The sequence below is a fragment of the Globicephala melas genome, chromosome 5 (assembly GCF_963455315.2).
Source record: "Globicephala melas chromosome 5, mGloMel1.2, whole genome shotgun sequence".
Lineage (NCBI taxonomy): Eukaryota > Metazoa > Chordata > Mammalia > Artiodactyla > Delphinidae > Globicephala > Globicephala melas.
In genome coordinates this window covers 119,645,812-119,789,990 of record NC_083318.1, presented here as the reverse complement: position 1 = coordinate 119,789,990, position 144,179 = coordinate 119,645,812, and the positions used below count along the sequence as shown (strand labels likewise).

General features: G+C 39.2%; 3 protein-coding genes and 1 long non-coding RNA gene across 57 annotated transcripts in view; 1 reads left to right on the top strand and 3 right to left on the bottom strand.

Annotated features, from left to right (window-relative positions):
• The window catches only part of MANBA (mannosidase beta), a 589,447-nt gene extending 568,687 nt beyond the window's left edge, over window positions 1-20,760 (bottom strand). For all 49 annotated transcript variants that reach the window (XR_009564080.1, XR_009564069.1, XR_009564114.1 and 46 more), the window contains exons 1-5: window positions 20,497-20,760; window positions 12,989-13,083; window positions 10,891-10,996; window positions 9,920-10,090; window positions 7,719-7,842 (exon numbers count right to left, since the gene is read on the bottom strand). Coding sequence is in view for 1 of the 49 variants with exons in the window: in XM_030845116.2 (XP_030700976.2) it covers window positions 7,719-7,842; window positions 9,920-10,090; window positions 10,891-10,996; window positions 12,989-13,083; window positions 20,497-20,673 (673 nt within the window). In the remaining 48 variants the exon portion in view is untranslated. The remainder of the gene's footprint in view (window positions 1-7,718; window positions 7,843-9,919; window positions 10,091-10,890; window positions 10,997-12,988; window positions 13,084-20,496) is intronic.
• Window positions 20,761-35,910: 15,150 nt separating this feature from the next.
• UBE2D3 (ubiquitin conjugating enzyme E2 D3) lies at window positions 35,911-65,232 on the bottom strand. 4 transcript variants are annotated; one of them, XM_060299750.1, is made up of 8 exons: window positions 65,120-65,232; window positions 63,669-63,823; window positions 50,094-50,157; window positions 49,974-50,005; window positions 44,766-44,843; window positions 43,479-43,584; window positions 41,033-41,126; window positions 35,911-39,033 (listed from the first exon to the last, which is right to left on the bottom strand). In XM_060299750.1, the coding sequence occupies exons 2-8, from the start codon at window positions 63,690-63,692 to the stop codon at window positions 38,988-38,990; spliced, it is 444 nt and encodes a 147-aa protein (XP_060155733.1). In that variant the 5' UTR covers window positions 63,693-63,823; window positions 65,120-65,232; the 3' UTR covers window positions 35,911-38,987. The 4 variants fall into 4 exon arrangements, with proteins under 4 accessions (XP_060155733.1, XP_060155732.1, XP_069901709.1 ...); XM_060299749.2 differs by lacking the exon at window positions 65,120-65,232 and adding an exon at window positions 64,910-65,058; XM_070045608.1 differs by lacking the exon at window positions 65,120-65,232 and adding an exon at window positions 64,769-64,903.
• A 5,707-nt stretch (window positions 65,233-70,939) lies between these two features.
• LOC115846413 (uncharacterized) lies at window positions 70,940-106,868 on the bottom strand. Of its 3 annotated transcripts, XR_009564067.1 has the most exons (4): window positions 106,707-106,868; window positions 105,519-105,628; window positions 87,459-87,654; window positions 70,940-71,303 (listed from the first exon to the last, which is right to left on the bottom strand). It is a non-coding gene; the product is annotated as an uncharacterized lncRNA (long non-coding RNA). The 3 variants fall into 3 exon arrangements; XR_009564066.1 differs by lacking the exon at window positions 87,459-87,654; XR_004036862.2 differs by lacking the exon at window positions 70,940-71,303 and having other exon boundaries at window positions 86,325-87,654.
• A 107-nt stretch (window positions 106,869-106,975) lies between these two features.
• CISD2 (CDGSH iron sulfur domain 2) lies at window positions 106,976-118,660 on the top strand. Its single transcript, XM_030845105.3, has 3 exons — window positions 106,976-107,194; window positions 115,786-116,000; window positions 117,645-118,660. Exons 1-3 carry the CDS (start codon window positions 107,092-107,094, stop codon window positions 117,732-117,734), a joined length of 408 nt encoding a protein of 135 aa, XP_030700965.1. The 5' UTR covers window positions 106,976-107,091; the 3' UTR covers window positions 117,735-118,660.
• Window positions 118,661-144,179: the final 25,519 nt, after the last annotated feature.

Below are 144,179 nucleotides of genomic sequence, written 5' to 3'. Positions count from 1 at the left end.
AAAGGCAGGCTCCTTGGCCGTTTCCTATCACTTCTTCAGCAGAGAATCAGCTGCTTGTAAGGGCCTCCAGAAGGAAGACAAACAGAGTAATTCCCAAAGGTTACTGGCAAAATTGTCCAGTTTCTATTGCTTCTAACATGGAAGGTTCTAAAGTAAATCGGCACCCCTCTGGAGCTCATCCTGTTAACTCCCTCGGGTGCCACTAAATGAAAACACTAAAGCTGAGGAATTAAAAACCCAACATGAGGATTTACAAGCCTATCGTGTCATTACCAAATACCCTACAACAACATATTCTGCACTCTTTTCTTCTTCCAAATGAAGTACAACCTTCCTTCCAGGAGGAGAATTCCATGGAGAATTTCAGTAGTTTAGGTTCACAGAGCATACTGAGAGTCTTAAATAATAATTTTCCTGGTATTACCTGGTCACTTCTTTTCACTGGCTAATTTTAAAATGTATAATCTTATTTCTAGTTAAGGAGAACGCCCCCTTATAAATCAAGATCCATTTCTAGAATGGAGCTTCCCAGCATATCTCTTCCAGCACTAACAAGTTATCCTTTCCTAAAGAATACCTATCACCCCCAGCTCTCCTGAAGTGGAATGCAAGATCATTTCAAAAATGGACAAAGTACCGGGGATGGGATAAGAAAGAAGAAAGTTTACTAAATGACTTAAAATCCCCTCCCAGGTCTCCCTCTCAATGACACCAAGTTTTGCATCCTTCCTCACCCTGACTAATCAACCCTGGGCCCAAACAGGACAGGAACTCCTTATCAAAACAGGGTGGAGAGCAAGCTGATGAGCTCTCTCTACAACTTGAGGCCTTCCCTGGCCTGGAGCCTCAGCGATGTCCTAGCTGATGCCCTGCTCCCTGCAGAAGACACTACAGTCTATAGTTTGTTCCATTTAACCTCAACCAGGTGGGCAACCCAGGGCATGGCAGAGAATGTGGTTCTGGCCATTGACTCATTTTCAGATTCTTCCAAAGCTGATTCAGTGAGGTTTCTTCAAAAACAAACAAACAAATCACCATGAGTCTGACTCGGATGGGAATTTGTAGAAAGGGTAACCAGCCTCACAGCCCAGATGAACGTGTGCTGCTTCTTCATGCAAACAATCTTCAGGACAACTCCAATTTGTGTAGATGTGGCCAATACATTTAACCTTTTCTTCTGTTTTAAATTTATTTGGCTGTGTCGGGTCTTTGTTGCGGCACACGGGATCTTCGTCGCAATGTGCGGGATCTTTTGTTGCGGCATGCGGGGTTCTCTCTAGTTGTGGCATGCAGGCTCTACAGCACGCGGGCTCGGTAGTTGCAGCACAGGGGCTTAGTTGCCCCGTGGCATGTGGGATCCCTACCAGGGATCAAACCCGCATCCCCTGCATTGGAAGGTGGATTCTTAACCACTGGACCACCAGGGAAGTCCCAGTACATTAACTTTTAAAACCTTCTAAAATGTGCCAGCTCCTTTTATAGTCCCATACAGTCCACTTCTTTGTCAAGATGTGGTCAGGATAAAAATTAAAAAAAAACAAAAAACAGCTTTATTTGGTTGTCTAAGAGAAAAAAAAAAGTATAGGAAGACATGGAGGTAGAAAAATAAGAAGACGGATGAATTACATTAATTCAAGTGTGTCCATAACTACAGAAAGAGTTACTCTCAAACTACACCTTAAGCCTTGCTTTAACTGATTGTAATTAAGCCTCAAATATCAGTACCTTCATTTAATCATATATCTAGCTTCAAAAAAAACTGGTTCTTCCACACTTATACCCTCACTAGGCTGTAATGAGTGCTGTAATTTACAAACACAGGGAAAGAACTGTAGAATGTTAGAGGCAAAAGAAACTTGGCCATCTCCTAGTTACTTTGCAGTTGTGGTATTTGAGGCCTTGACTGCAGAACTAGCTCAAAGCTCCCGAGCCAGTGGACAGGACAAGGGCCCAGGTTTCCTAACTCCAGTGCTCTCTACCTTCCACTCATCTCCCACAGAGGCGCCTATCAAAAAGAAAGACACTAGCAGGCACGCACAGATTGAAATTTGCATATGAATAATGAGGAAGACCAAAAGCAAAGGTGCTTTTTGTCCTTCAGAATCCTAAGTCCTAATAGCAAATACGTATAATGTGAAACAAAGCATTTGAAGGGACTGTAACCATAAAATATTAGCCTCTTAATATGAGCGTCTTTCTAAAAAAGAAAAAACACTGAAATCTACAAACATAAAGAATGTGTCTGACCTTCCACTAAATGCATAATTACATGGTGCCACAGTTCCTCCATTTGTCAAAACACTATCTTTGTAACCTAAACTACCTGACAAAGGCATGACAACAGTTATGTGAGCATTTCTGCCAAACAGTGGAAATATATTTCTTGAATAATTACTGTCTGTGAAACTTGACAGGCACTATAAATTATACCCCAATCACAAACAGCAAAGATGTTGAATCTACTTAAAGAAACAAAATATACCCGAAGGTCACAGTTAAGAATACAGGATGGGGCTTCCCTGGTGGCGCAGTGGTTGAGAGTCCGCCTGCCGATGCAGTGGACGCGGGTTTGTGCCCCGGTCCGGGAAGATCCCACATGCCGCGGAGCGGCTGGGCCCGTGAGCCATGGCCGCCGGGCCTGCGCGTCCGGAGCCTGTGCTCCGCAACAGGGGAGGCCACAGCAGTGAGAGGCCCGCGTACCGCAAAAAAAAAAAAGAATACAGGATGGCATTTGGAAGGGCTAAGAACCAGCAGGGACATGCAAGCACACTCAGGTCAGCATGGGATGGATCTGCAAACATTGGTGGACGGCTCATGTAAGATGTAAAAGATGCTTCCTCTCACTGGGGGGCAAGCTATTCAAACATGGCTGCCCTGATTAGCCCTACTGAGCGCCTTCCAGCTCCGCCTCCTACCTGCTCGCTTCATCTTGCATCTTTCATAGGTGATGCAAAGCTGCAATGAAGAGATAGCCTTGTGCATCTGAAGGAACAGCAATGACAACGAGCCACAGAATGCTGAAATTCAAACATAGGATACATCCCCATGCTCCTGCCAGAATTAGAGGACAGACTACAGTAGCTGCTTTTCAAAGAGCTAACAGCTTGCATTAGCCAGAAAAGCAGGCTTATAGTTAGTTACAACAGCTGTTTTCCCCTTCTTTCCCAAGCAGCAAGATCTCCTTGCCTATTCAGCAGGACAAAATCCTCAAAGATGAAATCAAAACAAAACAGACACAAAGCAAAATCCCGCCACCCACCCCCCCCCCCCCCACCAAACAACATAAATTGGTAAGTTCTAGAGAAAAAAAAAATCGACTTACACAACAAGGCAGCTACTCAGAGATCATTCAAGCAACCTACCTACCCATAAATATATTTTCGAGGGTGAATACCATCATTTTATGGGTAATGAAAAAGTGATTCAAAATGAATGTAAGAAAAAAGTGAATGCATGCTTGCATTCAAAAAGGAATGCAATAAACAAGGCACTGAGCAAGACTGACAAATCTTTGCTATGTTGTAATATTATATTCTCTATATTAAGCTGTAAGCAAAGGGCAGCAATGACCTTCAATAAAGGCCACTGTTGGGCAGGCTAGGGTCTAGCTAGGAGCTAGGCCCACTCTTCCAACTCAAAGCCTATGTCTTCAAGAATGAAGAGACGGGGTGCTTTAGGCTAAGGCCGCAAGTAAATGTGGATACGGTCGGGAAGGCAGCATCTCTGAGGAACGGAATTGCCCAAGCACAGGTCAAAGACCCACAGCTCACCTCAGCTCAACAGGAAGATATACATGTTGAAAAACATCTCTATTTTATTTCTTTCTAACTGCGGTAACAGAAGATTAAACAATGCAGTGTTTCATCAGAACATACTTATTATATATTTGGACTTAATATGTCTATGTAACCTTAAGAAAAGTTCATAAAACTAGACAACCATCCCTCCCTAACAAATTTTAGGGCCTAATATGAACAATTTACATCAGATTACAAATATGAAAGACTTAGCATGGAGATGATCAATAAATGAATATATGTCTAGCTCTCTCTCACACACACACACACACACAGACATTCAAATAAATATTTTCTAATGACGTTTTAGAGAAAGTCACATCAATAAGTTGGTATCTCTCAAAACCCAGATAAATGACAAGAGCCTAAGAGATAATGAGAGTAACTCTTGTTTCCCTTTGACCTCAGTATTTTTTCCAAATATAAATTTGCTTTTATTACCTTAAATATTAAGAATATGTGAAAATCATTTAGGAAGCTGAGGTTAGGGCAAAATCAAACAAATGACCAAAGGATATTCAAAAGTATAAAAGTTTAGAAACCACTATGCTAAGGATTAAGAATGCAGAAAAGAAAAAAAAAATATATATATATATATATACACATAAAGCAAATTAATTCACAAAAATTTCAAGTTAGTTTTTAAAAGTCTAACAGCCTTTTTTCTGTCATATTTTATACAATTAAACTGGGGAACTATGGTTGGTCATTTGGTCCTTAGGGTTAAACTCACTAATTTTAAATTAAGAAATAAATTAAACATTTGGAAAAGCAAAAAGGTTATTTTCTTCTAGCCTCAATAGGCAGAAAGCAGAAAGTGCTACAAAGTCAAAGTAGTTTAGCCTTTCATAATAAGCTGGCTGAAATTACTAGATACTAGATTAGTTTAACTGCTTTCTTCCCTTATTATAGAGACAATATAGGCTCAATATAAAAATTTAGAAGAATAAAATACAAACTATCTGTAGTACTATTATACAGAGATTAGCCACTGCTTGCATTAGCTTTGACTAACCTCATTTCACACTTAAATTTTAAAAATGAATACAGTATTTGATTTTAAATAAAAATTACATGTATCTACTTTTGATTATGAACTAATCCTTTTAAAAAATGTTTAGTAACTCTCAATGCCTGCCTCAAACTGTGTACCAAATAAATGCAAAAAGTATCCAGAATATATTAGTTTATTCTCTATTATTTTCAACTTCTAAGTTTCTATTGATTTCAGTAATGATTGCTATCTTCCAAATACAAACTGAAAAAAAAAATTCTGAAAAAATCCTAAAGGAAGTTCCTCTCCTAATGCTTTCATAAGTTTATGCTTCAATTTTCTCTATTACATCAAGTAACCAAACTGAAATCTATAAAATTAATCAAAAATATAAGAATTACTGCTTAATATGCACAGGACACATCTTCTGAACAGGAAAGATATTCTTCCCTATGTTAAGTACAAAATATATTGTAGTCATAAAACATCAAAAATGTAGTTGATATGGATAACTGATTACACCGAGTCTAAATTAAATTTTAAGCATCACTTAAATTGATTTAATTCAAATAAAATTCGCTCAGTCACTAATGGTGAATAAACTGAACCCTAATGACTCATACTCAGGAAGAAATGTTTAGCTTCATATTCAAAATTTTAAATTAAACTAGAGCAGTGTTATTCAAATTTTTTCAGATATCAGGATACCTGGAACTCACAGCACTTTTTGCTAACCACCTAAAACACTGATTAAACTTCAAAACTATTAAATAAATAACTTTTGGCAAAACCAGACCCCTTCTTACAGTAGGTTTTATTATATACACCTGAGAAAAATTACGGGTGGGGATGGGGAGGAGTGAACCATTATGTATGTGATTTCATAGCAAGGCTCAATTCGGGTTGAGCCTCTGAAGAAAAGTTTGAGAAACACTAAACTAGAAAGCTCTAAACAGCCACATTTATATGTGCAAGTTACATTAGATCTTCCAATGCCTTTTAAGCATTTAAAAATGCCAGCAGCGGGCTTCCCTGGTGGCGCAGTGGTTGAGAATCTGCCTGCCAATGCAGGGGACACGGGTTCGAGCCCTGGTCTGGGAAGATCTCACATGCCGCGGAGCAACTAGGCCCGTGAGCCACACGACTGAGCCTGCGCGTCTGGAGCCTGTGCTCCGCAACAAGAGAGGCCGCGATAGTAAGAGGCACAGGCACCGCGATGAAGAGTGGCCCCTGCTTGCCGCAGCTAGAGAAAGCCCTCGCACAGAAACGAAGACCCAACACAGCCAAAAATAAATAAATAAATTTATATAAAAAAAAAAATGCCAGCAGCACCTAGTAACTTCCTCAATTATCAACCGTCTCTGATATGCTTTTGTCTTCTGCCTTTAGAAAACACAGATCTGGCTCTATCGAAGAGCAATCTAGGGTCACCAGGGCCCTAAAGACAACAGAACTCTTGTATGGACACACCACATACTTGCTTACAGACTTCATCTAGTTAGGCCTGCAAGGAACTGGACTGAGCATCATGAGTTATCATTTAAAATCCCATTTGCCTCCACCTTTGCCCTGATTTCCCTAACTTCTCAAATCCTTTGATCTCTGGTTTTCTGAACTACTGGGGCTGCCATCCCAAAGACTATGACACAATCTAGTTTGGCTTGATAATTGTTTATATCTCCCCTCCCCACCTCAACCAACTTGCAGGGATGAGTAAACACATTATACTTCTTTTCTATGCCAAATACACACAGTGCTGGGCAAAGAACTCAACAAATATTTGACCAGTTTTTAACCAATTCATTGACATCTGTGAGATTTCTGAGGTTTTCTTTAATGCTCCTTTCAACTGAAAAAGTAGTATTCTTTACCTTATAAGAGCTTCTTTAATGCCTTGTCTGTCTTCCAGTTTATTTTCAACTCTTAACAAGGCTGGTATGTCATGGCCTTCAGAGGAGAAAATGTGCAGTGACAGGAAGTCAGCCCAACGATTTAAGCAAACCAAGAACTCAGCACCATGGAGTTTTGAGAGTGACTACAGGGGCAGCAAAAAGGAGTGCAAGCCAGCAGCCCAAATTCTTTTAAGAAACAGCTTGGGAGAACAGAGCTTCCTTCCTTCCCTCCCTTCCTCTTTCCTTTCTTTTCTTTCTTTCATTCCTCCTCTCAGTTTTTATTTTTCAGAATATGTTAAAAGGTAGGTACCCACCTACTTAACTGCTTTATACAGTAAATTTGCATGACAGGGACTTCCTTGGTGGCGCAGTGGTTAAGAATCCGCCTGCCAATGCAGGGGACACGGGTTCATGCCCTGGTCCAGGGAGATCCCACATGCCGCGGAGCAACTAAGCCCGTGCGCCACAACTACTGAAGCCTGCGCGCCTAGAGCCCGTGCTCCGAAACAAGAGAAGCCACGGCAATGAGAAGCCGGCGCACCACAACATAGAGCAGCCCCCGCTTGCCACAACTAGAGAAAGCCCGCGCACAGCAACAAAGACCCAACACAGCCAAAAATAAATAAATTAATTAATTTTTTAAAAATTTTCATGACAAATCAGTTTGTACATATTTTTCACTTTTCTAAATTTAATGTGCCATAATTTTTTTTTTTAAATAAGTCTCTGAAAAGTACAGTTGTCCCTCGGTATCCACAGCAGATTGCTTCCAGGACCTGCTGGAGATACCAAAATCCACTGATGCCCCAAGTCAGCCCTCCACATCCACAGTTCTGAATCGATGGATTCGACAGACCTCGGATCATGTAGTACTGTAGTATTTGTTGAAAAAAATCCACACATAAGTGGACCTGCACAGTTCAAACCCATGTTGTTCAAGGGCCAACTGTATATATATTCAAATTATAAACCCAATTTTTATAACATAGAGGAGGCTCAAAAAAGAAAAACAAGAAATCACAGCTCTTAGCTTACCATATATGGGGGTAAATGTGAAGTAGTTCAGATGACAAATATTATAGGCTTCAATTCTAACATCTTTCCAGATGCCCTGGGTAGGAAAGGAAGGCCCCCAGTCCCAACTAAAGGAACACTGTGCCTGCAATTTTAAGGGAAAAAAAGAAGATCGATTCTAATTACCATGAAACTTAAACATTATGAAAACCTTTTTCTTTTAAAATATTATGTACATGTGTACTAGTTTGCTAGGGCTGCCGTAACAAAATACCAAAAACTGGGTGACTTAAACAATAGAAATTAACTTTCGCATAGCTCTGGAGGCTGGGAAGTCCAAGATCAAGGTGTTGGCAGGTTTGGTTTCCTGGGCTTACAGATGGCCACCTTCTCACTGTGCCCTCACATAGCCTTTTGTATACACACACACAAACACACACACACATGCCCCTAGTGTCTCCCTCTGTTGTCCAAATTTCCTCTTATAAAGACATCAACCATACTGGATCAGCAGTAATCTTAACGGTCTCATTTAACTGAATCACCTCTTTAAAGACCTCATCTCCAAATAGAGTGACATTTTGACCTTAGTGAGGGTTAGGACTTTAATATACAAATTTGGGGGGCACAGAATTAAGTCCATAATAGCGTGTGTGTGTCCCATATACAGCATCTAAAATGACCCAAAATGATCCTCTCCTGGTATTCAGGTCCTTGTGTAATCCCCTCCCCTTGAGTACAGATTAGACCTAATGAATCACTTCTAACCAACAGAATACAACAGCAGTGAGAGCACGTCCAAAATTAGGTTATAAAAGAGTGCACCTTCTGTTTTGGGTGCTCTGTCAGCTCTCTCTTGGCCAAGGGGGAAGTCAGCTGCCATGCTGTAAGGCAGCTCTGTAGAGAGGCCCACATGAGTGAGCCTGGAAGCCCATCTGAGGCCTGCCAATAACCAAACCACATGGGTGAGCTGAGGTAGGCCTCATCCAGGCTTAAGGTGACTGCAGCCCTGGTCCACAGCTTGCCAGTAACCTCATGAGTGACCTTGAGCCAGAGGTACCCAGCTAGGCCACACCTGCATTCCTGACTGACAGAAACTGTGATAATAAATGTTGTTTTAAGCTGATAAGTTTTGGTATAATTGTTACACAGCAATAGATAACTAAAAAAATAATCTATCAACCTAGGAAACATAGTTAAATTTGGCAGAAATGTTCTAAGACCATAAAATCTAATTATGTACATTTACTCTTCAAAAGCATATTACACTGAAGCAACACAATAGTTACTCTTTAAATTTCTCCCAAATATCTCTGCACCCACTATTATATTTAAATGTAATAACTATAAAGAATGAAGAAACATATTGAAAGATAAAGATACAACAGTTTAAGAAACTCTAACTAGAGTTTCTTGCCAACTCCTATTTCCTCCAGTATGAATTCAGAAATCCTGGTTTCTGAACTTACAGCCCAAAACCAATCAGTTCAACCGGGGCACAGTTGCAGAAGGCTAGTAATAAGAATCACTCATAAACATGAACCCTACAGTCTGGTGAAAAGTTTGATAAACCCAGGTGGTTTTTTAAAAAAATTGTAAAGGGGGAATTCCCTGGTGGTTCACTGGTTAGGACTCCACGCTTCCACTGCAGGGGGCATGGGTTCAATCCCTGGTCAGGGAATTAAGATCCCTGCAAGCATCGTGGCACAGTCAAAAAAAAAAAAAAAAATTGTAAAGGTACATTATCAGTCACCTATCTTTCTTCTTTTTCCAACGTTATCTAAGTTCTGAAGCACTCCTCAAGAAGGAAACCTAGAAAGACAAGCTCTCTACAAAAATTTTGTAATTTTTGTTTCTTATTTCTTTTTCTTTTTTTTTTTTTGCGGTACGCGGGCCTCTCACTGTTGTGGCCTCTCCCGCTGCGGGGCACAGGCTCCGGATGCACAGGCTCAGCGGCCATGGCTCACAGGCCCAGCCGCTCCGCAGCATGTGGGATGCTCCCGGACCAGGGCATGAACCCACATCCCCTGCATTGGCAGGCGGACCCCCAACCACTGCGCCACCAGGGAAGCCCTGGTTCTTATTTCTAATTTTTAAATCCCACTGAGGGGGCAGGAAAGAGATGCCCAACTTCTGAAATACAACTGGAGTCTTCAAACAAGCATTTCATATGCCCTCATTCCATCCTCAAAGCTAAAGCCCCTCCATTGCGAGACTGGTACCTTGCGAATAAAGTTGACATGGCATTCGCCATCCTGCACACGCGGAGGGCAGTTGGGGGGCACGCTGTAGTGAGTGTGAACTTTACTCCTCTGGTCCGCATATATCACTGGTGACTGGAAATGCACCTCAAGGATGTTTACTGCCTGGACCACACGTGTAATATCAAAGCTCTAAATTAAAGGGAAAGAACAAATGTGAAAGTAGCCTCCTGTGTAAAATTTTAGATAGAGGCAGAATGCATGAAAGATGCATAAAATAATTGACATCTTTAGGTTTAGCCTTTTGGCAGGAGAAAGCGCTTCTCCAAAATAGTATAACTTCGTTGCCTACTTTTAGTTATAACTGATCACATTCTCCTACGCAAACACAGATTTCTAGGTTTTCTCCTGCTATTTTTACTGACAGATGATGGTTCTAGGCAAACAGCGCAAGCAGAGACTATCTTTAGCCCTGGAATGTCTGCTCTGGCTATTCACACATGGCTTTGAATTGCCAAGGATTTCCTAGACACTTCGTGATAACCTGACTCTCCGCTATGCATAGTATGTATTTCTAAGTCATAAGTTATTTTCGTTTTGATAAGTCTACCCTTGAAAGGGAAGGGAGATCAGGATACAATCTCTTAAGGTAACTGTTCCAGAAAGGAAGGAACATTTTCTTTTAAAATGGTTTGTCAACTGTCATTTCCCATGAAACTCTGGATTACCAAATTAACAGAGAAGGGAACAGCATTTGTCAAACATTGCCTATGTGCCAAAAACTAATACTGATCACTTTATATAATTAGCTCATTATATCCTCACAATAGTTCCATAGGGTTTGAGTGTCTTCATCATTCTACAAATAGGGCAACTGAGAGATAAAGTAACTTACCCAGTGCATCCAAGGACCTGTACTTGCCACTCATGATAACAATGAACCCAAATACCTACAAGTGGTTCTTTTTAACCTGATGTCATTATGTACTTACATAGCTTCTGAACATGTTGTCTGTTTCGCCAACAGGAATATTATTGAGCAGGACTACTGTAACTGTATCGACGCCTTCAAAAACCAACTTTACTTTACTCCATTTGCTAAAAAAAGAAGATTTTTAAAACAAGATGTATAGAACATTAACTTAGATAATTAGCCTTTTTTTATTAGTTAAGAATGAAAGGAATAAATATTTCACAGAAAATATACATTGTTAGAAGGGAGTTTGCAATGAAATTTTCAGAAATATTGCTTTAATACATTTTTATGTTGAGTGATCCAGTTTAACTTTCTTCAAAATATTTCAATCACCATAAAATCATGAGCATGACTTCTAATTTCCATGCATTGACTTGTTTCCTAGAACTTCACAAATTCTTATAAGAACCAAGTTAAATAATAGACATAAAACATTGTCACAAACTATTATATTTACTAACACTAAGAGAACGCATTAACCAAGGAACAAGTATCTATGAGTAAACATTATGTGCCCAGCACTCTGCTAAGCCTTACAGGGAACTAAAACAGTCTCTGAATTTAAGGAATCTGCAATCTGATTAGCACTGAAGCCTAAAACACAGGAAACAAAGAGAAAGCTTTCAATCTCTCCTACTTTGTGGTACAGTCTTGTTGGATAGACTACAAGTGCTATCAGAGTTTATGTCATAAGGAAAGACTTCAAGAAGGAGACAAGAGTTTAAAGAAGAACAAAATAAATAAAATGTATACCCATACAATAAAATAGCACTCAGCAATAAAAAGAAATGAAGTACTGGTGAACATGACAACACGGATGAGCTTGAAAACATTATTATGCTAAGTGAAAGAAGCCAGTCACAAAGGACCACATATTATATAATTCCATCTCTTTGAGATTTCCACAAGAAACAAATCCACAGAAATAAAAAATAAATTAGTGGTTGCCTAGGGCTGAGAGAGGGATGGGGGATGGAGGTGCAGGAAGTGGTGCACGATTGGCAACAGTAAGCAGCATTTTCACAGACAAGCAGAGAAAATTAAACTTGATCTGCCAATCGAAAGGAAGACACCGTCATTCTTAAGCAAGAATGTCATGGTAAAATCAAAATTCGGGAAAGATGAATCTTATGTTTCTGCATACAAAAGACTGGAGAATAATAAAGGCCTAGGCAAAGGCGGAAACTTGGAAATGAGGAGGCAGGGGCTGAATCAAGAGAAATGATAGGCAAAAATTAACAGGACTCAGAAACAGACCGAATACAGGGAGATGAAGAAAATATATGATGAGCCAAAAACTCCTTGGGCACAGAAGATTGGGAAGAAGGTATTACAGTAAGAGAAATAACGAGGTTGCTAGAATATAAAGCAAGCTTTCAGTGGGAAAGTCAATTGGTTAAATTTCGGATATGTTGAGTTCAAGGTGAAAGAGGACCCCCTATTAGAGATATTTTAAGTATTATCTGGAAATAAGAGCCTGGAACACAGTAACTCCATGATAGTGAGCACTATTTTCTGGCTTTATTTCTTTTTTAAGAAGCTAGTAAATAATTACCCAAAAAAAGGTCATATTAAAGGGACAAAAGGGTTTTTTGTTTTTAATTTAGCAATAATGGTGGTAGATACAACTGGGTTACATTCTGCTACATAGAACATTACTGAAAACTATACCATGGTTTTCCTCGTGGCCTCACGACATAATCTAAGGCCAATGCCTTAGTTGCAGTGGCTGGTTAACGCTACACCAAACAAAGGATGTATCTCTGATCCTACTTGACAATATTGTAAATATAGACACTCTATGGATTACTGGGAGGGCAGGAAAAGGAAAGGCAGATAAGAGAACTGACTAGGTCGAGGCGACTCCATTATAACCACTGGAAAAATGATTGAATAAGACATAATTTTGTGACTAATGATCAGTGGCACCACCCTCATACACAAATCAAAACATAAATCATATATATTCACTTTTATAGTACAGGCTTTAGTCTGACAATGTTCGGATAGGCAACCTAAAGAAACAAAAGATTATCGCAGACAGAAAAAGAACAAAAGTTCAAATAATAATAATAAATGGATAGATATAAATATAGATAGACACACATAAGTACCTCAGGTCAAAAGGGATTTTAAATTTCTTGATATAGGTCCAGTTATCCAAGGCGATCCATCGGTAGTTAAGGTTATTAAATCTGTAATAAGGATCCTGTTGATAAAAATTATGGTAGGTGATTAAAAATGCAAAAATAATTAATTAAATAAACACGAAATACACTATCAATGATAGCTATTTATTACCTAAAAATTAATGAACTCTTGGCCTAAGAGTGCAAGCATTTCGTATGCCGACACATCCCATCCTCAAAGCTAAAGCTCCATCTGTTTAAGAGCCCATTACCTTTCAAACAAAGTTGCCATGGCGTGAGCATACTAAAAATACTAAAAATAATTTTAAACGGAAAAAAAAAGCCCAACACAATCAAAATACCTGAAATGAAAGAGCTCTGAGATACAACTATTACATAGTTTCATTATGAAAGAACATGTGTGGAGATGAAGATTGGCTTCCTCTGTTAAAACCAAGCACAGAACCTGCAAGGTATCAGCAGAGAATGAACGGCAGCACTTCTTATGGTGCACAGCCATCAGACACTCACCGCCCTCTGGTTCTCACTGTGCGTTTTGCTGCCACTATCCCAGCTGGCCTCAAGAGGAACACTTCTCCTCTACTGCCCAAAGATGAGCAAAACTCCCACTCCTTGGATTTACTCAGCATTTACAAAGTTATTTTTCACTCAGCTTTACTAAGTGAACACAGAAAGGATCTCTGCAGAGAATATACAGGCAGCATAGATACCGTCAAACTTACAGACTTCAGGTTTCCTATATTAGCCTAGACTAGGTCAGCAAACTACAACCCATAGGCCTAATGCAGCTCACTGCCTGTTTTTGTATGGCCAGTGAGCTAAGAATGGACAGGTGTCGATAAAGAAAGTTTTACTGGAGCACAGCCAGGCCCATTCCTTTATAAATTACATACGGCAGTTTTCATGCTACAATAGCAGAGTTGAGTAGACACGACAGAGACCAAATGACCCATGCAGCCTAAAATAGTATCTGGCCCTCTGCCCTAGACAACTGGCCTGCTGGGTGTTCACAGATGCTCTTCCATCTCAGGGTCCAGCCCCAAGTCCTCCCTTCCATAATCCTTACCTCTTTCTTCTCCTACTCATTTTCTACCCTTTACCTCTCAGATGAGGGCTCCCAGGCAGGAGGTGGAACAGAAAATGGTAAGAGAAGTTTCTCAGTTCTAATGTCTGTGAACAACACCACGGCTACATAGAGGGACACAGCACAGGCTCAGAGGGCTTCTCCTTTCCAACTGGGACAGGTCCAAGGGTGATTGCCTCAGGAACTGCAACTCCACGTTGAGAGGGAAAAGCCAACTTTGTCTCAGTTCCACAGAGGTAAGGGCTGGCCACTGGCAACAACCAGCTGAGCACTTGCCCAGAGAACAAATCCGCAAGGGGCGCTATAACACCACGGGGTGCGTATCAAAATGGAGAGAAAGGCATCAGCGAGAAACGGCTCCTGCCTGGAAGAAATAATTTTGATAAGATACGAAGAGGGTGGGGGGACTTCCCTGGTAGCCCAGTGGTTAAGAAGCCACCTGCCAATGCAGGGGACAAGGGTTCGAGCCCTGGTCCGGGAAGATCCCACATGCCGCGAAGCAACTAAGCCCGTGCACCACAACTACTGAGCCCGCGTCACACAACTACTGAAGCCCGCGCACCTAGAGCCCGTGCTCCGCAACAAGAGAAGCCACCGCGATGAGAAGCCCGCGCACCGCAACGAAGAGTAGCCCCCGCTCGCCGCAGCTAGAGAAAGCCTGCGCGCAAAAACGAAGGCCCAACGCAGCCAAAAAAAAAAAAGATACCAAAGGGGCAGTCAGTGGTTGACGAGATTTAATAACAACCAATAGGGCTTCCCTGGTGGCGCAGTGGTTGAGAGTCTGCCTGCCGATGCAGGGGACATGGGTTCGTGCCCCGGTCCGGGAAGATCCCACATGCCGCGGAGCGGCTGGGCCCGTGAGCCATGGCCGCTGAGCCTGCGCGTCCGGAGCCTGTGCTCCGCAACGGGAGAGGCCACAACAGTGAGATGCCCGCGTACCGAAATAATAATAACAACCAATAATCACCAAACTGACTTTTAAGGTCTGGTTAATGGTGAGCTTTTGTTCTGCTAAATGGGGTGTGCCAGGCCCAGCCCACTTGCTTCCTTTTCTTCTCTTCCCCACACGCAGGACTCAGCCTCTCCAATGAACTAATATGGAGTAAATATTTAAGGACACGGGTTTGAAGAGGCACCTAGTTATTAACCTGCCCATGTGTCTCCACCCAGCCCTATTTATAACTCTACACTGTGGACTTAATCCAATATATTTAAAAATATCATGACAAGAAAGGTGTGAAGGCTGATGCAGTTGCAAGACGTTAACCTGCGGAGCCTCAGGGCTGGGTGATGATCAGGCTTGTGGGGCACAAGACTCCTTCCTATCCCCCGGCTCCTTGAAGGAAGCTGCATGTCAAGCTCCAGAGGGTAATCTTCTCAGATAAATTTTTTCTAAACAAACAGAATTTAGAAGTTAAATATTTTCTCTTACTTAAAAGAAGCCAATCTGAAAAGGCTACAGACTGTATGATTCCAACTATATGATGCTCTGGAAAAGGCAAAACTATGGAGACAGTAAAAGGATCAGAGGGTACCAGGGATTAAGGAGGAAAGAAGGATGAATAGGCAGAGAACAAAGGATCTCTAGGGCAGTGAAACTACTCTGAATGATACTATGATGGTGGCTGCATATCATTATACATTTGTCAAAATCCATAGAATGTACAACACTAAGAATGAGCTGTAACATAAACTATGGACTTCTGGTGATAATGATGTGTCACTGTAAGGTTCACTGATGGTAACAAATGTACCACTCTGGTAGGGGGTGTTGATAGCGGGGCAGCTGGGCATGTGTGGAGACATATAGGAACTGTCTGTATTTTCCATTCAATTTTGTTATGAACCTAAAATTGCTCCAAAACAATAAAATTTATTTTAAAAAATTGCTCTAAGGGCAAATGCCTACCTCCCTAAATTAAAAGTTGCAGAGACTCAGATTACATTTATAATAACTACTGCAAATGCTAAGCAACCAACTTAATTTGGTTCCAGAGTGGTCTGATCCCCTTTGCTCATATTAAAATTCTGAGTCCTATTTAAAGCAAATAGGACTACGTTCAGCATTACGTCTGACGACTAAGGACCCATGTAAGTGACTGAGTTCATAAGCAAACCCATGAACCCTAAAGACAGTAACAGTATCACTTGTTGACCATTTACTTTATATCAGCCTCCAAGATAGGCACTCATTCACTCTTATCTTCATAACAAAGATGTGCTGTAAATACCATTCTATAGAGGAAGAAACTAATGCTCCAAAAGGTGCAGTGTCTTTCCTGAGGTCCCATGATGAAGCAGAAGTACATCCAGGCATGAAACAAACTCAGTCCGACACCAAGGTCTACATTTTTTCAACTGTGCTTCAGTGCCTCACGCCATATTTACCTACTTTTCTGTGTGTGTGTGTGTGGTACGCAGGCCTCTCACTGCTGTGGCCACTCCCGTTGCAGAGCACAGGCTCCGGACGCGCAGGCTCAGCGGCCATGGCTCATGGGCCCAGCCACTCCGCGGCATGTGGGATCTTCCTGGACCGGGGCACGAACCCGCGTCCCCTGCATCGGCAGGTGGAGTCTCAACCACTGCGCCACCAGGGAAGCCCCTACCTACACTTTTATACCAGATGATCATTGCATCTCGTACCTACCATTTTTAGTAGTGTATGTGTATATTTACAATATATTTTCTTCTATTTTTAAGTGTATATTTTGAGTGAGAAAAACTTTATAAAGGAGTCTATGCAGTTATTAAAAATTTTTCTAGATCTATATTTATAGACATTTATAGATACAGAGAGATGTTCTATAGATACAGAGAGATGTTCATCATATATTTTAAATGAAGAAGTAGCTTACAAAACCATCTCAGGGACTGACTTCATCTTTATATTATTATATTTGTTTGTATATACTTAGAAAAGTCTGGAAAGATATATATGAAAATTTTTACCTCTGCTTAATAGTATGCTTTTTATTAGCTTTTTCCTTCTTTATATTTCTCTGCATCAATATTTGTACAGTAAGTATTAAGCATTTATTATTCTTTTTAAAAGAATTTTAAAAGAGAATAAGAAAATTCAGTATATAAGAATTTTGTGCATGATAAAAGTAATGTTTTGTATCAGTGGACAACAGAGAAATTGTTCAAATCATTTGATATAGAAAACTGTTTAACCATTTGAAAAAACTCAAATGGATCAAAATTTTAAATACAAAAGAGGAATTATAATAATACTAAAAGGAGGAAATATAGGTAAATATTTATTTAATTGGGAGAGAGGAAATTACTTCCAAAGCATAATACCAAAGACAGAAACAATCATAAAAGAAAAAAAGCTTAAAAGATTTCAACATATAAAACTTTAAAACATGTATATGACAAAATATATCATTAATAAATGGGAAATTTTTGAAAATATATAACAACAGGCCTAACAAATCTATATTTTAAAAGGTGAATAGTCAATAGAAAAATAGATAAAAAACAGGAATAAGTAAGCCCAAATCACCAATAAGCATGAAATAAACATATAAAAGGTGTTTAGGGCTTCCCTGGTGGCGCAGTGGTTGAGAGTCCGCCTGCCGATGCAGGGGACACGGGTTCGTGTCCCGGTCCGGGAAGATCCCACATGCCGCGGAGCGGCTGGGCCCATGAGCCATGGCCGCTGAGCCTGTGCTTCCGGAGCCTGTGCTCCACAACAGGAGAGGCCACAACAGCTAGAGGCCCGCATACCGCCAAAAAAAAAGGCGTTTAACCTCACTAGAAAGTAAATTGTTTCTATTTTTATTTTTTAAAATAATATCCAAATCTAGCACTTAAAACAAGTACTCCAATAAAGTCATGATGGGAGTGTAAAACTGGTACAATTTTTATGGAGAACAACTTAGAAGTACATAGCAAAAGACTAAAAAAATGTATACTCTTTTGAATCAACAATTCCACTTTTAAAAATTTGTCCAACAGAATAAGGATGTACACTAACTAAAATGTAGCTAAAAATATCTTCCCATCATTGCAGAATAAAATCCAAAAGTTATTCCCAATGGCCTACAAGCCCTGCATGATCTGCCCCAGATGGCTACTTTGAAATCATCCACCTGCCCCCCAGGTCACAGGGCTACAGCCACCTGGCCTGCTTACTATTCCTGGAACTCATCAAGCATGTTCCTGCCTCAAGGGCTCTCCCCTCCTCACTGCCATCTTTTCTTCCTTTTTGCTGGGAATTCGCTTCCGCTTAAAACTGAACTCATCAAAAGATCTTTATCAAAATGGCTATCTTTAACCACCTTTTCTAAAATAGAATCTTTCCCAACAAGCCTTCGCTCTCTCTTCCTTTAACGTGCTTTATTTTTCTTCAGTGTACCCGCTGTCACTGTATTATCTATTAATCTGTTTATTGTCTATCTCCTCCACTAGAATGTCTATTGGGACAAAGACTTTGTTTTCTTCACCACTTGATTCCAAGCACCTGGAATAATGCCTGCCACATTGGAGGTACTGAATAAATATTTACGAGATAATTAGGTGAATGACTTCAGCAAGATATGTTTCAAGTTCTCATGTAAACACTGTATTTGGACCAGTGTCTGCTCTAAACTATAAAATATTTCCTAGGTCAACACCAAAAAGGGATGGTATAATAAAGCAGGTAGTATAACATCATATTACTCCATAATGATACTTGATCATTATTGTCAATAGGCCTGGAGTTCCCCAATCCCCAAAAGCTCCCCATCTCTCATCCCACTACCATTTAAGAACTACATCTACCTTTACTGAAACTTAAACTTTTCCTTAGAATTTATTAACAGATTTAACAGACATTGTAAATTGTTTCCACGGGGAAAAGTCAGTTATTTCCTTCTGTGAGCACATCATTCACATTAACGAGTAACCAAACATTGTTTCTTGATACGTAGCCCTACAACGAATGTGAAACAGTAATCTGATTTACTACAGCCACTAATGATTTCCCATTGCCTTACTTTAATCAGGATAATGAGGCAAGGAGAAACCCTGCAAAAGAAACACAGGCATTTTCAAAGCATGGGTAAGTGAAGCCTTGGGGTAACCAAGGTCACCTGTGGTCCATGTCATAAGTAGTTTGTTAACTAAAAATAGTTCAAATACTTAAGTCTGAGGATTCTTTACTTAAAAAATAAACAGACCATGGTCAGTGTCATTTACATTTGCTTCCTTTCTGATACACATTTTTGAAAAAAGGCTAATTGTACCAGATCAGAAATTTTGCATAACCCTAGTTGACTGTCCTGTCATTTAAGTAAACTTCGAATTATATTCCTGACAGTCAACTCCAGTGCTTTAAAAACACATGATTTGTCAATGTGTCACACAGGCTAAGTGTCACACAGTACAGAAGGCTATGTAGTCAGGCCAGGCTGGGTTATAACTCCATTTCTGCCACTCTTAGTTGCTGTGTGATCTTGGGAAAATTATCTAACTTCTCTGGGCTCCATAATTCATTCATCCATAAAATGAAGATAAGAAGACTTACTCTTTAGAGTTGTTATGCGGATTGGGACAATGCATGCAAACCACGTATCAAGTACATCTTGTCCCAAGCAAAGCCATTAAAGATGTGCAGCAGATGGAAGGAAAAAGCAGTGGGAGGTGGCAGTCTGTTTGCAAACCTCTAACCACAGGCGGCCAAACAGGAAAACGTCCTCCACCAGAAGTCTAGAAATTGAAGCATCTATTGGGACACACACATCACATCACATCACACGCCCTGAGAGGAAACAGCATCTTTCTTCATATCCCAATCAGCATTAAAAATTATTTAGCCTGTACGCTAGCACTGACAATCCTACCCTTACACTTGCAGGTCTCATTCTCCTCAGCTTATGTGCTGCTGCATCAATTCCAAATCTGACTCCCTGGTGCCTAAAAGCGAAAATGAAAAACTGAGGCATTAATGAATACAGTTAACCCTTACTAGGCGAAAGACTATTGTCCTCTGCAGTGTTCGGGTAGTTGAAACAATAATCCCCCTCTTTAGGCTTTGTCAGTGACAACACGTCCTTTCTAATCTACGCTTCACTGGAGAACTATGGCAATAACACCCCCAGTAGAACTGTCTGGACCTCCGCTTTCCTGAGTTGCTGCTGTCCCAGCGTGGGCGTGGGTCAGCCTCCATCTAGCCCGGACCCCAGCGGTGATCTTCGCCAAGAGTAGATACATTGCCTCGGCGTCCCCATCCCCACCCCCTCACCACCACCACCCCTAGACCACAAGACGCAAAGGGGAAGTTAGTGCCAAAGGGAGGAGAACAGCCCCGAGCTCGGGGACTGCCAGGCCGTTCCTGGGCCCCTCTCACCACGAGGGGGACGCGGGCGCAGGCTCCCGGCGGGGAGGCCGCACACAGTACCTGGATAAGCCTCTGGTGGAACAAGGCGCTGTGCACGCAACCGGGAACCTCCGCGGGCAACTCCAGCGAGCCGTTCCCGCTGCGGATCCTCCAGCTTCCCCGCAAGCTGACGCTGACCACCATGGCAGCGGAGCCCGCACCGCACAACGCAAGCAGCAGGAGCAGGCGGAGGAGCATGCCGGTGGCCGGTACCTCACCCACCCACGGGGGTAGAAGCCCCGCGCTTCGGAGAGCCGCGGAAGTTACCCTCTGTTCGGGAGGAGCCCGGGCTCTAGCTCTCCCCGCCCCGGGGCCCGCCCCCAGCTCCCGGCCACGCCCCCGCCTCTCGGCCACACCCCCGGGTCAGCTGAGCTGAAAGGACTTCAGCTGCTCCCCAGGCTCCGCAGGCTAGCTGGGAGCGCGGATATCGTGCCAACTGGCCGAAGCTCGGCGCCGCGAGTGTCGGAGCCGCCACCTCGTGCATGGTTCCGGGCTCGGACCGCTGCGGTCTGGGTCCTCCTCGGCTCTTATTCCAGCTGCTCCGGCGTCTGAACGGGAGGCGAGAACCGTGCACGCTAATTGGGACACACCAATATCTGGACGCAAAGTGGCGCACAGCCTCGGGGAGCTCAGGGACAGACAGTAGTGTGCGGAAACTACAGCAAGAGAGGCTCCTCACTGCTTCAGAGAACCGAAAACCAAGACACCCCATCACTTCAGTTCCCCCCAGTTTCCCCACACTCTCATCAGTGCTGCAGGTGTCTGCCCGGCGCGAGTAACGCCCACCTCCGGCAGCTCTGCAGGTTTGTCTTAGAACAGTCTGCCCTTCAAACAATAAATAAGTACTAAAGTACCTAATTCGTACGGTTGTTGTGAGAGCTGAGAAAATCCGTGTACAGTGTGCAACATAAGGCCCGGCCCAGAGAAAACACAGCACTTTGGCCTGATGTTAGTGGACTACGACCTTCTGTTTTATAAAGCTCTGCAGAGGAGGTTCCTGAGATTCCGGAAACCTGCATTAACGCGCAGGCAAATTTAAAATCCTCTGCCGCTCACTAGCTGTGGGACTTGGGCAAGCCACAAACTCTCTAATACCCCCGTTCCCAGAACTCAAAATTGGAGACAGTACTCCTTTTTTGGGTTGTGATAAGCATAAAATGAGTTAACATACTTGGCTGTTCCTAACAATGCCTAGGTACCCAAGAAATACCACAGGTTTATTTCAAGTCTCATAGTGGCGCAGTCTACTTGAGTCCCATTTTTGCAATAGGATGTAACTGCGATCTGGGAAGTTAAGAGGGAATTTCGCATTGCATAAAATAGACTAACGTATGACTGTGTTGATGTTATCTACCTTATTTCTGTATTTAAGCAGAAGTTTTTGAAGAGAAGTCCTCCCCCCATTAAATCCGAGCTTTGTTTTGCCTTAGAATGGCCCTGGAATTGCCTGAATCTGTAGACACTGGACAATATTTTGTTTTTTCAGAGTCAGCATTTTTCACAAGCCTAGCTAGCATCTTGGCTTTAGGGACATTTGGATTATTCAGCCCAAGCCTCTGGCTTTAAAGCTGAGGGAACAGGGTCCAAAGAAGTCAGGTGACTTGCCTGTCAGACAGTGGCAGACAGGACCCAAACTCTCCTTTCCAGGCCCATAGACTCCTTGCAGTAGAGCCCATTGATATTAAGGCGGATAGGCTCTGGCTGGTTCAAAGTTTTCCTCACTCCAGGAGCATTTTACTTTTGATAGGAACAGAGCTCTCAATTCAAATTATATTCCCTGATTCATGGCATTAAATGGCCAGCCCTAGTCTGTTCAAAACTGATAACAAGACTTACGGCAGCAAGAGTGGCAAAGAGTTTTTGTTTGTTTGTTTGTTTTTTCATAAATCCCAGAGATCCCATTAAGTCAAAGGAAAATTCATTCCTGTGAATATGTTTGGATATACTCTGTTGTTCTATTAAGAAATATTTTAGGGAATCTATTTTTTAAAAAAAACAAGAATAGAGACTTATCATTCCTCCTTTCATTCCAAGACACAAGTATGACATCATTTGAATTACTTCACTTTGAAAACATACATTGGTCCAAACCCATAGACTGTACAACACCATGAGTGAACTGTAATATAAGCTACAGACTTTGGGTGATAATGATGGTAGGTTCATCGATGATAACAAATGTACCATAGTGGGGGGATGTTGATAATGGGGGAGTCTGTGCATGTGTTGGGGCAGGGAGTGTATGGGACATCTGTATTTTCTATTCAGTTTTGCTGTTAATCTAAAGTTGTTCCAAAAAATAAAAATTATATATATATATATACACACACACACATATATACATGTATGTATGTATATTCATGGGTCAAAGAAATAAAAGACTTCCAGTTACTGTTTTGTCATGTCAGGAGCTTGCAAGTCATCACTCCATCCTAAAAACAAGTAAAAAGCTGAACAAACTGAAAATCAACAGCTTTTGTTAGATCTGTCAGAGAATTCAGGTGAAAGGGCAAACTGCTGCCCCCCAAATTGGAGAAAAAGACAGGTGGATACAGAGAATCACAACTTAACCAAAGCAGAAACCCATGAGTAGAAAGCTCTGCGAAAACCAGTACTAGGGAAGGAAAATCTAAACTCTAATTTCTGGGACTTCCCTGGCGGCCTAGTGGTTAAGACTCTGCATTTCCACTGCAAGAGGCACAGGTTTGATCCCTGGTTGGGGACCGCATGCTGCAAGGCCAAAAAAAAAACCCCACACAAAATAAAAACAAACAAAAAACCTCTAATTGTTGAGTGGCTGGAGGCTCAGTGTGGACAAATTTGAGAGTTTAAAAACTCCACAGGGGACTTCCCCGGTGGTCCAGTGGTAAAGAATCCGCCTTACAATGCAGGGGACTCGGGTTCCAACCCTCGTCAGGGAACTAAGATCCCATATGCCGCGGAGCAACTACTGAGCTCGTGCACCTCAACTAGAGAGAAGTCCCGGCGCCGCAATGAAAAAGATCCCGCATGCCTCCACGAAGATGCCGCGTGTCGCAACTAAGACCCGACGCAGCCAAAAATAAAAATAAATAAATAAATAATAAATAAATCTTAAAACAAACAAAAACTCCACCGGAATTCAGTCTTAGTGGGTCTCCCACAGCTTTGTGTTTTGTTTCCAGAAGATCTACCAGCTCTCACATTGAATATTTGCGAGCAATTCCCTCATGCTTCCAGCAGAGGGACGGGGATAAGGAACCATTTTGAAATACATGATAGCATTCTCAAGAACTACCCTCAAGAGAAACGATTTTATCAGAGCCTAACCTGGGAGAAGGGAAGTTCCTCCTAGCCTTCTTGCCTTACCTAAGGGGCTAAAAAAAAAAAAAGCATTTATTAAATTCACAGCCCAGGACACAAGTTCACTAAAAGGCTAAGGCCTAATCATAAGACTATAGACAGCTTCCCCTCTCCTCATACCTTCCCACTATATCACTAAAGGCCTCTTTGCCACTGTTCATTTCACTGCACACATCACGTATGGCTTTCAACAAAAAATTACAAGGCAAAAAGAGATAGAGCAAGCCCTAGAACCAGACTCAGATATAGCAGGGATGTTGGATTACCAGGACAAGAATTTAAAATATTAGGCCAGCACTGGTCTAATACCAACACCAGACAAAGACATTACAGTAAAAGAGAACTATAGACCAATATCTCTCATGAACATAAATGGAAAACTCCATAACAAAACAGTAGCAAATTGAATCCAAAAATATATATATTAAAAAAAAAAAATATATATATATATATATATATGAATCATGACCAAGTGGGATTTATTCTGGGTATGCAAGGCTGGTTCAACATTCAATCAATTAATGTAATTCATCACAACAATAGGTTAAAAAATAAAAATCACATTATCTTATCAATAGACACAGAAAAAACACTTGACAAAGTCCAGTACCCGTTCATGATAAAAACTCCACACACTAGGAATAGAGGGGAACTTCCTCACCTTAGTAAAGAACACAAAGAACTACACCTAACATTACACTAAATGGTGAGAAACTAAAAGTTTTTCTGCTAAGATCAGGAATAAGGCAAGGAGGTCTCCTCTTGTCACCCCTTTTCAACATCGTATTGGAAGCCCTAACTAATGTAGTAAGAAAAGAAAAGGAAATAAATAGTATACAGTTTAGGAAGACATAAAACTATCTTTGTTTGCAGATGACATGATTGCCTATGTATAAAATCAACAACAACAACAACAAAACACTGGAAATAATAAGCAATTTATAGCAAGGTTACAGGATACAAGGTTAGTATACAAAAGTCTATCATTTTCCTATATACCAGCAATGAACAATTAGAATTTGAAATTAAAAACATAATGCTATTTACATTAGCACCCCCCAAAATAAAATACTTAAGTATAAATATAACAAAAATGTTTAAAATCTACATGAGGAAAACTACAATACTCTGATGAAAGTAATCAAAGAAGAACTAAATAAATGGAGAGATGCTCCATGTTCATGGATAGAAACACTCAGTATTGTCAAGGTGTCAGTTCTTCCCAACTTGATCTATAGAGTCAATGCAATCCCAATCAAAATCCCAGCCAGTTATTTTGTGGATTTTAACAAACAGATTCTAAAGTTTATATGAGAGGCAAAAGATCCAGAATAACCAACACAATATTGAAGAAGAGCAAAGTTGGAGGATTAATGCTACCCTATCAGGAACTAAGCTGAGCTGGAAGAGAGATCTGAGCTGTCAGGAGTCAGAGCAGCCAATTAACGCAACAAGGAGCCAAACTGAAAGTAACAGTGAAGACTTCAACCCCTTACAGTGATAGTATAAGCAAGAGGCTAAAACTGGAGAAGACGCCAACTCTCCCCTGTTTCATTGCCCAATAAAATGGCACACCAGTCACGGGTCAGGTGGATCAGCACAGATGTGTGTGTTGTCTCACGTTGAGAGAGTCCTGAACAAAAGGCTCTGGCTGTTTTATGGGCCCTGGGGTAGGGGAGGAGAATGAGGAGGAAGGGCTAGGAATGGAAAATTGCTGGGTACTGAGTTTGAGTAGGAATAAATGTATTCAGGGTTTCCCACTTCTCCTCTCCAATAAGGAGATCTCAGTGCAGTCACCCGAAGATGACCTTTGCCCAAGGCCTCAGATAAAGAGAACAAGGAATGAAGTCAATGAAACTAGGAATGTAAATATGTGAAGAGCATGAACAGTCAGAGGGGCAATAATAGGTCCTTCACTGCAACTCCCTTTAGAGATTATAATACTTAGACTGTATACCAAGTCTGATTGGGGAGGACAGCTTTACCTCGTGAAGCCTTTCAGGTAAAGTCTTTGTAATTGCATATGGTCAGGCCTGAAAAACCACACTTATATCATATGACCCAACAGATCTAACAGTGCTAGAGATATCCATGGAGTGTCTATGGAGCTTTGGGCAAGCTCTAATAGAAGACTCACAGTGTAGACCCTTATACTCTGGAGCAAGGCTATGTGCTTCACCATAGAGAACTGCTCTGTTGGAAAAATAGGTCCTACTGTACTACTGGGTCTTAGCAGAGACCAAACCTCTGACCGTGGTACACCAAGGGACTATGCAGCCTGAACTGAGGGTCTGCAAATCAACCAAGCCATAAAGCTGGGCAGAGGCTGCAATGTTCCACAGTGGATAGAAAGTGATACATCCAGACTCAAACAGAAGTCCAAGAAAATTACATGAATTGGTAGTCTAGCCTTCCATGTCACCGTCTCTTCTGCACTGATGACGACACTGATGACCTCAAGGGGAGTTCCTCCTGCCTGATTGACAGAGGCCTGATTCATACCTGGGCTGGTGCAATATGTATTGGAACTGGCCATAAAAGGACTGCTGCCACATTACAGCCCCACTTAGGAGTGGCCCTGAATGACATTGGTGAAGGGAAATGTTCCCAGTGCACACACTTGTGAGATATATGTTTGTTTTTCACTTCATGTGACAGGAGAGGTGGTTTGAGGCACAGTTATATATTGACACCTGGGCAGAGCCCAAAATCTTACTTGGTGGTCAGGGCCTTAAAAGAAATAAAACTAGAAGATAGGTGACATGGAGGTCTGGGTAGATAATATGCGGACGGACTGTAGGAGTGGGCACAACACATGCTGTTTCTTTGTAACTCACATTAATGTTCACAAGAGAACATGTACAGAGGAAGCTCTTGACAGCCAAGTACACAGAAAGACAGTCCTATGAATTTTAGCTGGCCTCTCTATGCACCATCCCAGTACTTGACATTGGGCACATGAAGAGAGTGGCCATGGTAGCAGGGATGAAGGCTATGCATGGACCCAACATGGGCTTTCTCTCACCAAGGATATCTTCCTACCTCTGCTGATTGCCCAACAACCCAGCAGCAGAGACTGATGCTGAGCCCTAGATAAAGGTACCATTCCTTACGAGGACCAGACAGCCACCTGTTGGCACATTGATTACATTGGACACCTTCCTCCTTGATTAGGGCATCAAATTGATATACTGAAATTAATAGATTCTGAATATGTTCTGCCTTCCCGGACTGCAGTGTCTCCACTAGCACCATCTGAGAGTTGATAGAATTCTTCATCTCTTAAAATGGTATCCCTACCAGTGTCTTAGAAAACAGATCCACTTGATGTAAAAGGAGATGTGAAGATGGGCAGGTGGGCTCATGACCTTGACAAACACTTATTTTACCAAGTACCCTATCACAGGAGCAGCCAACCTCCTCTCAAAAACAACAACAACAAAAAACAACAGAAAACAACACAACAAAAAACCCAAACCAGTGGAATGGCCTGTGGAAAACTCAGCTTAAGGACAGCACCTTGCGGGGCTGGAGCACTTTCCCACGGGATGTGGTATATGCACTGAACTATGGTCAGCATGTGGTGCTATATCTCCCCAAATTAGAATTCACAGGTATAAAAACCAGGATATAAAACAGGAGTAGCCTCCCTCATCATCAGTCTCAGTGACTCACTAATGGAATTTATGTTTCCTGTTCCTGAAACGGTTGATGCTGTTAGGTCAGAAGTCTTGGATCCAGAGTTGGGGAAGGTACAGTGTTCCACCCATTTGGAAGTTGTGACTAATACTGTGGAGTCACTCTGGGTTTCTTATTCTAGTGGACAAGCAGGTAAAGAATGAGCTAATATACTGACTGGGGTAATGAACTGATTACCAGATGAAGCTAGGGTTGCTACAACTCAGTGAAAAGCAGGGAGGATTATGTTTGGAACCTAGGAGAGGCATTGGAACATCTCTTACTACTTCCATGCCCAGTGTTAACTATCAGTGGGAAATTACAGTAACCATAACCCAACAGAGACAAGACAAGCCACCATGGCAAGATCCTCAGTAGCCCCAGCACCCAGGCTTAAACCAATCACTCCCTTGGTGATTCTGGCTTCTATTGTCACTTCTAATCTCAGATGAAGCACCATGCTGCAGAACATGCGATCAGGCTTCCCCAGCAACTGCCCAAAGTTGTTTTTCCCAATTCCTCTGTCTTAATTCTTTTTTCCTACACTCTCACTATTCTGGGACTGTACCTCACAAAAATTAATTAATTAATTAAAAATTAGCAATTAAGCTTTGCCTCAGTCACTGTTTGCTAGGGGACTCGGGCAAAGACAACACTTTCTCTCAATTTATATTCATTAGGCTACTCAATCATTCTAGGGCTGTGCAATAAAAATTAGACATCCAGAGCAGTTCGATAGAATTATGTAATACTCATACGTAATTCAAAAATATCTAGTAGTCACATTTTAAAAAGTAAAAAGAAACAGGTGAAATTAATTTTAATAACACATTTTATTTAAACCAATATATTCAAAATACTATTTTAACATGTATTCAATATAATTATTGAGATATTTTACACTCTTTTTTCATACTAAGACTTCAAAATCTATTGTAAATTTTATACTTACAGCACACCTCACTTTTTTTTTTCTTTTATTTTTGCGGTACGCGGGCCTCTCACTGTTGTGGCCTCTTCCGCCGCAGAGCACAGGCTCCGGATGCGCAGGCCCAGGGGCCACGGCCCACGGGCCCAGCTGCTCTGCTGCATGTGGGATCCTCCCGGACCAGGGCATGAACCCACGTCCCCTGCACTGGCAGGCGGACTCTCAACCACTGTGCCACCAGGGAAGCCCCTCACTTTTGATCTGTATTCAATTTCATAAATTTTGCAGTGAAAACAATTCACATACCCAATTTGTTCTGAAATATTGGAAGATAATTCTCTGATATTTCTGAACATCTTGTGAGCAGAGGCACTGGATTCTTCTGTTCCAGATGATCTTTTAATAAAGGATGTTTGTATATACATCAGCTTTGGAAGAACAGCCATGTTCTAACCTGTGTAGTTAGGCAGAGAGAAAATTATTTCTTCTTCTGCCTTTTTGTTTTACTTAGGCCCTCAATGGATTGGATGATGCCGATTCACAGCAGGGAGGACGATCTGATTTACTTAGTCTACAGATTCAAATGCTGATCACTTTTGAAAAGACCCTCACCAAATCACCCAGAAATAATGTTTAACCAGTTCTCTGGGCATCCTGTGGTCCAGTCAAGTTGACACAGAAAATTAACCATCACAGTGCACAGTTCAGTGAGTTTTGGCAAACTTATATACTTGTGTAATCACACCCCCATTAAGATACAGAATATTTAATCCTAGAAAGTTCTCTTGTGCTTCTCTCCAAATTCCTCCCATTCCAGGTAATCACTGTTCTGCTTTCCAGCATCATGGTTTAATTTTGTCTCTCGGATGTCATGCAAATAGAATCATACACTATGGTTTTTTTTTACTTCTTTTGTTCAACAGTGTTTTTCAAATTTATCCATGTCATTCATCCTTATTCTTGAAAGATATTTTCCTTGGTATAGAATTCTAGGGTGATAGCTATTTCTTCTCAGTGTATTGAAGTTAATATTCCACTGTCTTCTGTTTCCGTTGCTACTGAGAAATCTTTCATTTTTGCTCTTCCATCAATCAACCTATTGACTTTTTTTTTTCTTTTCTTTTTGCAGGTAATCTACTTTATTTGCAGAGGAAGTAACAGCTCTGTACGGACCCCTGGACTACAGGTGGGCTGCACACATGCTGTTCAGGTGTGTAATCCTCCAGGCCACAAGAAACTGTGTGCAGGCCATGCAGGAACTTTGGTTTCCATGTCAAGGGGGCTGCAAAAAGATTATCTCAAGGGGGGCTGCAAAAAGATTATCTCAAGGGGGGCTGCAAAAAGATTATCACCTGGCCAAGGCTGCAAGGTCACAGATGGATTGTGTTCTGGGCCTGTGGACATTTACTAAATGTCTTCAAACCCACCCCAGCCAACCCCCAGCGCATACTAGGAACAGCTGGAGAGCCTCTTTTTTCCTGCACTATCCCTCCAGTGCCTTCTACTGAGAAAGCTTAATATTGTGTTCGTTTTAAAGGGAAATCTTAAAGGAATTCAGTTGTTTATCACAGAGGATATATATATATATATTTCTTTCCTCTCCCGTTTCGAAGCACAGGCTCCGGACGCGCAGGCTCAGCGGCCATAGCTCACAGGTCTAGCCGCTCCGCAGCATGTGGGATCTTCCCGGACCGGGGCACGAACCCGTGTCCCCTGCATCAGCAGGCGGACTCTCAACCACTGCACCACCAAGGAAGCCCCACAGAGGATATATTTATTGAAATGTGCATTTAGGGCCTAGAGGCAATAAATTGAACTCAAGCTCCAATTAGACATGTTAGACTGATTCACATCTCACTCCATGTTTCTTAGACTCTTTACATCTCTTTGTGCTACATTCAGAATTTCTTCATAACTTCCACTGCTCTAATTCTTTATTCATCTATGTCTGTTGGGATATTAAACCTGTCTTCTGAGTTTAAATTTCAGTTATTCTATTTTTTTTTAATTTCTGGAAGTACTGCTTTTGGTTAATTTTCAATCTGTCATTTTTTATAGTCTCTTGTTCTTTATTCATATTTGAAACTTTTATTTCTGGCATAATGATTAAGAGGTAAGACTCTGGAATTTCATTACCTGGATTTATATCCCAACCTCTGCCATTAACTGAGTAACCTTGGGTAAGTCATTTATCGTCTTTGTTCCTCAGTTTCCTCATCAGTAAAGCAGAAACAGTCATGTAAGTATATGTCTGTTAATTAAGTATATGTTTGTTGATAATAATGTAAGTGTAAGTAATAAGTATATGTTTGTTATGAGAATTAAGAGTTAAGAATTCAGAATTCAGAACAGTTCTTGGCACCTAAAAATTTTTACCTAAGTGTCGGCTACTGCCTTTTGTGGCTGAGTTTTTGGATAGGAAATTCATATAACATGAAATTAACCATTTAAAAATGTACCATTTACTGACATTCAGTGTGTTCACAATGTTGTGCAACCATCACCTCTATCTACTCCCAAGGTATTTTTAATTTTTATCACTCACAAGGGAGACCTCATACCTGCTAAGCAGTCACTACTCATTCTTTTCTCCCCCGCACCCAGTCCCTGGCACATACCAATCTGCCTTTTGTCTCTCTAGATTTGACTATTCTGGATATTCATAGCAATGGAAGCATACAATATGTTTCCTTTTACGTCTGGCTTCTTTCACTTAATATAATGTTTTCAAGATTCATCTACATTGTAGCATGTATCAGTACTACATTCCTTTTTATGGCTGAATAATATGCCATTGTATGGATCTATCACATTTTGTTTATTCATTCATCCATTGTTTCCATCTTTGACTATTGTGAGTAATGCTATGGATATTCATGTACAAATATGTGTTTGAACATGTTTTTAATTCTTTTGTGTATATATCTAGGAATGTAATTGCTGAGTCATATGGCAATTCTGTGTTTAATTTTTTGAGGAGTTACCAAACTGCTTTCCATAGAAGCTGGATCTTCTTACATTCCTACCAGCAATGTACAATGGCTCTAGATTCTCCAAATCCTCACACTTATTTTCCATTTTTTTAAATTATAGCTATCCTATCAAGTGTGAAGTGGTATCTTATCTTGATTTGCATAGTAATGATGTTGAGCATCTTTTTCACGTTTGGTGGCCACTTGTACATCTTTTTTTTTTTTTTGAGAAACGTCTTTTCAAATCTTTTCCCATTTTTAAATTGGGTTTTTTTTTGTTTTTTAAGGATTCTTTATATATTCTGGATATTAGACCCTTACCAGATATGTGATTTGCAAATACTTTCTGCTTTTAGGTTGTCTTTTCACTTTGATACACAGAAGTTTACAATTTTGAGGAAGTCCTTTATCTATTTTTTCTTTCATTGCTTGTGCTTTTGGTATCATATCTAAGAATTTATTGCCAAATCCAAAGTCATGAAAATTTACTCCTCTTTTCTTCTAAGAGTTTTATAGTTTTAGATCTTCCATTAAGGACTTTGATCCATTTTGAGTTGTTTTGTATATAATGTGAGGTAGCGGCCCAAATTCTTTTTTTTTTTTTTTTTGCATGTTAATATCCAGTTGTCTCAGCACCATTTGTTGAAGAGACTGTTCATTCCCCATTGAGTGGTCTTGGCACCCTGTTGACCATAATACGTATATGAGCTTACTTCTGGACTCTCAATTATATTCCATTGGTCTATAAATTTATCTTTATGCTAGTACCATACTGGTTTGATGACTGTAGCTTTGTAGTAAATTTTGAAATCAGAAAGTATGAGTCCTCTTTGTTCTTCTTCAAGATTGTTTTTTTGTGCTCCTTTGCAATTCTGTATGAATTTTTGTATCTCCCATTTCTGCAAAAACAATCATTGGGATTTTCATAGGGTTTGCATTGAATCTGTAGATTGCTTTGGGGATCACTGCCATCTTAACGATAATAAATCTAATTCCCATTTATTTAGGACTTTTCAGAAATACCTTGTAGTTTTCAGTATACAAGTTTTGCCACTTCCTTGGTTAAATTTATTCTTATTTCTTTTTGATGCTATTATAAATGGAATTGTTTTCTTAGTTTCATTTTAGGATTCTTCATTGCTTATAGAAATACAACTGAGGGAGTTCCCTAGTGGCCTAATGGTTAGGATTCCAGGCTTTCACTGCCATGGCCCAGGTTCAATCCCTGATCAGGGAACTGAGATCCTGCAAGCTGTGTGGTCAAAAAAACCCCAAAAACTGATGTGTTGATTTTTGTATCCTGCAATTTTGCTGAATTATTAGCTCTAATAATTTATATTCTATATCACATCCGCTGCCAATGTAGTTTTACTTCCTCCTTTCCAATTTGGATGACCTGATGTTTTTTAATGTCTGAAATTTTTGCAAGTCAATTCCTACTCATGGCACTATGTTGCTTTGTACTTTTATTTTCCTTTCTGATTTTTAACTGTGAGCTATTATTGAGTCCCTGCAGAGTATTTGTTTGCTTCCGCCAGCACTGGGTTGCTCTGACTTGGAACTTTAAAAAATAAACCTTCTGCTTGGGTTTTCTCAGACTACCTATGTAGTAAGATTTAAGGCTACAAATCTTCACAAAGGTCAAACTATTATTACATATTCTGAGAGAATACTCTCCTGCCACAGAGCATCAAGATTCAAGATATGCAAACTCCTCATCGTATGTATTAAGGATGGGTTTATCCTGTTTGAACACCACTCTTTGGATGCATTCTGGGCTTTGCAAAGGTCATGAAAATACATTTCATTGGTTCTTCAAGTGTGTTCAAGATGAAAGCTAGTTTCTGATTATAGTCAGCTTCCTTTTTGGGTTCCTGTTTTAATTTGGTTTTGGCTTGAGAGTACTTTCTTTCTCGACAGATTTTTTTTAAAAACACTTTTTAGAAGTGTTTTTTCCCACCATGTTTAGTTGCTTTTTCACAGGAGAGATGGTCAGTGTAATCATCTATACTGAAATGTCCATCCACTCACTGAGGTGGCCTTTAAGTCAGTCAAGGTTCCATTAATTATTTTTCTATAGTATACTGAAGTTTTTGGTTTTTGTACTTTTGGAGTTAAAGAAAAACAAGGAATACTTTTGGCAAAGCCTAATATTTAGCTCATAGTCATCTATTAAATATCTGACCACCTAACAATGTGCCAGGCAGTCACCTAAGTCATGTAGGGGAACAAAACAAAAATCCTGTTCTTACAGAGCTTACATTCTGGGGTGAGGTTGGGGAGGTAACAGTAAATATTACATTTAAGGTGGGTATTACAGAGTATGCCACAGTGCACTCTATAGTGGCAGTGCTGTGCTGGTATTTTATATAGAATAGTTGAGAAAAAAACAGATGGGTTGACATTTGAACAGAGACTTAACAGGGAAGAAAGGGCTGTACTTTATCTTTGATAATTCCAGGTAAAGGGAAGAACAAGGGAAACATCTTGAGGTAAGAAAAAGCCCGCTGTGTTCAAGCCTCAGCAGAGGCCTGTGTGACGGAGCTGAGGAAGTTGGTGGGGAAGAGTGATTAGGGAAGAAGTTAATGTGGTGGGAAAAGTCATTCCAGCCTGTAAATTGCTTCTAGGATTTTGGCTTTTGCTCTGAATGAGGTGAGAAACCATTAGGTTTGGAGCAAAGCAATAACACGATCAGATATGGTTTAAAAGGAATATGGTGGCTGCTGAGTGTGGGATAGATTACTGCAAAGTAAAAAGCAGGGACACTACTCAGGTTATTGCAAGAATCCAAGAGATGATGTAGATTTAGACCACTGTGACAGCAGTGAATATGGTGAATAGGTAGATTCTGAAAAAAAAAAAAATTAGGTAGAACTGACAGAATTGCTGTTTAATTTGGAAGTGTGAGAAATCAAGGTTAATGCCTAGGTTTTGGGCCAGCGCAACTAAAATGTTTGTACTTACTGAGGACAAGAAGAGGTAGGGGCGTGTGTCTGCATGTAGAAATCAAGTCAGTCATCCTTTAGACAGCCAGATGGGATGATGAATAGGAAGTTCCTGAACAGGAAGTTCAGGAGAAATGGCTGGTAGGTCAACATATCACAATGGTTAACTGTGTTCTTAAGCAACTAGGGCATGAAAGTACTTCATTGTTTGGCCTTACTTGACAATACTCAAATTTGATATGGTAAACAAGGAATCGAGGTTACATAGAGGCTCAGACAATAGTAAGAATGAAAAGTAGTTATTTCATAAAACCATTTTCTACAATACAGAAAAAAATTAAGAGGGCTCTTAAAATTTTTTAAATACATAATTTCATCCAGAAAGTGTACAACTTGGGAAGAGATTATCGACAACGGAATGTTAAAACAACATATTCCATGTAAAAAAGCAACTATCAGGAACACTGTGTACCAGAGTTATTCATTAAAAAATTCTTTAAAATGAGGCAAAGGAACTAGTAGTTTAACAGAGTATCAGGAAAGAATGCAAAATATTGGTTAATTACTGGGGACCTGAAAAAAAAAACACTCGGCTAACTGCAATCTTCCTAGTCTTCCTAGAACTTTTTGACTTTTCAACACAAGTTCTTCCATAACTTTTATTTTGAAGGGGGAGGGGCTGTCATGTCTTAAATTTCTGGTCCAAATACCCTTACTGTTTTATTTTTCTGTTATATTGGGAGAGTAGAAAGTTTTAATAGCTACCTTAGGGTATGTTCAGTATCTTCTAAATTCAATGAAGACTGCTAACACCCTTCACATGACATCTTACGTTTTCAAACCACCTCCCACAGCCCCCCAAAAGTTGCTTAGGCCACAGAATGAGACCAGGGCTCAAATCCTTGTTCAGCTAGGTTATCTAGCCAACACTTAGCAGGAAAACTCTTGCACCTGGTTACTCATTTTAACTACTACTTGGCTACTGGCTGAATTATGCATACCCAGAATAAAGTTAGGTCTTAGTTATAAATTTGAATGTCACTGGGTTAGACTGTTACTCAAATTAGTTCACTGTAGGATGTTAATAAATCTTATTAAGTAAACATGTAAATCAACCCACAGTATTAAAAGTACTACGAATTTGTCATTGTTAGAAATGTAATACTTGGGCATACAATGTAACAAGTTCTCTTACAGCCATGAAACATCAAGAGTAAAATGAGTAAAATCATCATAGGGTCGGAAGTATCACTGCCATAGTCTACTACAAGGGAGAACTAGGAACAGCCTTCACCTGGATGGTTTTTCAAAACAGGCCACTGGGTACCATTCCATAGTTTCTCAATCAGTGGCCTGGAGTGGGGTCTGATAACTTTCGTTTTAGAGAACTTCCCAAATGATACTGATTATTGCTGGTCTTGGGGTCACGTTTTGAGAATCACTGTCCTAAATTCTTTACAGACCATTGTTTTTGTTATAACTGTAAGAAATTCAAAAATAGAACTCACACACAGTATTAAGTTAAAGTGTGGATTTCATGTTAGCTGGAATTACCGAGTTAAGACCAGAGTGTCTTTAAACACAGACTTTAATGGTAACAATCCTTTAAGCTCTATTAACCTTAGCTATTACAAGTGTTATGCAGATGTCACTATTAGACAATATTTAGTGACTTGCACTGGGTTCCTCATAAAATAGAGACAAATTCACTTAAAACTGTAATCAACAATCATTTAACAGTTTTGTTATGCCAACACAAAACATGGCTAATTTGAGTCACTTCCAAAATCACTAACACAGCATGATCAGTATCTGAAGTATGTCAACTAAGCCATTTAAAAAAAAAAAAAAAAGTGAGTGTTTCACTACCCCTGAGACCACCAGTTAACTGTGGTTCATACTTTAAAAAATTGTGAGTACACCCACACAAGAAAGCAGAGTAGTAAGTTATTTTTTTCTTTTAAATCTGATTATCACATTGCAAACCTGCCCAGGAACAAAAATGAGTCACTTAAAATATAATTTATCATTAACAGCTCAACTGGACTATAATCCCCATAGGTTAAGAGAAACTTAAGTATTTAAAATCTGAGTTATGCATTAAAAGACATAGGAAACAGGAAGAACCAAAATCAATTTTTAATCTAACGATCACTTCAGTCCTATACATGGCACTAGTAATATATATGGGGGGGGAAGGACAAATTCTTGGATTCTTTTGAAGGTTTCATTGCAGATGATCTCAAGTCCAGTGTTCATACATTCAAAAATGTTGGTTTTCCAGGTACTTTACTGTTCTCTTAAACCTGGAGAAGCCTTTATGGCTTATTCCCTTAGAAGTGACATATGAAATATAGAAAGCATCAAGTCAAAGATACAGAGAACTGGACACATCTACTAATCATTATGACAATAGTTTAAGGAAGTCATCTCTATAAACACTTAAGGGCTGTCTATGGCTAAAAAGGTCAATTTGAAAGCCAATTAGGAATCCAGAAGCTCTGACAAGTATGTTTTATTCGTGGTTGGCTTTTAAGAAATGATATGCCTACTATAAAAGCTGTTATTTTGAGGGAATCTCAGTATTTATTCTAAAAATAGAGCCAAAAAAAGTTTCTTACCTTGTGGAGAGGTATGTTACTAATTTCTCATTTGTACTTTGAATCCAACAGTTTTAACAGTATGACATCTACCCTTGAGTTGTTTTTAAAGCAAAAGATAAAACGAAAAATTCACTCATTGGAAAATTGTATAACTGGATTGATATTTCTCAATGAAATGCTTATTACAGAATTAACAAAGCCAAAACATCTTCGGAAGGCATGCATTTCACTTTCAGTTTAGAGAAGAACCTTAAGTCAATAAATCATGTCCAAACTACATATTAAAATGTTTATAAAAATCAAGCTTTAACATTTATTTTATATCTAACTTTCCACATCTGTGCGCAGACAAGGAATAAGATTGCACATAAGTGTAAGCAGTGCAAAAATGTGGAAGTGGAAAAGTCACAGATGTGCTAGAAATTGAATACAGGACTGTAAGAAAGCAATGGACAAATCAAAATAACTAGGAAAAAGTAATAAAACTATAGGGTCAGAATTAGGAAGGGTGAAGAATGATAATGCCCTTGTTACTACAGAAGTTAAATAAGTGGCACAGATAGCACTTGTCAAACAAAAAATAATCCAATAGCATTGACTTTTATTCATTCATGTTAAGTCACCTGAAATGATATCTGTTGCATTTAAATGCTCATTAATGTAAATGGCTGAACAAATTCATTTTAATGGATACTCACTCCATTAAAAAAAAAAAAACCTCAATATCCCACATAGTTAAGTCACTTCAACATAGCCTTATGACAACTCCCACACCAAAACAGTACTTTATTTTGTAAATTTTGACCCATTATTACTCCCATGTTATGGTTTTTTCAGCTGTCAAGTGTACAACGTGAAGAAAAAATTTAGTTAGATAGGGGTTGCACCTGGAAAATAAATTTCTTAAACTCCATATACACGTTTCAAAACTGCTGGGTCCCAAGTCCATCAATGAACTCCCGGGCTGCCAGTATCATGTGCAGCATACTAAAGCTACACTATCTGAATAGCTTATTAATTCTGCATAAATCAGGTCAATCAATGTGTCAACCTGTAACAGACTGCACACTTTTAACTGAACATGGCAAAATATTCACTCTCTAGAACTTTACATCATCATTTGATGTCAAACAATGAAGCAAATCCCAACAGTATATACAAAAAACAGCTTTGCATTTACAAAAGATTGTTTCCCATACTGATTAATCCAGGCAGCTAACTCATTGGTTTATGCAACTTTATTGAAGAAAAATAAATCAATTACTAGCAGAGCTATTAGTTGATCACTCATCCATTGACAACTTGCATCATTTATTCAGTGCTATATTAAACAGTGTATTGGAAGATAGATTAACTAATAGCTCCAAGCCTCCTAACAATTTAAATGAAAATTACAAAATGTTTGAGACCCTATTTTGGAATACAAAGGGTGTTTGACTTCCAATTTCCATTCTCTGTAGAACAAGAACAGGTCATTCCTTTATTGACATGCATAAAATACATCACATTTTCTGTTCTGCTGATGCTATAAATTCAATACCAATTCTCCAGCCACATCAGTTATGAGCATAAAGTATATCATGTAACCTCAAATCTCTAACAGTGGAAGGCTTACACAAGAATGGATGCTGCTAGAATAATGCTGCTTCCCTTGATGTGGCAACTGAGCATCCATCTCCCTCCCCCTCTGATGATTCTTCAGCATGTTAGAGCAGTGAGGAATGGTTTTAGTCTCATAACCAAGTTAGAGTGAAGACATTGGCCACATAATACACATGCTCCATTTTTTTAAAAAATTCTGAATCTTGGGCAACTGTTCTCTTGTAACTACTTTACAGTTTCTAAAAGCAGTTATTGTCCAAAGCTGGAAGAACTTAAGTCTTCTCAGATGAGCATGTGAATGAATGGAGGGAGGTAAACGAAAAATAAAATTAAAAAAGATGAGGTCTGATAGGGGAGCAGCCGGATAAGAAAATCAAAAAAGGAACAGTAATTTAAAGTTTATTCCAGCTATAATGCAGGTTATTCTGACTTTAAGGTAGCATCACATGGCATACTTCTGAGTCCATTCCCGAGATATTCTGTTGTACCTGTAAATAAAAAAGATGTTATTTAAAAAGTTAAAATAATTTTTAATACTTAAAAGGGAAGGAAAGAATCTATTTTACCTCTAGACTCACCAGGGAGTCACCTTTAATGGCTATGATTAGAATAAAGCCAACAAGGAAGAAAAAGCACTGATACTCAAAGCAATGTAGGAAACGAAAACTTTATGCTTCAATACAATGTCCTAATACACTGAAAGTAGTATTTTAATAAACACATAGAATGGCTAACAAAAATCAAAGACCTTTTCTGTCTCCTACCACTGAGCTAATGTTCTATTAGAAACTCTACAACTAGTATCCATTCCAACAAATTTTAACATTTAAAATTTTTTTTACAATTCATCAGAACAGCAGATTCTGTACATCTATAGCAATTTCCATTAAAGCCAGACCAAACAATGAACTAAAACATTTTTATCTGAATCCTAGACTTTGAATAGTTACTTGACCCTGGATATTACCAAAAGAGAAAATGCCTTTGAGACTTCGGCACAGGCAGAAAAGTAAGACACTGGGTAAGGTGATGAAAGAGCAGTAACTTTCAAGACGAGGTGGGTGTCATGTGTTAATCAAAACCACGTGTTACTTTTAAAGTGTGGTGATTGGCGCTAACAAGCCCCACTTGAGACCTGATGAATGAGACTCTGGAGTACAACTGGGGGCATCTTTGTTTTAAAAGACCAATAGATAATTCATACCTGAGCAAGGTTATTTATTACTGAGGAAGATCACTAATACTGATAAAATGCTATCAATTTCTCCTTGTATTACAACCATGCCACAGGCCACTTACCCGAACAAATAATGAAGTGATAACTTTAAGAAACAAATATATAAAAGGGCATAGGAGAACTTTTGATTTATATTTACAGTTTGACCTCTATAAAACATTAACTTCATTTCAAACTGAGAACTAAACATAATTCAACCATTTTTCTAACTTTAACATATAAAAATTCTTTGCTCCAATTCATGGTTACTTCATTTAAGGATACCTCTTGTAAAGCCAGCACTTTAAAACAAAGGTTTTTATTTAGCATACGGGGAGCCACAAAGTATAGCTGACACTAATGCATGCTTGTCAGTAATGAACATTTAGTATAGATGGTGAGGATTAAAAGTGTTTCTCCCTTACATTGTTACCTCTTGGCAAAATTTTAACCAAGTTACCACATTCCATATAGTACTGAAGTTTAAAATATACCAATTTTAAAGTTAAAATTTAAATACTGTAGTAGTTTGAAAAAGAAACTAAAATTTTCTTTTCTTACTGGTGCTAGATAACTGGTTTGCCATGCAAAAATACTTTCAAGCAATAATGACTATTGGGTATACTTTCACGCTAAACAGAGATCAAGCAGTTAAATGTACAGTTTTCAGAAAACTGCCACATCTGTTACCTTTTGTTAGTTAATACAGTGCCTTAACGCATGCAGCACTCAAGTGCTGGCAGTACCATGAATAAGCGCACCATAGAGTGCAGATCCTCTTACCCTACAACATAGCGTATTTCTCTGTCCACTCTCTTGCTAACCTATTGTACCTAATTGAACAAGTATACTTAGCATTAATTATAACATACAAAAGTTATAATGGTAAAGTTGTACATACATAAAGAATTCAATATATAAAAAATTTAGACCAAATTTTTACAACAGTACCGATATTTTTTTTCAAAAACATAATTGGGGTGAAGAAAAAATACCTTTCTTCCTCAAAACAAAGTGACAAAACGTTGAACATGTTAGAAAAATAAAACATTTTAGATGGGCTATTTATTGCTACATAAACCAAAACCTAGTAATTAAAAAAAAAAATCACATTTCAGTAACTGGTTTTCTGCACATTTCAACTATCATCTTACCAGAAATAAGCATCAAGTCTTCTTGGCGTTGCCCTGACGACTTACAGCAAAGTATAAGCCTAACTCATTAAGAAAAGCCACTTTTTATACTGTTTTCTTAAACTAGTACATACTTACTTATCTCTGTCTGTTTTATAGATCCGTGCAATCTCTGGCACTAGGGGGTCATCTGGGTTTGGATCACATAGCAGTGAACAAATGGATAAAAGAACTGGAAGAAAACAAATGCCTGTTACCCATCATCAGGAATTTGGATAAATACAAGTATTTAAAAACATGTATTATAAACCTCAATCTTCAAAAGATTTTTATTGGTTTATATCTTAATCTCCGTAAGACAAAGCTTTACGGAGATTCTGCTTTATAGGAGACAAGTTCCTGGTAGGTAAGAAATACTAAAATAGATCTTTGCTGGCATCAAGGTTACTGATTAGCTATAAAAATCTGCCAAAATCAGGGGTTCTAAGACAGTCAAATGATGCCATATTAGTTTGTATTACTTTTTTTTTTTTTTTTTTGCCGTGCTGCAAGCCATGTGGGATCTTAGTTCCCCAACCAGGGATCGAACCTGTGCCCCCTGTGGAAGAGTTCTAACCACTGGACCACCAGGGAATTCCCTGTATTACTTTTTAAAATAAAGTGGTATTAAGAATTTAAGTAACTGGAGTTTCTTGGTACTCTGCAGGGTGGGGGGACCTTGAATAAAAATATCTGGGGAACATCTGTGCAGTATTATTCTTAGCTGTTTGCCATGATAAAAAAATCCACTTTCTGTCCTGCTCTCGAGGGAGTTTCACAGAAATTCACAACTGCCCCCACTGACTGTATGTTTTGTCTTCCTGAATTTATAAGGTAGAGACCATATCACAAAAGTACTGGTTAAATTTAACAACGTCAAGATCTATTACTAAGTGGGCCTTCAACTCTAGCTCTTACCCTGTCCTGTTCAAAATATCAACTTAAAAGATGCCAAGCATCATGGAACATGTACCTAATTCCTTCTAAATGTCTGTTATGTGCCAGACACTGTGCAAGGTTTTTATAAAAGTTTAAGATATAAAAGCTTAAAGTGGTCAAAAAACAACATTATTATCGCACATATAATTTTAAACCCAAGTGCGGGGGCAGATATAAAACTAAACCCACGTTTATAGAAAAAGTATTCAGTATTACAGTGCATTCCCAACAATGGTTAAAAAAATAACCTGGAACCTAGTATTAAAGCTTTCTTAATACCAGATATCTGGTGTTAAGAGAGCCTGATCTGAAAAGAAACTTGAATGTATCCAAGAGGGTGAGAAATAGGCCTAAAATTATGCCTCACTTAAAAGAATTACAGCAGCATTCACCCAAATTGTTTTTCTTTCTCCCCGCAAAAAGTATTTCCTATCAAATAAAATTTTGGGAACACTACAAAGTCCCTTTAAGGAGATTCAAAAGCACTGTACAAGCATATGAAAGGCTTTATGATGTCCTGCCTTAAGAAACAAATGAACAGGGGCTTCCCTGGTGGCGCAGTGGTTGAGAGTCCGCCTGCCGATGCAGGGGACACGGGTTCGTGCCCCGGTCTGGGAAGATCCCACATGCCGCGGAGCGGCTAGGCCTGTGAGCCATGGCCGCTAAGCCTGCGAGTCCGGAGCCTTTGCTCCGCAACGGGAGAGGCCACAACAGTGAGAGGCCCGCGTACTGCCAAAAAAAAACCCAAAACCAAAAAACAACAACAAATGAACAAACAAAACCAGTTTCACTTTGCATTTACCATACTCATAAAAATAAAACTTTTGGTAAAACACAATTAACTATTTCAAGAAGCAATAATAAGTACTCAGCCAGAAATTGAGAATGCTTCGAGTCAGCTGCTATCCTCAAATATCTGAAATAATGTCATAATTAGCAACATTAAAAACTAATTTTGTGTACTAAGGAATGCCAATACCCCAAAACTGAAAATTACTAAAAGGCAGACTTCCTTCCCATTAAGTAGTTTTGTGTTAGATGATTTTATTTGTGGGGTAAAAGCGACATAAAAGCCACCAGAGTCATTCAAAGAGTAAGAGATGGAGAGACACTCCATCTCCATCTGGGATATTTACATGGAGACTGGACAACCTATTAAAGATGTCACATAATGGATCCCTATTAAAGCAGAAGAGCAGAATTTATCTACAGACCTTCCCAAGACTATACATTTTAGACTATTATTAGGTAGGAACAACCTACCATGATCACAAAACACCTAACTAAAGGTTTTTAAAAAAGGGTTTTTTATCTAAAAAATAATAAACACAGGAAAGCAAAATCACAATTTTTCTGTGAGAAAGCTCAAGTTTCAAAAGCTCTATTAACTTTTGGTATATCATTTTAGCTAAAATTTAGGCGACGAGTGAATGAGATGTGCAGGTGGCTTGGGACTGAAAAATACTGTAGAAATCAATTTGTTCCTTTCCCCACCTTTATCAAAAAGCTGTCATTATAAAAATACTCAGAAAAGTAGGCTCAAAAATGAAATTCCTTTAACTATTAGAAAATCAGCCTCTCAAGACTTTCTCTAAAACTATTTTACCTTTAGAAATAGTTAAAGCAGGAGACCACTGTGATCTTAGAATATCGAGACAAATGCTGCCATTACTGTTAATATTTGGATGATAAATTCTTGTTGTAAATGCAACCTAAAAATAAAAACAAAAACAAAAAAAACTTTAGATATTTTTCCCAAATAAAAACAAGCACCCTAAACTTTGGCAGAAGACTTTAGCAAGACTCAAAATACTGTTAAAATTCTAAAAAATCAAATAGCTAAAACCTAATTAATACACCTAAAAGGACCAAATATTACAGAAACTGGTTTCTATATTCTGACCAAGATCCCTCACGGGCTCTCCTATTTTTAATTAAAATGGAAAATACAACTTTGGGGCAAAAATTTTATTGTCAATGATATGGTGGGCTGTTCTGAAGGTTAACTTTTGGCCCTACCATATCATGAGTATCAAAGAGCCATTTGAAGGGTATTTAACATTCACTTAAAAATAAGAAACTTCCAGATGTAAACCAAAACACCCAGGCCAGCTCATTTAAGGCATCGAGTTACAAAGGTATGTATTTGAGCCTCCATTTCCACTGTACATAAAAAACACAAATTTGAATATCACAAAGGCATTTCATCTAAAATAACTGTCATATGCACCTATAATTGTGAAGATAGTTTTAGTGAAGTGCCAATGTTCTATATATATTATCTTCCATAGTTATTCATACAGATTGAGTTTATCTCAATGGCTCAAAAAGTTAAGGACCACATGCTTTTAATACCTATAAACCGGTCACCCCAGTGCATTAAGCAACTCTTGAGTTTTGATAAATTTACTGTTACGTGTGCAAGCTCAAAGCCCAAAATGTATTACAGTCTGTCTAAACCCCAATACAAATACGGTATAATTTTTAGCAACATGTGAAAATGCATACTGAAGTTGGATATTTGGAAGCCTAGTATTATAAGACACTAGGGTAATAATCCAAATCTGTATAAGCACAATAAAGGGGAAAATAAAAAAAGCTTTCACATGGTATATTTGAGGCTTGCAACATTAAGGATACGGCAATTCTCACCTCCACTTACAAAGTTCAAATCCAGATTCAGCTGCTCTTTTAACTAAAGGTTAAGAGTCAGCATTCAACATCAGTGATTCAACTCAATATATACATTCAGCCTCAATTATTCTTATTCACTATACATTCACATCAATTTAACCTTGACTTACACAGAACCCTAATTTCTAAGAATTAGAAATTCTTATTTTTGGAATAGAACACAAATCTATACTCACAAATTTGGAGGGGAAATACTTGCCTTAGGTGGTTTGAAGGGGTAGTCTGTAGGAAAATGAATTGTCAAAAAGAATACACCACCTTGATATGGGCTGTCATTCTGTGAAAAGAAAAATATGCTTAACTCTATTTTAAATGTTACTGCTAGATAATTCATGTAACATTTCTATTTTCTAAGCATTTCTCTAATATGAAGCAAAATTACCTATTTACACTGCAAGAGTCTAAATTATCCCACAATGAAGTCCGTATTAATGAAAAATCACAATATTTACTATAGAACAATGAACCCTACTTTACTTAGATCCTACTTTATGAAAGTTAAAGAAATTTAGAAAAAATAACCCAGAAACACAAGGTTCTAGACCCCAATTCTCACAAAGTATACTTAGCAATAAAAGTCTACATAATAATGTACCAAGTTATAATTTGAAAATATAAGTTTACATTTATTTGTAGAATATTTCTTCTAATGATAGTCATATATACACAAATGGCTTTGTACCTCAACAGGCTATTCTGGTTACTGGCAAACCAAAAAGTTAGGTCTTGTAGGTAACATAACAACTCCCTTCAGTAGGACAAGTAGAACAGAAACAGAATATGTTTTTAAAGAAAGTTTAGTTCCCAACTGGCTCCTCAAAATTCTCATTTAAAAACCATGAAGTCTTGGGACTTGCCTGGTGGCACAGTGTTTAAGAATCTGCCTGCCAATGCAGGGAACACGGGTTCGAGCCCTGGTCCAGGAAGATCCCACATGCCGCGGAGCAACTAAGTCCCTGCGCCACAACTACTGAAGCCCACGCGCTTAAGAGCCAAGTGCTCCGCAACAAGAGGAGCCACCACAATGAGAAGCCCGCGCACCGCAATGAAGAGTAGCCCCCGCTCGCTGCAACTAGAGAAACCCCGCACACAACAACGAAGACCCAATGCAGCCAAAAAAAAAAAAAAATTAATTAAAAAATAAAAACCATGAAGTTTTTTCTTCAAAAGCACAATACTGAGTTCTCTACAGCCAATCAATACACAGGATTACTAGATCTGGAAAACTGTGGAATGTTTGTTTGGTCCATTTCAACAGAAAATACGGAATTTTAAGCTATAGCACTACTTTTTCTCCTTAGCTGTCCTGCCCATTTTGAGTATGAAGAACTCCTCAGTAAGTAAATATTATACAATGTTAGTATGAAGTAACATTTGGGAGAAACTTGCGAGTATTTTACATTTATTAACCAATAAAAGGAAAAAGACGTTGTTCCCATTTTATGAGTTGAGTAAAATAGGACTTGAAATAACTTAGTGAAGTATACAATTGGTACATGATAGAAACAGGATTTAAACTCAGGTCTTCTGAAAACCACTGCTTGACTCGGATCAAAGAATGATGACAAAAGATGGTGATCCAGTCAAGGATTTTAAGGTCAAATTTTTTTTAAAAAAAGAGATTGCATAATTGTCTCTGGATATGCAAAGAGCCAACCTGAAGACGTGTTTGAAAATTTGCAGTAATTGAGTTATTACCAACACCTATTCCCCTCCATTTGAGTAAGGATGTATACAGCACTAATATGAGCCTTTTTATATGCCCACTCTGTGAGGCAAATAACCTTCACAGGTCTGACGCTGTAAGTTCATTTAATCCCCAGACCTCTGTAAAATAATTAAACATTAGTTGAATTACTTTAACTCCGCCGTTCTATTTACTAAGTATATGTAAGGGACACAGAACAATTTCTTATCTTGATGAGCTTACAGTCTGGTAAAGGGAGATACAGTGAAATGTTATAGCTATTATGAAAAATGAACGAGGGTGGGCTTCGCTGGTGGTGCAGTGGTTGAGAGTCTGCCTGCCGATGCAGGGGACACGGGTTTGTGCCACGGTCTGAGGATCCCACATGCCGCGGAGCGGCTGGGCCCGTGAGCCATGGCTGCCGAGCCTGCGCGTCCGGAGCCTGTGCTCCGCAACGGGAGAGGCCACGATAGTAAGAGGCCCGCAGACCGCAAAAGAGTAAGGTACTGAAGAGGAGTTTTCACATATTATTAGCCTTTGCAGGAAAAACATAATAAACAACATAAATTGAAAAATTCACCCTTATGTAACAATAAAACAATACCCACTGCTTTAGTTCAAGATCTTACTTCAGATGGACCAAATATTTTACTTCAGATTGTTTTTGTATCTGATTCTGCTCAGGCTGCCAACAGTTACATTATTCACAGATACGGTACTTTCTTCTATGGCTATGTATCATAGATTAGATGGAAGTTAATGTGGTTCTCAAAATAATTTCAACAATGTCTTTCTGCCAGCTCCGTTTACAATTTAAAAAAGTCAGGCACATAAATATCAGAAACAATATGTAAGGAAGTTAGTTTCTCCTCACTGCATCAATTCTTCATGGAAATTTCCCTTAACATAGCACAAAATAACCAACAAAAGTTTAAAAACCACATAACAAGCAACACTGCCACCTTCTTTCAACGGTTTGTTTTTATTGGCATTTGTGCTTCCGCAGTATCTTGCCTTCGGAAAGAATAAGCTAGCACGTAGTTTTTAAGAACCAAGCATTTTTGTTCAACCATCAAGACTTCCTTACTATAATCCATCAAAATCCAATAGTAACTCTGTCATGAAACCTCAATTAGACGATCCACACCTTAGAGGGTCAGAAATCTTTAGTTCTGTGACACTGCCATCACTTTGACCTAAGAAGCACTCCAAAGCAAAAGTAATTTTGTTAACGTTTATTCTTCCAGCAAATCTGCGATTTATGGATTGTTATGCCACCACTAGCCCTACTGTTTTGGGTCACATCTGCATGCCACTTAGGGTAGGCATACTAACAAAATAATATTACCTAATCAAACTGTGACGTTCTGTCATAAAGATGCAGTCAAAAGCCAAAACAGCATGGTTGTTTCATTGATACACTTCATAGTAAGGATAATGATTAACCATTTACAAGCTGGCATCTAAACTTAGGTGCTTACTTACAAAACGTGCAGTTAAAACCTGCATTTTGGGTGAGTTTTTATAACTTTTGACTCACTCCTGAGATTACCCAACAGTGAAAATTAACCTCCTCAGAAATCAAGTACATTTCAGAGACTAATGTTACTAAAGCAGAACTATGCTGTTATGGTATAAATATATTTTTTGCTCTTGTTAATCGGGAATATTTAAATAGTTCTGAAAATCAAATATTTGTTTTCAAAAGCAGAAAACTGCTATTCCTTTATATTAAAAGGTTGCTGAAAAAATTAGCAAAGCATAGCCATAATCTGAAATACATATAAATAAAAAATGTTTCCTGAAAATAAAAGCAAATTAACAGCTGAAAAATTCTTCAGGATAAGCAATCTTCTATTTTGTGGAAAATTACTAACAAACTCCTCAATTATGCTTCACTTTGATTTACTATAGGTGCATTCCTTACCTTTTGGAAAGGAATAAATAAAATAACGAAGTCTCAAAAGTCAAGCAGAAAAACATTACACGGATTTAAAAGAGTTGGTTTATTATGCACACCATCCAATTTTAAGTCTTAACTACCAACTCTTTTGTGCTTTATTAGTATAGACAACTAATTTTTATAATGAAACTATCTTAAAGCACTCTGAATCAAAGATGAGCTTTATTTGGTATAGATATGACAAGGCATTTTACTGAATTCCTTGCTTTGAAAATTGGTGATCTATAATGGGAAAATTCTAGAAGTTGCAACTCTAAGTGCCTAAGTGGACCTGGTAGAAATTGTGGCAGACACACATTTCCTGAAGAAAGGAGGCAGCTGCTACTCCACCCCACACTTGTAGAAGGAGGGTCTAGTGAGAGGGTTTTTATGTTAAGATTATCAACATGTAAAACACTGTGTGGGCCAGGACCTCCCTGGTGGTCAAGTGGTTAAGACTCCACGCTTCCGCTGCAGGGGGCACGGGTTTGGTCCCTGGTCAGGGCCAAAAAAAAAAAACTTTGTATGGGCCAAGCTGGGTAAGCCATGAGTTACTTAACTATATGTATTTAAGGGGGGGGTGGGGCGGGGGCTGGGCGGGAATCACAATTTTGTCACCAATTAGACAAAAGCAAGCACTTAAAACAATAAAAATAGACCTTGAGGTAACTGGAAACAACCCTGACTCTGTAGTTTTTTCATTAGGATCTCAATCACAGACACATCTCAAATTGTTAAACTAAATATCCCCCCTCTATGTGATTTACAATCAGAACTGCTGAATAAACACTTACTAAACCAACCCACCCACTGGCTAGCTTTTTTTTCCAAGGGCATTTCTTCTTTTAGAATTATAAATATCTACTTACTGACCATTATCTCACCTAGTACATTACTGCCAGTTATGTTGAGATTAAAATACCGAAAGGGGGAAGAAAGCAGAAAATTCAGTAACACACACACACACACACACCCCTCAGAACAGAAATTTAGGTGCCTTCCACGTCAAAAAAAAAATGTTAAGTATTGTTCAAGATACAGTCTTACCCCAGGATGTTTTACTGTGCCCTAATTCTGTGAAACTCTTAGATGGTATCCATAATTCTGAATATTCAATTATCCAGCACATACAGTTTCTTATCTACCCAGGATAGAAAGGAATTTTGCTGTATTCAAAATATCACTTTCTAAGGACTTCCCTAACGGTGCAGTGGTTAAGACTCCACACTCCCAACGCGGGAGGCGCGGGTTCAATCCCTGGTCAGGGAACTAAGATCCCACACGCCGCATGGCATGGCCAAAATAAAATAAAACAAAGTATCACTATCTACCTAAAAATATTCAAATTTTACATGAAACTGAAGTTCTATAAAAACTCAAATATCAAAATAATACAATTAAGCTAGATTTTAGGCAGCTACAAGAAGAGAGTAAGATCTTTGAGTAATATCATGGTACAGCCAGAAAACTAATGGGCTATAAGTCAGGAAGCTCTGTGACAATACTTTACATTGCTATGAAAGAAAATTAGAATGGAAGAGGTATTTGATAGGTCATAGAAAAGCTATACATACTCTAGAACCTGAACACAGGGACAGACACTTACAGTATACTTAACTAATGACCAATTGTTTCTTTCAAAATCAGTGCAACAACTATGGCATATCTCAAATAAAATTACAATGTAATAAAATAAAGCTAAAGGCTTAATTAAAAATTACTAACTACATCAATGCTGGATTTTCATTAAAAGCAAAAACTTAATTCTCAGTACTTACAGGTCCCATAATTGTGGCTTGCCAATGAAACACTAGAAAAAGAAAACACTCTTGTTATTATCTAAAAATACACAAGCTTTTTTGAAACTAACCATAAAAATCAACTTGAAAATTACTTACTATCATCCCCAACTGGACCTGCAGAACATTGTGCTGGAGGGTCACGGGCCAAATCACTAAGTTCCTACACCAAGACAGAAAATGCTGGATCATGTAACCATAATAGAAAACACAAGCAAGTAAAGACAGTCGTCTGCTTCCAGTTATTTTTACACTATTCTTTAAGGGACATATAATCACAACTTACATCAACAATACATTCTATTAGGAAAGAAAACATAAGTAACCCCAGTCCAGTTTCTGGGACACACTAGGCACAGTTATTTTATGGACACATACCAAGACAATCATCTCGGCTAGGGGTTCATAAAAGCACACACACACATCGCTATGAAGTTTTACTGCAGGCATACACCTCGTTTTCCCATGCTTCACGGATACGCGATTTGGGGGGGGGTTGTTTTGTTAAAACAAATGGAAGGTCTGCGGCTACCTGTGCCATCTTCCTAACAGCACCTGCTCACTTTGTGTCTTTGTATCCTATTTTGATAATTTCTGTAATATTTCAAACCCTCTACCAGTAAAGAAAGATTACAACTTGCTGAAGATCCAGACGATGTTTTTTTAGTAATAAAGTATTTTTAAATTAAGGTACATTTTTAAAGACATAATGTTATTGAACACTTAATAGACTACAGTATTGTAAACGTTAACTTTTATATGCACTGGGGAAGAAATAAATGTGACTTGCTTTATTGTGATATTTGCTTTATTTGGGTGGTCTGGAACCAAACCCTCAATATCTCTGAGGTGTGCCTGTACATGAACAAAAGCTGTCCTCTTACAAAATGAAAAAGTTGTAATCAGACACTTTCCTAGGTTAAGAACTTAGGGCAGTTATCAACATTCATGTTATTTGCTGAGCTTTCAGACCATCTCAGAGGCTCTGTCTTAAATACTCTTTTTCTGAACCACACTACCCAGTGACCAAATTTTCTCCTTAAAAAATCTCTCATGGGGCTAGGTAAGTACCCCGTTTGGTTTGATCTCCTTATTCCTCAATGCAACCTTATCTTTTACTTAACATTGAGTATATCTCTGGAAAAACCTTCCTCTCAAGGTAGAAAAGCACTGTGCTTTTTTTGCTAAGAAGCAAAACAAGCAGTATCCACAATTCCATTTGACCTTATATTTCCAACATAAGTGTAATTTAGCCCTTCCATGACTTGTGCATAACCCATATGGGTAATCTAGTAAGAAAACAGAGTTGCTTCTTTACAAGTTTAAAAAAATTAATGATACAGCTTTATCTCTATACACCTATATATAAATTCCTACAGTACAGGGATTTATAGACCTTTGAGATAATAATGGACTTCTAAGAAAAAGGCAGGGAATACACTGCAGGAAGACAGATCAAATATTTGCCTTTACTATGGGCAAAATAATGCACTTCAGAAAACAGCCAATTGTTCAGGAATATCAGTCTAGATTCACTCCATTAAAAAAAAAAGATCAATGCAGAACTGTCCTTGAGGGGTAATCATTTTACAATATACATATATCAAATTATTATGTTGCACATCTATTACGTTATATCTCAAAAACAAAACTGGGACAAAGGAGTGCCTTGATATACACTTTGCCAATTTGCTTCTGAATCTCAAACTATGACTGCTTATAAGGTTATCAAGGCAGCCAGGGAATCCCAGGAGTCACAATCTTAAGACGACTGGAAGATCAGATCAGACTTTTATGCTTGCCCATGTAAATATACCTCATTTGTTCAACATATTTAAAGAAAGGGGGAAAATTCATTCCAGAAACTTAGATTCTGATCAGTACTAATTACAGAAGCTCTTATCTCGGAGTTAAGCAACTAGTTGAAAGAAACTGAAACTATGTACAGCTTTAGCTTAGAACTGAATCATAGTTTTTTGAGCAAAAAAAATATACTGGCAGCTTGAACTAATCAACTATCCAAATGACTTTTTCATAGGCCAGATCAACTCTCATAAAGCATTTATTTGCATTCCATGATCAGCCACTTTATTATAATGGCAAGCTACTTCAATACCATCTCAAGGTATATACTTTATTGCAGATAAGGATTGAGCATAGTCTAACTGATATGAAGAGAACTTTTTTCCATGTTCCAAAACTTATTTAACAAGTTCTGTTGTTTAAATGATCCAGCAAAAAAAGATACACCAGAAGCTAACTTATGCAGGCTAACTTCCTCTGCCGGAACATAAGGGTCCAAAGAAGTCTATTTTAAGATTAAAAACTTACCTGTTCCAAACCACCCTCTCCCCTTTCCTACACAACAATAAAGACGTGAATTTTCAAAAATGCTACTAAAACCAAACACAAACTTGCGCATACAATTCAAATGCTCAAATATAGCATCATGAAATGAGGACAATGAATATGCACCTCCCTCAATATGGATCATCAGTCTGGAGTCTCACTTTTAATCCAATTTAGACCCACTATTTCCTAGGCTTATTTCCGCATCTCTAAAACACAATAGAAATGCCTGTTGTTACAGAACTTTTGAAAGAATGAATAAGATAAAGTACTTCAGCACACTATCTGGCATATAATGTATTAGGTGCTCAGCAAGTGGAACACCCACCTTGAAGGCAAGATTTCCTAGACAGGCACTCAAATCACTTGTTTACTAAACAAAAGCAAAACTGCTTTATAAATAGGGTACTTATTATAGCCTTAGCTTATTTAAATCTTTTGCCTGTGTGATGACTTTTTATGCTTAGTTGTCTATAACATACTCTTCTAACAATTATATGGCTCATGCTATGATATATGTTAATAATACAAGGTCAGCAATTCGAGGGCTATTTGTGGATAGGCTTTTAAAGAAACCATGTTATTGAGTTGTATGAAATTACTAATACTTGACCATTTCTGAACTGCAATTTCATATGGTTCTACCTAAAACTGTCAGGTAAGCATGTGAACTCAAATATTACTAAAATGAGTTTCTTACACGGATCTACCCCAAATTTATGTAGTTTTCTGTACTTACACACTTTTACATTATGTTAATGATAAGAAAAATATCTAGCATTTTTAAATTAAAAAGTAATTTAATGATGGGTGGTCTAACAAAATACCCAAGTGATGCTGAAACAACATAAACTTCAGGAATCTATAAAGCTGACCTAGAATATATCAACATCCTACTTCGAAGTTGCACATTTTATGAAAAATCTAAGAAAACATTTTTTAACGAGTCTTCCTGCACATGGACATCTCTGAATCACTCAGCCTCTATATGCTGACATTTTCACTCCTTTACAGTGAATGTACAATTTCAGAGAGCACTGAATTTAAGCTCTTCACTCCCATAACTTCAGGCTCTTATTCCCCTCAGATAATTTCTAAATGCCTTATTTTCCAAGTTCCCCGTGACTAAGACACCTCTTAAGTAATACTCAAAGATGTAATATTCGGCCAAGTATGTACCAAAATCGACTTTAAAATCAACATTAAAAAATGACCTAAAGTAATTTTAAGAATCAAAATATCTTTTAAATCATATACCAGCACTTACCTCAAAGATGCCAACTAATTCTCATGACATTATTATGTCCATAGCAGAAGCAAGTAAGATATAAGAATATCTTAGCAGTGAAAATATATGAGAAAAAGCATAATAAGTCATCTCAGATGCTCTTCCATGCACCACTGTCTACTCAAACCCTCTTCTCCTACTTTCCTGGAAATGCTTTTCTCATACTCCACAGGTATGACTGTAGTGTTGGGGTGACTGTCAGCCACCATTAACCAACTACTCAGAAAGGGTAATCAGAGAATTTTGTTCCATCTATCCCTACCCAAGATTTTCAAATTGAAGCTGGAAAGGACACTTTTTCCTTCTCTAATCAGGAGCTGTAAGGATGTGACCCAGAGCTACTGGCAGGCATATGCCCTGAAATTACATGGTGAGTCCAAACAAAAAGAGGCCACATTGGGCAGCAGAGATAAAGAACTAACTTGGCATACAGACACACAATTTCAGTTCCTGAGGTTGTAGCTTGCTCTAATTCCTACAGTTACTGCTTTGATTGTTAACCACCCCAGTTTTCTTCAAGGGGCGGGGGCAGCAAACACAGAGTAAGGAGAGATCCACTCTAAGCAGAGTGCTACCTGGGCCCCATTACCAATTATACACATTTTAATCCACGAAATGTGTTGCTTTAATCTTGCTGTAAAACATGTAAGAAATATAAATGAAGCAAAGTCTCAAAAGGAAACTAGAGGAAGCAGGGAGAAATCATGTGGCTTACCTAGTAAAAAGTTAAACTTTCAATAATAGGAACTAAAGATTAACTTAAATCCATTTCTAAAATAAAAAGTGTAATATCAGCTCAAGTTACACCCAACAAAGCATTTATTCATTTATATGAAGACTACCTTTTTTGGTGTCAAGTATGTTAGGTCTGAAAATACCAAGATAGAAAAGATAGAACATGAATGCCTCCCCCAACAGACTGAGCTAAAAAAAAGCGCAGACATAATACAAAACCAAAAAATTATATTTCAAACAACCTGAGTGCTTAAAGTAAAGGCATTCAACTGCTTTGTGAATCCTGAAAAGGTTATCACTAACCTTGCCTGGGTTTAAAACAGTGACATTTGAACTGGGTCTTGATGGAAGGATAAGCATTCAAGGTAGAGAAACTAATTCAAAACCAGGGGTGTGAAAGAAAACAGGCTGTAAAAACTTGCTTGTAGTTTGGTATACCAGAGACACAACAGGGTACCGGTAAGGGAGTAGCAGATGTGGCTAGAAAGGTTAATCAGGGCTGGATCTTTTGAGAGTCTTGAATATTATGGCAAAGACTATTCCACAGCCAATGGGAAGTCACTGATTTTTAAGCAGGAATAGTTTTTAAGTAGGAGTAAGACAAATGAGATTTGGATTTTTTGATGTACTAGCAGTAGTACACTAGGAGTGACTGACTTTTTAAATTATTAATCCTAAAAGCAGTCATGTATCTGTGTACCTAGCTTGACATTACATTTTTACTATACCTCTTTCAGATTTTAAGTTTTGCAGATATAACAGAAGATCTCTCCTGTACTCCCCAGATGCCCTTCCCTTTCCCTGACAGGTTAAGACTATCCTAAATTTGGTTTCTGCCATTTCTCCACCTTTTCATTCACTACTACACATGTATATAGCATTGTTTGTGACAAGGTCAAGGACTTCTAAGAACCTGATGAACTACTGACCCTCTATCCCTCAAATACACATGCCCACACAAAATTTTACTTAATTTATGGGATGTCAAAGACCCTCCTCACCCTCCAAATTGTAGGAATACCTACTACAAAGGATGTATGAGTAGATAACTACATTAGGAAACTATAGCAGTAATTCAGGTGAGAGAACATAAACTAAGTCACTGGGGATGAAAAATAACTTAAAACACTGATCACTTTACCCTTACAACCACCTTATGGAAATAGGTCTCATCTCCATTTTACATTAGTGTCGCCCCCCCACGGCCGCCTTAAGAGGGGAAAGGAAAGACTGAGTTCAGATACAGGACATGCTGCGCTTCAGGATGGGCAGGAAAGCAAAGTAGTGTATCTACTAGATAACCTGAAAAATAGGTCCAGGGATACATTTAAGGCTGCTTTCTCAAGAGTGTCCTTGCATCAAAGATGTATTTAAGTTAAAGAAATTTGATATGGTACTTGGCAAACTGGAGAAAAAAAATTTCAATCACACCAACCCAACTCTTCATCAAGACCACTGAAATAAAATAGTTGGCAGGGGAGTTTGGCACACACTAGCTAAATGCTCCACTCACCTTGAAAAGACACTGGATCAAGGACATATAATACAGGGTACGATGCTAAAAACTGTACTCTCCGTGAAAAAAAAAAAACCCACCAAAGTTAGACACTTCTCTGCCACGGTGTACTCTTTTGGGGAAATATTCTCCTTTTGGGATCATCTTTCTCTGAATTGCTTCTCCTGAAACCTCCTGAACACCTGGCTAGTGTGAGAATCCAGGCCTTCTCCCACTGGGAAATACGTTTCTCCCTTCCCTTTAAAAGCCTAAATAGACCGATAGGAAAAGGAGTCAATCAAATTTCTCTTACAGGCAACCAACAGGTATAGCTTAAGCCAGTGAGTGTTCTCATCTGGAGGTACATGATTAAACATTAATGAGTCTGACCATTCATTATGTGGGACTCAAAACAGAAAGCCTACAGTTTGTTTTGAGGAAGATCTTTGCTTCTATCATCATGGGACACAGTATCTTTGACAACTGACTGTTGGAGATAAAACATGAAAAGGCTGAGAGAGACACTGGCCAAGAACAGAAGTCTAAACATACTGCTAAATATTTGGTTTTTGTTTCTCTAGTCTCTCTACATCTTCCTCACTCGATATGAAATGACCAACCACAGACTACAAAGAACAGGAAACCAAGGTATTGAACAGATTAGAGGCTCTGAGAGATGTTAGGGAAGTATAAGAAATGGTCACTGCCTCCAAAAGGCTTATAAACTGAAAATACAAGAACTATTTATGAATAACTATAGAGCAGCCATGAGTAGATGAGCCTTCAGTAAGATTTAAGACTTCCGGTAACTACTATTTACACATTCTGCTAAACATTCTTTCAATGACAGCCATTACTTATACATTAGATCAACATAACCAAAGTCAGCATTTATGAAAACAAAATTTGTTTAATCAGTTCTGCTACTGAAGTGTAACTCCCTGTATAACCTTTTCTAGTTTGTCCAGTTCCATCACTCTCCCAAGGGCTGGCCAAAATTTAACCCAGATGACTACTGTGGTAAGGTCAAGTATAGTAGTTAATTACGATATTAAGTACAATAATTACCACAATGTTCCACGATCATGTTATCCCAATCTCTGCCATCCATCTTGCATCATCACACAAAGTCATAATAATAGCAGTATGGATACATTTTCTATCATCACTTTTGGGAAAACTTGAAGTCCATCCCATTACTGCAAGTTAATTTCTTGTATTTTATTCAAGAGTCCATTTCTTTCAAAACTTTTACTTGACTTCAAGATTTGTATGAGCATGGGAATCAACACTATGAAGACAGCCCTTGGGACTTCCCTGGTGGCACAGTGGTTAAGAATCTGCCTGCAATGCAGGGGACATGGGTTTGATCCCTGGTCCGGCAATATCCCACATGCTGCAGAGCAACTGAGTCCACGTGCCACAACTACTGAAGCCCACGTGTCCTAGAGCCCGTGCTCGACAACAAGAGAAGCCACCGCAAGAAGTCCGCGCGCTGCAATGAAGAGTAGCCCCCGCTCCCTGCAACTAGAGAAAGCCCGCGCACAGCAACCAAGACCCAACACAGCGCCCCCGCCCCCCCCAAAAAGGACAGCCCTTGCCTCTTAAACCTATACTGAGCAACATAAAATACTATCTTGGGAGCTGGATGAGATGAGGGCATGAGGTAGGAAGGAGTAAGTGCCTTTAAGAAATTCTGAAATAAGAATCACCCTCAAAGAACCTTTACGACCTAGCAATATAAAGGTATATATCTTGACCAATGATAGAGGTCAAAATGCAATAGTAATTACCCAATGAGGCAGACAATAATTGCTCTAGTTCTTATAAAGATCAAGTTTGCTATGAAGTAAACAAAAAGTTTTTAAACTTCAATGTTGTGAAATTTATTTTACATACCGCACGTGGATACAAATATCAAGGAAGGAAACAAGTATCTCAGAAATGCATGGTTACCGGAAGTCATTTCAAAAGAAGGAAGCTTGGCAAAAAGATTTTGGGATCTGAACAATTTCATATGTGGACGTAAGAATGGGAAGGAATAGTCCCCTTAAAAATCATTTTAGTTTGGAATTTGTGATTTCTTCTAAGAAATCCTGAAAGTTTCTTTTACATTAAAGATTAAGAGGGTAGGGCTTCCCAGGTGGCGCAGTGGTTGAGAGTCCGTCTGCCGATGCAGGGGACACGGGTTCGTGCCCTGCTCCGGGAAGATCCCACATGGCGCGCAGCGGCTGGGCCCGTGGGCCGTGGCTGCTGGGCCTGCGCGTCCGGAGACTGTGCTCCGCAACGGGAGAGGCCACAACAGTGAGAGGCCCGTGTACCGCAAAAAAAAAAAAAAAAAAAGATTAAGAGGGTAAGTGCTGCATACCATGTCTCATTACATCACTAACAAGAAATTAACTTCCTGTTTAGCTATAATTATGAGACAAGTATGCCTGTTCATTCAGACAAGGTACAAAGAATAGCTTGAATGAATAATACTGTAATTTTCTTTCTTTAGATCACCATTAAAAATAAGTCACTTCAGATTACTCAAAGCTGTTCTTTTGTAAGCAGTATCTCTAAATGGGCAAAGACAAAGAGCCAAATTTAGTTCCTAAGCTTTGATCCATGAAAGCAAATAAGGCATTTTATAGATATGAAAAACAAAAATTAACAGCAGTCCAGTGGTTGAAGACATTCAATTATACATTAGCCAGGAAACTGTAACAAGGCTAGGATTAATATGAGGTATTCCATCCTGAAAATGAACAAGTAACCAAGAAGTAGTGAATCACAACTAAGACCCAAAAGGTTAAATACAACAAATTTAACTAAGAAAAGCTGGCTGGAAGTCTCTGAATGATACAACATTATGTTCAAAGTATAGTTGGAGATAAAAATCTGATGTTTGGGCAAAGTATAAAATACTCATTTGAACTTTTCCCCTCCCCACGTAACAGGACCGAGGGTACCATTTTGAGACTAAATCTCATCTAACAACATAGACCAACAAATGATATACTCACTAAACATACCCATTTTTCATTACACTATACAATTTTGAAATAAGATCATTGTTATGGTAGCAAAACTAGCTCAAGAGCACAAAATTTCCAGTGAAATAAAAATCATTTAATTTTAACACTAATTTGTCTTGGAAAGGGAATTAGTTATAAAAAACACACTAAACAGTGAAAAAAATATATATAACTATATATATATAATATCGTACGGAAAGGCATTTAAATAAACCTATCTTTAATAATGGGTGAATCTGACATTGGAATAACGATTCCCCTTATTTTAAATAAATGCTTCCCTTACTTGATTTATAATAATTTTGAAAAGCTGTATAGAGTGACAAATACAAATTTATGTGTTTACATGCTCGTTTCCTTCACTCAAAGAAGACATCCTCATGGGTAGTAACAGGCTTCCCTATATTTTGTCCCCTGAGACTAGACTACTGTGCCAAACAGTAAGACCTCAATAAGTATTGATTAAATGATTATCCCTTATGTCTGAGGTTCTTAACCAGAGGGAGGCTTCAGAATCACCTAGGGGACATTTCAAAATTATGCCTGTTCCCAGAGAAATGGTTCAGTAAGTCTGGCAAGACCCCATGTACCTATATTCTTTTAAAAGCTGTTAAACATTCTGATATATAAATGTAACCCATGTCAAAACCCACATACACCAAAATCTAGTAGAATGCAAAAGCTAATCTAGGATTTGAGAATTCAATCTGAAACATTCTAATCTCAATACTAGGAATTTGGTGTCTTCTTTAATAAACGGATTATAGTGAAATGCTTTGTAAAATCCTCAAGAATTGACTGTTATCGTAGATAACAAAGGACACCTGAACGCACAGAGTTAACATACAATATGATAGAGATATCCAGTGATAGTTTTTCCCCAGTGTTAGCAAGAGTATTCAACTTTCCACTTGTATGATAACTACTAGAATTAACATTGACGGTGATCACGATGAAACCAAAGCATAGTGTCAACATCACCCTTATTCAAATAAAAAACTGAGGTCATTACATGATCAGCATTTCTCAGTCAACAAACGCCCTACAAACCAAGTTAGCTGGCTAAAGACAAGCCTTGAGACATGATGCATACAGCCTATAGGCTTACTGGAAAGAAGTTTATGATGCCCCCAGTGATTAGTCAGCACATAGTAGTTCCCTTAGTCCTTGAAGATACTAACCGAAAAGAAATTCACTACTTTCAAAACTTATGTTAGCTAAAATCTAAACTCATAAATTAGCTATAACCTAAGAATAAAGTTCAATCCCAATTATTTAAATGTGAAGTGGGAGGAGAGAGCTTATTTCAGGAAGCAAGATTAAATTTAGGAATTGAAATTGTTCAAAATAGCAGACAGCATGGAGTTTAAGAGCTCGAGTTCTTGAGGTAGACTATCGGATTTGAATCTCAGTCCCTTACCAGCCATCTGACCACAGACGAGTAACTCACTCTATACCTGTTTCCTCAGGTATAAAATGGAATGGTAAGAGCATCCATCTCATGTGGTTGTTGTGAGAATTAAATAAGTAGATACTCATAAAGGGCTTAGAAACAGTGTTCAATACAGAGCAGATGCTAAGTCTAGCTGTTAGGAGAATGATGCATACAAAAGAAAACTTTTACAATACCAAAACCCTAAAAAGATGACATGACAACGTAGTGGTTAAGAGCACACACTGCAGAGCCCAAATTGCCTAGGTCCTAATCCCAACTCTGCCATGATATGAGGACCCCTTTTTTTTTTAAACCTCTCTGTGCCTTAGGTTTCTAATTTTAGAATGGAGATATTAATTATACCTACTTCCTTGGGGGTGTCATAAGAGTTAATTCAAGTGCTTCAAACAGTTCTGACACGTTGCAAACACTCAAAGCATGAGCTATTCTTTCAGGTTTGGTTCATATTACATTTTATGTAAAGTTCTCTTTAAACATCCCCAAAATACATGCACTGTGGTCATTCTGTTTGATCAGAGTAGTAAAACTGCCTCTGGCTCCCAAACACCACCAACCAACTAGGGAGTTCACATATTTTATTCTTGTTGACAGCCTTATAAGACCACAGCTTGTCCAAATAAAGAATACAAGGGGGGGAAAAAAAAAGAATAGGGCTGTTTGATCAGGCTGCTTGGTCTAAGAAATATTCAAAAAAACTACAACATAAGCTTTAGAAAGAAAACAAATTTAAAAGCTTAATCAAATGAACTGCTATTGATTAAAAATATTCCAACAATAAGCATTCCAATAAAATGATCAGTGAGGAACAGATATATCTTAACATTCAGAATCTGGGGGGCTGCAGACAAGAATAAATTAAAAATAAAAGAGAGGTGCCTAAAATAAAGAGCATCTCCCATCAGAGTTGTCCACCTGCTAAAACTGTTTGAATCTGGGACTTTTTTTTTTTTAAAGTTTGACCATATGATTCTGACAGTGACAGCTGAAGACCAAACCACATGCACAACAAAACTTTTCTACAGGTTGAATCAAAAATGTCCCACATCAACACTTTTTTTTCCAGTTTGGAGAGTGTTACGTCAAGTTTCTGTATTACACAGATCTTCAAAGTATTTACAAAAGGAGACAATCTGGTATTGATGAAGAGTACTAGACTCGAAAAGTTCTTTAATAAAAGCTCTTGAAAATTAAAGTTGCAGTAATAAATTGAGTGCCTTGTGCTAGGGGCCTGTTTAAAGCCACACATTAACTTATTTAATCCTTAAGAAAAATCTTGGACTCTAAAATTTGTTTTGCTCACTGCTGCAACCCTAGTGTCTAGAATAGTGCCTGGTACACACGAAACACTCAATTATTTATAGGTCATACACAACAAATATTCATTTTATAGAGGCACACAAGTAAATTTGCCGAGCCCTAGAATTCTAACTGGAGCATTTCTGCCCCGAAGTTCACACTCCTAACCATTATACTGCCTCTCTAGAGCTTTTAAATCATTAAAGTGGTGTCACAGCAGCTGGGTATCACCTGTAAAAGAAAAAAAATCAATGAGACCTTCCTTTAAAGTGTTCTGTTCCACGTGCATAAAAATCTATGGATTTGAAATTATTCCACATCTTAGTGGCCCGAATTAATTCCTATAGATAAAAGGTTTTGATTTGTACTGAATACTACGTTCAACTATATTGCAAAATATAACTATGCTTCTCCAGTGTGTTGCTGGCCTTCAAAGTGGTCATAGAAAGAGATGTTTAATAATCCTTTGTACTTTAAGCCTTAACTCCTAAACTCCTCTCTTTTTCCATGGTCTCAAAAATACAAAGACTGAAGTTTGTATTTCACATAAGCCCCCAGAGACAATGCAGTGATGGCCTAAATCAAAATTTACCATTTCAACATCAATACTTTGAATCTAAACTTTCATCATTCATAAGATACCAGTTTTGCCAAATAAGTTCCAAAGTCACACGTTAAATAAATGTAAAATTAAGCAGCATCAGGTCTATTTTTAGTAAAGCCAAGTCCTTGCCATTCCGTCCATGTAAACTATTTAAAAAGCAACCTATCAAAACCAAAGTTTGTAATCCACAACCTCCTCTATTTCCTAGTTTTAGTAAGGCTGAATTTATTCCATGGCATTTTTTTCAAGTTAGCTGTAAATACTCCACCCTCCTCGATTGTGCAAGAACCAAACACATCACACACAAGTTACAAAAAAGGGAAATACAGTCTGAGAGTCTGAATATAGATAAGTCTCGAGCAGAAGATCTTAGGGCAGTGTACAACCTGATGTAAAAGTTAACATTTAACAAAGAATATTATTTCATATTATTACGAAAGGAGATGCCGGAAAGAGCCTGAACCACTTAAAGCAGCCGCCATCTTAAAATGCGGGATAGAAGTTAGAGCAAGAAAATGAGACTAAACCACCGGAGGTGGAGGTTCCGCTCACCCACCGAGCCTCGAAAAACCCTATTTTTTCCAACACGGATCCACAGTGTACCATCAAACCTCGTTTTAAATAGCTTAACAATTTCCCCGGAGGCTGCTATGAAACGGACTGAGGCAGACATAGGTACACCTACCCTCCTCTCGCTGCCACCACACTCTCCCCCCCTCCCCCGCCAAAGCAAAACGGAGCTTCCAGAAGGGCTTTCCATCAGTTCCCGGCGCGCCTCTGATGAACAGTTTCGGGTGAAAAGCCGCAACTACAAAACACAGAAAGCGGCAACACTGTGTCAGCCCACCTCCTCCCAGCCCCACTTACTCCTGTGCAAGCTGCCCAGAGTCGAGCAGTTTCTGGCCAGGCCCATTCACTACTCTTCAGCCGGTGAGACTTCTACCCCGACCCCTTAATCACGTTCGGGACCCGCCGCATTTCTTAGGTCTTCTCTCCTCTGAGCTTCCCCCGTCTCTTCTTCCAGAAGGCCTGGAGCCTTGATCTTACAACTAAAATAAGTTTCCAAGCCCCGAGAATAGGAAGCGCCGTGACATTTGCGGGAGCGTCTCCCGGCAATTCCGAAGAGGGACTAAACTCTTCTTCTCGAAGAATCGAGGCGCCTGCAATCACCACTCTCCCTCATCGCTAATTTGCACCGATTCCATTGAAACACGCTCAAGATAACACCTCACTTGCCGCAAGTGCTCTGTTCCTGAGTTTTCCCCCTCGCTTCTTCTTAAAGTACAGCCGCGTTCCCCATCCCCCAATGGACGAAGTGACCCAAGGAAGAGTCTTTCCGAAATTATACGCCCCCCCCAATGCCAAGGCTCTCCCTCCCGGCTGGGCCTTCCTTTTCTCTCACGCCCCCATTCCCTCCGCCCCATGGGTTACCTTATTAATCCGTTTCAGCGCCATAGTCTGTGCTTTTCGTCTGGCTCCTCACTATACCGGTGTGTGTTCAAAGTTCCGGCCAAAACTCTTGATTATCCCGGCGGCTGGGAAGGATTGTCTCTTGGTCTCACACCGGCTCTGCCAGACACAGGCGCCTTTTGCAAAAACGGAGCAGATCAGCACTCGCACAGGCCCCGCAGAGACCCTGACGAGTCCAAGTCCCTCAAAAACGGTCGCGATCCGGGGTGGGTGGGGCGGCAGAGCCACCGACAGCCTCTATGCCGAGCTTCGGCCCGAAGAGGGGGCGAGGGTGCCGGGAAGAGCGGAGGGGTGGCTCCAACTGTGACTTCCCGGCCTCTCGAAAGGAAGAGACCCGGGTGGGAAAGGAAGAGGCGTAGGAGAAAGGGGTGGGTGCGGGGCAGGGTCCGGGGCCCAGCAGAGGAGGAGCCGGGGCCTAGTCGGCGCTACGCCGGCGTCACTAGGGCAAAGAAAGGCAAGGGGGGAGGGGAGAACAGGAGACTCCGGACTGACGCCCGGCTTCTTTCGGCCGCTGCTCAAAAGTGCGGCCGGGGAGGGGAAGGAAATAAATCAGAGGCTGGATGTGTACCGCTGTCCCCGCAGCTAGAGCTATGCTGTGTCGGCCCTGACGCCACCATACACTCCGCCTTCCAGCGCGCTCCCGCGCGCTCCCGCCCGCCCAGCCACCGCCACCACGCGCCCGAGCTGCCCCTGAGGCTCCGGCTTAGGTGCGAGGACGCGCCCATTCCCCCTCCCCCTTAAACGGGAGAGGCCCCGGCGTCCCCAGCCTTCCCACCCTACCCCACCCAACAGGCTGGTCACTCAAGCCACCGAGGGCCTGTATTTCCCTCCTTACCCGGCCGGCCACTGGGCCGGCCTCCCTTCCCTTCCCCTAGCCGTCCACACCCACGCGTACAGAGGGGCCGGGGCCTCCCTCAAGCTGCGGCCTCGGCCTCCTCCCCGCGCGGCAGCTGGTGCCTCCCCGGCCCTACGGGGCTCACGCGCACGACACAGCCACAAGATGTCCGCTCTGACGGAACTACTGCCAGCTGCCACGCTCCGCCCCTCCCCCCTCCTCCTGCCTCTTCACCGCCGCGTATCAGTCCGCCAACGCCGCCGTCGCGAGCGCGGCGCGAATCTAAGGGCGAAAGAGGACGGCTTGCTCCCCAGGTCCTGGGCCGAGCGTATCTGTGCCAACCCCCTTCTCCTTTTCGGAACAGCACCTTCTTACTAAACAGATCGGAGGTTGGACTGGGAGGGCGGGGGCCGGAGGCAGGTCATGGGCTGGGGGGAAGGGTAGACGAGCGGCGGAAACCCTTAGACTCAGAGAAGCATCGAGAACCGGAAGGAGACCATGGGAGGAAGGTAATGGAAGCGGCAGCTGCGCGGTCGAGCCCCATGCCCCTCCCGACAGCGTCCCCCAATTTCCTCACTTGGTATTGAGGAGGCGAATCTCGCGAGAATCTCGTGGCTGGCTAACAGGAGCTGTAGCGCTGCAATGACTTAAGGGCAGTTTTGTGCCCTCTTCCTGATAGGGGCCCGCCCCCAAATCCACAAATTCTCGCGAGATGCAATGGGGCACCGGATCGACCTGGGGCGGGCCGTGGCCGGGAAGCACCGCCCCTGAATGCTTATATTGGTGGGAGGGAGAGGAAATGGAGTTTCCCGCACTGGTAAGAGCGCGAGCCGACACATCCCTCTGTCAGGCGCTCAGTCAGGAATGTGCTGTGGGAGGTACTATGGGTTAATTACCGGATACCTTTAGTCTACGTTGACTCGGGCTTTTGAAGTTTCCGGTGCAGCAGGTGAGCGATATTGGCTCGCCTGCCGGCCTGGGCTGGTTAACCTGTGGGAGGAGTCGCCCCTCAAAATGGGAACAGTTATTTCAAATAGAACCGGGCAGGCAGCTGATCAGCGCTCCCACGTGCGGAATCCTAGTGCTATTCTGACCCTAGGGCCTAGAGGGTCAGCCCTGAGAACAGAGTGACCATTGACCAGACCCCAGAATTAGAGCAGCCTAGAAATCAAGCTCAACTGTGAATTGATTAGGAGGGAGGGTAGGGAGATTGGGACGGGCTGTTTACTTGCCTCTGTAATCAACGATCACCATCGCTAAGGTTTAGGTATGGGAGTAGGTTTAATACCTTTTTCTTCTGTTGCTGTGTTTCAATCCCTAGAGCCAGAAAGTTACAAAACTCATTCAAGAAATAAGAGTTTGGGGTCCGAAAAACTCAGTACTTACTGAAATATCCAGGGAGAGAAATACGGGGTTTTATTCTGCCGGTGAAAAGGATGGAGAGGTGATTTTGCTTTCTGGTATATCATACTTAGGGCACAGGGTAGTAAGATTAATTTTATAGGGCATTGGAAAGTAAGAACTGACCTGCTTATGGTTTTCTAACGTTCCTTAATGACCCCACTTAAGAGAGTAGAGATCTTTAAGAATTAAATGGAAATATAAATTTGTTTTTTAAATATACTTGACTTTTAAGGGAAAGCAGGAAGCTATTTCCTCCTACTATAAAATATTACTTAATAAAAACTTATTAAGCCTGTGGTAAATTTGTATTATTCAAGTGACCATAACAGCATCACTAGAGCAATTAGTGGAACAGTTCTTCTCAAACTAGTATCTTGGAATCACCTAGGATGTGTTCGAAATGCTGATTTTGATTTAGTAGGCCAGGGGTGGCGCCTGAGAGTCTGTAATTCTAACAAGATACAGATTACTCAGAGGACCACCCTGTGAGTACCAGAGCACCGAAGTGCTCACCTCATGGCCTGCTGGACACCTCTGCCCCCTCCTTTTTTCCTAAATAAGCTTCCTTTTGTTCTCTCTTTTAACCAGTCTAATACAGTAGAAACACAGGATTAGACAATTGGAGTGAAAGAAGAAATGCAGGTTTGAGTTCTTGTTCCATTGCTTCCCATTTGTGTGATATTGGTGTGGTTACCTAGTTTCTTCAACACTAAAGTAGGTATAATAATAGCTGTCCTTTCTCAGGGTTATCATATGCTTCAGATGTCATAATGCATGTAAAAGGGCACTGTAGACTACAGTACTGTATAAATGTAAGTTAGTCAAACATCAGCTGGCCATAGTGTGAAACAAATCTATAATAATAATAATAAATATAAGTAATATTTATGGAACATTTATAATGTACCAGGTACAGTGCTTATTAACCTCTTTTCACAAATAAAGAAATTGATGCACAGAGAGATTAAGTTACTGTCCCACGGTCACAAAGCTGATAAATAGCAGAAGTAGAATTTGAACCCATGCAGTTAATATCAGAGTATTTATTGAATGGAGTATTTATTGTCTCTTAATTTAGAAAGTGGGAGGGTAGGATGTTTTAGATTTCTACTTTCAATACTATCCGAAGCTAATTTTATTTGACTTATTTCTCCCTCTATTTGTTTTGCTCTTTCAAAAGCCAAGTATAAGAATGGTAGGAGGGCTTCCCTGGTGGCGCAGTGGTTGAGAGTCCGCCTGCCGATGCAGGGGATGCGGGTTCGTGCCCCGGTCCGGGAAGATCCCACATGCCGCGGAGCGGCTGGGCCCGTGAGCCATGGCCACTGAGCCTGCGCGTCCGGAGCCTGTGCTCCGCAACGGGAGAGGCCACAGCAGTGAAAGGCCCACGTACCGCAAAAAAAAAAAAAAAAAAAAAAAAAGAATGGTAGGAAACATTCCTACCTACTCAGAGGGAACTCACAAAATCCAGGAGGTCCATGAAGAAAAGCCCTAGAGAAGCTAATTTGTACTACCCTAATCTAAACAAGCTTTGGTATGAAAATATAATGGACCACATCAATGCTCTGAATTAACAGAGCACAGAAGAGTGAGACAAATTTGAGGTCAGCGTTCTTAACTGTTTTTGAGCCACAAACCACATTAGCAGGCTGGTGAAGCCATGGACTCTTCTCAGAATTATGCTTTTAAATGTATAAAATAAAATTCATAGCATTACAAAAGAAAAAAAATTGAAACAAGCTCAAAATATTCAAGAAAAACAAACTTTTGATATAGGAATATATGGGCTTTATTAACACTGTAAGATCTAGTGTTGGGTCTAATAAAGACCAAATTTTTGAAATAATGATGAACATAAAATTTCCAGAGTTTGCAACAGTTGTAATGTGATATAAAGGATCTGTGATTCCTATTGGAGATACAGACATAGGTGCAGCTCTTTGGTGCTTTCAGTCATAATTGAAGGAAATGCTAATTTTCAGTTAGAGATTAGTAAAAATAAAGATGTAATTTTTTTTTTCCCATTCAATTTCACACACCCCCTGAATTCTATTCATGGACTTAATGTTAAAAAACCTTAGGTGGAATCAAGTAGGCATATTACTGTTGGTAAGCTTTGGATTGTGACATTTTAACATGGAAATATAATTGATATTCATAATAATAGTGATTTATTAAGAAAAAGTTTACCACTAGTATACTGTTGTTAAGAAGGCATGGAAGTGTGTAATAGGGTAGGAAATAAATTTATCCCATTTGTTGATTTCTTTTTTTTTTTGGATACCTATAAAGGTACCCTATAATAAACTACTACCCCCAACATCTAAAAAAAAAAAAAAAGGTACCCTATAGAAAATTTACCTATCCAGAGTGATTCATTTCCCAAGCATTTTGGATAACTTAGGTTTTACTGTATCACTCTTACTTATTCGTAAATGCCTTTACAAATAAGACATGCTGGAAGAATTACAAAATGAAAATAATAACCAAAGATGAAAGAAATTAAAATACTGTGTATTTAAAATTCTAAATAACAAGTGTTAATAATTGTTATTTGATGTACTGTGTGCTGGGCCCTTTAATCCCCATTACACAGATGAAACATTCAAGGTCATACAATTACTAAGTAGTACAGCCAGGATTTAAACCTAGGCAGTCTGACCTCAAAGCTCTCACTCTTTTTTTTTAATTGAAATATAGTTGAAAAGCTCTCACTCTTTACTAAGGTGTTTATTTTTTTTACCCTTCGACTGTTAGCCGACTTTAATTTGCCCACTAGTATAACAAATACATATTCACTGCCTCAAAATATTTTCACCCAGTGTCTAAAAGGAATTAAAAAAAATTTTATTGAAGTGTAGTTGATTTACAATGTTATGTTATAAAAGGAATTTTCTAAATTCTTCCTTTGCTGTGGTATTGCTTATATCCAACACTACCTTTAAAATAAGTGGGCTAGGGCTTCCCTGGTGGCGCAGTGGTTGAGAGTCCGCCTGCCGATGCAGGGAACACGGGTTCGTACCCCGGTCTGGGAAGATCCCACATGCCGCGGAGCGGCTGGGCCCGTGAGCCATGGCCGCTGAGCCTGCGCGTCCGGAGCCTGTGCTCCGCAACGGGAGAGGCCACAACAGTGAGAGGCCTGCGTACCAAAAAAAAAAAAAAAAAAAAAAGTGGGCTACCAGTTGGGGCTAGAAAATAGTTTGTTTTACAGAAATTTTTGTTGTAATGGAATTTTGCTTAGAAGATGAAGAAATCCACTCATGCCTTTTCCTGCCCTACAAACATACTTGCATATCTGAAATTAAACATTTGTTTTATAATGGTGCTACTGTATTTTTTATATTGACCACTGTCAGGGTTGTATGGAAGAAATTATTGCATGTAAATAAATCCTAATATATGAAGTTCTAGATTATCTATGCTTAATGGAGGCAAGTGATTATGAAATCCCAAATTTATTTTTATTTGGCACTGAAGTGAATTTATTGGTTGACTATGCTTTCTATTTGTTTGTATTTACACTAGCATACTTACATTTCTACTCAGTTTTGCTAAGGTTAAAATTAAAACGACCATGGCCTAGAAGTATTTTGATGTTTTAAGAGGCAGTTTAGGATCAGCTCAAACTTTAAAACACTATTCACATGTCTGGTATTATAGAGAACTCACTTTACAGTTGCATTTGACCTATTTGAATTACGATGATAGCAACGTCCCCATCTGAAAAAAAGAAAGGAAAATAATCATTTTTTTATATAGCAGTGTGCAGTATGCTAAAAAAGACTATGGTTTTATATATTGAAAGAAACATTCAGAAGTTAAAAAGGTGCAAAAATGTTGAAGAAATAGCTAAACCAGTCCCTTCCTTCTTAATGAATATTGTATTGAAGTCTTTCTAATTATGGTAGGTCAGATTTTCTTGCATGAAGTGGCATAAAACTGAAGAATATAAAGAATGAAGAAAATTAGCATAAAAGTGGCAATGGAATAACTAATCCAAATTATGAAGTCCTAATATTATATGAATGCATCAGTGAAGCTACATTATTGTAATGTGAGTACAGGGGTTAATTAAAACGTACTTGTGAATAAACATTGTTAGCGTAGACTAGTACATATACTTATGTTATTAATATTACGGCTATATTTTTAGATCTTTGTAACTTTGTCACAGAATTTTTTCTTCTTATTGAAGTATAGTTGATTTACAGTGTTGTGTTAGTTTCTGGTGTACAGCAAAGTGATTCAGTTATACATCTATATACACACTCCTTTTCATTACGGTTTATTTCAGGATATTGAATATAGTTCCCTGTGCTGTACGGTAGGAACTTGTTCTTTATCTATTTCGTATATAGTAGTCTGTCTGCTAATCCCAAACTCCTAATTTATCCCTCCCCCACCACCTTTCCCCTTTGGTAACCATAAGTTTGTTTTCTGTGTCTGTGTTTCTGTTTTGTAAATAACTTCATTTGCGTCATATTTTAGATTCTACATATAAGTGATATCATATGGTATTTGTCTTTCTCTTTCTTACTTCACTTAGTATGATAATCTCTGGGTCCATCCATGTTGCTTCAAATGGCATTATTTCATTCTTTTTAATGGCTGAGTAGTATTCCATTGTGTGTATATACCACATCTTCTTTATCCATTCATCTGTCGATGGACATTTAGGTTGCTTCCATATATTGGCTATTGTAAATACTGCTGCTGTGAACACTGGGGTGTATGTATCTTTTCAAATTATAGTTTTCCCTGGGTATATGCACAGTAGTGGGATTGCTGGATCATATGGCAGCTCTACTTTAGCTTTTTAAGGAACCTCCATACTGTTTTCCAGTGGCTGCACCAATTTACATTCCCACCAACAGTGTAGGAGGGTTCCCCTTTTCTCCACACCCTCTCCAGCATTTGCTATTTGTAGACTTTTTAATGATGGCCATTATGACTTACGTTGTTACAGAATTTTATAACTTGCTAAGGACACTGGCTCTAACACAGTTTATGCCATTTTATTAACTTAATTACATTATAAATGCTACGGTCCAGATTTAATATAAAACTATGAATATACAAAATGCATGTTTACAAATTCACTTGGAATAGGAAATATGGAACCCAACTCAACCAAACGTTTTTCATATTATTTGCATAAAAATCAAATTAGTTCGGCTTCCCTGGTGGCGCAGTGGTTGAGAGTCCGCCTGCCGATGTAGGGGACACGGGTTCGTGCCCCCGTCCCGGAAGATTCCACATGCCGCAGAGCAGCTAGGCCCGTGAGCCATGGCCGCTGAGCCTGTGCGTCCGGAGCCTGTGCTCCGCAACGGGAGAGGCCACAACAGTGAGAGGCCCGTGTACTGCAAAAATAAAAGAAAAAAAAAAAATCAAATTAGTCTCTATACCTTACCACTTCAGAATTTCATTTTAATGATCAAGACAAGTGAGTGTGGTTTAGGAAACTACTTTATTTCATACTGAGAACACCATTTTGACCTTGAGGTGGTTTTTGGCACATAATGAACCACGCCCAAATGTTAAAGCTAAAAATAAATTTGAGCATTTTCAATGTAAAAACTTGTATACATGAATGTTCAGAGTATTATTCATAATAGCCAAAAAGTAGAAACAACCCAAATGTCCATCAGCTAATAAATGGATAAATAAAATGTGGTATATCCATATGATGGAATAGTATTGGTTAATAAGAAAGAACAAAACACTGATACTGCTGCAACATGTATCTTGAAGCTTGAAAATATTCTGCTAAGTGAAAAAAGCCAGACACAAAAGGCCACGTACTGTATGATTCCATTCATATGAAATGACTAGTAGATTACTGGTTACCCGCGACTAGGGGCAGGGAAAATGGGGAGTGACTGCTAATGAGTATGTGGTCTTTTTGGGGGGAAGGTGATGAAATGTTCTTAAGTTGGATAAAGGTGTTGATTACACAACTCTGTGAATATTCTAAAATCCACTTGACTGTACACTTTAAAAGAGTGAATTTGATGGTATGTGAATTATCGCAATGTAGATTTTTTAAAAATAAATTTATTTCATTTTTGGCTGCGTTGGGTCTTCGTTGCTGCGCGTGGGCTCCCTCCAGTTGCGGTGAGCGGGGGGGCCACTCTCTGCCACGGTGCGCGGACCTCTCATGGCGGCGGCCCCGGCCCCCTCCCTCTCCCCCTCCTTCCCTCCTCCCCCTTCCCCCCACCCCCCGGGGGCGCATGGGCTCCGTAATTGTGGCACACGGGCCCAGCCGCTCCGCGGCGTGTGGGATCCTCCTGGACCAGGGGTCGAAACCCTGTCCCCTGCATTGGGAGGTGGACCCTCAACCACTGGGCCACCAGGGAAGCCCTAGATTTAAAAAAACTAATGAATTAGAATTAAAATGTGAGATCAGCCTGGAAACTTACTACTAAATATTTTCAATATCTCATACTTTTCTGGTTACTGATGATAAGATGGCATCCTTTTTTTTTTCATCCTTTTAAAATGTAAAAAATTTACATCCAGCAAGGTTTTTCCTTCAGTACAAACAACAATGTAATTTAGATTTGGTTTTAACATAATAAGCATTTGCTGTCAGTTAGTCTTAAATTTGGAGATATTTTCATCAATGTTATTTGCTTTGTAAAACATAGTGATTAAAAATTTTAAACAGCATTATATTGGGACTTCCCTGGCAGTCCAGTGGTTAAGACTCCATGCTCCCAAAGCAGGGGACGAGGGTTCCATTCCCGGTTGGGGAACTAAGATCCGCACCCTGCATGCCACGTGGCTGGGCCAAAAAAAAAGCATTATATTTTATTGAAAATTAAAGTTCATGATTATGATCAGAAATAGAATACATCTGATTTTGGCATACTCTAAATATAGAAAAATTTCTTTAAAATTTCCAATAAAAATCAAGTAGTTTGAAAATTGGGGGTAGATCATCTAGATAAGGAATTTGAGGGTTAGGTGCTGTCAAATGACAAAACTAAAACAATTTAGTAATGAGTTTGATGCCCTTTATTCAAGGGAAAACAATCTGTGGATTGAGGTTGTACAGTGTCTCATAATCAGTGCAACACTCTTTCCCTTCCCCAGGGATTTTGGGCAAGCGTGAGTTTTAGAGCCTTAGAAGCTTCAGTGCCAAAACAGGGCATGACTGCCTAGGAGGTCGGGGATTTCCTTGTAAGGCCAGCAGGTCCTGTTTTCTAGGGTCAGGTGAGCTAGTTAATAGTTAAGCTGAGTTGGAGGATTGTGATTGGTATATGTTAGATTTCCTTGACAGGTGTGTCATGTAATTGCAGGCTGACGTAGATTTAGATTTGTGGTGTGGGCTGAGCCACTGGGTTGGCCTCTATTTTTTGGGTCCCGAAATATGAATTAACTTTAAAAGTACTTAACTAAAAGTAAGGAATTCAAATTAAAATTACTTACCAACAATAATTATAATCTTTCTTGTTTCAGTAACAATCTAAAAAGTCTAAAGTAAACAGAGGTGTGGTGTGATTTAGACCAGAAATGATCATTATTTTACCCATATTGAATTTGATTATTTAAATGTAGGTGAGAATTCTTTAGTAAGATAGTGATGATAAATTTAAAATTCTTCTATTAGAGAATTTTAAGTTAGGTGTGATTATAGGAATGTTGTACACAGTGGTTCTAAAGAATCAGATCTATATAGTATCTAAGTGGCTTAATGGAGCAACTTATGTGAGGCTTTTAGTTTTTAATACTATCTAGTACCTGTTGATTTTTTTCATTGCAAGAAGTACTGATTTTAGCACATGGCACATAAGAAAGAATGAAACTTACTAAGAAACATTCCACTACATCTAAAAAAAATTTTAAGAATTTGGCTCATTTGGTGTTGAAGAAGTGTGACAGCTTCAGCGATATCCCATCATCAAAACATATTAAATCTCAAAGTTAATGATTAAGTGAATGGGCTTTATTATATATACCCAGTAAGAACAGTATGATACGGATTCCGCATCTTATAAAAAGACCTATTCAAAATAGAACCCTGGGTGCTACAATACTTGAAATTCAATTCTCCAACAGTAATTTAGACAAAAAGGCCAAGAGTTGATATAAGTAGATATTTGCAGATTTGTGTGAATTTAGCTTTGTCTTGTTTTCCTTCTTTCTATTCTGCACTAATGGAGAGAAAGGGAAGATTACCCTGGAGCATTTTAGGGGTAGGGCTAAATGCGTACCCCTGGCTCAGACAGGGCTGTAAGTAGGGACAAAAGGCAAGGTAAGGACATTGGAGACTAGATGGAGAGGTGTGCAGAAATAAGTGGGAAGGAAAATGTCAAAGGTGGACTGTCCTTGGGGGAACTGGAAGTGAAGAGGAATCCTTTTTTTCTTCCTCTTTACTCAACTACTACAAGGTCTCCTACTTTAGAGAACAGAATTCAGGGTACCACCCTTATGGTGGTTCAGTTTTACATAACTTAGTTGCCTTTTTTGTACTTGCTGGCTTAAAATCTAGTCACTGTAACATGTTCATATATATAATAGTTCATTTTGCCTTCTGAAAAACTTCCTTATTTACAGTTTAAAAAAACGTGTATTTACATTATGGGACTGCTTTTGATGTAAGTTAAGGAAAGTTATACAGTGTGTCAGTCAACAATATTTAGGTCTGACTAGGCTAAGCGGTGTCTTCAGGTTTAGGCCGAAGGATGTTAATGTAGTAGAGATCTGTTGATATAATCACTCCCATCTTTTTAAGTGTTCATTTTTAAAAAAATATTGAATGCTTAGTATGTGCTAGGCACTGAGCTAGATGCTGAAGATACATAGATGAAAGTCAGATGTCACCTTGAGGAAAAATTTTTAACTGGGGAGACCATTAAGTATCAGACAGTCACCATAGAGTGTGTTCAGTGACATAAATGCATACATAGAGTAATATTAATGTGCCCAGTTCACCAGTGGGGGGGGGGGGGTTATCTGCAAAAGGGAGTTGTATTTAAACAAATGAAAAAAAGGGCATACCAGGAAAAAGAAAAGGGAGAAATGCTCCTAGGCAGAACAACATGCACAGTTTCAGAGAACTTGACCAGGTAAGTTTTAGAAATAACAAGTTTCCAAAACTTACTTTGGAAAGTAAGTTTCCAAGGTACTTTGGAACTTTAGAAGGTACTTTGGCTGTAGTAGTAGTAGTAGTAGTAGTAGTAGTAGTAGTAGTAGTGGTGGTGGTGGTGGTGGTGGTGGTGGTGGTGGTGGTGGGGTGTGTGTGTGTAGGGGGTGGGGGGGATGAATGAGAAAAGAGACAAAATATTGAAAGACAAGGCTGGATATCTTGAGGGCCTTATTAACAAGCCATGTTAATGAGCTCAGATTTTATTCTGAAGGGTATGGGATGAGCGAATTGAATTTTTAGCATAAAGTCATGATCAGATTTTAATCATGAAAAGATAACTATGATAGCAATGTGGAAGATGTAACAGAAGTGTATGTAGAGGTAAAGAGACCACTTGAGATGCTACTGAAATAATCTGGGATTGTGAGAAAGACCTAAAATAGTTGCAGTAATTGCACTAAAGACCCATAATACAGGAGGTATATTTAGTGTATTTAATGGGTAGAGCTGACCTTAAGAAAAAAAATTTTTTGAGGCTACCCCTCCAGTTATTTATCAGAATGTTATAATAAAATCATATATATGCACACAGACACACACACACACACACACACACGATGATAAACTATAATAAAATTGCAAAAAAATAAAGCAAAATATACTTATAAACTTGGTATAAACTCCTTAAGCTCTTAACTCTTAAAGAACTATGAAACTAAAGTTTATATATTAAATGTGGAAAAATGTAAACTAATAAAATTAATATCTGTGTGCTACTTGATTTTTATTTTATTTTTTACAAATTGCCTCTTGAAACAAATACAGAGCTGACTACTGCAGTTTAGGTACTTTTAAATTTGGCACGTCTATACTAACTGCTGTGTTCCATATGTAATGACCAGCCTTCTCTACAGAACCTTTAGGAGACCTTTGTTCATTCTTTCACTGATGTCATTTAGCTTTCACATGGCCAGAAATAAGCAATTGTTATCTATTTCTGTTCTCATTTGCCTAAGACAAAGTACTGTTACATGGTGCCAACAAGGTCATCAACCTAAACACAACACAGGCTCTGGAATCACATGGCAGTGCTTAGTTGTAAGTGGGAATCAAGGTGATCTGGACTATATTAATTACTATAGATTAATGAAATAAATCAACATGAGGAAAAATATCTGGTAAAGAATTCAAAGATTCTAGTTTGAGAAACACTGATGTAGAGGTTATAAAAATCCTTTGTCATATACCTAAAGTTGAATTTGTTGAGTCTGACCTTGTGACTCCTCCATTGATTCCGACTTTACGCATCCAAAAAATATTTGACCACCTACTGAAAATATCAAGTGTCAAATGGTATAGTAGGTTCAAATATACTAGGGATTAGAAATTTGTCAACTAAGATTTGTTATTGAGTCATCTGTCACTGAGTGAAGTGGTTTTGACAGTTTAAGTAGGTCCGGGAGTGAATGGAAAGAGAAAAAAATGGAGAGCTTGGCTATGATAAGAAATTAGAAGGTAGGGTATTAGCTTAAAGGAACTCAACGGAGATACTTTTTTTTAGAATGGGAGAGATTTGAGTACGTTTATAGTCTAGCAGGAGTCATGACAGAGATGAGATACAGAATAGAGATATCAATCAATGGAGCCAGTTTCTTCACAAGATGTGACTGTAGGTCAAAAAGTATTTGATTTTGTACAAGGGGTAAACTTACGGACTAGAGGGAAGATTAGAATGGGTAAAAATGAAGATAAATTCTAGGTGGGAGGAGGCAGGAGGTTGACCATTAATACTCAATGTTCTCACCTTTCTTAGTAAAATAGGAAGGAGTGCTATGGATGACAATGAGTTGGGCATGAGAAAAGGAAGTAAATGTGGAATCACTGAAGAGGGAAGCTGAAGAACTAACTAAAGAAAGGAAAGAAAGTCCTTGTTAAGGGCCTAAGGTAGAAGATCATGAATTTGTCAGGGCAATTTTCCATGTGGTTGTATACTTGTTTTCCCTTACCCTTAAGAACTTTTCACATGTGTGTTTAATGCCCATAGGATTTGTTACTACATGCTTACAGGCTTGTATTGCTAATCAATGTGTGAATATATTTATGTGTGTGTATGTGTATATATATATATATATATATAAATCAGTGCTTTTAAAAAATGGTATACTTTAGTACCTTATGTTGGTACTTTTTTTAAAGTGTAAGATCAACAGCTCTTCTCAAAACTTAATGTTCCCATCTCAAGAAACTCAAATGACAGAGTAAAAGTTTTTATGCCAAATGAGAAAGACAGGGAGTGCGGAAAGAAGTGAGAGGCATTTTACATTTAATTATGATTCATCTAGCAGATATTTATTGAGCACCTACTGTGCATCAAGCTCTGAGCTTGGCTTGTGGATAAAATTTACATAGTTTTCATACTTTGTTTTTTCCCCAGGAGTCCTTAAGTCTGTAAAACTAAGAAGTTGCCTGGGTTGGAAGCTGAAGCCTTGCCCACTCAGATTCTTTATCACTTTCCTTCCATCTCCAATCCCCACTTCCACTCAGGATACCTCAGATGGTTCTGTGGGTACCCCTAGTGTTCATTAAACACAGTCTGAAAAACCAAAGGTCTAATGAATATTAATACTGAAGCCTTGTTATAAGAATAATAGTCACATGTAAAACAAATAATATGAAATTTATTAGGGATAAATGTAAAGACAGGCACTCAGATGAAGAGAATCTGGCCTAACAGCAGGCATGTGCTAAAGACAACAGCAGTGTGCTTAGGGTTGCCCAAAGAACCTATACAGTTTTACCCTGAAAGATGGAACTGAGTTATCCAGAACAAAGCAGTTACCTTTTACTCATTTCTCCTGGTCATACCACAGTAGATTTTGTTTTTTAAATAGCTTTATTGAAATATAATTGACATACAATAAATTGCACATAAAGTATACAATTTGATAAGTTGACATACGTATATACCCATGAAACTATCACCAAAATCAAGATAATGAATGTATCCATCACCACAAGTGTCCTTGTGCTCCTTTGTAAACTTTCTCTTGTTCCTATCCCTCTCTCCCCTCATCCACAGGAAACCACTGATGTGTTTTCTGCCACCATTGATTAGTTAGTATTTTCTAGAATTTTATTTAAAAAGAATCATACAGTATGCCCTATTTTCTTGTCTGGCTTTTTTCACTCAGTGTAATTGTTTTGAGATTTACCTATGTTGTGTCTCTTAATAGTTCATTTTTTTAAAATTGCTGAGTAGTATTTTGTTTTATGGATATGCCACAATTTCTTCATCCATTCACATGTCAGTGGACATTGGGATTGTTTGCAGTTTCTATTATGAATACAGCTGCTGTGAACATTGTTGTATGACTGTATGGACATAACGCTTTCATTTCTCGAGTAAATAGCTAGAAGTGGAATGGCTGGATCATATAGTAGGCATATGTTTAACTTTTTAAGAAACTGCCAAACTCTTTTCCCAGGTGGTCGTACCTTTTTACATTCCTACCAGCTGTGTATGAGAGTTCCAGTTCCTCCTGACTTCTTATGATTAGTCTTCAGTCGTAGCCATTCTAATAGGAATGTAGTAGTATCTCATTGTCCTTTTAGTTTGCATTTCCCTAGTGACTAATGATGTTCAGCATCCTTTTTTTTTTCATTTTTCTTTTCAGCATCCTTTCACGTGCTGCTTTGCCATCCATGTATCTTCTTTGAAGAAATGTCTGTCTATATATTTTTTATCGGTGAATAATGACAGTTTTATTTATTTCTAATTTTTATGCCTTTTCCCTTTGCTTTTTTTTAAAAATAGATCTTTATTGGAGTATAATTGCTTCACAATACTGTGTTAGATGCTGTTGTACACCAAAGCGAATCAGCCATATGCACACATATGTCCCCATATCCCCTCCCTCTTGAGCCTCCTTCTCATCCTCCCTATCCCACCCCTCTAGGTCATTGCAAAGCACCGAGGTGATCTCCCTGTGCTATGCTGTCTATATTTTTTTGCCCATTCCTTGTTGGGTTCCCTTTGTCACTATTTATTTACAGGCAACACAGATTAAACATGTACAGCAGCCTTAAATGATTTTAAAAGTAAAGTCATAACAAGGTAATATATACATGGAGGAATATGAAAAAGGCATGAAGGACTTTACTTTGTGAGATGGTGGAATTTAAGGGTTGACTATATGAATCCGAGTATTTGTTTTTTATCATTAGCTAGCAGAACCACCTCAACTCATATTGCTTATTCCTTGTTACTTCCACAACTAAGAGTGTAGGCCATAGTATGCTAGAGCTGGCTTATGCTGCCTTATGAGTGCCAATTTTAAAATTTTTAGGAATTTTGCAAGCTGACTGTTAAACATAGCCTTTATTAGAAAATAATTGTATAAACTGAAAGTTACAGTAAGATCCAATATAGGACTTAATAATAAATACTTGAAACTCATTTCCTAGTTATTTTGCTGTTTTATTATTATCCACGTTTTTATGAGTATGTCTATTGTGTCCACATGGTGGAAGTATTATTATTTGACAGTATACGCCTCTTTCCAACTCTGTGTTCAGTGATGTCCTGTAGTAGCTTCAAGTGGGTCACAGTGGGAGTATTTACCCCAGAGAAATTTGCAAACATTACAATCAGAACTTTCCCACCTCCTGGAGGGAGTTGTTAAATTTACCGGCATACCAGTAAAGACAAAGCCCTTTGAACTACACTAACTTACTGTCCATGATGAATAATTGAAGCTTCAGTTACACAGATAATTCACCTTTGTGAAACACTTAATTCCTCAAGAACAGATCAATATTTCTGCTACAGAATGAAGGTTATAACACCTGTTTTCCTTGCTGCTCAGTTTTTTTCTTACTTCCAAGTTCCCTAAGGTTGAGAATGCCAAAGTCTAAGTACTGGATAAGGGAGGGTGCTAATACATTATTTTTGTGATCCCAAATTTAAAAATACATAAAGTACTTTTTTGGAGTAGAACTAGAAAGGATGTTAAATACAGAAAATTGTAATGGGCAAAAAAGTAGGAAAGGCAAACAGCTCTATATAACCAAATTTCTATTCATGTAGGAATAAGGGAAACTAGACTAAAATGAGAAGGAGCAAACCATGATACAAGAGGAAGTACAAACTTAAAAAAGATGCTGGATGTTATTGGGAATTTAAAGTTACCCATTTGGTAACACAGTACAGCAGTCTAGAGATAATCAAACTGGGGGGGACAAACTATTAGTCCAAAAGATAAAGTGACTGATACGGTTGAGTGTCCATTACAATTAATTTTTTTAAAGTACTAGGAGAAGGGGGATGGGATAACTTGGGAGATTGGGGTTGACATATACACACTACTATACATAAAACAGGTAACTAATAAGGACCTACTGTATAGCACAGGGAACTCTACTCAGCACTCTGTAATGGCCTATATGGGGAAGGAATCTAGAAAAGAGTGGATATACGTAAATGTATAACTGATTCAGTTTGCTGTACACCTGAAACTAACAACACTGTAAATCAATGATACTCCAATTAAAAAAAAGTACAAGGAGAAATGAAGAATTTCAGAAGGAATAGAAACCATCTTAAATTTCAGGATCTAAATGAAAGGCATATACATTTAAAATATAAAACAGGGCTTCCCTGGTGGCACAGTGGTTGAGAGTCCGCCTGCCAATGCAGGGGACACGGGTTCGTGCCCCGGTCTGGGAGGATCCCACATGCCACGGAGCGGCTAGGCCCGTGAGCCATGGCCGCTGAGCCTGTGCTCTGCAATGGGAGAGGCCACAACAGTGAGAGGCCAGCGTACCACAAAAAAAAAAACAAAAAACATGCATATGACTTTCAATAAGACATTTTTTTATGTCTCACATGGAATTCATATAGAAGTTAAAGAAAATGTTTGCCTGGATTATGGTAAAGGTACTACGACCTTAAGGTACTGGTAGTGACAACTTTTTAGAGTAATGTACATAAAGAGTAACAGTTTGGTATTAGAGGGACCAAACAAATAATCCTTAAACCAGTCAATGTCCTGTATAATAATTTTACCAATAAACTGGACAAAAGTTTTATCAAATTAATCAGTAGGTACAAACGTTTTGTTTTTAAATGAGGAGGTAATATAAATTCCCAAGGAGATAACTTCCTTCTCTCTCTAGGAACTTAAATTTTTATGAAGGAGATTGAATGAAATGATCTCATATGAAAAATACCTAATAATATATGAAACTAACAAATGTAACAGAGAACCACCTGATGAACATTTCCACAATTAAAATTAAGTGAATCATTATTTTCTTACTAACCTTTTCCTTATTTCCAAAATCAACTCCTCTTCTGACCTATTTAGATGAATATATTTTCTAGTGTCCAAGATTCAATATCAGAGTAATATTTTTTCTTTCACCCTTACCAGTCTCTACTGTGGGCCTTCAAATACATATTTAGACCTTATATTTTATAACATACAGTTTAAAATATTTTCATCATTGTATTTGCATAACCACTCTGAGTTAAGCAGAAGTTATTAACATTTCATCATTCTGTTGAAGAGCCTACAAGGTGACTGGCATGTGAACAGGAAGCAGAATAAGAGGTTAAATGACTTGCCCAAGTTGACAGGACCAGTAATTACAAGTCCTGTGATTCTAATGTCAACATTCTTTTATCTACAGACTAAATATATGTACAACTACTACCTGTGTGTTTTGATGGAGAGGGGGTAGGGAGCACCTGGTAAAATTTTTGACATTAAATAAAAAGAGTCCTTGCAACCTAAGTGTCCATCAGTGGATGAATGGATAAAGGAGATGTGTTACATATATATACATTGGAATACTACTCAGCCACAAAAAGAATGAAATCTTGCCATTTGCAACAACATGGTTTGGACTTGGAGGGTACTACTCAGTGAAATAAGTTAGAGAAAGACAAATACTGTATGATTTCACTCATATGTGGAATCTAAAAAATTAAACTAGTGAATATAACAAAAAAGAAACAGACTCACAGGTATAGAGAACAAACTAGTGGTTACCAGAGGGGAGAGAAGTAGGGCGAGGGGCAAGATAGGAGCAGGGGATTAAGAGGTACAAATGACTATGTAGAAAATAAGCTACAAGGATGTATTGTACAGCACAGGGCATATAGCCAATATTTTATAATAACTATAAATTGAATATAACCTTTAAAAATTGTGAATCACTATGTTGTACACCTGAAACTGATATAATATTGTACATCAGCTGTACCTCAGTTTAAAAAAAAAAGAGTCCTCTTCAGTTCCACTTCTCGTAACGAAGAACTAGATGGTTTTGATCATGCTTCTGCTGAGAACAACTAGAAAAGCTGAGCCAAAACAAAAAAAATACATCTGTTTAAAGGCACTGGAAAGCTACCAAAATGGTGAGGATTTCAGGGCCAAGTTCTAGTAGATGAAGACAGGTTGGAGATGCTTGTAGCATCTCTGCTGGAGGCATCTGTCTCTTCCAAAAGCAGCTAAGAAGGTGAACAGAGCTTTTTCAAGTTCACAGGCCTAGGTGTGGGTGGAAAGGGAGAAAAACTAGAGTTGGGCTCACCAAGAAAGAGATAAACACCTCAGTCTTACTGTTGAGATTCTAATGTGCTGTACCCTAGGAGTCAGAGTGAACTGAAAATAGATTGGAACTGGCAGGGACTGAATCATCTCAGGTCCCAACTGGATTGTAGTGATCTGAGGGTACTAATGGCCCTAGCTGCCTAACTGAAGTAAAAGAAATCCTCTCTAAAAGAAAGTAATGCTATCCAGAGCGTCAAAATATCTATACAATATTTTATATGTAATATCCTGCACACAGAAAACCATAATCAGCTGTATGAGACGATATGACAAGACAGAGAAGCAACCACAGAAACAGGACCCACAGGGATTATGAAATGAAGACTTCAAAATACTACGATTAGGGAATTCCCTGGCAGTCCAGTGGTTAGGGCTCGGCATTTTCACTGCAGTGGCTCGGGTTCAATCCCTGGTCAGGGAACTGAGATTCCACAAGCCACGTGGCGTGGCTAAAAGAAAAAAAACATATATACTATGATTAATATGTTTAGGAACTTAAAATATAGGACTAAGAATGATTGTAGAGAATGGAAACAAAACCAAATGGAATTCTATTATTGAAAGATATAACAAATTAAAAACCCAGTGAATGCATTTAATAGCCAATTACACAGAGCTGAAGACAAAATTGGAGAATTGGAAGAAAATTCAGAAGAAAATATGCACACAGATTAACAAAGAGATTAAAGGATGAAAAATGGAAAAAATTTAAAAAGTAGAAGAGATAGAGTAAAAAAGTCTAACGTAGGTTTAATTTTTTTTTTTTTTAATTTTTGGCTGCATTGGGTCTTCGTTGCTGCATGCAGGCTTTTTCTAGTTGCGGCGAGCAGGGGCTACTCTTCATTGTGGTGCATGGGCTTCCCATTGCGGTGGCTTCTCTTGTTGCAGAGCATGGGCTCTAGGCGCATGGGCTTCAGTAGTTGTGGTGCACAGGCTTAGCTGCTCCATGGCATGTGGGATCCTCCCGAACCAGAGCTCAAACCCGTGTCCCCTGCATTGACAGGTGGATTCTTAACCACTGCGCCACCAGGGAAGTCCCAAATGTAGGTATAATTAAGACCCAGAAGGAAAAGCATGAGAGACTGTAACAAAGTGATACTGGAAGAGATGTCTCAAACAAAAAGCATCATGCCTCAGATTCAAGAAGCACTATATACCTTAAGGAAAAGGCAAAGAAAACAATACCTAAGCACTTCATATTAAAACTGCTGAAAACCAGAGAGAGGAAATGTTGAGCATCCATAGGTAAGAAACAAAGTATTCTATCAAATGAATGACAATAAGACAGCTGCTTTGCAACCAAATGGTGCTATCTTCAGAGTAAAATAAAATAAAATGTTGCCAACTTAGAATTCATACTCAGGTAATATAACTTTCAAAAGTTAAGACAATATAAAGGTATTTTCAAACAAACAGAAAATGAGAATTTGTCACCAGCATCTCTGCCTTGGAGGAAAGAGCAGCCTTCGAGCAGAGAGAAATGATCTCAGATGGAAGCTCTGAAAGGGATGAAGAACAATGAAAAAGAAAATACATGGGTAAATCTCAATGAATATTAATTTTACAAAACAATGCTGATATACTGTGGTGTTAAAAACATACAGATTTAAAACATTAACACCACATAAATTGAGAGGAGAGGATAAAGTGGTCTAAGGTGTTCACACTGTCTTGGAAGTGGATAAAGTACTAGTATATACTAGACTTTTAGATGTCCAGTATGCACATTCTAATTTCTAGAGTAATTAATTAAAGAATAGTAAAAGAACATATAGCTAAGAAGCCAATCAAAAGGAAAAGGTGGAATAAAAAAACCTGATCTATCCCAAAGGATAAAGAAAGTAGAGAAAAAAGAGTGAAGAACAGGGGAGACAAGAAACAGTAGGATAGCAGCTTTAAAGCCCGATGTATCAGTAATTACATTAAGTGTAAATTGATTACCCCAATTAAAAGTCAAGACTGTTGCCTTGGATTTATAAAGATACACCTTTAACCTGTTTTCAAGAGACAACCCTTAAATATTAGAATGCAGAAAGTTTAAAGTGAAAAAATATGCAAAAACGAACAAAGACTGTGGCTATGCTAATATCGAAGTAGATTTTAGGCAAGAAGCAATACAAGGATAAAAAACTCATGTGTCAAGAGTCCTAACAGGAAACAAATGATACACTCAAGGGACTTCCCTGGTGGCACAGTGGTTAAGACTCCACGCTCCCAATGCAGGAGGGCGGGGTTCTATCTCTGGTCAGGGGACTAGATCCCGCATGCATGCCTCAACTAAGAGTTCGCATGCCACAACTAAGGAGCCTGCCTGCCACAACTAAGACCCGGCACAACCAAATAAAATAAATTTTAAAAAAATGACGCACTCAAGATCATTTAAGGAAGCTGTTTTGTTTCTTTTTTTTAAAGAGAGGGACTAATTACAAATTTGTGTATAGGATATGAGAATTACAAGGATAGTTCTGTAACCCAGGGCTAACAGCAGGAGAACTATACCTCCCTTAATCTCCAAGAGACAGAAGAAGTTAAGCAGTCTCGAAGGAGAGAGAACTGTGAAGAGTTCATCGTGAGAGAGGCAATGACCTTTGGTCAAGGTACACATCCAGTTCAAGGCAACCTCTAATGGCAGGAGCCAGGAGGAATATAAATGCTCATCTCACTCTTTTCCACCACAGTCTCCTTCCATCAGCTACAATGTGATCATGGGGTGTCAATTCAGTCATACTCTCATCGGAAGCCAAAAACATTATCCACCCCAGAATTTTTCATACTTGGTAGGGGAGAAAAGAAGTAACAAAACATAATCATAGTTTCATAAAACCTGTGTTTTAGCTGGTCATGAGGACTAGGTTCATAAGCATAGCTGCTTTCTTTCACCACCCATTCTAGGTTTCTCCCACTCAGCTTGCACCTAAATTGAATGGAGTTCTTTACCACGTGTGGCGACCCAAACATTCATTCGTATAAGATGAATCTTAGTGGAGGTCCTTTTTGGGTTACTCTAGTTTTCTTATTGGACTATCAGCCAAGAAAATACTAAGAAGCAATCTTGGTGAATATCATACATTCCATATATAGTCCTACTTACTCCACTGTGTAGCAGCAATCCAATTTCCCCGTTAAAAGGAATCTTTCACCCTTGGCAGTAGTGATCCCCTCCCTCCTCTCTCTGTTGATTAGTGATAGAAAAAGCCCAAACCTGCCAGCAAGCACTGTCCACTTCTAATTCACTGAAACCATGTTTCCTAGGAAGCATTCCTCCCTTGAGTACTAAAACCTCCAAAACCACTAAGTCTGAAGTTTCAGGGACCAAAAAATTCCTCAAGTGGTTTATTAGGCATAATAAAAGAACCCAACACAAATGCATACGTATGTACACCCAAAGACATACACAACAATGTTCACAGCAGCTCTCCTCCTAGTAGCCCAAAAATGGAAACATCAGGGCTTCCCTGGTGGCGCAGTGGTTGAGAGTCCGCCTGCCGATGCAGGGGACACGGGTTCGTGCCCCGGTCCAGGAAGATCCCACATGCCGCGGAGCGGCTGGGCCCGTGAGCCACGGCCGCTAAGCCTGCCTGTCTGGAGCCTGTGCTCCACAACGGAAGAGGCCACAACAGTGAGAGGCCCGCGTAACGCAAAAAAAAAAAAAAAAAAGGAAACATCTCTGATGTTTATCAACAGTAAAATGGATAAATAAATGTGGTATATTTATAAAGTAGAATACTGTATAGCAATGAAAATGAATGAACAACTGCTCCAGGTAACAACATGGATGAATCTCACGTTAAATAAAAGAAGCCAGACACTAAAGAATACATTATTCAATTTATATAAAAGTTAACCACTGTCATGTATTCAATTTATATAAAGGTTAACCACTGTCAAACCTAATCTTTGGTGTTAGAATTCAGGATGATGATTACCTTTGGGAAGGAAGAAGAGCAATGACTAAGGGACATAGTTATTGATGTGGGTGGTGATTACATAGTTATCTTCACTTTGTGGCAAGTCATGCTGAACAATTATATTTGTGAATTTTTCTATATGTTATGCATCCTTTTAAAAAAATTCATATAACTGCCATCTTGTGTATAATGTATAATTTCTCTGGATGCTTTTAAGTGTTTTTCTGAATTAGTTTTATCAGTTTGACTGTAACATGCATAGGTGTGACTTTCATTGCAATTTTTCTGCTTGTGATTTACTGAGCTTTTGTGGATTTGTAGTTTTATGCTTTTCACCAAGTTTGGAAAACATGCCACCAGTTGTTTGTTTGTTTTTTTACAAAATTAGTCATACTGAAAATAGAGGGACTACTCTCATCTCCACTCTGCATACATTTTGGGAAAGGTGGCACCAGATACTGATTACTGATTTTAAGCATATACTTAATTCTTTAGGTCAGCATCCCCAATTTGCAGGTTATTGTATCCCAGCTGGCCTCATAAATGGAACCAGCTTTCCAATTTGTTCTCTCCAAGTTTTTGTCTAGCCAGTCAACTCATAAGCTGCTGACAACAAACCAGTGTATACCCTTACCTCAGGCCATGTCTCCTAAAATTCTTCCCTATGGAAGGATTTCCCTTTACTATTCTGGGTCAGGGCCACTAATGAGTGATGGTGGTGTGTAGTGACCACTCACATCCAGCTATTGCCAGCTCACTGAGATTCTTCCATGAACAAACAGGACCCATGCTTTTTTCTCTTCCATTAATTGGTCAGAAAGAACTCCTCATGAAGCCAATTTATATGGGTTTGGGGGGAAGTGCTGAAGGAGTAGAGTCAGGGACTATAGGAGTCTGAGTCACCTGCTCATTTAGTTTAATTGTAGCCATGTCCCAGTCTCATAGGGAGTAGACTGCTTCTGTGCTCATCCAGTTGTATGGTTCGGTGAATCAGATAACACCAGTTCATGATGGGTGGTTTTATTATTCACATGGTCACTTGATGTCCCATGATCAGGTGTTCCGTCTCTACCAGGTAGCAGGAGCAAATCAGGAGGTGCTTTTCAAAGAAACAAAACAAAATGTTGTTGGCTGAGGCAGATACATCCTTACTCCAAAACCAAAGGGTTTATGTTGTAATTCCCCTATTGGAACTTACCCAAGGCTTCATTTAACATCTCTAACACATGAACTTCCAATACCATTGGATCTGCCCAATCATAAGGCCCAACTGGCAAGACAGTTTGCTCTGGGCCCCACTCAAAACATGTAGTCTTATAGTTATCTGGAAACAGATAAGAGCAGGTCACCCTAATATACTTTATTTTGTTGCCTCCAGAACCCCAAAAGGCCTGCTACACATTTTTTCCTTCTTCTTTGTTATAATGGTAGAAAACACAACTACCTGTCATTTATTTGAATGGATATCCTAACATGTCTTAGGCCACTGCACCCCTAGAAACTCGGTGCAGGTCCTGGAAGTTTTGCAGGGTTTATCTTGCATCTTCTGGCAGGCATATGTCTTATCAAATCATGCAGAATGCTTGCTACTAGGTTCTAGCCTGCTCACTAGGTTCATTTAACATAATTTCATTGCTGTAATAGACCAGTGTGATAGTCTATGGTACAATGATATGGTCAAGGTCCCTCCATACCATAGAGACAACAGGAAAGCTGACACAGCCCTGAGACAAGACAGGGTGTACTGTTGTCCCTGCCAGTTAAACGCAATCTGCTTTTGGCTTTCTTTCCTGACTGGAATCGGGTGGGGGTGGGGCAGAGCGCGTTTCCAGATCCGTACCTGTGTACCAGGTCGCAGTCTGTACTAACTTCCTCCAGTGCAGGTACCACACCTGGATAGCTGCAGTTGGCACCCCACCTGATTAAGCTTTGCAACAATCCACTGTCATTTCTCACTACCCATCTGGTTACCACACAGGGAATTTAAATGGGAATCTGGTACGAATCACCATGCCCGCATGGGGGCACTAACTTCTGTACTGCTTTTCTTTTACTGTCTTGGGAGGGAGTGGTAACAAGCAATTCTGAACTTCTATGTAGTCCTTCCTACCATAATGCTCAATCTATTGGTCAGAAAACCAAAATGAAGATTGCTTCAATTATTAAAATATATTTATTCTTACTACACATCTGGGGCTGGAGAAATAACCAGTGTGGGTCTCTCTGGGCTCACTGTTAGCTAGACTCTGGCCAGGACTCCATCTGTCACTTGACTTTCTTAGGCCCCCTATTTAACCAATAAATAGCCACCAGAGAAGGATTAGGGCAGTGATTCCCTAACTTGCTCACTGAAATTACCTGGGGAGCTTTAAAAATACAAGTGCCTGGGTCTCACCCACAGAACTTATATGAGTTAATTGGCTTGGGGTGTGCCCTTGGCTTTAGAATTCTAAGGTCTTCTTATGTGCAGACAAGTTTGGAAACCAGTGGGTTAGGGGAAGATTCATGGTTATACCACTGTGGCTGCATTGCAGGTTCCTCCGATAAAGGACCAAATCTCTCCCGATCATCAGGAAGTACCAATTTAACTGTAATAACACAAGTTAGTCTACATCTCAGAATTTTTCCACCTAAATATGTCAAGCAGCACCTTAATAGGTTAATCTATTTTATTTCCAGGGACCTCAAGATCATTTAGTATCCATTACTACTTTTCCCTGTGGGTCAAAACACTCTTGTTCACATTTTCGTTTTTGGCTTATTATGGTAATTGTGCCCACCTTGTCTCTGACGGTTGTACGCTATCATATGATCTCTACCACTTTAGACTTCTTTATTCCCACTGAGATCAGGAAACTCAATTCTACCACAGCTTTCATCACCATCATTTTTGCAAACAAAGGAGAACCACTTCAGAGCTCTTTGGGAATGCTGGTGCTCCCATCACCAATGCTTTTTTTTTTTTCGTACGCGGGCCTCTCACTGTCTTGGGCTCTCCCGTTGCGGAGCACAGGCTCCGGACGCGCAGGCTCAGCGGCCATGGCTCACGGGCCCAGCCGCTCCGCGGCATCTGGGACCTTCCCAGACCAGGGCACGAACCCGCGTCCCCTGCATCGGCTGGCGGACTCTCAACCACTGTGCCACCAGGGAAGCCCCACCAATGCATTTTTTAATGACTTGGTGAAAGTTGAGGATGGCTAAGGAGCCACTGTACTCCTTCCTCTATGGTATGCCAGGGGATTTCTGATATTCTGAAATTATTATTTCAAATTTTATTTGTAGGCCGTTTATTTTTATTTTTTATTTTGGGAGCCATTTATTATTTGTAGGCAGTTACTGAGTCCAAGGCTCATCCTAGCAAACTATTAATGCCAACATATTAAATCTTAATTCTCAGGTAAGTTTGCCTTGATTAAACCTTATGTCTACTTTCCCTCGGTGTAACACCCTTAGAACCCACTTCTATATATACTCCCCAGGTTCCTGCTGGTCAAAACGACAAGGTCTTAAACTCCTCTGTAGGTAGTCTCTTGCCAGAGCAGGATGCATACTTCCCTGATGGGGAGGCTATGTTGGGATGGAACTGGGAGGTGGTGAGGGTAAATTCTGAGGACAATAGGAATCAACTTATAAGAGAGCTGCCCCAAATGTAGTCACTGAAAGCCTCTATGCAGAGGAGGCTGGTTTCCTCTGAGAGCAAAGGAAGTTCAGGGGAATATGAAGGTTCAGAGTTCTCAGCTTCTTTCTTGTCTGCCCAACTATCCCCATTCTGTGTCTCAGGGCTCACTCCTTTCCCATCAATGCTAACCTTAGTGTAAGAAAACTGGAAGAACTGGGCATTTAATTAGTACTACGAATCTACCTTATCTGCCCACTGATTACAGAAGATGAAGGACTCCTTCAAAGCTACAGTGGAGGAGTTCTGATCCCCTACAAGCATTCTTAACTATATATTAATAGTTTTCATATTTTTCTTTTTCCTATGTACAATGTGTTTAGGACCATAAGAGAAGCCTGGTGGGTTCAGAATCTTTATAATTACTATGATTACCATGGTGATACTTTCTCTCCCCTCCCCTCCATCTTCACTCCATCCCATGCTATTAATGGTCATCACAACAGTACTGTAAGCCATGGATTATAACCTGTGGTCCTTGTACCTATAGCAATGAGGTTATCCTTGTGATTGATTTTACATGTGTGTGTATGTGTGCATATAAGCCAATCCCAGAAGCCCATTGTGAGGATCCATTTCCTGTGATAACTCCTGGTACCAATTAATCTATCAATTAGGGTTATAAAAAGAAATAGAAAGCACACTCAAAATAAGAAAGGAAAAGATTGGTAAAATATATTAAACTTAAGAACTTTTTTCCAAAAGATGCTATTAAGGAAATGAAAAGACAAACCATGTTATGGGGAAGGATATTTGGTGCACATATATTTGACCAAGAACTTATATCCAGAGTACATAAAGAAGTCCTAAAGTTCAATAAGGAAAAGAATGACAACCCAACAGAAATATGGATAAGTGACTTGAACAAGCACTTAAAAAAAAGAGGATCCCCAAATGGCAAATAATGTAAGATGGTGTTCAAGCTCAATAGACATCAGGTAAATGCAAATTAATGCCAAATGAGATACCACTACACACCTATCAGAATGGCTTAAAAAAAAAAACAAAACTGACAATACTAAGTGTTGCCTAGGGTGTGGAGAACATGAAACTTTCATATACTGCTGGGGAGGATATAAAAAACATAAACTTTGGAAAACTGTCATTCTTTACAGTTTGAATCTACCTCAATGACCAAGGAATTTTAACCCTATGTACTCTCTCAATAGAAATGTCTGCCCACGTACACCAAGTGACATATGAAAGAATGCTTGTGGTACCATTATTTGTTAGTAGCCCCAAAGTAGAAAAAACCCAAATAGCTACAACAGAATGGATATATTTATTTTATCCACATAATGGAATATAGCAATGAATATGAACAAACTACTTCTACAAACAACAGATGAATCTTACAAATATAATGGTGAAATGCATATTTAATCTCTCATGTATGATTCAAAACCAGGCAAAACTAATCTATGGTTAGAAATTAGAATGAGTGGTTACATTTGGGGAGGACGGGCAGGATTGTTACTGGGAGGTCACATAAGAGGTTTCCATGTAACTGGTGATATTCTATTTCCTGGGTGATGGATAGAGGAATATTTTTACTTTATGATAGATACTTCATTTATTTCTGCAGTATGCTGTATTTCAGTTTTTTAAAAGGGTGGTCCCAATAAGATTAGGAACTACTGGTTATGCCTACTTGCCCTTCTCCATCAATTCAAACACTTCTTCCTTCAACGCCCAGTTCAGATTCCACAACTTACTTGAAGCCCAACAACTTCAGCTAGACTTATCTTTCTGCTTGGTTTTCATTACATTTCCTGGGAGACAGTAAAATACAGTAGAAGTGGTACAGGCTAAGGGGCTTGGGCTTTAATCTGTAAGGCAATAATAAGCAAGAGAGTGATGTGGTCATATTTGTATCTGCTCACCATGAATTTAACTCATTATAACAGTACTTATTTACATTTCTTTGAATATGCAGACAAACAAAAATTTACATACACATATAAGTGTAAAAATGTCATGTTAGACTGTTACAATATTTGCTCCCAATGAATCATGCCTCCTTTGTTTATGCCTTTTTGCAATGTGCCTTTGCCACCTTAACTAACAAAAGGTAGTTTATTTCCCCATTTCTTGAATCTAGGCTAGCCTTGGGACTTGTTTTGACCACAGAATGCAGAAGCTGTGACTCTGTGCAACTTCTTTGGATGAGGTTTAGAAAGGCTTTACAGTTCCTTTTTCACCTTTTGGAACACTGCCCTGGGCCACTATGCTGTGAATAAGTCTGGGATGAAAGACCATGTGAAGGGAGCCATGTGAATGAGCCCAGAGAAAACCAACAGAAAAACTTTCTAGCCAAAACACAGCATGGTGAGAAATAATAAATCATTATTGTCTTAAGCCATTAAATTTTGTGGTTGATTTGTAATGCAGGAATAATCTAGTCTATTATGGCAGAGACTGCTATTGTCTCTCAGTGTCCCTTCTTCTCCCTCATCCTTTAGTATTAGAACCCCCAAGTTTTGGCTTGGTACATTGCTACACAGGCAAGGACTATATTTCCTAGCTTCCCTTGGAGGTCTGGCCATGTGACTACATTTTGGCCCATGGGCTATAAGTGGAAATGATGGCTGCAAATTCTGTGACATGCCCTTAAAAAGAAGAGGTATACTGTTTTTCCATTTCCCATTCCCAGATACATCTTGGCAGGAGCTGGAACAACCACCTTAGGCCATGAAATAGAAGCCGCATATTGAGTATAGCTGATTAACAAGCCTGGATCCCTAACACCTGAGGCTGCTGTATCAATCTTGAACTGATTATTTCTGGACTGTTATGGAACAGAAAAAAAAAACCTTCCATCTTATTTAAGTCATTATTATTTCGGCCTTAAAGCAACCAAACCTATATCCCAAGTAATATGTATTTTCCATTATTCCCCCCATATAGTTATATACAAATACTCATGTGTGTATATATACATCTACAAATATAAATATTTTGAGTGTAAACAGGCACAAACACAAATATGCAAACCATTTATGTGTGTTGACGATTATGTTTTATAGACTGGGATCATATTATACACACTTTTCTTCATCTTGTTTTTTTCTCATTTCAGCAGTAGTGTTGGATTGGCCAAAAAGCTCCTTCAGCTTTTAAGTAAAAATAAAAGACACATTTTTCATTTTTACCAAGAACTTTATTGAACAACGTATTCACCGTTTTGTTCCACTAACTTCTGCCATTTTTCAGGCAACTTCATAATTCCATCTTCCCAAAACTTTTTATGTTTTTGAGCAAAGAACTGTTCCATAGGCCTTTTACAGTCTTCCAGGGAATTGAAATTTTTTCCATTAAGAGAATTTTGTAAAGACCGAAATAAATGGAAATCCGAAGGTGCAATGTCTGGTGAATACGGCGGATGAATCAGAACTTCCCAGCCACGCTGGAACAGTTTTTGCCTGGTCATCAAAGAAACATGCGGTCTTGCTGATGGAAGGTTATGCGTTTTCTGTTGACTAATTCTGGACGCTTTTCGTCAAGTGCTGCTTTCAGTTGGTCTAACTGGAGGCTGTACTTGTTGGAATTAATCGTTTGGTTTTCCAGAAGGAGCTCATAATAGAAGACTACCTTTCAATCCCACCATATACACACATCATCTTCTCTGGATGAAGACCCGCCTTTGGTGTGGTTCATTTCACTTGCCCCACGATCTCTTCCATTCCACATTATTGTACAGTATCCACTTTTCATCACCCATCACAATTTGTTTTAAAAACGGAACATTTTTGTAATGTTTCAGTGGAGAATCACATGCGGAAATACGGTCAAGAAGATTTTTTTCACTTAACTTATGTGGAACCCAAACATCAAAGCGATTAACATAACCAAGCTGGTGCACATGATTTTCAACGCTTGATTTGGATATTTTGAGTATGTCGGCTATTTCCCTCTAGCAATATCGTTGACTGTTCTCAATTAATGTCTAGATTTGATTGCTATCAACTTCAACTGATGTACCCAACCATGGAGCATCATCCAGTGAGAAATCTCCAGCACAAAAGTTCGCAAACCACTTTTGACATGTTCGATCAGTCCCAGCACCTTCTCCATACACTGCACAAATCTTTTTTTGCATTTCAGTTGCGTTTTTACCTTTCTTGAAATAATAAAGCATAATATGCTGAAAATGTTGTTTTCTTCCATCTTCAATATTAAAATGGCTACATAAAAATTCATCAATTTTGGGACTTGCCTGGTGGCACAGTGGTTAAGACTCTGCATTTTTGGGACTTGCCTGGTGGCACAGTGGTTAAGACTCTGCATTCCCAATGCAGGGGACTGGAGTTCAATCCCTGGTCAGGGAACCAGATCCCACATGCATGCTGCAACCAAGAGTTCACATGCCACAACTAAGGAGCCCACCTGCCACAACTAAGGACCTGGCGAGCTGCAACTAAGAAGCCTGCCTGCTGCAACTAAGGAGCTCACGTGCTGCAACTAAGGAGCCCACCACAACTAAGACCCAGTGCAACCAAATATTTTTTAAAAATTCACCAATTTTGATAAGTTTTTTTAAATGCACACTGATATGACAGCTGTCACATACAATCTAACAAAATTGTTTTGAATGAAGTTAAAGACAACTAAGCGCTATTAGAGCTGTCTTACAGAAAAAATCGAATCAACTTTTTGGCTAACCCAATATCTTGTGGAAATCACAATTCAACTCATACTGCTTTAATTTATTCCTTTCCATAAGATACAAAAACTGTAATTAATTCAACCATTTTCCTATTAATGAGCTTTCATTTTGTTACTTGTTTTTTGATACTATGGATGATACTACAGTGAATATTCTCACAGATAGACCCTTACGTAGTATTTTATACCTATAGGACAGATTCGCAAGAATGATGTAGCTAGGACAAAAGGTATTTGTAGTTTAAAACATTTTAACACAGGTTGCCAGACTGTTTTGCAAATAGGTTGAAAAAGTTCACATTTATACCAGCAATGTATAATACCCTTTTAGTTGGATCCCTACTGGCAACAGGTGCTATTGGTCATTTAACATTTTGCCCATTCTGAAAAGATGTCTCACTTCACTTGTAACAGGAGAAATGCATAATACTACACTAAGATTAAACATTTTCACTTATCAGTCCCAAATCCAAAAGTTTGATAACATACTCTAATGACAATGCTGTGGGGTCACTCTTCCATGTTGTTTATATAACACAGGGAAATCTGGCAATATCTATCAAAATCCCACACACATTACATACCCTTTGATCCAGCAATCTTATTTCTGTGAAATCTTGAACATGTGAGACAAAATTATAAACAGTATTATTCATTACTACACTGTTTTCAAAAGCAAAAGACTGAAATCAATGCAAATATCCATCATAAGGGCTAGTAAAATAAATTCTGGTATTCTTGTAGTGAAATACAATGCAGCTGTTAAAGGATAAGAACTCTCATTATGGAGCTACTTACATAACTCTGAGTTGTGGAACACAGTGCATTATTATAACCTTTGCTTTTTTTCTTTTTTTTAAGGAGAATAAAATAAACTCATATTTGTATAAAAAAGCTCTGGGAAATACTTGAGAAACTAATCAAAGTGGTTGTGAGACGAGTGGTGTTGGCATGGGAAATGGGTGGATGGCAGATATGTGGGGGAAACTTCAACTCAAAACATAAATACCTATCCACCTATCTAGATACACAAACACACATTACATTTGAATGAATTGCTCCTCAAAAGGAAAAGAAAAAGAAAAATAGTTCCAGTAGAGTGAATTCCCCAGTTTCCTTTATGTGATTTTTGTCAAGTCAATTTAACTATCTGATCCTCTTTCTTCAACTGTAAAACAGGGATAAGATCTGTTTCACAATGCTTTGGTGAGCACTAGATTAGCTCTGTCACTTAATAAACTGACACTTAATAAATGTTAGTTGAATTTAAAAAAAAAGGTTTGCCAATCTGTTACATAGGCCTAACTGGCATCTCATTATTTTAGTTTGCAGTTTCCTGATTTCTTCTGGTTTCTTTTTTTTTTTTTTTTTTTGGCGGTACGCGGGCCTCTCACTGTTGTGGCCTCTCCCATTGTGGAGCACAGGCTCCGGACGCGCAGGCCCAGCAGCCATGGCTCACGGGCCCAGCCGCTCCGCGGCATGTGGGATCATCCCGGACCGGGGCACAAACCCGCGTCCCCCGCATCAGCAGGCGGACTCTCAACCACTGCACCACCAGGGAAGCCCATGATTTCTTCTGATTTTGAGCATCTTTTCACATTTGGATTTACCATTTGCTGAGTTCGTATTCTTTGCCCACCCATTTTTCTGTAGAATTGCTTGCTCCCTTTTTTTTTTTAATATCTTTTTTTTTTTGGAATTTACAAAGTGGTCCCATACTGTGTATATCTTTTCTTTTCTTTTTTTGGCTGCATTGGGTCTTTGTTGCTGCACACGGGCTTTCTCTAGTTGTGGCGAGAGGAGGCTACTCTTCGTTGTGTGTGGGCTTCTCATGCGGTGGCTTATCTTGTTGCGGAGCACGGGCTTCAGTAGTTGCAGCATACGGGCTCAGTAGTTGCAGCACGTGGGCCCTAGAGCATGCCGGCTCAGTAGTTGTGGCTTGCGGGCTCTAGAGCACAGGCACAGTAGTTGTGGCACACGGGCTTAGTTGCTCCACGGCATGTGGGATTTTACTGGACCAGGGGTCAAACCTGTGTGCCCTGCATTGGCAGGCGGATTCTTAACCTCTGAGCCACCAGGGAAGTCCCTGCTTGTTCCCTTGATGTGAATTTCTAAGAGCTCTTTTAATATTACAGATGTTAAACTTCACTGTACATATTTTTCTAAATGTATTATATACCTATTAACTTTAACTATGTTTATATTTTTGCATACAAGTTATTTCTTACACTGATAAATGTCTCTTTTAGAAGAACGTGTATTCTGCTGTTGTTGGGTTAAGTATTCTATAAATGTCAATTAGATCCAGTTGACTGATGGTACTACAGAGTTCAACTATATCCTCACAGATTTTCTGCCTGCTAGATCTATTGATTACTGAAAGAGGGGTGATGAAGTCTCCAGCTATAATAGTGGATTCGTTTATTTCTCCTTGAAGTTCTGTCAGTTTTTGCCTTAGCTGTCTTAAGGCTCTGTTGTTAGACATACACACATTAAAGGTTGCTGCATCTTTTTGGAGCATTGACTTCTTTATCATTATGTAATGACCTTTCCTATCACTGATAATTTTCCTTGTTCTGAAGTCCGTTTTGTCTGCATATAGCAACTACACTTTCCTTTGATGAGCATTAGCATAGTAGATCTTTCTCCATTCTTTTACTTTTAACCTATTTGTGTCTTTATATTTAAAGTGGGTTTCTTATGTACGGTTCCTGAGAAAATAGAGATCTAGTAAGGGATGCTGGCTTCCTCCCTCCAAATTAACCCTGGGTAGGTACAGAAAGGAAGTAAGGGCTTGAGGAATAAAATCAAAAACTGTGAAGAAACCCTAGTTAGGGTCAGAAGTTTTTAAGTATTGTTCCTGCCACTCCCCCACTGATCATCCCACTTTGGGACAATCAGTTCCAGACAACTGATTACTACACAAATCATCAGCAACAGATCAGGCTTCCCGGCATAGAATAATGTCTGTTAAAGTGAGCTGCTGATGAAAAAGCGTGTGGGCTGACCAGATATTCTAGAGCGGTGGACAGTCACTCCACCATTCCTTCCCCAAACCTCTAGGGTTTTGGTGGATTACAACAGCCTTCTGCTGTTGAATTTCGAATTTCAAGGCAAATCTTTACTAAAGGAGTTGTCCAGTGAAACAGGAACCAACAGAGATAGAGCACTATACTCTTCTGTGGTGCCTGGAGCCTTCAACTCTCTATTCCTTCAACTTGTGGGAAGGGGTAAAACTAGGGTCTACCCTTTTGCTTATCCTCCACATCCATTATGAGAGAGAGCAGTAGAGAACATGAGCCTGTGAACCAAAATATCTAGACACCTGAGGAGTATGATCACCATATGACACAACAAATTAAACAACATATACCAACTGAAACAGAATTATAGGAACAGATATTTAATTTTAAAAAACAATTCAAATTTAATAGTTTAAAAACAATCCAATTATTCATTCAAAAGATTTTTATTGTGCACCTATGAACTGTCAGGCACTGAGGATTCATCAGTGAACAAGACAGGCAAAAATCTTTGTGTACTTTCTAGTGGTGCAAAGTGGCCTGGGGCACAGAGACAAAAACATACAAACACCTAAATATCTAACTAACCATTAAACCATTTTAGAAGGTAATAATTGCTTATAAAAATAAAGCAGGTAAAGCAGATTGCAACTGCTTAAAAGGGTGAATAAAAATTGTGACCCTAATTTTAAAACGAAACTGAGCCTAAGACAGGAGTCAAGAAGATGCTGAGTGGGAGGTTACTAATGTGTGAAGAAGGAACAAGAAATCATAAAACGGTCATAAGAGAATATTAGGTATAAAAATATGAGTTTATGGGCTTCCCTGGTGGTGCAGTGGTTGAGAGTCCGCCTGCCGATGCAGGGGACACAGGTTCATGCCCCGGTCCGGGAAGATCCCACATGCCGCGGAGCGGCTGGGCCCATGAGCCATGGCCGCTGAGCCTGCTCGTCCAGAGCCTGTGCTCCGCAACGGGAGAGGCCACAACAGTGAGAGGCCCGCGTACCGCAAAAAATAAATAAATAAATAATTTAAAATTATAAAATAATATTGTACATGGTAAGAAATTTAAATAAAAGTAGAAAGTTAAAGACCTCATTAACTCTTCCTTTCCATAGAAATAATCATTTTTCTGTGTCTCCTTCCAGAAATGTCCTATGCATAATCAAATGTGTGAATGTGTATAGTTTTAAAAATCTATAAATAGGATTTTATACAAATTTTCTGCAACTTGCTTTTTTTCACATATATGGATCTACTTTAGAGATACAGGTTTTGAAGGACAGTAAAAATCTCATTTAAAAGGCAAAATTATAGTGATAATAAAAAGATCAGTGGTTGCCAGGGGTGTGGGATGGGAGGGGCAGGGATGAATAGGTAGAACGCAGGGCATTTTTAGGGCAATTAAACTATTCTGTTATAACACAACGTTAGATACGTGAAACTATGCATTTGTCAAAACCTACAGAACTGTATGACACAAAGAGTGAACCCTAAAATGTAAACTATGGACTTTAATAGTAATGAATCAATATTGGTTTATCAACTGTAACAAATGTGCCACACTAATGCGAGACATAAATAATAGGAGAAACTGGGTGTGTACGTGTATGTGAAGTGTCATATGGAAATTCTCTGTATTTTCTGCCCAATTTTTCTACAAACCTAGAACTGCTCTAAAAAATAAAGTCTATTAAATAAAAAAACCAAAAAACCTTCATTTAGGAAAACTATTTTTAAAGCTTTGCATAGAGTATTTTAGAGTTGGAGGCTCAAAGTCAAATATTGGGCAGGTTGTTGCTACGGTCCAGGCATAAAATGATTAGTGCTAGGCTTCCCTGGTGGCGCAGTGGTTAAGAATCTGCCTGCCAATGCAGGGGACACAGGTTCAAGCCCTGGTCTGGGAAGATCCCACATGCTGCGGAGCAACTAAGCCCGTGCGCCACAACTACTGAGCCTGTGCTCTAGAGCCTGCCAGCCACAACTACTGAGTCCGTGAGCCACATCTACTGAAGCCTGCGCACCTAGAGCCTGTGCTCCACAACAAGAGAAGCCACCGCAATAAGAAGCCCCCACACGGCAACTAAGAGTAGCCCCGACTTGCCGCAACTAGAGAAAGCCTGTGCGCAGCAACAAAGACCCAATGCAATCAAAAATAAAAAATTGTAAATAAAATAAATTTTAAAAAATGATTAGTGCTAAGGTAGCAAAGGAAATTAGTTTGAACTATTAGATTTGCTAATACCTAAGAAAATTGCACCTCAGAAAATCTTGTGGAATTTAAAGTTTCTGATTTAAAGAAGTAATATGTCAAAAATAGTATGTTAACCAGGAGTAGGAAAAAAAAATGCTTAAGAATTAAGTGGACAAAAGAGAGATGTGGCTGAAAAGATGCGAATAGCCATAAATGACATGTTAAACATTTTTTAAGTTAACATGACATGGAGGAACCAGGAAATTATCCATCTAATATACTTGGTGTGGCTTATGTACTTAAACTGTTTACTTCCAGATTTTTACAACCTACATATTTTCTAAACATAACAGTCATTAACAAGATATATTGGGTGCACTCAATCTGAATAGTGTTATTCTATATAAAATGCAGCTATCTTTGAGTTTATAAGCTCAAAGGCAAATATAAATTCAAAAGTTAGATAATATAAAGCAACATATTATTAAACGCACAGTGGTATCACAAAGCATATCAGATTCCTGTTTTCTTTAGTTCCTAGTTCATCAGCACTTGGAGTAGGCTAGTTCCATAAACTCCTGAGGTAAATAAGATTCTACCTTATTTTTTTAATGATTATATATCAAGATTACAGTAAGCGTGGAATTTCTAAGACAAAAAAGGTGGCTTCCGAAAAAGAAAAAGAAGCTTCAAAGATCTACATAGAATTAAGCTCTTTATTATGTATGTATACATAAATTTTGTATCTATTTACTTTTTAACTATAATCTTTTTCTAGTCAGTGACTACAAAAGTGGCATCTCAATACACACTCATAGAAATTACAGAATAGAAAGGTTTTTTCCAAGTTCACTCTATTCTACCAAGTGTCTCTAGGAATTTTCTATTAGGCAATTCTATATACTGCTTGTTTTTAGCACCACAAGCATTATGGAAGAAGACTTTTAAATAGTTTTACCATTTGTTATTAATTTAAAGATACCAAATTTGTTTCTCTAGTTTTGCTTTTATTTCCAGTTTGCTGCATTTCCTCTTAACACTGTGGGTAAGGTGGGCAGTTAAAATGTGGTTCCTCAAAAACAAAAGGGAAGTATAATATAAGAACACCAAAATCAAAATCCTCTTTTTAAAAAAGTTTTGTTTATCCCTTTAAAAATGTCTGAACACATAAACTGACAGATTTAATAGAAATCCTTTTTAAAAATTTGCTTAGTTTCTCACATAATAATCATTAATTTAACCCCAAACTTAAATCATTAATTTGAGCCCAGGAGGGTAAGTCTCCTCTCAATTTGTTCAAACATATTAGGTGTTCCATTAATTTCATCTTATTGTTTCAATCTATCAACCTCCAATTCCTTTTACCTCTCTCTTACTTTGGGCTTCTTATTTGCTTGATTACATGTCCTACTTCTTCTTGGTTTAATCCACACGTAGGTGGTATCCATCCCCCATTAGTTTCTTGAAAAAGGATGAATGAACTGTATATTTGAGAGACTTCAGGATTGAAAATAACTTTATTCTAGCCTTATATTTGATTGACAGCGTGACTTATACAGAATTCTAAATTAGAAGTAATTTTCCTTCAGAATTTTGAAGCATTGCTCCATTACCCTTTCGCTTCCAGAGTTGTTATTAAGTCCAACACATTCACCTCTGTATGCACCATATGAAACCTCTATCAACTTTTTTTCTATCAACTTGTACAGTTTACTCTTTGTCTCTCTACTCGTTATCTTCGTAGAGTAGGGAAAGGGGAGGTGGGAGATACATAGGAAATGAGCTCCAGAAATCAGCACGGGTCCTCTTAAGCATTTTATACTTATAGCAATCTTAATTAGGTCCCCAAGAGCCACATGTGATTAGCACTGGCATACTGCACTATCATACAGACTGTGCAGCCCTAGAGCAACCACTGTAAGAAACAAAACGAGGTTCAGCGACAATAAAAGAGGTGTGTTGGGCCTTCCCTAGTGGCACAGTGGTTAAGAATCCGCCTGCCAATGCAGGGGATACGGGTTCAAGCCCTGGTCTGGGAAGATCCCACATGCTGCAGAGCAACTAAGCCCGTGCACCACAACTACTGTGCCTGCGCTCTAGAGCCCGTGAACCACAACTACTGAGTCTGCGTGCCACAACTACTGAAGCCCGCGCTCTGCAACAAGAGAAGCACCGCAATGAGAAGACTGTGCACTGCAACAAAGAGCAGCCTCTGCTCACCGCACCTAGAGAAAGCCCACGCGCAGCAACTAAGACCAAACGCAGCCAAAAAAAAGAAAGAAAAAAAAAACATGTGTTGATAGCAATGTAAAAATAATAATTATGACGAAGATAAAAGCTAACACTACTGTGCATGTCTATGTGCCAGGTACTGTTTTAGTTGCTTCATATATGTTAATCACTGAATTAGTATATACAATACAACCTTAAGAAGTAGGTATTGTCTTCATTCTTATAGGTTATATATTTTACCCTGGCACAGCCAGAATTCTAGTCTAAACAGTCTAGCTCCAGAATCTTGTGGTCTTAACTATTATGCTATATTGCCTTCCAGTAGCAGATGGTAGTCATTTTTTGTTGTTTATTATACTACTTTTAAATATCTTTTCTTGACAAAATAAAGTTGGCAAACCCATGTTGATTTCCTCAATTAAAAAATTTATTGGTTGGTGAAATGTGAAAGCCTGGAAATCACCAGTTTGTAGGGCCAGTAGAGAACAAGAAAATGAAAATCTGAGAGAAGGTAACTGATGGAGCAAGGTCTTGGAGGATGAGTTCTAGAACATAGGGAGGAGTTAAATTTAAAGGACAGGGCAGACACTAAGTACAGGAGGAATTATAGTCACATTTAGAGATGATGGGGAAGAAAGATTCTCTAGTAACTAAAAATCAAGGTTATCTGAGCCCAAAACAAGCCTGATAGTATCAATTAGAAGGCTTAAAAATAATATAGAATGGTGAAGAATTAGAGCAACTTTTGTGAGGAATGGGAAAAAATAAAGCCGGGATTGGACGGACAGACTAGAAAAATAGAGATGGTTTCAACACTAAATATCTTGAAGAAGTCGAGAAATAAGGTTAGTGGGAGTAAAGGAGTGGACGATGTATAAACAAATAAATGAGGTTGTGGTTAGAAGGTAGGATTTCTGAATTTAAGATCTCAAAGCCAGAGGTAATGCTCATTCATTGCCAACGATGAAGACGATACTGCTGATAATAAACATTCATTAAGCACACTAAAAAAATTAATTACATATAGTCATAACAACCATTACTATCAGCATATTACAGAGAAGAAACTGAGGCCCTAATGAATTTTCAATTAACACTCAAGTTTTTTATAGAACTTAACAAGATGATGCTGAAATTCATATATAGTAGTAAAGGGCCTGTCATTCCCTAGAAAATTTTGAAGAAAATAGATGAATATTAACTATTGTTAATACCCTACTGGCTATTAACACTTATTATAAAACAGCAGCAATTATGATAGTGTGGTCACGTTATAGAGGTCATACAAATTGACCAATGGAAAATAATAAACAATCCATGGATGTGTGGAAAACTGATTTGAAATCAATGACATTACAAACCATAAAAGAAAAGTTATACTATTCAATAAATGCTGCTAGAACAATTAATTTTTCATATATAAAATAAATAAAATAAGATCTCTACCTCATGCACAAAAATAGGTTGATTAAAAAAAGAATAAAACATGAAGAATAAAAGTTTAAAACTTTTAGCAAAAAGATAAATGAATATCTTTGTGATTTTGAGGTAGGAGAGGATTTCTTTTTTTTTTTTGCGGTACGCGGGCCTCTCACCGCTGTGGCCTCTCCCGTCGCGGAGCACAGGCTCCGGACGCGCAGGCTCAGCGGCCATGGCTCACAGGCGCAGCCGCTCCGCGGCATGTGCGATCTTCCCGGACCGGGGCATGAACCCGCGACCCCTGCATTGGCAGGCGGACTCTCAACCACTGCGCCACCAGGGAAGCCCTAGGAGAGGATTTCTTAAACCAGACACCCAAAGCACAAAATATAAAGGAAAAGATGAATAAATGTGACTACATTCAAACTAAATTTCAGTGTAAGAAAAGACACCACAAACAAAGGCCAAAGAAAAGGCACAGACTGGAAGATGAGAGGCAACAATATAACCAACAATGTTATTAATAACCATAAAACATAAATCAATGAAAAAGATGAGTATAGCAATAGAAAAATGGGCAAAGATGCCCAGAGATGTCCAGGAGGCGTTTGGGATTAGTACTAGAGACATCTGGGCTGGAAACAGAGATTTGGGATACATCAACTTATTGATCATATTTGAATTCACGGACTAGATGAGTTTATAAAAGGAAAGCATGTAAAGAAATTAGAGATCTGGGCCTAGCTAGGACATAAAGCAGGCAGAGGATTACCAATCCTCACTCAAGTTCTTAACACTAAATAACTTCTTTAAACTTATCCACATATTATTTTGTCTTGCCTTTTCTGACCATAACTTTGTCTTTTAAAGATGGGGTCTAAACACAAGAAACAAACACTTATAATAAAACCAGATTTTGTTGGACACTACATCAGAAGGTGGTCAGATAAGCCTGCCACTTCTGTTTAGAGCAATATTACCTTCAGCTCCTCTGTTTCATGTATTGCCAAGAAGGCAGGACTGTGGAAATGAAATGCAAATTAAAAATTAAAACAAAACAGGATTTAAAATTTAAAGTAAAGGGAATGTAAGAAAATATTCCCAAAGTGCACAATAAGGATTTTTTTTAATTGGTGGGGTTAGGAACTATCTCCTTTTAGTCATTAGCATAGCTCATTTAATGCATCAGAAATAGGTAATGTGTGCCTACACATCTTTAAATTTTAAGACAAAAAAGATGAAAGACAAGAAGAAAAATGTTTCGTCCATACAGACTTCTGCTCATCCCATTCCTTCTACTTAGAAATAGCAAACCAGGTATCCACTGCTCAAGGGAAGCCAGTCACAAAAAAACAACTACATGCAGTATAATTCCTTTTATATGATATTCAAGAACATGCAAAGCAAGACAGAATAGTGGTGGTGGTGTTGGTGGTGGTAAGAAGATGTGGTTAGCAGGGACATAAAGAAGCTCTATGGGGTGTCTGGTATTCTGTATATGTGGATCTGGGTGTTGGTCACATCAATTTATACATTTGGCACTTGAGCATTTTACTATGTTCTGTCTTTTAACTGAGGTATGTATTTTTTATTCCTATAAAGAAAAACTTCTTAGAGACCTTAAGAATCTCACTGAACACAGCTTGTTTCGCTCTTGTCAAGATAACAAAACCTCTAATTAAGAAACAAATATTTAGTGGCCTTCTCTCAACTTGTCTTCCCCTAATGGCCCCACTCCCTCAACCCACCCCTACCTCAGCCATCTCCCCAACAGAACAGGCTCAAGGACAAGGACGTCTGAGATGAACATTTTCAGCATCAACAAGCTCCAGGGTCCTTCTTCCACCAAACCAAAAGTAAGCTCCTAAGAGGAAATTGAAAGGAAACTCGAATGTAAACACCAACCTTTAACCATCACTTTGTGAATCATCTTCTACACTATCCTAGCTCATGAACATGAACCTGTATCTAAACATCTTTGTAGAAATTTCCATTGTAATTTTACTTTGACAATTTTGACCAGGGTAAAATGATAGAAAATAGGCTTATCTAGATTTCAATTAACCCTCTTGCTGATGGTTATTTTTTTTAGTGAAGGACAGTAACAAATATTAAATGTAAACAGTCCAGAGAATGCTTTTAAAAATAACCTTCCCTTTCTCACTTTAGCATGAAACACCAAGGAAAAAATAAAAGATAAAACCTATATATTACAGCTGGTTGTTACAATGAGTCATACAAAATGCAATATTGGACCTTACGCAGTTCATTGTTTTATGTTGCTGGTCAAGCGGGGTTCAGAACGGTAATGAGACAGGGTATTGAGATACAAATTACTTCGGATATCTTACTTCAGCAAAAACATGAAACAAAGTCATGTCAAGTAAGATGCTTCCAGGGACTAAAGCTATCGCCTTTCCTCTTCTTTTTTTTTTTTTTTTTTTGAGCTACCTCCTTTCGCTCTTTTTTTTTTCTAAACAACAATTAAAGTTCTTCACGGATACCTTAGTTTGTAGCAGAAGCCCTGCAACATGAAATAAAGGAAACCCTAAGCCTTTATGTTCTTTTACCACTTTCCCAGTTTTAGGTAACCGAAAAAAGAACAGATCTTTAGAAGGAACTGAAGATTATCTAAGGAAGGACTCTAACGGGTCTCGTCTGAATGGCAAATACTTCAAGGTCTCGGAGCAGGATTATACCAAATGGCCAAGGGGCAGAGCTTTAAGCAGTTCCTAGTTTAGCGAAAGTATTTTAACTTCTTTAAAACAACAACAACAACAACAACAACAAAAAGACTTGTAGAGGGAAGAGAGCGAAATTAGGCGCCGCGGCGGGTAGAGGAGAAGGGTGCTCTGAAGAGAATTTGCAGTTCTGGGGCCGCGGCTGGGAAGAGGCCGAGACGAGACGGGCCGAGGTAAAAAGAGACGCCAGGAGAAACTCACTTTTGAAAGGCACTTCCCGGTTACAAAGCACTCTCTTGTGCTTTACCTCCTCCGACACAGTATCCTTTCTGCGGACCTCCAGCGTCTACACACGTAAAAGGCCCACCGCAAGAGCCCTCTCCAGCATCGAGATTTCGAGGCGGGCCTCGATACCCGTCAGTCCCCGCGGCCGCCCGCGCCCCCTCGGCATCCCCCGGGCGCGCGCACGTCACCCGCCCGCTGCCAATCGGCGCCGGGCAGGTCGCCTCTCCTCGCGTGCCCGCAACCCCGCCCCGCCCGGTCCGGGCTGTAAGCGCCCGCCGGCCGCTTCCGCTCTCGGCGCAGGCGCGGCAGCTCGGCCGGAGAGCGGCGGGGGTCGGGCGAGGAGCGGACGGCGCTGGCCAGGATGGTGTTGGAGAGCGTGGCCCGCATTGTGAAGGTGCAGCTCCCCGCGTATCTTAAGCGGCTCCCAGTCCCCGAGAGCATTACCGGGTTCGCCCAGCTCACAGGTAATCTTTGCCTTCACCCAGTCCCCATCCTTGTAAGCTTCCCAAGGCGGAGGGTGGGGGCGGGCATCTAAAAACCCTCGGGCCGAGGGGCGGGGCGGAGCTTGGCGGATGGCTCGTGACCCGGTGAGTCTGCGCCCCGAGGGAGGTGGGCGTGCGCCGGCGCTGCTGCCTGGGAGCGTGTGTGAGGCCACCTCTCGGTACTTGGCGGCCCGGGGTGCTTATCCTCGTGGCTGTAGCCAGTATCTTTACGTGGCGAGAGACCAGGTTTTTGCAGAGAAGGTGCTGAGTTGGGAACGGGCCCATCTCTTTCATCTCCATCGCTCCCTGCAGTGTGCCTGTTTAAAGCAGGGTAAGTCATCGTTATCTAAGGCACTGTGTATCAGACTGTCCCAGCTCTTGGCTGGGTTTTACCCACATCGTGTGGGTGTGACTGTGTGGGAGAGAAACACAGACATGCACATAATATGTATTGCTGTTTTATTTAGCAACAAAATTAGAAAATAAACTCCAATCCTATAGGAGAGAGTTGACCTATCATGGGGTCATTTGAGGTCACCTCCATTACTACGGGCCTGGAGGCAATTTAGTTTCCTGGAGTTGACAGAAAGATACCTTTGCTAGTATGATGGACCAAAAATTAGAAAATGAAATTTAATGAATATATGTAACATCCTGTACTTAAGTTCCCTCCTTTACAAAATAGAACCCAGAACTCGGGATTTCACATCTAAAGGATGAAAATTTCCAGAATGCAGTCAACACTTGGAAGATTTTGTTGGGTTCTGAGCTTTACAATGTAAGTTGGGATATTGGTGAACCAGACACAGGGACTGATTAGGATGATGAGGGGGGGGGAAAAACATATTAATAAAGCAAACATTGAATTCATATGTCCTGATTACCAGGGTATGTAAGCATGAATTAAGATAATTGTGAGGTAAATAGGGCTGCTTAGCTTGGAGCAGTCTGGAGATCTATGGTAGCTGACTTAAAATACAGTATTTGGAAGGCTGACCAGCGGAAGAAAAATAAGATTTATTCTGTGTAGACAAAAAGACAACTAGGGCCAAATTAGTGATAGTTATTTGAACATGGATTTTAGCTCCATGTTCAAGAAATTTTTTTTCTTTAATTAGAGAATACTTTACCAAACAAATGGTGCTTTGAGAGCTATCCCCTCTCAGAGATTAAAAAAAAAAAAAAGCAGTGTCTGGAGGTGGATAGATTAAAATGTGATAAACTAGATGACTGTTCTAAATCTAGAGATTCTTTGCATAATGGTCATAGACATTTGCTCTTGACAAATGGATTGTGAGATTTTTAACACTTTTAGATGTTAAGGGGTTTGATAGAAAGCATGTAATTGAATAGAAAGAGTGGTAACTGAGTAATAAACATTAAAAAGAAATATCTAAACATAGGAACAACATAAAAGTAACAAAATGAAAAAACTTTCAAATCATGTGTTTGTAAACATCAGAGTCTTCTGTTGATTTTACTAGTTTATTCTGATAGATTACAGCAATTATGTAAAATTTTGCCTTTTTCTCCCCTTATCATTTCTTTTATTGAAGTACTTTACATATTTTAATGTATTCCTTATCTTGTTGTAATAACTACGTATGTATATAATCTTATTATAGATTAGCATCACAGTAGGCCTAACCATTCCCCTGCAGCTGGAAATTTGGAATGTTTTTATATATATTTTTTATTCATAATGTTCAGTGGTAAGTAGCTCTGTACCAATTGTTATTTTTTTCCTTCTTTGAATTATACCCTTGAATATATTCACTAAATGGTAATACCAGGTCAAAAGGATATGATCATTTTGTGACATTTGTTCCCAGTTGCCAACTTACCTTAAATATTTGCATTAATTAACAGCTGAGTTTTTAATAGTCAAGAAAGAAAAAAGTCCCCTTGCTCCCACCTCAGTCCAGTTAAACCTGAATTATGTGTGTTGATTCTGATTGTAGCAGGTTTTATATTCATTTCAATTTTCTGTAAACAGTATAGTTGAAGCAGATTGGAAAGTACGATATTTGATTTAGCGATTAGAAGATTTTCAAACCTTTTTTTTTTTCTTCTCAGGGATTCCTACTGTCTTTCTTCTCAGGGATTCCTAATTCCTTAAAGGCATTAAGGAAACTCAACCTAAACCTTTTCCCTCTTGAATCAATAATTTATAGTAGTTTCTTCTTTAAAGCTGTTAAATAGTTAATGTGAAGACCAATTCTCAGCAATAATGACAACTCTGATAAATATCTTTATAGTGCGTATTTAACTTAAGTCCCATTACGATGGGACAATTTAGTTCTCATTGTAATGTCCATTTATTTAGGAAACGTTAACATATTTGTAATAACTACTTTATGACAAAAATGAGATAGTCCGTTTGGCACTGGATAATGAGAATATAACACTTGCAGAATCTGTTTGGGAGCACTATGAAAGAAAAATTGCAATGACCAATTTCCTCTCTGGGTCTCGCTTCCTGATTAGATGGTAATAGCTAATGACATTTGGCTCTCTTGAATGAACTTCTTGTAGAATCCATCTTAGACTTTTTTTTTTGCTGAAATTAAAACCTGGAAGATAACTTTTCAATATAATTGTTTAAAATGTCTACCGGACCAAAAATATTTTCATTTTCTATCTATGACAATTAGAGCAAAAAAAAAGTTTCAGTTCTCATTATTGTTGCCTGTTTTTCCTTCCCTGTTTAGACCCAGTGGTTTTTTAAAAGCAATGGACTCTCTCATGATGACTCTGCGTTCTTAGTAAACACTTGAAGATCCTTAATTACTATACAGTTTTAATAGATAGCCCTTATCTATCAGAAATGCCTTATCTATCTTTGTTTAGGTTACATTGTTAAGAGTGAGGCTTTTAAGGTAAATTAGTGTAATTCTGCCCTTTGGAAGTATAATGTACTCAAATACATTGACTTTTAAAAAAGCTTTCCCTGTCATATAAACTTTTAAAATAGAATAACAAAACTTCCCATTCAAAAGTCAGAAAAGTTTATATCTAGATTTAAAAGCTAGCTATGAAACTTTGAATATAGTAGTTCTACCCCACTTAAACTAGGTAGCTGCTTTGAAACGTAATGGTTTTGCTCCTAAAGACAAAGCAATGAATCCTAAGACTATAATAATATTTTTCCCAGAGTAACACAAACATGTCAGAGCTGACCCTTCAAGGGCATTAGCTCTAGAAAGGGCCAATTTTGAGCAAAGAATTTAAGAAATGGAACAGAGTTGAAAGCATGTTCATAGCAGCCTTATTTATGATAATCCCAAACTGTAAGCAACCTAAGTACCTAGCAACAGGAGAGCGGATAAAGGAATTATGGTATATTCATAGAGTGGAATACTGATTAGTAATAACAAGAAACAAATTAATCACTGGATGAATCTCAAAAATTTTATATTGAGTGGAAAAAACCTTCGGGTATAGGAATCAGTGGTGGGGAGATAGACTAGAAGGGGACAGGAGAATACTTTCTGGGGTGATGAAAATATTTTACATATTTTTACACATTTTCAGTGGAGGCTACAAGGGTATATTTAATTGTCACAGCTCAGAGCTAAACACCTAAGATCTGTTTATTGTATGTAAATTTACCTCAATTGTTTTTTTAAACAAATAGAACAAAAGGTGAGTTTTCTTAATAAGAAAGGGTAATAAATCATTAAGTTCAAACTAAAAGAGTTGCATTTATTAACATGTAAATAATAAAGGTTATTTCTGAAAGATTGAAGAATTTTATTTTAGAAAACTTTTATTTTTGAGAATTTGGGAATATATTTACATAGTTACTGTAAGTTGTAAAAGTTTTTTCCCCTTTTCCTAGGTAGACCAACTGTATTTAAAAGTCAGTGTAATTAAAGATTATACTAGCCTTTGTGGAGAACAATTTTGATGTCATTAAAACATTTTCTTCCATGTAACCACTCTGCAATTTAGAATTCCTCAAGTCATCAAGTATTTATTGAGCACTTACTATGGGCCAGGCAGTGCTCTAAATACTGGGACACTGTTGTATTTATAGTCGTGAGTGGAAAAAAGATTTTAAAATTGATTATTAATTTCATTTTATTGGCCCTTTGGTCCTGAATAGTGTATATTAGGTTTTAAGTGGTAATAGTAATGCCATCCATTAAAAATATTTTACTTTCATCTTTCTTTGGTTCAGAAATGAAGTCATTTCTATGTTTTACCCATAATGATACATAAAAAAAATGTTATGAAATTATCAGCAGTCAAGTTGCCAGTATTATTTTTATAGTATCATTATATGCAACCTTTTTAAAAAGGAAAAAAAATACAGCAAAATAGAAATACAACAAAATGTTACCAACTCTTGAATGGTGGGATTAAAAGTTATTTTGTTTTTTACAACTTTTCTAAATTTTCAAATTTTGTAAAATAAATGCTATTTCTGATAATCCTAAAACAATTTAAAAGTGTACTGTACAAAATATACATTATACCTAACAGTTAGTAGGTAATAGATTTCCCTTCACAGTACCTAATATATCTTCAGTAGCTCAATATATATCAAACAGGTTCATAGGAAATAGCCAATCTTAAAGGTTGTTTTTTTAATTTCTTGTTTGATTTTTCTGTATTTAATAATTATTCATCAAAAATCAGCCTTAATAAATGTACTTAAAATGATTTAATTGAGCTTTACAGACTGTATTATTTTCCTTTATTATCTTTTCTGTAGTTAAATTGAAGTTTATCATCTTTAAAAAGTAGATTTTATTAAACAAGACTGTTGTATAAATTGTTACTTTGTTGTAGGAAATAATAGTACCTTTCATCACTGTATTACTATAGAGTAGTGTTTTACCAAGGAATTAAGTGTGGAAGGACAATGTTTTCTGAAGTAGATTTTAAAACAGTATTAATACCGTTTATTCCCTGAGATTTGTGGGTTACGCTAGGAAATGCTAAACTTAAGAATCTAAGTTAATGTTTTCATCTTTACATTCTCATTCATTTACTTTTTTACTTTGAGTCACTTAACCTCTCGTGACTTTTTAATTTTGTAGTATACATAATAATACTTAATGTTATTCTACATTCAAAAAACATGTATTGAATAAGTACTGTTTCAAGATACTATACTGGATGTTGGGGCCAATAACAATCTAAGATATTTATTGCCTGATCTAGAAAATAAGTATAAATAAATAATTACAGTACAATATGGTGAGTGAGAAGGGGACTGACATTTATGCTCTACATTCATTAAGTCACTCATTTAACATTTATGAGGTATCTACTTTGCGCCAGGAAGAGTAGTACACAGCTCCTTTTCCTACAGGCTCATGGAAGAATCAACTTTATAAACAGATAACAGTAGTATGATAAAAGAAACTTCGGAAAAGGGGCTTGGAAGCAAAGGAGGGAGTGATTAATTTTGCTTTGGGAAATGAAGAAAGATTTCTGGAGGAGGCATATTTGACCCCTGTTTTAAATGGTCCACATGAGTCAGGCCACAGATAGAAAGACATGGCAGACAAAAGGAATTCCTTATGCAAAGGACACAGGAAGCCTGTCACTGGGTAATAAGTAGCTTTGGCTGGCTTCAAGTACATGAGGGATGGGATATTTGTGGGAATTGAAACTGTCAAAGTAGCCTTGCCATGTTATAGAGATGGTACTTTATAGGAACACTGGTCTATAGCAGCACTATCCAGAAGCCTTTCTGTGATGATAGAAATGTTCTCTGCTGTCAAATATGGTAACCACTAGCCACATGTAGCCCTTGAGCTGCTGAAATGTGACTGGTATGTCTTAGAAACTGACTTCTGAATTTTACTTAATTTATTTAAATAGCCACATGTGTATTAATTGTGTTTTTTATTTTCTATATTTTATGATACTCGGACAACTTGGGGGCCATGCTGGCCAGGGAGAACTTGCCCCCTCCAAGGACTGGCTAATGCCAGGAGATAGTAAACTACTTGCCTGTGAGCATACTTTTCATATGCAAACCAACCAATCCAAAGCCTACACTCCAACCACTTCCTTTATCTAACTCTCACTTACCAAGCCAGTATTTCCCCTGCCCTAAATCACCCAGGGCCAGATATGAGACAACTAGGGACCACCCCTATAGCCCAGAGCCCACTGAAATTATTCAAGCTAGCCAGTCCTAAATGTTTACTCTGCCCTACCTTGCCTTTTCTGTAGAAACCACACTAAAAGCTTGTGCCCTTTTACCTTCTGCCTGTGACCAAGCCTCGTACTTCCCCATGTGGTCCTGGGTGGCACGGTGTGCCCCCTCCTCTTGGGAATTGTAAGTAAACTTTTCTTTCAACGCAGTTGTCTCCATGTCTGTCATCTTACCATACCTGAGTAAAACAGAATCCTGGGTACAAATCAAAACAGTGTGGCTAGTGGTTACTGTATTGGACAGCACAGATCTGTAGGTAGACCCCTCCCCCACAAGAAACAGTTCTTTGTCATTTCCAGAACTTTAATTCATTCAAAAGATTTATGTGGGGCTTCTCTGGTGGCGCAGTGGTTGGGAGTCCGCCTGCCGTTGCAGGGGACACGGGTTTGTGCGCCGGTCCGGGAGGATCCCACGTGCCGCGGAGCGGCTGGGCCCGTGAGCCACGGCCGCTGAGCCTGCGCGTCCGGAGCCTGTGCTCCGCAACGGGAGAGGCCACAGCAGTGAGAGGCCTGCGTACCGCACACACAAAAAAAAAGATTTCTGTGGAGTCTTTCCACTCTTGTTATGAGAATAGAACAGCCAGCTTGACTGGCAGGATCTTACCGTTACAGAATTTCATTCTGGTGACTAAAAGATTATATCCCCGAAAATTTCTACTATATGACATTGTCAGGTTTAGTTAGCAAAAGATTTTTTTCAGGGGAGTTGCTCCAATCTCCATAATCTTAATAAAAACTACCATTTATTGTGTATCCTCTCTGTGCCAGGCACTCTTACAGGTGCTATTCATACGTAAATAGGTTGATTCGTCCACAACTCATAACAAACCTTTGGCGTGGTGTTGTATCAAAAATAATTTCATTTTGGAAGAGTTAATATTAAGCCAGTCTTTGAGTAGATTTACTGAGAGAAGAACAGATAAAAGTTTAGATCTGGGGGCTTCCGTGGTGGCGCAGTGGTTGAGAGTCCGCCTGCCGATGCAGGGGACACGGGTTCGTGCCCTGGTCAGGGAAGATCCCACATGCTGCGGAGCGGCTGGGCCTGTGAGCCATGGCCGCTGAGCCTGCGCGTCCAGAGCCTGTGCTCCGCAACGGGAGAGGCTACAACAGTGAGAGGCCCGCGTACTGCAAAAAAAAAAAACAAAAAACAAAACGTTTAGATCTGTTGAATTTCATTCATAGTGATTGAGAACAGACTTTGCACTTACTGTCCTGGACTAAACCTGCTTAAGCTACAGTTTATGCACATGAAAAATGGGAATAATAATGGTGCCTACCAAATAAAGTTGTTTAAACTAACACAGTGTTAAACAAGGTAATACAGTTGCACTCTTAGCATAGTCTGTTCATTTATCATTAATATTTATTAGTATGCCTTAGCACATGACCTTCAATTTTTCTTTTTCTCCACTAAGCTATTTCTACATAGTGTTTATTAGCAAGATATCAGGTTAGCATTCAGTGAAGGATGACAGGTGATAACTCTTTAAAGGCAAAGGATTCCCTGCAGAGCCCAGCAGAGGCAGGGTACTAGCCAACATTTGATAAATGCATGCTGAGACAGTTATCTTGGCTTCCTGGTGTGTTTGTCTCCACAGGCATAGGAGAAACATATCATTTATAAGTGATATAAATTTCATTTATATCACTTATATTCCCTATCCCCCTAAGACAGTGCTGAGTACTACAGAAGGCTTTCATGAACACTTAAAGAATAAGATGTATCTAATGAGAATATTCAGGATGTGAAAATTTCGACTAGCTCTTTAAAATAGCTTTTACACAACATTTAGGTATTTCTTTAGGAATCACTATGCCTTACCAAAAAATGTAAATTAAAGCATTGAAGATGTGTTCTTTCTGAAATTATAAATCAGTGGTAAGCTATTGCGGGATATTCTGTTGTATGATTTTAGACATGGTGGAAATGTTTTCTAAACCTATAAAATATATCACATTGAATTTAGTTTATAATTATGGTGATCATAATTCCTGAAATAAAACTAAACACAAATATACTTAGGATAATTATAGGATATTTGGTAGAGGACCCATTTCTGAAAATGTTGTTTTCCAGTTTCAAAAGTCTCAAGTCAACCCACAAATAAAATAAGGTGGTCCTAGGTATAGGTGCCTTATTCACAGTTTTACAGATAAGTTTGATAGTTAAGAAATTAAAGTGAGAAGTGAAGAATAGATAAAGAATAAGCTCAAAGATGAGACATGCTGTTTAAGTTCTTTTTTTTTAATTTTTATTTTTTGTTTTTACAGTAGGTCCTTGTTGGTCATCTGTTTTAAACATGGCAGTGTACATGTCAATCCCAATCTCCCAATCCATCCCTATTTGAGTTCTATTACAGGAGCACGCAGACTTTAACAAATCTGTACATGTTTAGTTTCAGAATGGCTTCGGTTATTGCCTTTCCTTGGTGTACTTGCACTACTTGGCTACCTTGCGGTTCGTCCATTTCTCCCGAAGAAAAAGCAACAGAAGGATAGCTTGATTAATCTTAAAATACAAAAGGAAAATCCCAAAGTGGTGAATGAGATAAACATTGAAGATTTGTGTCTTACTAAAGCAGCTTATTGTAGGTGTTGGCGTTCTAAGACGGTAAGATGTCCATTTACGTGTCCACTAAAATTTTGTGCAGTTAAAATGGTTTTGCTTCTTAAATCCCCAGTTTTGTGGTCCTGTGAGATTAGGGATTTTTTCATAGTATTCAGCACTGAAAGTCTACTCTAAATTAAAGGTCGCGTCTTAATGATCACTGTATTTCCTACATTAGAAAAGTTAGACCAGCACAGAAACTTGGTTGGGCAAATTACTTAATCTTTATTACTCTGATCGTCAGGTGTTTTAAAATCTGATAATATATCAATATCACAGAAATTTTTGAGGATTTAGTGAGACGATGTATGTACAGTGCCTTGTATGTAGTATGAGTTAGTAAATGGTAAGTATAATTACGGATGATTTTTAATGTGGAAATTAAAAGTGAGTTTGATGGATGCAACTAGAGATTATCTTACTAAGTGAAGTAAGTCAGACAGAGAAATACAGATATTGATACAGTATGATATTACTTATATGTGGAATCTAAAGTATGACACAAATGAACCTATCAATGAAGCAGAAACAGAATCACAGACATAGAGAACAGACTGGTGCTTGCCAGTGGGGAAGGGGTTGGGGGAGGGGTTGAGTGGGAGGTTGGGGTCAGCAGATGCAAACTAGTATATATAGGATGGCTAAACAACAAGGTCCTACTGTACAGCACAGAGAACTATTCAATATCCTATGGTAAACCATAATGGAAAAGAATATTTTTTAAGAAAAGAATGTATGTATGTGTATAACTGAATCACTTTGCTGTACAGTAGTAATTAACACAACATTGTAAAGCAACTATACTTCAATTAAAAATAATAAACCAAAAAAAGGAGTAGTTTGGAGTGATAAATTATAAGTAGTTGATGAGATCTAGTTTGATCATAGGCTATTTGAGGCTTTAAATACAATAATGCTCATCGTCGCATCCTTTGTAATAACAAAATCTTAGAAACAGTCTAGATATCTGATAATAGAGGAATGGTTAACGTATGGTATAATACAAGTGATGGGATATTAGGAAGCTATGAAAAGCCATGTTTTTAAAAGAATATTTAATAACATGGGAGCATGATGTAATATAAGCTAGAAAAGTGTATTACAGTATGATCTCAATTTTGCTTAAAAAAAATGAGTACACAGTAAATACAGAGGAAAAAATATACCAGAATGTTAATTATTGTTACCTATGAGTAAGTTTTTAAAAATATTTTTAAAGTATTTTTTAAGTGTTACAGTGTGCATGAGTTTTATAGTAAGAAAACGTTATGAAATCATTTATTTTGAATTTAAATTACATCCTTTTAAAATTTAAAATAAGTAATGAGGTGAGCTCAGATTTAGAGCTTTATAGAAAATAAGAGCTTATTTTGATGTCCTTTTATAACTACTGTATTGACTTGTTTGGAATCATCCAAAGCTTTTTATTTAAAATCTACCAAATAATTAAATACTTAAATTTGTTAGATTTGCTGTAGTATTGGAATGTAGTTAGGTTAGATAGAGAATATATCTGTTACTCAGGAAAGCTATCTGATGTGTTTCTCCCCCCAAAGTAATGGCCTTTTCTTTATAAGAGCATGTCACAAATATTTCTATTTATTGAATCATTTAAAGAATAACACTTGTAATTTTTTTCCTTTTTAGTTTCCTGCCTGTGATGGTTCACATAATAAACACAATGAATTGACAGGAGATAATGTGGGTCCGCTAATACTGAAGAAGAAGGAAGTATAATAGTAATGAATTAGAATGGAATTCAATTGTGTGCTGTAAAAACTTATAACAGTATTTTTCCATTCTTTGTTTATAGAAGATCTTTCAAATGGTGGTCTTAATTATTGCTACTGGTTGAATAATTATTTCTGCCAATTTATTTTCTTGTTACACTACTGTTTATATTTGATACTTTGTATATTCAAACAGTCATTTATATAAAAATTAAATTGTGCAACCCTTTCATTCTGACTTCAAAGAATTAATGTATCTTCCTACAATAAAACCAACATGTTTAAATTTTAATTGAGAAAGCTTTTGACAGTGAGTCCAAAGCTGTTTGTTTGAATGTCAATATTTTCAAAAGAAACTGTACTTTAAAAATTTCTCTCTATATTATTAAATATATTATTTTTTAGTGCTCTTCTGTTTTGATCATTTAAAGTGATTTTTCCCCTTTTGGCCTTCTGTATTCCATGCTTTTTAGATCAAAAAGAAAACTATTGCTGTGAAGAATTGCTTGAGTTTTCAAAGAGAAACTCTTTACTTTATAAATATTGTTCTCTATAAATATGAATATCCCAATTTCAGAAAAGACAGGAACTGGGTATAAAAAGTTTCAACAAGAAATGATTATTTACATTATAAAAGACTTGTTTACTTTATAAAAGACTTGTTTGTGTCTGTTTACATGTGTTGTGTGTATGTCTGACTCAGTGACAGGGTGGGGTGGCAAGAACACTTACAGCTAAACCTCGTGAGCTGCTGCAATTTGAAGGTCAATTAAAAATAAAGTAAATCTGAATTTATCTTACGATGATAACAGTTCAGTGTTCAAAACTGAGTCTATATGAACATTTTTCTCTTTATTCCAGTGTATACCAATCAAACATAAAATACAGAAGGCTTGCAAAATAAACTTACTGGAGAATCTTTAAAACTTGTAATTTTTTAGCCTAAGAGTCTATTTAATTTCATATTGCAATTCTTATATTAATAGCTATCCTTACGTCTGTCTATTAAAGCTACAGTCCAGTCAGTTCACTGTGCTTGCTTTATATATGAAGAAGGTTTGGGAGGCAGACATTTAATTCTTCCAGTGATCATCAAAGCTAATAGTTGCTGAGCACTTACATGGAACAGACACTGCTCTAAGCATGGTACGTGGATGTTTGGTTTATTACATGTATCAAAGCTTCTATTATGTGATCCTGGTTTTCTTGAGAACAACAGCAGGAATTTTAAAGGTAGGGTTAGAAATGTAGGTGTGGTTTTGAGAAATTTTACAAAGTGTATGTACAAAATTGTTGCTCTTTCCTCACCTGCGAGTAGGGAGAAATGTAACAGTGCTCTCACTTTGGCTCTGGGTATTTTCTCCCTAAGACCTTTTCTTCAACACCCTTAAGGGGCTTCAATTATTTTTCCACAGTTGATCACAAGGCTTGAAAAAAATCCTCCTCACCAGAAGTTTGGATATCCTGGTCTGTGGTCATGAAATGCTTTTCTTAAAAAGCATTCACTGCAAATCAGAGCAACATGGCTTTGTACATGTTCTAGTGGTTCCCATTCTTAGATTTTACAGAAGGTAAAATTTTCCCCAAATGTGGAGACTAAAGTGACATTATCAATGTTAAAATTATTAAGTAAGAACATTTAAAAAGTTGAAAACTATCTGATAAAAGGTAATTTTAACATCCCAAAGGTAAGAAGGTTATACTCGCGAATAAAGTTTTTTTCTCCCCACATTTTCAATTGTTAAAATTTGTTAAAGAGTTGTACCCAAGTACAACTTGGGTACAACATGTGTACCCACATGTGCAACTTCTTCAGAAGCATGGGGCTGGTAGCAAGCTGGTATTTTAACTACCCCTTTATGTAACCATTATTACTAGTTGCCCTCACTTCCTTTTGTAAATTCACAGAATTCCATCACATGTGCCTTAAAAAATTGACATCTAATTGAAATCTAACTGCATCTGAATTGATACAACTTAGCTGAAGTTAAGCTGAAGATAACTTAGCTCTAGAAATACATATCTTGGGTCTCTAGAACCTTTAAGAAACAGCTGTATTGTTACAGTGTCACGTTATGATCATTTTGAGGACTGCTACACCTGACCCAGGGAACTACTCAGCTCCCTGAGTAGTTTACTTTACTCAGACGTGAGCACCACCATTACGTAAGTAGGTTTTCAAAACTGTTGAGCAGGCTTGAGGTATGAGTGACTCATTCATATCGGTACTTAAGCAGGTCGTATTATGGTAAGCATGTGACAATTCAGCTTTGAGTTCAGCGCCTCACATGATGATTCATTAAATTACATTTGTCTTTTGTAATCTAATTTGTTAATAAGTTTATGGGAAGCTAATTAAGCCAGCTGCTAATCTATATAGTTCTGTCTTCCTTATTGTGATCCCACAGTCTTCCATTGGAAACGTGCTATTAGACTCTTCCTCTGCAAAGAGAGTTTTAAAATTTTTAACAGGGTTCTTAAATTATGATGGATATTTTATTTACTACTTACCAGAAACATCTAATTGCAATTTACATATTTAGAATTCAGTTGTGGAGTATCACCAATCTGGAGAAGACCAGGAGACCTGTTACTAACACGTACTTTACTGAGAAGTGAGGGCGCTCAGGTCCCCATCTTCAGCGTGTACGTGTTCTTATTTCACACCTGATTCTAATAAGTTTCGTTATCTGACTTCTGCTCCTGAACAAATCATAAGTATTGACAGTGTCCTGCTGGAAGCAGGTAAACAAAATGTGACAGCTGACAGCAGGGGAGGGAACCAAAAAATAAATGTACTGTGAACATTAAAAGGATAGCAGCTTGAGACAACTTTATATATAGGGACCTGCACACCACAGGCCCTGAGAGCATCACTGTTAGCAAATTATACAAGTGACATTTAATGATGAATTTGAATCGAGTAGGTTATGGTATGTAAGAAGGCAGAATTATGTGTTGCATTTGGTGATAACCAATTTCCTCTTCAAATAGTTAAAAGCTGAGTGCTTAAAGTGGTTTATCCAGGTGGAAATTTTATGCAGAAAATACCTTGAATCGTTCCTTGATTATTTGGAGGCTTTATCATAGGAAGTTTTTCATTCAGTTGAAACATTTTTCAAGTTTAATGACTAACTCACTACCTAGTTTAGTTAAAGTATGAGGAAAACTAAAGGAACAGTGATTTAAACCACGTAAATCAAGTTAGATGACCTCCTCCACCTTAGGGAGGATTACAAATCATGTGTAAAAATCATTCAGCCCCAGTTCCGTGACTGCCCCACTGCCTTGCTGGCCGTGCAGTCCCTTTGCACCAGAGGTGGAATTGTAAAAGGCTCTCAGAGCTGTTGTTTTGTTTTAGCTATGCTGCATCACCTGATATCCTTTAGTCATAGTAATCTTTTGCTGGAAGCTCACTTTATCATGTTCAGAGAGTCATCTATTATCTTTTGCAGGAATCCAGTTTAGTAAAGTCATGTAGCAAGCATAATTTTTATATAAAATGTAGACTTCATATTATTAGCAATTGCATTGTGCAATTTTCTATTAGTTATGGTGGGAGTTTTTTGTTTGTTTTTTGGGGTTTTTTTGGCCACGTGACATACAGGATCTTGGTTCAACCAGGGATTGAGCCCATGCCCCCTGCAGTGGAAGCGTGGAGTCCTAACCACTTGCCTGCCAGGGAATTCCATTTATGGTCTTGCAGGACACTGAAAATCTGTTCAGAAAGGCAAATCTGTGTCATTCGGTCAGAGATGACATCACTTTCTAAGTTTCCTTTGGTTTTAATGCTTGATTCTTTGCTTACAAGAAGTATATCTGGGGCTTCCCTGGTGGTGCAGTGGTTGAGAGTCCGCCTGCCGATGCAGGGGACACGGGTTCGTGCCCCGGTCCGGGAAGATCCCACATGCGGCGGAGCGGCTGGGCCCGTGAGCCATGGCCGCTAAGCCTGCGCGTCCGGAGCCTGTGCTCCGCAACGGGAGAGGCCACAACAGTGAGAGGCCCGCGTACGGCAAAAAAAAAAAAAAAAAAAAGTATATCTGTTACTCCATTCTCTTAGAACACTGTTCTAAAATAGATCAGCCACAATATTTACAAATTACTGATGTCTATTATAAGGCTGTAATTTTCCAAAGTAATATAGAAAGGGGAAAAAGGTAGTAAATTGCATAATTACAGAGATGAACCCTGTAATAGAAAATAAAAATGTCAGCAAGCAATTCACTAAATTTTCAAATTTCCTGTAATTTTCCATTAGTATCCATCATAAATTCCTCTACATTATCATACTAAAGATATGAATCAATAACATCCATTCAATAAATTTAAGATAGAAGTACAGAGTCTTCAACTGTGTTGAATGCTGCCAAGAAGCAGCACTCATGAAAATGAATGAAATAAGATGAACTAGAAAGATGTTCATTTTAAAATTCTGCATGCAACCGTGTAGCAGCATGGGTTGCTGCTACAAAGAAAAAGAATCCGCCTGCCAGTGCAGGGGACACGGGTTTGATCCCAGGTCCGGGGAAGATCACCCATGCCACGGAGTAACAAAGCCCGTGTGCCACAACTACTGAGCCTGTGCTCTAGAGCCCGAGAGCCACAACTACTGAAGTCCACGCACCTAGAGAGCCACAACTACTGAAGCCCATGTGCCTAGAGCCTGTGCTCCACAACAAGAGAAGCCACTGCAATGAGAAGCCCCAGCACCACAACGAAGAGTAGCCCCCCGCTCGCTGCAACTAGAGAAAGCCCGCGTGCAGCAACGAAGACCCAACGCAGCCAAAAAAAAAAGCACAAAACCCCCAAAAACCTGATAAAGAAACACAAGACAAAAGAAAAAAACCACAGACCAATCTCATCTATACATACAGATGAAAAATTTTTTTAAAAGGTTAATAACTATGGCAAAAAGGATTGTATTCCAGGAATTCAAGAGTGTTTTGGTTTCAGTAAATCTATTAACACAATTACCCAAATAAATTAAAGAAGAGAAAACATGATCATATCAATAGATGCTAAAAGGCTTATTACTAAGATTCGGTAGCTATTCCTAATGAAGATTCTTGAGTAAAACAGAAATGGAAGGAAACTACTTAAACACAATGAAGATTATTTATGAAAAGCCTATAGGTATTTAAAAATCATAAGCTGTTTCAATTAAAATCAGGAACTAACAGGAATAGCTACTGTCATTAAAGATTATCTTGGAGGATGCAGTGACTATTGATATGATTATATGCCTAGGAAACCACGGAGATTAGGAAAAACAATTAAAGAGGGATTTTTAGTAAGGTATTTGGAAACGATGAATATACAAAATTTAATGGCAATAAACACTTTGAAATGCTAATGGAAGAAATATTTCATTCACAATAGCAACAAAAAAAAAGGGGGAATAAAGTTACACAGAAAGGTATAAGATCTATGAGAAAAAAAAACCTACAAAAATGTTACTAAAACATATGTATGTGTATAACTGATTCACTTTGTTATAAAGCAGAAACTAACACACCATTGTAAAGCAATTATACCCCAATAAAGATGTTAAAAAAAAAGTTACTAAAAACAATTGAACAAAATTTAAACGTATGAAAAAATACTATTGTAAATATAAATCTCTTAAAATTAATAAATTCAATAAAACTCACATTAGAATCACAAGAGTATTTTAAAATTGGATTAAACTATATTAAGATTCATTTAGAGTCAGAAAATTCTACAAAAACAAACAAACAAACAAAAAGAAAGGAACTTTACTCACCAGATATCAGCATATACTATAGTCATTGGAATCAAGTCAGTTAATAAGATAAGAAAAACAACTGCATTAAATAAGAATAAACAAGACTGATAGAAAAGAATTGAGATGAAAGTTTACTGTATGACAAATATGGTGTTTTAGTTCAAAGAGAAAACAAAATTGGACTCCCAATTTTCACTAAGGGCTTTAATGTGGCATAAAATTATTTTTTAAATGATCATTGGGAATTCCCTGGCTGTCTAGTGGTTAGGACTCAAGGCTCTCACTGCCGGCGCCCTGGGTTCAATCCCTGGTCAGGGAACTAAGATCCCACAAGCCGCACGGCACAGCCAAAAAAAATTTATTTACTTTTTACTTTAGAAAGAGAGAGTTGGGGGGTGGGGGGAAAGAAAACAAGAGACTAAATACAGGGAAAACCTGTATTAACAATTTTTTGTGACAAAAGAGTTAAAGTCAAATATCAATTATACGTAATAAATATGGAGCAAATTGCAATGGAGGTTACAAAGAGTTAATGTCTATACTACTGTGTATTATATAATATGAAATGATAACATTTACTATAGAGCACTTACAAATGGGCAAGAAAAACGCAAACAAAAACATGGGCAAATATAAAGACATAAACATAGAAGAGTAAATCCAAACGACCAAGATGTAGAAAATTATGCTCAAACTCACTAGTAATCAGGGCAATACAAATAAAGCTCTAGAAGATTGTCAGTTTTTACCCCATTAGATAGATGGTCACATATAAAGAAGAGCAATACCTATCACTGGTGGGAATTTTGCAGGAGGGACAAGGTACTCCCATACATTGGTGGCAAAAAGTACAGATTGTTACAGTCTTTTGGGAAAAAATATATTCTTTGTCACAATAATCCTATAGAAATAAAATCAGTATGTATGTCCACATATACATATATTTTTTTTATTGATCTTAATGGAAAATATTGATCTTAATGGAAAATACACATTAGAGCTGTATTAGTTGACTATATTTCTATGCCATAGTGATGGGATATATATACTCTTATTTTGAGTGTTGTGTGTGTATGTATATATGTTTGCATATGATTTTATGAGCATGAAGAAAAATGGGAATGATATATTCTAATGGGGATGACATCATTTGTCTAGAGAGGATAGGTAGAGTAAAGATGGGAATTTGGGTGGGAAGGGGAAGAGGAGAGAGAAAAGAGTAAGCAAACAGAAAAAAATACTAAATTCCATGTACGGCATCCCATTTTCAGATTATATAAATTAAACATTTGTACACACAAGAAAAAAGTTTAAAACATTAAATGGATTTGATATCATGACGGTCATTTGATGACCTTACCCAGAGCATTTTTAGATAAGTGGAAGCAAAGAATAAAGTAACATTCTTATTAGAACAGTTTGAGTAATAAATAAATAGTAAGATAGCAGACGACTATAAACTGAAACTTTACCAAATAATACCAATAAAAAAGTAAAATATAATAAATGATGAGCAAAAAAAGGGGTATGAGGCAAAGGTGGCCTCTGTATATTGGCCCATGGGTTGTTTATTTCTTTACAGCAGGCTGAGACCCATGAGCGCAAAAGCCCACTGACACCAAACTAAAATTTACCCATCCACTTGTTTTAAACATAGTCCAAACAAACAGAGTTTTAGAAATTTAGAGCTTGCCTGCTTTATATACCCTGTGAAACTGTGCCCCAAATCTGCTTGCCACAGGTAATATAAGCCTTGGGCTATAAAGACTCTAAGCTGCTGCTGCCCTTTGGAATTCTCTAACCCAGAGACTTCTGCCATGCTGCTGAGTGACATCATACATAAGCCCCCTAGACATAATACCTCTGTCTCTGATGTCTCTTTCCAGCGGTACCCTTGCCCTCCTCTCCTCGATAGTGGCCTCATGCCTTAAGCCTCTGTATGCTGCTAGGGCCTTTCCCAAATTGCAAACCTTTAGAAGTAGAACCAAAATAGAGCTTGTGTGCTCTACTGCCACCTCATGGCCATAAATTTTTCTTTGATCGGCCCTGAAATGCTCAAACTCACCCCACTTATACTACATAATAATAAAAGTAAAAATTCATCAGGAAGATACACCAGTGCTAAAATTGTAGATGCCTAATATATCCTCAGAATAAATAAAGCCAAAATGAATAGGATTACAAAGAGTAATTGACAAATGCACAAACATAGTGAGAGATGTTAACACGTCATTTTCAGTAACTGACTAAAGGGACATAAAATTAGTAAGACTATATAAATTACATAGAACTATAGTCAACAATTAAAGAATTTCTTTTTTTTTAAGCATACTTGAAATATTTACAAAAATCTAAAATACTTTTAGGCCTAAAAGTATCAAACTTTTAAACATATAGAGACTACAAAGTACTACTGTTACAAATCAATAACAAAAGCTTATTAAAAAGAGATTTAAAATTTTTAGAAATTAAAAACATACTTCCAAATAATTCATGAAACCAAGAAGTAATTATAATAAAAATTAGAACATATTTAAAATTGGATGAAGATGAAAAGATTACAGACCAATAGATATGTAATAGCTGAAGCAGTACCTAGAGGGAAACTTACCAGAAGCAATTCACATTCACGGGAAGGACAACAGCCTACACTTACAGTCTATCCAAAGTCTATATTGGCTCTTCTACTCTATGTCATAATATAGTCCAAAGAAACCTGGACCGTCTGGACATTCTGTAGAACATCACATATGTTTGTTATATTGATTAGTAAAAACAGACTAAGAAGTAGTAAGTGTGTTGGACATCTGGGACACAGGCATCCCCGAGAATAAGAGAAAACCCTTTGAAGATTAAGGGACCTACCACATCAGTGAAGGTTTTAGGGGGGTCCAGTAGTCTGGGGTAGGTTTAAAATAAAGGACAAATTATTGCATGTCACATTCCCACCATGAAGAAGGACGTACAATACTTCACAGGCCTCTTTGGGCTTTGGAGGCAGCATATTCCATAGTTAGGAATACTGCTGTGACACATACGCTGAGTGACACAGAGGCTGCCAGCTTTGACAGGAGCTTACAGCAGGAAAGTACTCTGCCATGGGTTCAGGCTGCAATACAAGCAACCCTACCATTTGGGCTATACAGCCCAGCAGACTCTGATATTGGAAGTGTTTGCAGTGAGAAAAGAGACCATGTGGAGTTTATGGCAAACCTCATTAGGAAAATTACAACATAGATCTTTGGGGTTCTCTAGCAAGGCCATGCTATCTGCTGATAATTATATACTCTTACTAGTTCCAGGCATGCTACTGGATCCACCCGACAATGGGCATTAAGTGACCATGTGGCTAGAACGTCCCATCACGAGCTTGGCTTTTTTAGACCTATCAAGGCATAAGGACAAGCTGGCCTAGTAGCAATCCATGATAAGCTGAAAGCAGCACATCAAGAATTGGGCACGAAAAGCACTACAGGACACAAGCAAGCAGTATGAGTATGTGGCCCAGGACCCCGTTTCATCAAAAACTGTTGCAATATTTTCTCTCCATCAGCTTGCAACTATGGTTGTATAGGCATTCCCAAGTTGCTCAAGGAGGAAAAAGGCTAAATTTGGTCCATTGAAAGGTCATCTCAAGATGTGGATGCAAGCCAAAAATGGATCACTGCCTACTTTAGCTCTGGAAATATAGCAATAAGATGAAATTCTCCTAGTATGCAGAACTTTGGACTGTCCACCTTGTCATTCATTTTGCATGGAAAGAGAAGTGGCCCAAGGTAAGAATGTATCCAGATTCATGGTCAAATGACTTGGCTGGTAGGTTAGAGGTTGGAACGAAAAAGTTCGGAAGATTGGAGACAAAGACATCTGGGAAAGAGGCATAGGGAAGGACCTGTGGGAATACAGTAGACAAAAAAATATGAAGATTTTATATTACATGTTAACTCCCACAGAGGGTATCTACCAACGATCAAGTAGAGGAAATGATTCAGCCAGTTGATGTGAGCCAGCTTCTTCCAACCTTAGTACTGGTACAATTGGTGCATAAATATAATGACAGGGATGGAGGCTATAAAGAAGTCCAAACAGCAGAAGTTCCCACTGAACAAGGCTGATCTAGCCATGCTGCTGCTGAATGCCCGAACTGCCAGCAACGGAAAACAACACTGATACCTCAGTACGGCACCATCCTTCAAGGAGATCATATAGTCATACAGTGACAAGTTGAATACATCAGATCTCTTCCATACAGGAAGGAGAACAATTAATCTTGACCGGAACTGACACTCATTCTGAATATGGATTTGTCTTTCCTTCTCACATGGCCTCAACCTGCACCACTACTCAAGGGCTTACAGAATGTTTGATCCACCAACATGGAATCCTGTACATCACTGCATTGGATCAAGAAAGGCTCTTTACAGCACAGCAGTTGCAGCAGTGGACATGTGACAATGTGATTCAGTGATCTCATCATAAATCACAAACATCATAACAACTAGAGGCTGCCAAACAGAGTGAAAAAGCCTTTAGAAGCCCTTCAAAGATACAAGGGTGGGTCACCAGCATATATATGGTGGGTCACCATATCTCCAGTAGAAAAAAGATCAATGGAGAAAGAATCAGTGACATATTTACCATCAGTTCCAGTGATCTTCTTGGAAATTTTTTCTTCTTATCTCTGCACGTCAATGCTGTTATAAAATGGAAGCAGAAAGGAATATGCTTGACACCCAAGTGATCCACTGGGAGATCTCTAGGTAAAATCGTGTTCCATTTTAATGGCTCGATTTAAGTAGACAAGTGTAGTAGCCATGGCTGAGCATGGCATTCTACATTCACTTGAAAAGGAATGGAGACCTGGGCTCAGACAACTCAGGGGTGATGATCTGGGTTGCTCTACCAGGTAGTGACCGGGACCAGCCAAGGTGCTAGCTAAGGGTGAGAGGAATGTAGAAGAGACAGTACGTACCTGGATAGCAGAGAAGGGAGATGATGGATTGAGGGTGCAGGACCAGCTGCAGAACTAGGGGCTATATAGTTCATTCAGTGAACATTTCTTTTATAAATTTCCCCAGCAGAAGAACCGATCAGAATTCTGGAGGAGCTTTTCCTAGATAGAGTGAAATTATGTAAAGCAACAGATTCAAATGATACAGGGGGTGCACTGTAATATGTTCTGTGGTGTGTAGCCAGTATTCCTCTTTCAGGACTGAGGCAATCATTCCCCTGAGGGCTCTGCGTGTTGTCTGTTGGGAGTTTACAACCAAAGCCCTTTGTAGGGAGTGCCCTCAGATAAAAGAAACTCTATAGTCCAAATTACACTCCCTCCCTGAGGGCAGTACATATCCAATGACTACTTGATTGGAATTCATATTAATCGTTGCCAACAGAATTTTAAGTGATATGCTGTTAGTGAAAGAAAAATAAAACTTGAGATGAGCTGATGAGAGCTTGAGAATGGAGGCTGTTGGTGAGAGGACATCATGTTGATGTGGTGAGGGCTATTGAAATTCAGAGTGCTATTTGGGCAGAAGGCAACTGAGAGAGGTTGATATGAGGCCCAGACTGGGGCACTGGGCAGTAACAAAGTATCTGGGCTTCAGTTTTCTCATCTAGAAGAGGAAGGAGTCAGACTAAATTGTCATCAGGTGTCTTCCAGCTCCTGTATTCTGTAATTCTAAAGTCCTCTGCAGAACGTACAAACAGCACTGAGGGACAATACTTCAAATCTGTGACTGACTTACTAATGGAAAATGATTCTTTAATACAATGATACAGATGGTTATCCATAACCTAGAGATTCCTACATTCCTACATTTACAATTCAATTTACAATTGAATTGTAAATTTCAATTGGCAATAACTCATACGAAGAAGCACAGAAAAATATTCAGTTTTTATTAAAAATAATATGACCTTAACAACAATGCTCTTGCCAGTGGAGTATAATGTATAAATTAATGCAGTAGCAAGTAAAACAAAGCAGTGAGTATAACAAAAAAGTAACAGACTCACACACATAGAGCACAAACTAGTGGTTACCAGTGGGGAAAGGGAAGAAGGGAGGGGGGATATAGGATTAAGAGGTGTAAACTACTATATATAAAATAAATGAGCTACAAGGATATATTGTACAGCGCAGGGAATATAGCCAATATTTTATAATAATTATAAATGGAGTATAATCTATAAATTTTGAATCGCTATGTTGTATACCTGAAACTAATATAATATTGTAAATCAACTATGCATCAAGTAAAAAAATAAGAATTTCTGGAAAAACTATACTCCAAAGAAAAGAAAATGTAATGTCTGCTAAAAACTTAATTTAATTTTTGTTCCATTTCTTTAAGACACTAAAGCTAGGAGCTTCCCTGGTGGCACAGTGGTTGAGAATCTGCCTGCCAATGCAGGGGACATGGGTTCAAGCCCTGGTCTGGGAAGATCCCACATGCCGTGGAGCAACTAGGCCCATGAGCCACAACTACTGAGCCTGTGCGTCTGGAGCTTGTGCTCCACAACAAGAGAGGCCCGCGCACCGTGATGAAGAGTGGCCCCCGCTCGCCACAACTAGAGAAAGCCCACGCACAGAAACGAAGACCCAACACAGCCAAAAATAAATAAATAAAATTAAAAAAAAAAAAAAAGACATTAAAGCTAACACCCTATCCAAGGGCTGTGTGTAGGAATTTAGGGTAGCTACCCTTGGCAAGGACACTGCTCATGCCTCCAGGAACTGTTTGACAAAGAACCGTTTCCCCCACAGGCCTGTGTGCAAGTAGGAGCAGCCCTGTCTTTTGTCTCAGAGCCTTGCCCACCAGGTATCCAACCATCGTATTAATGGGAGCCTGCATGGCCAGTGCTCTGAGCCCTCACATGTCAAACTGTCTGGCCTCTAGGAAAAACGCTTTCATGTCCTGGGTCCCATATGTGCCCTAAGGAGACCACCAGGCACCAGAGGGATTGACTGAGAGAAGACCCCTGCACTGGAGCTTTGGGACTGGACTGCGGCATTCTACAGTGCCTTGAACTGGGGACAGAGGGAAGCAGACATCTTTGTTGCAAAAGAAACCAAATTGCGACATTGAAGGTCTTCATTACTCAGGGAAAATTGAGATTAAAAAAAAATTTATGAAGTGAAGCCATTTAAAAAGATGGAAATAAATGAATGTTTGTGACTTTATATTTAAAAAGAAATGACAAATTATGAAATAGTTTGTTTTAGCTTATGTTTAGAATAGGCTGTGAAGGCAACTCTTTTTAAATTCTTTGAACAAACAAAGAATAAATCAAATGTTGATTTAGCAGGCATAATTTTCTGAATAGATTGTCTAATAGTGTGATATAACATCCTTGATTTCACTTTTGACCTTCATAGCACAATCATGAAGAGGACGTTTTTGCAAAAAAAAATACGATAAAGCTACTAAAATTAAAATATTCTGGTATTAGTAGATAAACAAATAAATCAGTGGAATAGAATAAAACTCCAGAAATAGACTCAAGTATATATGGAAATTTAATATATGATAAACAAAAGATACCTCAAGTCACAGGGAGAAAAGGCTATTTTAATAAATGGTACTTATTATGGGTGAATTGTGTCCCCCCAAAAACATATGTTAAATCCTAACCCCCAGTACCTCAGAATGTGACCTTATTTGGAAATAGGGTTATGGCAGATGTAATTAGTTAAGGTGAGGCCATACTGGAGTAGGCTGCGCTCCTCATGCAATATGACTAGCTTCCTGATAAGAAGGGGAAATTTGGACACAGAGACACACACAAAGGGAGGATGATACAAAGACATACGGGGAGAATGCCATGTGAAGACAGAGGCAGAGATTGGAATGATGTACCTATAAGCCAAGGAATATCTGGGACTACAGTGAGCTGGAAGAGGCAAGGAAGGATTCTCCCCTGGAGGCTTTGGAGGGAACAGGACTCTGTTGACACCTTGGTTTTGGACTTCTAGTCTCCAGAACTGCGAGAGAATAAGTTTCTGTTGTTGCAAGCCACCCAGTCTGTGGTACTTTGTTTTGGCAGCTCTACCAAACTAGTACAGTATCAGATAACTAGATAACCATTTGCAAAAATTTAACATTGAATTCATACCTCACCTCGTATATCAGGGTAAATTAGAAATGTGTCAGATGGGCTTCCCTGGTGGTGCAGTGGTTAAGAATTTGTCTGCCAATGCAGGGGACACGGGTTCAAGCCCTGGTCCAGGAAGATCCCACATGCCATGGAGCAACTAAGCCCATGCGCCACAACTACTGAACCCGCGTGCCACAACTACTGAAGCCCGCACGCCTAGAGCCCATGCTCTGCAACAAGAGAAGACACCGCAGTGAGAAGCCCACGCACTGCAACGAAGAGTAGCCCCTGCTCGCTGCAACTAGAGAAAGCCCGCGTGCAACAACGAAGACTCAATGCAGCCAAAAATAAAATAAATAAATTTATATATTAAAAAAAGAGAAATGCATCAGAGAAGTAAAAGGCAAAAGTAAAACTATACAAGTGCTGGGGAGAAAATGAGTGAAGTCCTTCCTAACTATGAACTGATATCTAGATGCATGAAGGAAAAGATTCATATATTCAACAGTATGAAAAGAAAACTCTTTTGCTTAACAGAAAAAGCACTGCTAGCAAAAGAAAAAACAAAAGAAAAACTGGAGAAAATATTTGTAATTTATATCACAGACAAGTGGCTATTCTCTCCTACATAAAGATCTTTTCAAAATAGAAAAGAGAGGGACTTCCCTGGCAGTCCAGTGGTTAGGACTTTGCCTTCCAATGCAGGGGGTGCAGGTTCGATCCCTGCTTGGGGAGCTAAGATCCCACATGCCTCTTGGCCAAAACACCAAAACATTAAAAAAACAAGCAAACAAACAAAAAACCCAGAAGCAATATTGTAACAAATTCAATAAAGACTCCAAAAATGGGGTCCACATCAAAAAAACTTTAAAAAATGTAGAATAAAATAGAAAAGAGAAATACCCAAAATCTGATGAATGGACATAGGACATGGACAGATAGTTTACTGAAAAAGAAAGGCAAACAGCCTTTAAACCTATGGAAAGATGCCCACTCATTAATCAGAGAAACTTCAAGTTACACTGAAATACCATCTGTCATTTATCGGATTGGCAAAAATCCCAAAGTTTGACAATAAATGCTCTTGGTGCGACCCTAGAAAAGAATGCCCAAGTGTGCACGTGCACACCGACCCCCTCCCCCTCCCACAAGCGCTTGTTTTCATTCATTGTGGGATTATTTATAACAGCAAAAGACTGGAAAGAATTTGCATCAGTAGAGGACTGCTTAAACTAATTATGACAGAGCCACAATGAAGCACCATTCAGTGGTAAATAGAAATGAGGATAATTTCGACGTACTGACATGGGACAGAAAAGTGTATATAGTATGCTGCCATTTGTGTAATTAGAGGGGGATATATTTCAAGGATAAATACCTATTTGTTTATATTTGCTAAAAGAAATACTGGAAGAAGAAACCAAAAACTAAATAAATGAAGTGGGGTGGAATTCTTAAGGGACAGGAAAAGAAGCAAGAGTTCTCCAGAAATGCCTTTCATACAGTCTTGACTTTTAAATCATATAAATGTTTTACATATTCCAAAATTATACTTAAACTTTGTTTAAAAGGAAATCTTAGAATGGGAAGCAAATGGAAATAAATGAATCTAACTGTATATCAGTATATATATATTTTAGTAATTACATCAAGAATTACATCAAGTGATTTTAAAATTTAGTACTCTTAGTGGATATCTTTGGCGAGATATAGTCCAAGAACAAAAAGAACTGCAAAATATTTTAAACTTAATTCAGTAGTTTATTATAAGTAATAATACTGCTATTGTTATTTTGAAATCTTTTTAACATAAGATAAAGCTAATTAATATGATGTTAATATTATCAGGAATCAAGATATTCAGTGTAAGAGAAAAAAGATAAGTTAGGCAAAAGCCCTATAAAGAAACATTTGAATTAGAAATATCAGTTTGACCTCATATCTTTTATTGCTTTATTTTTTTTATGATGAAAAACTGTGATGACTTAGAAAACTTTATTTACTTAACATATCTAGTTATCGTATGGAACCTATGTCCTATAATTGCATTCTTTTATATAACATTCACTTTTTCTCCTTATTAATTGTCACTGAAGGGATTTTGACTAAATATAATCAGTGCATGAACTATATTCTAAAATCAACGATAATACTAAAAACAGCACTGTTTTTATTCTACAATACCTATTGAAAGTACAATGATTTCTAAAACATGCATTCCTTAGCAATGTTTACTGCAGAGGTCTCGATGCAATGATACTCCAGTAAGAGTATAGAGTAATAGAGTAATAGAGTATAGGACAAACGTCTTTGTCCTCCAGAGTTTGGTTTCAAAGATACCCATCCTCATGGAAAGGTACCAGTGTCTTTTGGAGAATACTTGATTCCAAGTCTGGAGTAGGGAAAATGCAATATGAATCTGGACAGCTTGTTATGCCTGAGAGGAAGAAAGCATTCAAACATTATTGCACCATGTCCAAAGAGTGCAGAAACAAGTGTGAAGGGACCCAAGGGCCAAATGTGGGACAATTTGAAAATCAAAAAATAAATAATGATGGGCTGAAACACACTGTGTATTAAAAAGTCATGAGTTGACATGAAAAGAATACAGGAGACTTCTGGCTCTGGTGATGATGATATAGCAGCTAGTATCAAACAATCATCAGCCACAATCATAAAACCTGGACATACATCCTTCAGGTTACTTCCCGGCAGCTATCCCACAGACTTAGAACCATGCTGCGTACATCCTCTTAGCCAGTTTGCTCAACTAAGACCAAGTCGTTGCTAGACTGCTCAGGGTGCCAGACCTCGTCCATTCCAAAATACGTCCGATGTTATCCGTCTGGTTGCTCCCATTTAGTATTATGGTCCCACAAGCCACGTCAACAGAGTGTTGCTAACACATCGACACACAGTTGAGTCCACAACTGCAGCAGCTGCTGCTGTAGCTATTTCTGCTGTCTGTATTCTTCCAAAGTACAAATATGCTGTGAGAGTTTACAGTCCTCACCATCTTTATGCACAGCCACAAGTTACTATGCGGCAGCCTGCTGTTCATGTACAAGGTCAGGAGGCTTTGACTGCTTCCATGTTGGCATTTGCCCCTCCCCAAGTGCAAAATCAAATTTGGGCGAACTCATCTTTCCTTATTTAAGACATGCACCCTAGTCTTGCTGGTAAAAATCACGGGGATGTTGTTGGAAGCTGATAATTCAGAACTTCCTCCTATGCTTGAATCTCCAGAGTCTCTCTCTGCGCTAAGGTTGATGAAGCTGTCACTGTACTACAAGCCACCACGTTAAAGAGGCTGCCCAGGAAGCAGTTAACAGTGCCACTGGGGTTCCAACTGTTTAAAATTGATCAGGGACCATGAAAAGATACTTGTGCTTCACCACAGAAAAATGTCTAAACATCAAAAACTTAATATAGAAAAATTGCAAAATATAAAACAAATTTTAAAAGGAAAGAGAACTTTGAACCTTATGTACTGAGCAAATGCCAGGTCTAACAAACATAGTACTAGTCCTAGATTACTTACTGGTTTACAAACACACACAGCAAAAGGGAAAGAAATTAGCAAAATATAAAAACAAATGAATGTTTTATAGACCCTGGGGAAAATAATTTTCAGCAAAGTACAAAAATTTTAAGCATTCCTTTAATTTTATAATTCTTTACTGTGAAATAGCTCAGAATGTCACTTCTGTTTTCTTGTCTTTTCTTTTCTTTTCTTTTTTTTTTGCAGTACGCGGCCCTCTCACTGTTGTGGCCTCTCCCGTTGTGGGGCACAGGCTTCGGACGCGCAGGCTCAGCGGCCATGGCTCACGGGCCCAGCCGCTCTGCGGCATGTGGGATCTTCCCGGACCGGGGCACGAACCCATATCCCCTGCCTTGGCGGGCAGACTCTCAACCACTGTGCCACCAGGGAAGCCCGTCACTTCTGTTTTAAATAACAGAATCGATAATGGAGCAAGGAAATGCAATTTGGATTAAAAAAATTCTTGCTTTAATAAAAATTCCTTAAACAGCAAAAAAATTAATGAATAAACAAAGATACACTTTATAAATTTATAAGGAACAATATTCTTGTATTTATGTGCTTAAATACTATGAACACTTGAATATTGTACACATGGTTAACTGGATGCAACTTTTAAATGACTTTAATAAAGTTAATTTTCATAAAAAGTTTTTCTAAATAGAAAATTTTAAATTCAAATTACATATGGACACCTGCAAGACTATGTTAAAAAGTAAAATGTTTTGGTCTAATGAACATATAAAACACATCTAATAAAAAATGAGTTTTCTCCTTAATTAAAAATATGTCCTCATTCTGAAAATGATTTATTGTGTCTTTATCTTTTATTAAGACCAAATTTCTATTTTAAAATCTTATTTTCTTGTAAATATAAATTACTGTCTTATGAATATAAATATATTTTTACTTCCTTATTTGTAAAAATGATATGTCCTCATGATTTAAACATTAGTCAAAACACTGGTACAATTTAAACTTTAAAAATTTTAGTACTAGAATTAAAATAGTTGAAAATGAGGCATAGGGGTCATAAGTGTGCTAAGTTGTAAAAGTATAGAAGATGCTACTAGAACAGTAGCTATTTTATCTTGTCCCAAAATTATCTGGGTGTGTTTCAACTTTTGGCAGTTTTAGTGATATATTTTGTGCAAGGTCTCAGTCTTAGTAGGAATAGATACATATTTTTGGTTGCCTTAAATTACAGTTGCTTCACTTTGTAAATTTATGCATAAATTTCATATTCTGTGCTGTTTTAATACCTTGCTTATATAGGTGAGGAAGGAGAGAGACCAAAGTAATGTTTAGTCCCTGTATTTGGCTTTTGCCAAAGAAATCTGAACAATTTCTAAGAGGCCTTTCACTGAGGCTATTTAAGAAGATTTTACATGACCCTTCTAATTTTAAAATAAAGAACCTTGAAAGTCAACTGAAACTGCATTTTGCTTGTGATGGGTTCTATATATAGCAGATTTCATTAGCCAGAATTGAAAGGTGATTCTGTTTTACTAAGGAAAAGAAAATCTCATGTGGACAATAGTCTACTAATCTTTCATTTCTGCAGGCCGACTTCAGTTCCTACATTGTGTTATACTAATCGCAAAATCATAGTTTATTTCCATTTGTGATTTAGTTTTATGTCTGTAAATAAATATTACAGACAAAGTTTCATTTAAAAACTATTAAAGCAGGGTTGCCCTGGTGGCGCAGTGGTTGAGAGTCCGCCTGCCGATGCAGGGGACGTGGGTTTGTGCCCCGGCCTGGGAGGATCCCACATGCCGCGGAGCGGCTGTGCCCGTGAGCCATGGCCGCGGGGCCTGCGTGTCCGGAACCTGTGCTCCGCAACGTGAGAGGCCCGCGTACCGCAAAAAACTATTAAAGCAGACTGTCATGTTAAAGGTATTGCAGAAGAAATATAAGTCTAACTTTGGTTCTTTTATTTAACATATTATTAATTCAGATAGTCACTGTAGTGTGCTGTCCAGAGTACTTTTCAACATGTTACTCTGTTGGGCTGCTGGCTTTCCAAGGTCCTCAGTGAAAGTCCCGCCCTCGCCAGCTGTGTGTCTTCAGGGTAGTCATACCTCCGCCTTTTCCCTGACGTCAAGGTGGTGAGGTAGCAGATGGAAGCACCTCTGTGCTCAGAGGTGGGTGAATCTAAGTTCCCCATCTCCTCCCTCCTCAAATTTTTGCCTTAGGTATCAGCAGCATCCACGTCATCTCGGAGCTCATCACATATACAGAATCTCGACTCCCCCCAGACTCACTAAGGCAGACTGTGCATTTTAATAACATTCCAAGATGATGTGTAGGCATGCGAGAGTCTTAGAGTCACAAACCTCGATAAACTGCTTGGAGGAAGTTGTCTGAGTTCTTTGTCCCTTCAATTTAGTCCTAAATATTGCTATTAAAAAGATGTCCACTAGAGGTCACCAGACTCAAGTGATTAATTGATTTGCCACCCATTTGCTTGGAAAAAGAAAAAAATGTCAGGACCAGGGCTGGGAGTTACCTCAAAGAGTCAAATCCTCCTGCACCTCCATCTCCCCCAAAACAGGAACTTTCTGCCCACCTCCTCAAAGGCAAGTTTAATCAGAAATCTGCATTTGCAAAAGGTGCACCATCAGAGGTCAGAGCACTGATCTTCAGGTGAAATCCGTGCAGTAGGGGCCAGCCTCACGTCACGGGGGAGCCAAGGGTGGGGTGCTGAGTGCTTGTGCTGCCCCCACTGCTACAGGGTGACCTCAGGCAAGTGGCTTCTCCTCTCAGCCCATGTCTCCATCCATAAAGTGTAGGCAGTCGGACCATGAGATTCCCAGGGTCCCCTGAGCTTGGATGCTGTGGGTCTCTTCCTGTTGCAGCTTTCTGTCTTGTGCCCCAAAATTTGCCAAGGAAATAGAACCAATCTCCAAGCTCCCGTCTCCACCCATAAGTTGTCTTCCCGGCTCTCAAGGCCATGGGTGACCAGGCACTGGGCCTGGAATTCAGGGTGTCTGACAGGCCTGGAGTTTTAAGGCACCCAGAGGCAAAGGCACATTTGTCTCTGCTGTGGTAGAGTGGGTTCTGAGTGTGGGGAGAGATGTGTAAGATGATGGAGGGACAGAGCTGGAGGCCCCAATCCAAGCATTTCAGAGATGGGGAAACTGAGGTCCAGCGAAGAATGTGACTCTATCCCAGGTCCCTAGGGCCCTGAGTCAGTGACGGAGCTGGGACTGGGATTCAGGAATTGCTGGTGGAGAGGACAGAGGAGGATGCTTCTTTTCGTGGCTCAGAACGGCCTAGAGAGAGGCCGGCAAGCGTGTCTGTCTTTCTGGTCTCCTGTCCATAAATGTAAGTACTTCTTTTGGTTTATGTTTAGATGTTTAGTTACTCAAATATGTCCTAGTCCACCCAGGAAAACCCCTACGAGGGTGTGTGTAGTCCTGTCTGGCCCACAACAGGAAGGTGACAAAGATTTTTTAGGTGACCTAAGAAAGGCATTGTGTTTGGCAGGAAAGGGAATTAACTACAGTTTAGGCTACTTACTGGTGCCAAGTTTTGTGCAAATCACTTTACATGGGGTTAGTGACCTTGTGCACTACTCACAAAAACCTTTGAAGGCAGGTATTACGCCCATGTTACAGATGGGGAAACTGAGGCTAGGAGAAGGAAAGATACTTGCCCAAGGCCAGACGGCTAGCTGAGGTTCATCAGTGTGTTGGTTAAGATGCTAGTTGCTGTAACAAATAATCCCCAGATCTCAGTAGCTTAACCAGTAGAAGGTAGTTTTTGTTCTTCAACAGTGCAATCTGGTGATCCTGGTTGGTGGGCTGCCTTCTTCCACGTGGTGACTCAGGGACCCAGGCTTCTTCCAGTCTGTGGCTTCAGTCTTTCCAGGGCCTCACAGACCTCCCTCCTGGCTGGCAGTTGGAGGATGAGTGTGTAGAGAAGGCACAAGCTTCTTTACATCCACAGCCCAGAAGGGACATCATTTCTCATGCATTCCATTGGTGAGAAGTAGTCACATGACCACATACAGAGCAAGGGGTGCTGGGAAAGTTAGTCCCCAGCTGAGTAGCTGCACTATGGAAAGAGGGGTACACATTTTTGGAGGACAGTTCATTGTCTCTGCCACAGTGTGACACCAAAGGTCATGCCCCCTCACCCAGGGCACCATGCATCCATGCATTGGACTGAAGGAGCATGGGTGGGCACCACCCTCTGGGTGTGACCAGCACTGCAGTCTTGGTTGTGATAATAAATCCTGCAGCATTGGGATTGGAAAGGCTCCTAGAGTCTTTTTTTTGGCTCTGCTGTGCATCTTGTGGGATTTTAGTTCCCCGACCAGGAATTGAACCCAGGCCCTCGGCAGTGAGAGTGTGGAGTCCTAACCACTGGACCACCAGGGAATTGCCAAGGCTCTTAGATTCTGCTCATCTATCTGAAGCCCCTCAGCAAAGTCCATGGCAAGACAGTGATGCAGCCTTTGCTGGGCGTGGCACAAACACCCAGTGAGCCGGAGCTCACCTGCTGATGAGACAGCTGCCTGTAACCAACGTTCCTGGGGTGATGCTGACCTCTCCCCTCAGGCTGACCTGAGGCCTTACTGTCAAGCCCAGTGGGTCAGCGAAATAAGGAAATATAGGGGCGTGCTGGCCCTTCTCAGTCACGACTAGTCCTTCCTCCTTCTGAGTTGAAATCTTCCTCCCTGTCTCTTCCCCCATGTCCTGCCCTCTGGAATATCCCAGAACATATATGCTCACCCTCCCTCAGGAGACACTGGTCATCTGGTTAATTAATTGATTGATTGGTTCATTCATTCAACAAATACCATGGACTGGTTGCCAGGGATAATGGGTGTACTGCGTTGAATAGCATCATCCCCAAATTTATGCCCACTTGGAACCTCAGAATGAGACTTTTTTGGAAATAGGGTCTTTGCAGATGTAATCAAGTTAAGTTGAGGTCATCCTGGAAGACGATGGGCCCTAATCCAATGATTTACAATCTCTTAGAAGAAGGGAGAAATTTGGGCACAGACACAGAGAGGAAAACACCACGTGAAGACACAGACAGCCCGGGAGAAGGCCACGTGGTGACAGAGGCAGGGACTGGGTGACGCCATCACGAGTCACGGGCACCAGGGACTGCCAGCCACCACCAGAAGCAGAGGTGGCGTCCGGGAACGGATCCTCCCACTGAGCCCCCAGGAAGTAACCACCCCAGCTGACACCTTGATTTTGGACTTCTGACCTCCATAACTGTGAGAGAAGAAACTTCTGTGTTTGAAGTGCCCCCACTCACTTTGAGGCACTTTGTTAAGGCAGATACAGTCGAGTGACTGAAACAAGCATGGCTCCTACTGTCAATCTACTTACAGGCTAGTAAAGAAGAGAGATTAAAAAATACAGTTCACAAACAAATAGGGGACACTTAGAAGGGCCTGCAGCAGGGTCAGTAATGCGTGGGGTTGGCGGGACAAGCATGCTGTGGATAGAGCGGTCTGGGAGGAAGGAGGGCACGGGGCAGCTGCATGAGGAGTGCGTCAGGGAGCGATTGTGGGTGGAGGGAATAGCATGGGCAAAGGCCCTGAGGTGGGAAGAGCTTGACACCCTCGAAGAACAGAAGGGAGGCCAGTGTGGCTGAGTAGGTGGGAACAGGGGAGACAGCTGTGAACTCAGGTGGGGCAGCGTCACTTAGGGAGGCCAGGGAAAGGAGCGAGTTTTTTCTTCTGTGTGCATCGGGAGATCTTTGGAGGGTTTTTAAGCAGGAGAATGATAGGATCAAATTGATGTCATTTTGACTGCTGTGTGGAGGATTGGAAAACATTCACTCACTCACTCATTCACTCAATGACTAATAATACAAGTAAAAACCCAGAGCCATGGCCAGGCTTGCAGATGGAATGCAATGGCCAAGAGAGTGCCCTGGGGTGGTCAAGGCGGTCAGAGGATCCCACACTGGTAAGACGAGCTACAAGCAGAGACCCGCTGAGCCAGGAGAGGGGTAGGGGATGGTGCCCCCAGCAGCGGGCACAGCAGCGCAAAGCCTCCACAGCACACTCCTGCTTCCACAAGCTATATCTTCACCAGGCTGGATGTGATGGTTCCTGCAATTTTTCTCGTAATATCCTTCAAATGTTGTAATAAATTCCTGATAACGATGCTCTCAGCTTGCTATCCAAGAGCTCAGTTGTTCTGCAGGCCTTACCAATCATGTTTATCATCACAAGGTTTCATAAACACTTTATAATTCGCAGAGCCCTTTTGCAGTTCTGTCCAACACACCCTCCCATGGCCCAAGGTGTGGGGAGGAGGCAGATGTTCAGATCGACCTTATTTCACCTCCAGAGAGGTCTAATTCCATCCGCTCATGCAGGATAACCGCCTGCAAGCTCCAGAGACAGGGATAGATAAAGACCCCCACCCAGGGGCAATAATGTGACGGTTCGATGGTCACTGAGTGATAACAGCCAGATACACCAGGGAGCCGTGGTCCTTTGAAGACTATAAAATCTGGTAGGCTGGTAAAGAGCTGGCTCTGGCAATGTGGACTCGGGTCCAGAGGCCCCAGCCAGGAGGGAAAGACAAGATTTGGTCCCCCGGCTCGCTGGCCTTGAGCAAGTCTCTTAAGCTTTCTGAGCCTCAGCTACAAAAGAGGGATGTCGTTTGAGTCTCACAAGAGGCCCAGGAGGGAAGCTCTGAGTGGTTGAGAGCAAGTCAGGCTGCTGGGTGTTAAGTCCTGCCTCTGCCACCAGGACCTGCATGACCCTGGACATGTTACTTAAGGACCCTGTTTCCCTAACCATAAAATGGGGGGAAAGATAGCATCCGCCTTACATGGTTGTTGAGAGGATCAAATGACATAATACATAGTAGCGCTCAGTGAATGCTAACGAGCACTATCCTGGCTTAGAGATGAGGAAGAGAGGTAAAGTCCCTAAACGTTACTCAGGTGTTTTCCTGCTGTATTTCCTTGTTGATGATGATGATGATGGTGATGAAAGTGGTGGTGGTAATCATGATGGTGGTGGTGGTGGTGGTGATGATGGAGATGGTGGTGGTGGTGGTGATGATGGAGTTGGTGGTGGTGGTGAGATGATGGTGGTGGTGGTGGTGGGATGATGGTGGTGATGGTGGTGGTGGTGGTGATGATGGAGATGGTGGTGGTGGTGGTGATGGTAGTGTTCGTGGTGATGATGGTGATGATGGCGGTGGTGGTGGTAACAGCAAATGGGTTAGTGTGGGCTGGAATAGTTATTTCCTCAGCGCTAGGATCTATTGTTGCCGGGGATGCCTGGAGCCTCTGGGGGCCAGTGAGCACCCACAGGAGAAGACTTGCTCTAATCTGCACAAGTGCCATTTTCTCTGTGAGCTGTGACTCGACAAAGGCTGAGAAGCCCTATTTAATTTGATGCTGTTCATATCATTCTGTCCTCTATTTGTTGCTTAGTAACACTGACTCCCTCTGCTTCCTACTTTTTTTTCTCTAAAGACAAAGTCTTCCCACTTGCCCTTTTCATTCAGTTCAACAGATTCTTTTAAAAGTTCCCTGGACAGTTGGTGAAGGAGAAGATCAGAGCCTCGATCCTAACTACTGTCTCCTTAGATGAAATATTTTCCCATTTTGACAAGTGCCTTTGAGGACTATGTGATGAGGAAAGAGCCCTGACTGGGAGCCAAGGACTTGAAACTGAGTTCTGATTCTGCCACCACCTCAGCCTGTGACATTGGGCTGGTCACTTAACTTCCTGGGGGGTTCCCATGTTGCGGTAGATTAAAATGGCTGCAAATTCTTCATCACCCATCATGCTGAATGTGGGCTGGCTCCCCTGTGACTTATTTTGAATGACAGCTTGTGAACTTCTGGTGGAAATGGATGCTAATTTCTGGGGCTGGGTCTCCAGGGATGTGCAGCTTCTGCTTTTGCCCCCACCTTGGAGCCTCTCTCGTGTAAGCCAGCTGCCATGTACGAGTCTGACTGCCCTCAACCACCATGCCAGGAGGAAGCCCAAGCAGCCGCCTGGAGAGACAGAGGCCATGTGGAGGAGCCCAAGGTCCACTTTATGTGAGTGAAGCCTTCTTGGACCTTCCAGCCCTGCTCAGCCACCAGCAGAATGCCACCAAATGAAGGACCCCAGCTGATGCCACCCACAGCAAAAGAACCACCCGGCTGACTCCTGCCCAAATTCCTGGTCCAGAATCAAGGGCAAGTAAAGTGGTTGTGTTAAGCCACTGGGTTTGGGCATAGTTTCTTACCTAGCAATAGATAACTGATTCTCATGAACTATGTCTTCTTCCTCCCCAGGGGACCACTTTGGGACAACAGGTGTGAGGGAGGGGTTGCTATTTCTTTGCCGATTGGGTGATCTCCAAACTCTTCCCAGGTCCTACAAGGCCCAGCCCTCTCCAGCCTCCCTGGCAGCTACTCCCCACCACCTTTGCTCTCATCAGCCCAAACTTCTGCCTGGACCCACCTGCTGTGTCACTTCTCCAGGCCTTTGCATTCAGCCTGCCTTCTTCCCGGAAGGCCCTTTCCCTCCTCTTCCTACAGCAAACCTCTGTTCCTTCTTTGGGATCTAGCTCAAACGTTACCCTTTCTCCAGCTGCCCCCAGGCTACCTCTGGACTCTAAGGCCCTCACGAAGATGTCTGAGCCTTATTCTGAAAATAACTCTGCTGCTTTTGGTAGGGCACATCCTGGGCCCCAGCGTCTCTCCAGGCAGAAGGTACATGCTGACATCCGGCCAGACCGTCCTCCCCTAGGCTCAGGGAACCAAGGTGTTATGTACTCGAGGATGGCAGCTTGTGGTCCCTGTATTAGGGCAGCACAAAGGCAACCTGAACTGTGGATAACAAGTGATACCATATTTTCTCCAGGAAAAAAAATTCAATTCAGTGAATTCATGCAGCATTTCATGTACCACGAAGTAACAGTCTCAAGGCAACAGCCAAGAGAATCCCTTGTACCCAGGCTCCTTCTCCTTTCTTGTTCCAGGAGATCGTTCGCAAGTCACAGAGCAAGTTGCAGCCAGAGTCTGACAGTTTCCATTGTATCAAAAACTTGGGGGAAACAATTATCTGTGAT

Excerpts from the sequence above, each read along its gene's own strand:
- UBE2D3 (XM_060299750.1), bottom strand. The coding sequence starts at position 63,692 with ATGGCGCTGAAACGGATTAATAAG. Across the intron at positions 41,127-43,478 it reads TGCTTTAACTATTTCTAAAG|TTCTTTTATCCATTTGTTCA; the intron begins GTAAAATAGTTT and ends GTTTTCTTCCAG. Across the intron at positions 39,034-41,032 it reads TATAAAACAGACAGAGATAA|GTACAACAGAATATCTCGGG; the intron begins GTAAGTATGTAC and ends TTTTATTTACAG.
- CISD2 (XM_030845105.3), top strand. The coding sequence starts at position 107,092 with ATGGTGTTGGAGAGCGTGGCCCGCATTGTGAAGGTGCAGCTCCCCGCG. Across the intron at positions 107,195-115,785 it reads CGGGTTCGCCCAGCTCACAG|TTTCAGAATGGCTTCGGTTA; the intron begins GTAATCTTTGCC and ends GTACATGTTTAG. Across the intron at positions 116,001-117,644 it reads GGTGTTGGCGTTCTAAGACG|TTTCCTGCCTGTGATGGTTC; the intron begins GTAAGATGTCCA and ends TTTCCTTTTTAG.